Consider the following 117,745-nt stretch of genomic DNA (forward strand, 5'->3'; position numbering starts at 1 on the left):
TTCTGGTGCACCTTGCACCAACACTTCCTAAATGTTGTTAAATTGTAAAATGAGTGATTTCAGCAAATAAACCTACTCCTGACAAACTATATGTATTATCACACATTTTCAGTAAAAATCTTACAACAACTAGCACATTTAATTGCTCTACTTGCACTATTGTACAGTCACAAAGAACATTCTTCATCAGGCTGAAATCTAACTTTAGAATATCTTAATCATTTTAGTAAGGACTGAAGAGTGAAGAGCATTAGTTGATCATTAAAGACAAGTGATAACAATTTCATCTGCTCTTTTTTATGAATGACTATGCACATTGGTGGAAAACAAGTATCTAATTCTGCTCTTTTTTTTAGGCAATTATGCAATCCTGTGAATTGTAGGCATACAAAAATTTTGGTTTTTCTTGTTGGCAGGAAGATGTGAAGTTGATGCATGACATGGGCCTGGATGCCTACAGATTCTCTATCTCCTGGAGTAAAGTCATTCCTAGTCGGCATTCACCTTGCAATAATTTATTTTCCTGACCAAATAGTTTAAGCATTACATGATTCTAATTGGTGCCATGTTGCAGATGGTAGAGGGTCAGTTAATCCAGAAGGGGTGCAGTATTATAATAACTTGATCAATGAACTCAAGAAATATGGTACAATTAGAATAGTGATCATACCTTAATAATTTTCAGTCACAAGTTTACCAAACTGTGTTTGGCCGGCAAGAATTGAACCTCATGTCACTCTTCTTCACTTTGACCTCCCCCAATCTTTGGAAGATGAATATTCTGGACTCTTGAGCCCAAAGATTGTGTACATTTCTACTACAGTCCTTTCATTTGCATCTCCTCGAATAATGTCTAAGATAGTGTCCATTGTGATGCAAAGAGGACTTCACTACTTATGCTGATGTGTGCTTTAGAGAGTTTGGGGATAGAGTGAAATACTGGATCACTGTCAATGAGCCAAACATTGAACCCATCCTTGGCCATGATCTGGGAATATTTCCACCAAATCACTGCTCTTCCTCCTTGGCCTCTTCCCTTGGCCTCAATTGCAGCAAAGGGAATTCATCTGTTGAACCATATGTAGCTGGTCATAACCTTTTGCTTTCCCATGCATCAGCAGTCTCCCTATACAGAAAGAAATATCAGGTTTCAGCATTAGTTTCTCTTTTAATTGAATGATCTAAATGCTATTCAGGGTGTATCAAAAATATAGTGTTGTTCTTGTGCAAAAGCCAAATCAAGGGGGATATATTGGAATTACCTTACTAGGGATCTGGTTTGAGCCAGCTACAAGATTACCATATGATATAGCAGCAGTTAATAGAGCACTCAATTTTCTAATAGGCTGGTGAGTAAAGCAAACAATACACTGAAATCTTTGTTTTTGTTCTGACTGGTGACATCAAAAAATTATTTTCTCTAGTCTAAGATAATACTGATGCACAATAATGCCATTACTTCCAAAAAGACATCATTGTTTAGAGAAAAAGAACACTAATAAAATGGCAATTCATAAGAGTTAGGCAACTGATAAAACTTATAAACGTGTAATATAAAGTCAAGATTCAAGAATGTGAAAATGAGTAGAACAATAAAAAGAGATGCACGAGCAAATATTTGCTCATGATAAAAAGCATAGAGCATGAACTAACCAAGGTATATGTTCCATAACCTTTTTAAGTGAAAGGGTCACTATCTATTCATCTCCATTAGGCTCATGGGCATCAACCAAAATTTACTTCATAATCGCAAATAACCAACAAAAAAGAGGTCATTTTTAAATATTTTCTATGACTAACATAACCAACTCACATCTTTTAGATATCTAGGCAATTAAAGAATGACAAAGGACAAAGCATAAGACAAAAAAAGAAAAAGAAGCAATAAGAGAGAGAACCTTCTCTAACTGTTTAAAGCATCTTCCACTGAACTTGCAACATTATGTACATTGTAATCAATCCATCAAACATGGTGCCCTGTTAATATCACATGTATCATAACATGATGCATGGTATCCACATAAACTCCAGGTCACCAAGTATCAAAAGAAAAACTTACTTGATCTATGACAAGGACTGAGAGATCTATCATGATTTGAACAAGTTTCTTCACTGATTCTACAACCTTTAACAAAAATTATCCATAAAGTCCTGAAACATTTAGATGATACTAATACGCATAGCCATTGAACCTCATAACACCAAGCCACAAATGAATAAGATGGATTTACTGACCCAGGCAATCCAAATGTTTCAAAATATGTTACCTGTATAATCTCCCTTTCCCTCTCTCTTGTCAATGCTTCATTTTACTTCAGTGTGGAAATTTGAACATCACTAAAACCCTGCAAAAAGGGTCAAAACCAAAGAAAAAAAGATCATAATAGAAATTAAGTTATTAACATATGAGATGGAAACAATCTTATGTTTAATCACGGAAGAAAAAAAAAATCCGCACACTTGAGTCAACAAATCATTAAGAAGTTTTGCACTAATAGTTGTCTAAGCTGCCCATTAGACATTCATTTCATACCTAAACTCAGACCTACTGACAAAGAAAAAGAAAGAATTACCACATCAGTGAAGGCGTCTTCTTTAGTAAATGGTGAGGAGAAGGCATTAAAGAAACACTAGCAGAGAAAGTCGAGGCGACACTAGTGAGGAGGCAGCGAAGATGGATGAAAGTCAAGGTGGCGAGGAGGAGACGCTGGTGAGAAGGAGGCAACAAAGATGGCTGAAAGTCGAGGCGACGAGGAGGAGGCGGTGAAGATGGCTGAAAGTAGAGGTCGCGAGGAGGAGGTGGCGAGGCCGAAAGTTGAGGCGACGAAGAGGGCGGCGAGGAAGGAGGCAGCGAAGAGGGTTGTGAGGAGGGAGGCGGCGAAGAGGGCGGCGAGGAGGGAGGCGGCGAAGAAGGCGGTGAAGAGGGTGGTGAGGAGGGAGGCGGCAAAGAGGGTGGTGAGGGGGAGGCGACGAAGAGGGCGGTGAGGAGAAGGCGGCGAAGAGTAGGGTTTTGGGAAAGAGACAGAAAAAAACAAGGCGTAAAACAGACAAATGATGAAGGAGAAAAAGTGGCGAAAGAAAAAACAATCGCATTTAACAACACTTAATAGACAATGTTTTAAAAACCGTTGTCGTAATCCCAAAAAAGTGCACATAGACAACAGTTTTAAAAAACTGTTGTCGTACCCTTTAAAAACCGTTGTCGTATCCCCAAAAAAACATAAATAGACAACGATTTTTAAAAACCGTTGTCATAGGCCAAAAAAAATTACTAAAAGACAACAATTTTTGTTAAAATCGTTGTTAAAAGGCAAAAAGACAACGATTTGGTATAAAACCGTTGTCGTTTGAGTGTTGTTGAATGACGTTTTTCTTGTAGTGGCTAATTAGTTACTAAAATTTAGAGCAAGTAAGCTTTAAGTTGTTCATATCTTATGGAGTTTTTATGTGTTTCTTCACCTGTAAACTTAACTTTAAACATTCAATTAATCAAGAAAAGAAGCCTTCCAAACAATAAGATCATTATTCATGTGTTTTGAGGATATGAAATTGCACATGATTACATGAACAAATCACCACCAAAATACACGGTTGAATCAGCACCTCCCCCAATTCCTGCATCTTGTTGGAAGAATTGGAAGTCGAAAATGCCACTGGGCCAGAATTCGTCGGTCTCAAAGCTTGCTAGCTGCTTGAAAAAATCCTGATCTTCAATCGAATGTGAGAAAGAACCATCTAGTATCTTGTCTTCATCATTGATCAGCACTACTTCTGTGCACTCCTTTCTGCTCTCATGTTCACTTAATGGAGTCGACTCACTCGTGCAAGTTAAGCTCTTGCACTTGGCCGTGGCCGTCCCCGACTTGACGTCGAGCTTCTTCTTCAGCATGGTGTTCCAATAGTTTTTGATCTCATTATCTGTTCGACCGGGCAGTCGCCCGGCTATCAAAGACCACCTGCAAGTTTTAACGTCGTTCCAACTTAAATGGCTAGCGAGAAGTGCACTCCATAAACATACAAACACACATGACCACCTGTTTCCCAAGAGGTTATGGAGTCTAACAATGAGGTCCTCTTCGTCTTCCGATATCTTCCCCCTCTTGATGACCGGCCGTAGGCAGTTCATCCATCGATGCCGGCAGCTTCTGGAGCACCGATTCAGGCCTAAGGCAAAACGCCAAAACCAATCAGAGACATGCACGCACAGAATTAGCTAATCGTTATATAATTAAATGGACATGTCGAGAGATGAATGAATTGTGACCTGAAGCTTTGGTGACCTTCCCCCACTTGCCTACGCCATGAGCTGCCACATAATATCCAGCAGGATCTTGTCTTCGGCAGCAGTCCATGAGCCTCGGTTGAACCCTAGTTTACTAGGAGGTGAGGTTTTCTTGCTGTCCATGTTTAATTGAGAGGAGAGCCGGGTGTGCATGGCCGATGCTCTGCAGCTACCGAGATGAGCAGTCCTTTTATAGCTAGCAATGAAGATGCATCGGGGAGAGGGCTACGGTGGTTGAAGTGGGCATTCTATCTCGTTGAAGTACAGCGCCGTGGAAAAGTCTTCGTTTCCATTAAGAAAATGTGGAATCATCACGTCATCGCCCCTAGAGTCAATTCCACAGTTATAGAAGAAAATAAATATAGATACATAGTTGAAAGCGCATAATCGGAACATTAATATCAGACAATGACACTCTGAAGATCGAACTCTGAACCTTTCGGTTACAAAATCATGTACCCCCAGCTATGCTATGCCCCGAGGACAATCTTCATTTCTATTAACGTCAAAGAGAAAGATACAGAGAGATTGCTCAGTGATCATTGGTCTTGTCCTTGTGGGGATTGCTCATGTCATGCTTGTTACCGCTAGCTAGAAACTTGGTCTGATCTATCCAACTGGCTAGATTTGGTTTTGGTTCCTTCTCTTTTATTTTATTGGCCTACTTGATTCGACTAGCTTATAAATCCGGACTGGCCCTGTCAACTCGATTGACTTCAAAATAGAAATTAATTTATGAATCTCACTAAATAATTTAATTTAGGAAAAAAAATAGGTTGAACTTATTTAGGCTTATGATTATTTTAATAAGATGAAATTCTATTTTGATGTCACCTTTTGGTTGTTTTTTCCCTCAAAATTTAATAATCATAGAATAGTCATACAAACTTGTTAGTTGGCTATCCCATATTAATGGAATAAGGATCAACGTTGGATCGCACATCTCATTTAATATTTATATCATTATTGTACATCGTATGGATGGGATGGATTCAATCTCATAACAAGATTAATCAGGAAATTTAGGAGTTATCACAAAACCAAATATTAACTGGTAGATGCAGCAATAATTTCTTTCAGTCTCAAACTTTGGTATTTATGCTATGGCTCTTCCGAGAAAAATGATGTCCTCTGTTGATAAAAGCCACAGGTATGAAGAAAGTCCTGGCAAGTTTATTGGGAATGAATATTTTCTCCATGCTGATGGTCCAATATATGCATGCTCTTTCTGCTGATACAGTAGCTCTTTTGGCAAATACTAGGAATGATAGGTTAGTCATTTCATTGTGTCCCTTAGTTAATCTTGATGGAGAATGCATGGTGAAAATTGGAATAGCCAAACTTATTAGTTGGCTATTATGGGGCCACCATATTAATGATTTTCTTTGGCAAAAATGGAATAGCTGTTGATCCAAATTTAGAGTTGTTTTCATGGGGAATCAACATTAAATCTCACATCTCATTTATTTTATTTTATTTTATTTTACTAACTCAGTATCAGCATGACCACATTAAAGTTTTTCCATTGTCACCAAATAAATGATAGCCAACGTCTTATATTTATGATTTCACTTGAATTGTTGAGATTCAACTCTATATATATATATATATATATCTTACTATTTTATTAAAAATTTCCCCCCTTTACTAACTAACTTTGGTGAAGCCTAAAATGAATTTACGTTACTGTCCTTTTTTCTATTCACACTAAAAATAATTTCAAGGTTTATTAGTAATTTTCTTTGGTTGTTTTATATAAAAAATATAGTTCTCTTTAGTCCCACATCTTAGAATTGACAACACTATGATCAAAGAAGCTTTATAAATATTTTAGGCCGACGATTTTAAAAATATACTTTTCTTAGTTTCTTTTATTAAGATAAGTATAATATTAAATTAAAATAATTTTTTTCATAGGGAAAACACTAGAAAATCCAAATAATTCGAATTTTTAAAGACCTAAATAATTTATATATTATTATATTACACACGCAACGCGTGTGTACGATCACACTTTATTGCGTGTGTACGATCACACTAGTATATAAAGGACTAATGCATGGAGTGCCACATTAGAGAAAACAGCCCATTTATTTATTAAACAAAAGAGATTTGATGTCGGTTTAATTTATAGGATTTTGTTTTTCATGACATAAAATATTGTGTTAATTAGTTATTTTGATTTTAATATTTTTGTACGAAAGCATGGTTTTATGGCGTGTAATGGCTTTTGTGGATTTTGTGTTAATTAAAGTAATAATTAAAAATTCTTTTTAGAATAATATTTCACAGCTAATTTACTATATTACGTAGTCAACTAAAAATAAATAAATAAAGGAAAATATTCAATCATAATTTAAATTTTATATAAAATTCTAGTCAAAAATCATTTGTTTTTACTCTCTAATTAAATATAATGGACATCAATTTATTTAATTATACCTGAATTTAGAAAAAAATTATATTAAACAGAAAAAAAAATTAATTTAATAAAAAATATATTCGGTTTTAATTTAAAATACTAAATTTAACAAAAATTCAATTAACCAAAAAATATAAAAGATAATTTTAATAGAAACTATAATTTAAAATGTTGAATTTAAGAAAAATTATATTTATTTTTAAATTTTTTTACTTAAACATATGAGGAAAAATTAGATAATACAAGTTAAAGTAAACAAAACTTAAGTTTTTTTTTTAACGTGGAAACCATATGTAAAGTGGAAATTGTGATTAGAAATTTTTCTCCCATTAACCTATATTTAAACCACGCATATAAGTTTTATATTTATCAAAATAAATTTATTTTCTAAAATAATTTTTTGTTTTCTTCTGATAAAATATTAATAAAAATAAATAAATAATAAAAAATCAAAAGAATTTAAGTAACCGATTTGGGACCATGGGCATTAACGGCCATGGTTGTCAACCACAAAATCCAGGCACGTGTTGAATGTGTGATAGATCGATCGCCTTTCCCTAATCATTTATGGAGACCGAACTCTCATAATTTATCTAGGACTCGAAATGCAAATTCAACCCCTGCGTCAATTCCTTCGTCGTCCTCTGCTTCGTCACTGCAGCTACTGACGGTACGAGTGAGCATTGATTTCTTTTGTTGGTTTTACACTGCAGATCTGCTTGAGAAATACGTTTCTGTCGGGATCTATGAATTCGTCCCGAAACTTTTCCGTAGATCTGCATTTCAAGGCCCTTGTTTTCCCAGTGGTCGAATGGCATTTGGTTTGGGGATTGGAGATATCATTGTTCACCATGTGCGTTCGTTTTTGTTTCACTAGGGTTTTTAGCTGAGGAGGAGATTTTTCATTCTTTGATTTGAAACGAGGGACGAAACGAGTACCGACCTTCGAACAGCAAGGCCGCCGAGAAGGAAGCTAATAGCGCGGCGATTCAGCCCGAGCTCAACGCCGTTCTCAGCAAATTTCAATCTTTTCTGCACCACCGATCGGCGTCGCCTTCCTGATTCTTCTCCCCTTTTCACCTAAACCACCGATCGAACAGGAACCGGGCGCTCAAACAAATGACTTAGAGTCGGAGACCAAAAACACATAGTTAAAAGGAGAAAATTCGGATCGGAAGTGGTGCAAACCCTTCCGTTTCTTGCTGATCTGCGTCGCCATTGCAAATTGCACTTCCGCCGCTCCGCCGCCTCCCGGTGAACGCTCCTCCGCACGCTTTCGACGCAACCCTAGAAATGGTAAATATGGCGTTTAGCCCAAAGATCGTACGGTCGGGATGAATAATTGGTAAATCGACGATTAAGATGGATGAACAAAAGATCGAGAAATCCGGACCGTTAATATCAGAATAATATAGTGTGCCGTAGCCGTTCATTTATTGCCCCAAAAAAACATTATTTAGAAAATTGATAAATCAAAAAAAATATTCCATCTTAATATAGTATAGGATTTTAACTTTTTTATTTTTATATGATGAATTAAATTAAAACCGAGATAGAATCCCTTGTTCACTCAACTTAAGAATGATATAAATTTTTTCGATTTTTCATCCTTCTCACAATAATTCTAGATCCAAATAATACCTCGTCCTATTTTTTTCATCACAAAAATACTTTTATTCGATTATTGTTATATTAATTTTAATAAAACTTTTACAAAATAAAATAAAATTACTTTTACTTATCAAAATTAATTTAAAAAATCCAATTTTATTACAAGTGAATTAGTTGTTATTTATGCGTCCATATGATCAATCAATTTGTTGTACTTGCTAGAGTGGAATCTTTATTCGCACAATAAGATCATTATTCACATGTTTGAGGATGAAATTGCACATGGCTACATGAACAAATCACCACCAAACGACACTAGCTAGGGAATCATCACCTCCCCAAACTCCGGCATCTTGCTCGAAGAAGAATTCGAAGTCGAAAATGCTCCTCGGCCATAGCCCGTCGGTCTCGAAGCTCGCTAGTTGCTCAAAAACATCCCGATCTCCGACCGAAAGCGAGGAAGAAGCATCCAATATCTCATCTTCATTGATTAGTACCGCTTCTATGCGCTCCTTTCCAGTACAGCTGCCATGTTCATTAATTAACGGAGTACTCAGCTCCGTCCTGCGAGTCGAGCTCTTGCACTTGATCTTGTCGTTGATCGTCTTGACTTTGACCTTCTTCTGTAACACGGTGTTCCAGTAGTTCTTGATTTCATTATCTGTTCGACCGGGCAGTCGTCCGGCTATCAAAGACCATCTGCAAGCCAAGTTCTAACCTGAATTAATGAACACAAACATACAAACATGTATGTACACATGATGAGCACCTGTTTCCCAAGAGGTTATGGAGCCTGACGATGAGGTCCTCTTCGTCTTCCGATATGTTCCCCCTCTTGATGTCCGGCCGGAGGTAGTTCAGCCATCGAAGCCGGCAGCTTCTCGAGCACCGATTCAGACCTAAAGCAAAACCCCAAAAACCAAATAGAGACACAGAATTACCTCAATCGTTATAAGAGTGACGATCGACCTGTAGTTTTGGGCACCTTCCCCCACTTGCCCACGCCATGAGCTGCCACATAGTCTAGAAGGATCTTGTCTTCAGCGGCAGTCCAGGAGCCTCTGTTGAACCCTAGTTTACTAGGAGGTGTGGTTTTCTTGCTGTCCATGTTTAGTTGAGAGGAGAGATGTGCATGGCAATGTGCTTTGGGATGATGGATCGATCGATCGATTCGAGCAGTAGTACTCTCTTTATAGAGGCGCCGCAGCTGACGAGGGAGATGATGAGAGAGAGGATCGGAGAGAGAGGCCTGCGGTGGTGCCGTGGAAAAGTCCTGTCTCCATGGACGTTACCGGGAAACATTACCGAGAGAGAGAGAGAGAGAGAGAGCGGTTATTACGGAGCTGGAGTGCTGGACCTTGTCCTTGGACTCTGTCTCTCCATGTGTGATTGCATATGATCTAGAGCTCTGCTTTAAATGCCATTGATAAAAAAACAAAATAGTTCAACTGAAATAAAATTATTTCGAAATTTTGATTGGGTTAATTTAGAAATTTATTATTTTTTTTAAAAAAATCTTGATTATTTTAATTTATTTTATATGTTAATCGATGATCCACGTGGTACACTACCAGAATAATCAGGTTTAACAATTGAATTCCAATCGCTAATTGCAAATAATGAGATCAAAAACTTCAGCTAAAAGTTTGGTTACCATCAGTAACGTAAATTATTTTCTCTAGATAATTATTGATAGAATTTAGGGTAAATTTGGATGCACTCCCCATTGATAAATAAAATTTTGCATGTACTCCTCATTGGAAAAAAATTTTATTTTCACTCCCTACTCTAATATACTTACCTAATTGCTCTTGATATTTTAAGTATAAAAAGTCTAAAAATGAATATAAATCCTTTCACTACATTAAATTATAATCTAGTATATTTTCTATCAATACGATATCAATTAATCTAGATTTTCTTTAAATAATATTCAATTAATCCGTCATTAATTTTAAGTAACATTTTAACAGTAGTTCTCAAATTGGGCTTTTAATTTTATTTATATATCACATCAACGATATCAACATCAGGTGCGTCAATATTCACAATCAATAAATCAACACGGTTACAAACTAATGAAACATTCAACATTCATTATATTAATAAATAGTTCGAATTAAAAATATTTTGAATACTTCCATCATAAAAACAAACACAGAGTGTTGGGACACTAATAGCTCGCTCACTTCATCGATGATGATATGTAGCGGAAAACTTAAAGCAAACGCTAACGTCTTGATTTACTTAGTATCCACCTCAATAAAATGACTAATCCAAGGATCCGACCCTCTCTTACACATCCACTATGAAATAACTCCTTCTCAGAAACACTTTGGAGGTGAAGAAACTTCATACAAGCTCTCAATACAACAAGAAGAAAATGAGAAGCTAAACAAATGAAATCTTACAAGATTTATAACAATAAACCCTAACTTGCTCTCTTCTTTCTTTTCCACCTCTTGATTATCTTAGAAATGCAACAACACTTCCCTCTAAGTCTTTAAGAAATCTAGTGGCAATGGCAGAAAAGATGTGGGAGAAGAACTCTACGCACAACGATTACGAAAAATCCTTTTTTAGGGTTTCTTCAGGTATCTTAATCACTTAAGGAGATGCTTAAGCGATTACCACGTCAGCAACCTGTAGGACGACTATATTTTCGAACCTTAAGAGATCACCCCAATCGATTACCCTAATCAATTACACCCCTTTTTGTTCGATTGCAATAGGGTCGTAAGCGATTAAGTAACCTTGCTTAATCACTTACCGATATTTCTGTTTCTTCACAGAAAGAACCTTAAGCGATCACCCTGATCGCTTAAGAAGGGCGAAATTGATTAGCATGATCGATTTCACTCCCTCCTGCTGGATCGGGAGAATGCGCAAAAGGTTTCTTAAATAATTACCTTAATCGCTCAAGGTTCAAGCTTCTGTTTTCGTGATTTTGAGTCTTAAGTGATTAACCTGGAGCCAATCGATTTGGCAACCCTAGATAATAAACTCAAGCCCTAGGGTTCCTTGTTTAATATCCGAACAACTGTGACCTGTTAGAACTCCTCATTGCCTAGCATCTTGTCACATACCCTTAACTTGTTGGGACTTCTCCACCAAGTGTCTGGTTAATCCTTTAACCTACTTGGACTTTTCTCCTTGTGTCAAGTGTCCTGTCCTCCTTGACCCACTTGGACTTTAGCTCACCAAATATCTGGTCAACCTTGATTCACTTGGACTTTCCAATATCTAACTTCACTCACCAGGACTTTCACACCTGCCTAACTTTACTCATTAGGGCTTCCTAACTGTCTGACTTCACTCTCTAGGATTTTTCATCTGTTTAGCTTTACTCACTAGAACTTTCCATCTGTCTGGCTTCACTCACCAGAACTTTTCAACTACTTAGTTTCATTCATCAGGGTTTTCCAACTGTCTAGCTTCACTCACCAAGATTTTTCATCTGTCTGACTTCACTCACTAAGACTTTCCTACTATCTGGCATCACTCACTAGAACTTTCCAACTACCAGACTTCACTCACTAGTACTTTCCAATTGCTTCCTTCACTCATCAGGACTTTCCAACTGTCTAGCTTCACTTACCAGGACTTTTCAATTGTCTGACTTCACTCACTAGGACTTTCCATACTAAGTGTCTGGTCTTCCATGACCCACTTAATTTTTCTTTTTCTGCCATCCATCCATTGGTCTTGCCCTTGCTTAACCTCCAGTTAGAACTTCCACAGTCAAGTATCCGATCAACCTTGACCTACTTGACTTCTGGTCAACCTTTGACATTTAATCTCCCTTATGGATAAGTGTACTAGCAATCTTCATAAATTGTCAAATATTTGGTCAACCATAACATATTTGACTCTTTCCTCTCATATTATCACACATCAAAACTCAAGCTCATGTCAACTCAAGTTTAGTCAACCTGATGAACTTTGGCCCAAGAGAAACTGCACCAACATAGAGTTCAAATCCAATACATGATCATGATAAAAAAAACCAGTCACATCTCATCATCCGATCTTACAGCAAATATAATACGATAGATTATTAAAAAAATACAAACACATGATCTAAATTTCACTACATTTTTGTATTTTGAAATAATCCTACTCATATATGAATATAAAGTTAAGCTAGATACACACTAAGTCAAAACTTATTTATCAGAAAATTATAAAATCTGATCATATTTGATGATGATAATAAAATATACCTTTATTTACTTTGTTATTGAAAAATTGTAATATAATAATAGATGCATATAGTTGTAAAAATAACAAATTATTTTGCATTTTTTTTTATGAGTGATAAATAAAAAAACTAAGTCAATACAACTAATATAAGCTATTTATTAGTAGCGTTCGGATCTTGAGTTTCTTACAAATCAAAATTATCCGGTGTTGGAAAAATAGAAGGTCTCATTAATAGAATATTAAAGAAAAATTCTTAAATATATCGCTTTACTACTGTCTTAACCCGATCATTAATCGACTCCTCTACTATTGTAATCCGATCCTTCAATTCTTGATTTTCTTTTCTTAAGACTTCCACTTCAGTAGATGATGAAGAACAGGAACTACCCATGATCCTAGGAATCATCATACGATCATATACGTGTTGGCCTTGGGACGGATTGACGGGGACACTGGTGACGAACGTATTCATCTTTTGTCACAATCATACGATCATATACAAATTTTAGTAAAAAAATAGGTTGATTCATCTACTGCTGTAATCCGACTTAGTAATCAGTTGATTCGTTCGACTCATGACAATTTAATTTAGGGGAAAAAATAGGTTACACTTATTTTGGCATATAATTATTTTAATAGGATGGAATTCTATTTTAATAAATCACCTTGTATTTTTTTTGTCCCCCGAAATAAAAGTCACTCAAATTTACTAATTTACTAGTTAGCAATAAATTTCTTTTGCGAAATATGGAATAGCTGTTCCCACAAATTTAGCAATCAGTTATTTTCGATGAAGAATAAACGTTGAATTTAACATTTGATTTGATATTTATAGGATGCCAATTATTGAACTCCCAACTAAGAGCTTTAATTTATTTTTTTATCACTTCTTTAAATGATAAATTTTGGGTCATACCTCATCTAGCCTAATGTAATTTTTTAAAATTGAGTCGGGCGTGGATGACGAATCATACAAGGGTCTTAATAGACCCGAGTCTAACATAGACACAAATCTATAATTTTTAAAATATATACCTATATATTTCTATATAAAATCATACTGAATAATATTATTTAATTATTTAACAATAAGTATTTTTTATATAATTTATACATATTTATCTTATTATATAACACAAGTAACGTAACGTAACGTGTACGGACATTAAACACTACCGGATCACTCGTTTTTTTTTAAAAAAATAATCTATTTATTAATTAAAAAATTAGATTGCAGTCAGATCTCGTATCCATCGAGAAAATAATCTATTTATTAATAATTATTTTTTTAAAAAATAATTATTTAAATGAAACATCGAGAAAATAATTTTTACAAAAATAAAAAAAAACAAAAAAAATAAAATAAAACAACATGCTCTTGTCATTAACTCATCTTCATTTGTGAGAAAAAAAATAAATAAAAAAAAAACACATACAAAATGACAAAACTCAATATAATTACTATAAAATAAAAATAACGAGGCCAAATTAATAATTATTATTTATCAAGAATTAAATAAAAGTCTTTTTAGGAATAGGACAAAAGTCAAAATAAATCATATTTTTTATCACCTAAATAATAACGGTTGTAAAAGATAGAATGAAGACAAAGGAGAAATTAGAAAATTTATTATAGGATTTAAGAAGCGCTAAAGAGGATGAATAGTGTATATCACTTTTTCACATTTTAAGGAAACTTGAGAGATAGTAGCAGAAATAGAATTTTCATCTGTCTAACTTCACTCACCAAGACTTTCCTACTACTTGACATCACTCATGAGAACTTTCCAACTACCTGACTTCACTCACTAGTACTTTCCAACTGCTGGCTTCACTCACCAGAACTTTCCAACTGTCTAGCTTCATTTACCAGAACTTTTTAATTGTTTGACTTCATTCACCAGAACTTTCCATACTAAGTGTTTAGTCTTCCATGACCCATTTGATTTTTCTTCTTTTGTCAACCATCTGTTGGTCTTGCCCTTGCTTAACCTCCAGTTAGGACTTCCACAGTCAAGAATCCGGTCAACCTTGACCTACTTAACTCCTAGTCAACCTTTGACCTTCAATCTCCCATATAGACAATTGTACCAGCAATCTTCATAAATTATCAAATATTTGGTCAACCGTAACCTATTTGACTCTTTCCTTTTATATTATCAAAAATTAAAACTCAAGCTTAGTCAACCTCATCAACTTTAACCCATGAAAAACTATACCAACATAAAGTTCAAATCCAATACACGATCATGATAAAAAATAAAACCAGTCACATTTCATCATCCGATCTTGCAACATATACAATACGATAGATTATTAAAAAAACACAAACACTTGATTTAAATTTCACTACATTTTATATTTTGAAATAATCCTACTCAAATTTAAAGTTAAGCTAGATACACACAAAGTCAACACTTATTTATCAGAAAATTATAAAAAACTCATCAATACAAGTTTAACATATTTCAAAAATATATAATACTTTAATAAGAATTTGAATATTTGCTCATGATAATAAAATATACCTTTATCCACATTATTCTTGAAAATTTGTAATATAATAAGAGATGCATATAGTTATAAAAATAACAAATTATTTTACATTTTCTTATGAGTGATAAATAAAAAAACTATTTTCAATATAATAAGAGATGCATATAGTTATAAAAATAACAAATTATTTTACATTTTCTTATGAGTGATAAATAAAAAAACTCAGCGCACACAACTAATATAAGCTATTTATTAGTAACGTTTGAATCTTGAGTCTCCTACGAGTCAAAATCATCCAGCATTGGAAAAATAGAAGGTCTTATTAATAGAATATAATGCTAGAGAAGAATTCTTAAATATATCGCTCTACTACTATCTTAACCCAATCATTAATAGACTCCTTTACTATTGTAATCCGAACCTTCAATTCTTAATTTTTTTTTCTTAAGACTTCCACTTTAATAGATGATGAAAAACAGAGATGACCCATGATCCTAAGAATCATCATACGATGATATACAATACTTTCCTTATGTGTTAGTCATTATTCCAAAGGTTAGTAGTCGTCCGTGATTTACCTCCTTCGTGTTAACCTTGGGACAAGTTGACGATGGCGCTAGGGGCGAGCGTATTTACCTTTTACCACAATCATACCATGATATACAACTTTTAGGGGGCAAAAAATAAGTTGATTCATCTACTGCTGTAATCCGACTTGGTAATCAGTTGATTCGTTCTACTTATGACAATTTAATTTAGGGGGAAAAAATAGGTTACACTTATTTTGGCATATAATTATTTTAATAGGATGGAATTCTATTTTAATAAATCACCTTGTATTTTTTTTGTCCCCAAAAATAGAAGTCGCTCAAATTTACTAATTTACTAGTTAGCAATAAATTTCTTTTGCGAAATATGGAATAGCTGTTCCCACAAATTTAGCAATGAGTTATTTTCGATGAAAAATAAACGTTGAATTTAACATTTCATTTGATATTTATAGGATGCCAATTATTGAACTCCCAACTAAGAGCTTTAATTTATTTTTTATCACTTCTTTAAATGATAAATGTTGGGTCATACCTCATCGAGCCTAATGTAATTTTTTAAAATTGAGCCGGGCGTGGATGACGAATCATACCAGGGTCTTAATAGACCCGAGTCTAACATAGACACACATCTATAATTTTTAAATTATATACCTATATATTTCTATTTACATTAGAAATAATTTCAAAATTTACTAACTTTTTATCCTTCTCAAATCATATAATTATAACATAATTTCTACTATCTTTATCGCTTTTTTTTTACTGTCTCAATCCTCGATTGTTCATCATTTTTTCCTCTTCTCTCTCTAATTTTTACTACAACTTCCTCTTTTTTATCATTTTTTTTTATATCACAGTATATTGATCTATTTGTTTTGATTCTTCGACACAATTATATCAATCCATTTATATTTTATCAATTCTTCAAAAAAAAAACTACACTTATATTTATCTATATATTTGTATCTCATCGATTATCTCATCGGTTCTTCAATGACATATATAAGATATTCTCGTTATATAACTTGAAATGTAATTAATAACTTAATTTTTATTTTATTTTTTTATTACATTTTTTATAAAATAAATCATACTGAATAATATTATTTAATTATTTAACAATAAGTATTTTTTTATATAATTTATACATATTTATCTTATTATATAACACACGTAACGTAACGTAACGTAACGTGTATGGGACATTAAACACTACCAAATAAATCATACTGAATAATATTATTTAAGTATTTAACTATAAGTATTTTTTTTATATAATTTATACATATTTATCTTATTATATAAGACACGTAACGTAACGTAACGTAACGTAACGTGTATGGGACATTAAACACTACCGGATCACTCGTTTATTATTTTTTTTTTTAAAACTATTTATTAATTAAAAAACTAGATTGCAGTCAGATCTGGTATCTATTCACCTTTTGTTTTTTATGACAGAAATATTGTGTCAATTATTGATCTTTAAGTACCGTTCATGTTTTTTATATTGATTTTGATTTTAATATTTTTGTACTGTTTGTCTTTTCGTATCTTATTATTGAAAATATATTTTTAAAATGAATCACGTTTTTCATGTTCATATTGTTTATGAGTTTTTTTTTCCTACCACATGTTATTCTTGAGGCCAGATTCTATGATTCAGAAAATTTTAAATAAAAAAAAATCTTATTTATTTATTGGTGAGATGAACTGGACCCTATCTATTAAATAGATTAAATTCAATTCATCCAACTAATGAATGAATAGGGGATCAAGGATGATCTAGAAATCTTGGACTAAAGATCCCTGCCCTACTATTCTTACTGTCCAATTAATTAAATTTTTACGGCCATCAACATAAATTGAAAAGTATAAATATATTTTAATAATCATTCAGCCTGTAAAATTTAGGGGGTTTTGATTTAAAAGTTTGAGAATAGGGGATAGAATAATAGAATCTCAATAGATTATTTATAAGTTACATTATTTTTTATACCAGATATTTAAATTTTATAACTCAATTAATTATGTGATAGACCGTCCAATCCTATTCAATCATCAAAGTAAATGACGAGCGATGATTAGTGGAAGACTAATCATTAGTCATTAGTGACAAGCACATTAGCCATTAGTGTTTGTGATTAGTGGAAGACTAATGATGTGCATCATTAATGTTCTCATGCGTGTATATGATAAGTTTTTAAAAGAGAATGAACTGTAAGGGGGCATTTGGTATGAGCATCGGAATGAGAATCTGAATGGGAATCATTGTATTGTGGAATGGGAATGGATATGAGCATAGATATCACTCTTAAAAGTAATGTTTGGTTAGTTGCATACTTTCTATCGGAATAAATTAATATTTCCTTTTTTACCCTTAAAGGAAAATAAGAAAAAAAAATTAGATGTGAGAGAAAGATGAATGTGAGAGAAAAAATATGATGAAAGAGAATGATGAGAGAGAAAATGTGATGAGAGAGAATGAAGAGAGAGAAAGTATGATGAGAGAAAATGAGAAAAGAGAGTGTGATAGAAGAGAGCATGATGAGAGATAAAATATGATGTGAGAGAAATTATGATGGGAGAGGATGAAGAGATAGCAAATGTAATGAGAAAAAATGAGGGGAGAGAGAGTGTGTGATGAGAGAGAAAGTATGATGAGAAAGAAAGTGTGATGAGAAAAAAGAGAACAGTGAGTGTGATGGGAGAGATGATGAGAGAGAAAGTGTGTTGAGGAAAAAAAAGGAGGGAGTGCGACAAGAGAGATTGAGGAGAGAGAAAGTGTGATGAGAGCGAAAGTGTGATGAGAAAAAAAAAAGAAAAAAAGATTGTGATGAGAGAGATTGAGGAGAGAGAAAGTATGATAAGAGAGAAAGTATGATGAAAAAAAGATAGAGAAAGTATTATGAGAGAGAAAGTGTAATGAGAAAAAAGAGGAAAGAGAGTGTGACATGAGAGAGAAAGTGTGTGATAAAATGATGAGAGAGAATAAAGAGAGAGAAGTGATACGAAGAAAAAATAAATAAATAAATTTTGATATTTGATATTAAAGGAGAAAATTTTAGTTTTAGGTCAAGGGTATTTTTGGAATAAGAGAATATTTTAATTGATGAAAATAGGTTAATGACTCATTGAAGGGGAGGGACATGGGAATGAGTTATTACCCAATTTCAAGGATTCATTCCCTTATTCTTATTCCTATTTCTATAATCCAAACATTAACAATGGTAATCAATGATTCTCATTCCTATTCCCCACTCCTATTCCCCTAAACCAAACGCCCCCTAAGTTTCCAGAGAGTTAAATGACGAGTGATGATTTTTTTCCATTCATAGTAGCCAGCGATCGAACGGGCAGGACCATAAATGAATCAAATATTTATCAACAAATTTGATATTCGATTTAATAAGATTTATTTACGTTGATTCAATATATAAGATTAATTAAAATAAAAAATCTTGCATAATTCGTTATACTAACACATAAATTTATTAAATAAATTTAAATATTTTAAAATTTCGACTCATTTATAACCTATACAACGTTATGGGCAAGCTTGCGGGAGCAAAGAAATATTGTTAGGTGCAAAAGTGGCTCGTGACGAAACGCATGTGAAATCACGTGGAGGCATTTATGAAGTGAGAATAATTGCACGAGCATGGCCGATCGCCACGAATCAGACCTGTGTGGCCAAAAATATGGCAAAATCTGATTAAGTCCACGTGGCTACGACTGCCCATCAGACGGACGGCTCCTTGGCATATGTGTCACGATCGCCTATGCCTAGCTCGTCTGATCATACTTTTTATTTTTTTTTTATTATTAGAAATTAAAGTTTAGGTGCAAAGTAATTTTTAGTTTTTGATATCATAATTAAATTTGCCATGTAATTTTAAATTTTTAATGATCGATTTAATCGATAATTTTTAATGTTATGCTAATAAAGTCAGATTTTATTAATATTTAGATGGGATGAATAATAATTTATTATTTTTAACTAATATTTATCAATAATTTTTAATTTTTTATTAATTTATTTGCATGATAAATTAAAATATTTATTGGGCATATAATTAATATTTTTCATAAATATAATTTTATTAAGAGCATCCATATATAATAATAAAACTCTCCTCCAATGAAATTAAAATCGATAAATCAAAAAATTAAATATAATAATTAAAATGTATGTTAATGATCCAAATCCTAAAACTCAGTGTATAGTCTGGTCGAGGTTAGCTTGATCCTACGTTATCATGGGTCGCTCCTCCTCGCTTCCTTGAAGCAACCTTAAAAGTTGGATTTATCTAAAGAATCTCAAATGGGATGGTATAATATTATTTATTTATATTTAAATTTTTATGATTTTATTTTTAGACTTTATTAAAATATTTTATCTCAATGAAAATATTTTACATCTAATTTATAATTTTTTCCATATCTTTATAATATGGAACTATGATTATATCCATAATAATTCTCCACTCAAAATGAAGAACACCATTAATTTGATTGTCGGGGCATCCATGTAAGGGTTTGGTCAATTTTGATCTACTTCGTATCTCCCTATGAGCATTTAGTCACTATTCACTTGCTCCAAGTTTCCCCGTAAGTATCAGATCACTCTGACATATTTCAGATCTCCTCGTAAGCATCCGGTCACTCTGACTTATTCCGGACCTCCCCGCAAGTATTCGATCATTCTGACCTGCTCCGGAGCTTCCCCAAAAGCATCTGGTCACTCTGACATGCTTCAGACCTTCTTGAAAGTATCTGATCACTTTGATCTATTTTCAGGCCTTCTCCGTAAGCATTCGGACATCCTGACCTATTTCCGGTCTCCCGCAACTTCATTTAAGGTCATTCCACATAATATATGATTTAGACCATGACTCTAATACCATTTGTTGTATCTAAATAAAATTCACATTTATCTATAATTATATGATACTGTCTATTTTAGACTTAATTTTTTTTTAAAATTATATTAAAAAAAAAAAATCTCATGCTAATGGGGATGAGATCCTCTGGTCCCCTTGTACTAGTCCGCTCCTGGACCAGGACAAGGGGTTCGTGGGAGACATTGGCCCTCACATGTTAACAGGTGGGGGTATTGCCCCCATCAATGTAAAAATTGGACCAGGGATTGATCAAATTTTTACGGACTAGAGGATCTGGCCCATGCTAATGAGATATTTTATATCTTTTTAAATCCATCATATCTTCCTTAGTTTTTCAACGTGTAAATTTGATTCCAACACTGACATAATTTCTTAAGGCGACAAAGGACATTACTCATTAGTGCTTGTGATTAGTGGAAGACTAATGATGTGCATAATGACTGTTCTCTCCGAACGTATATATGGACTTGTAAACAAAGATTAAGGATGGTTGAAAAGGACCAATTCAATGTCTTATTTAATACTCGACACCGTCTCTCTCGCCTCCTTCCTGAACACGCGTGTTTATGATAAGTTTTTAAAAGCGAAGGAACTCAAGTTCCCTCGACCTCCATTAATGAGAGCTTGACATCCGCCTGGATAGAATAATGGGGAATAAGCTAGGCTTGGGCTCGCGATCTTCTTCAAGCTCAGGGACTCGCCGAGGCTCTCTGCTCGCGCCTCTCGTCCCTCTCCTCGACATTGTTGCAAACATCCAAAGATTGTATTATTTTATGTAATACTTATGTTTTTAAGGAAAGATTTTTTGGTCCGTAAATTACGGATTAAAGGATGATCTACTTTTTAAGTTTTTGATTTGAATGGATCTCATCTATTTAAAAATAGAATTTATTCAAATCGAGAGTCCTCGTGTAAGGGATCATTCTCTAATCCACAATTTCTAGATCAGAGGATCTCTACTATATAATTTTTTAGTCGGTGCTGTTTTCGTTTTGATCTAATTATTCAATTTTTCGAACCGACTCATTCTAAAATTAATTTTACAGTGCATCAAAATTAAAAATTAACTCGTACATCTCTAACTAACTGTGGAAACGTTTTACAATTGTATCGTAATTTGAAGCAAAGTTAAATTTGAATTATGAATTAGATCTCATGTTATTAGAAATAAAGTTGAGATCATAGGGATAGGATCCTCTAATCGATAAATACTGGACCAATCCTTGGTCCAATATTTATATTAATAAGATTTGATGGCCCCATCTATCAAGATCAAGCAGATCAGGACAGACAGTCCAGAATCTCCTCTCTCTTTGATATCATATTCAAATAAGATAAATCATGTATACTACTGTTAAAGCAAATAATTAACATGTACAAATAATTTTTAATTTCAAGGGAACTTGGACCGTGGATTTTCGATATTTGTATCCATTGATGATAGCAAAAAGTCATCGGTTGATTCCGGATATCTACGGTCACATAGTTATTTATAAAGAAATAAATCATGAATATTCTTTTTACTATTTTGAACAATACCTATTGCATAGGATAAAAAGGTCGTATAGTATTTAATCGGTCTCACAGTCAATCATAGAAAGAAAAATAACCAGTAATTTTTTTTCCATTCACAGTAGCCAGCGATCGAGCAAGGTTATGGCCAAGCTTATGATAGATATATAATAGTCCCTAGGGCGTAGCACAGATAAAGAGTGCATGATTCTGTGGCTTAAAAATTCAGAGGTCGATCCCCGGGGTGTCACTGTCTGGGGTTAACGTCTCCGCCATGCACTTTCCACCTGTGTACCTGTATTTACCTTCCTCTATATCCGTGGGACCGGCTCTAGGAGGGCTACTGATGTGACGATTCTATATTTTTTTTTTTTTGTGATAGATATATAATAATATATTCAGAATAGTATAGATAGAGATGGATCCTTAGAATGTCACTATTTATGATAATCCTTGGTATACGTCTTCCACCTATGAATTTAAATTTAACTCTTCCTATATGATATTTGTGAGATCTGACACTTTAGAAGATCGTTGATACGACTGTTCTAATTTTTGTTTTTTTCCGGAGTAAAGAAATATTGTTACGTGTAAAAGGTAGCTCGTGACCAAACGCATGTGAAATCATGTGGAGGCATTTATGAAACTGCGGTCAGAATAACTGCCCAAGCATGGCCGATCGCCACGAATCAGAGCTGTGTCGCCAAAACAGGGCAAACTCTAATTAAGTCCACGTGGCTACGACTGCCCTAATAGGGATGGCTCCTTGGCATATGTGTCACGATCGCCTACGCCTAGCTCGTCCTTTCAATCATATGTGTGCGTATATATATATATTATTTATTATATAAAAATATAATTATTAATTTATTTCTTCTAAAAAATTATCAGATAAATAGTTAAACTTATAAATTAAAATAAATTGATACGTAATTTTAATTTTTTATTAATCAAATTAAATTTGATCCCACTTTTTAATTTTTTATTAATCGAAATTAAATTTTATTGATCGTAATTTTTAGTTTTTGACCGATCATAATTAAATATATTTTTAAAAGTTTAAAAATATGTTTAATATTATATTAAATTATTTCTTTCTGATTTTTTTCATCATCATTTTTATATATTATTGTACCCTTACTTCTTTATTATCATTTTATACCGATATTATTATACCACTCTATAAATTTACGAGTTGTTAGTAGAATTTCTCTGTTGCATCCACAATAAGTTAAAATTGATAAATTAAAAAATTAAATATAATAATTAAAATGTATATTAATAATATTATAATGTTGTAAAATAATATATGTACGTGGATGTCTATAACATCCCAATATTCCTTAAATTCCCTTATTACTTGATAACCAATCATCTCTTATAACCTCCTAATTTAGGTAAATAATAAGCAAGGAAGTTCAAATAGTTATATACCTATAAATAATCATGTATATATTAAGGGAATTAATAATAATATTTCCATTTCATATATAATTACTTATATTTACTTTTATTTTATTTTTAATTCCAGCGCTATAGGTAATATCGAAAAATGTATAGATTTATTTATATATAAATTATTCACATATCAAGAAATTAAATTTACCGTTCCTTTATGCTTTGTTAGATATTGTCCAATTAACTATTAGTTAGTTATTTATTTGCATGATATTTTAAAAATATTTTACAGTTATGTGTTATAAAATTATTTTTTGATTATATCATGTTTTATCATTTATTAATAAATATATATGATGCATGATAATTATTATTAATAATTTAATTTTCTTTGTATTAAATTTTCACTATGTCCAATCTTTCAAAGTTAGAGTTTGTGACTTGAGATTTCGGGGAAAAAAATTATTTATCATGGATTTTGAATGTGGAGATTCATTTGGATGCTATGGGTCATGGAGACACCATCAAGGATGGAAATAAGAAATCTTTACAAAATCGTGCAAAAACAATGATATTCATTCGTCATCATCTTCATGAAGGATTGAAATCGAATATTTGACGATATAAAAATCCACTTGAGCTATGAAATAATTTGAAGGAAAAGTATAGCCACTATAAAACCGTGAATCTTCCAAATGCTTGTTATGAATGGATTCATTTATGTTTACAAAATTTAAAATATGTAAGTGAATATAACTCAACTATATTTAGAATCAGCTCAAAATTAAAATTATGTGATGAAAAAATTACCGATGAAGATATGTTGGAAAAAACATATTCTACCTTTCATGCATCTAACATGCTCCTACACCGACCATATAGATAAAAAGGTTTCAGGAAATATTATGAGTTGATTACATATCTTCTTGTGGCTGAGAAAAACAACAAGCTTTTGATAAAAAATCATGAAACCCGCCCAATTGGTGCTAGTCCATCCCCTGAAGTGAATGAGATAAATTGTACAAATGATAAATAACAGCACAGACAAAAATTTCAATGTGGCCGTGGTCATAGACACGAAAATGATCGATTTCAAGAAAATCATGGTATAATGTCCACCAAAAGTGGATAAATGACAATGATAAAAGGGTTTAAAGTTGACAAGATAATGATGAAAAGAAATAAAAAAAATCATGTTATAGATATGACATGAAAGGACATTGGTTACATACTTGTCATACGCTAAAATACCTTACTGATCTCTGCCAAGCCTCTTTATAGGGCAAAGCAAAAGATATAGAGACAAATGTTGTATTTCAAGACAATAACATACTTCTTGGTCCTTCTATGACAACACATTTGGATGTTTTTGATTTTTTTTTTTTTTTTAGATCATGATAGAGTAATAGACAATTTGATTGAAAATGAAGATATTTATGGAAACGTCTAAGATGATCAAATATTTTAAAATAAATTAGATCGTTTGCTGTTATGTTTCTTTAGTAATCTTTTAGTTATCTCTCATTATGTATTTTTGTTGTTGTAATGAAGAATATCATGACTTTTGGATTTAATAATGGAGATGTATGTCTTGTTAATAGTGCTATGACACATTCTGTATTCAGAAAGAAAAAATATTTTTCTTATTTAAAAATGGGCGAAAGTGTTGGTCCCTTGCGGAGAGCTAGAGGGGATGAATAGCCTGAAATAAGAACAAATATCTTTCTCGAACTTTACAGCTTAATTAACATAAAGACTTGTACAAAAATAGTAAGTAAATTATAAAGAGAGAGACACAGAGATTTTACTTGGTTTGCAATTAGAAGATTGCTAATCCAAAACGTTGAAAAAACCTACTAAAGTCTCCTTCAGGCGGAGAAGACTCTTACAGTAGTTAACACACTCGATTACAAAGCTAAACTGAAAGTAGATCGTTTACAAGTGTTGTATTTAGCTTCTAGGATCAGAACTATATTTATAGCCTAATCAGGGAGCTTGACCGTGGTTAAAATTTTATCCTGATCACAATAGATCGCGACACATTGAGTTTCGATAATTTTTGATCCGGGCATTCGAAAGGGTTCCGAGCATCCAGAAGGGTTCCGGACGTTAGAGTGCCTAGACGGTGTCGATATGGCCTCCGCTGGGTGAGGCGCCCAGGGGGCGCTCAGGTGATCTAGGCGCCTGGACTTGGTCTAAGTGTCCGAACCGTCCAAGCGCCTGGATTTGGTCCAGGCGCCCAAACCGAAGTCAACTTTCCTGTTGACTTTTTAGTCTGGACTCATGCTACAGCTCCGCTCGCTTGGGTAATTTTGGCCATCCAGAATAGGGTTCACCCGATCTCATTTTTCAACCTTCTCAAGCAATCTTTCGCTCCGGCTTTTCGTCCCTCGGAACCGTCGCTCGTTTCCTTCTCATCCACCAGCGTACTCTTCTGTAGCACCTCATCCCTCGGATGCACCAAACCCATCGACTCTCTCTCGTGCCGTCCTTCTCGCTAGCTGTGTCTTTCACTCGACTTCCCGTACACTTAGACACAGGACATCAAAACATAACAGGACCTAACTTGACTTGGTTGATCACATCAAAACTACCACGGGGTACTTACAGAAAGTAATATTAATATAATATCTGGTAGTACAAATATTATTGAAGATTCTAGAAGAGCTAATATATCATTATTTGGAGGAACAAAATTTGTTATTGACAATGCATTGCTCTCTCCTAAGTCTCAAAGAAATTTGCTAAGTTTTAAAGATATTTGCCGAAATGGATATCACATTAAGACACATGATGAAAATATTGAATATTTCTATATAACAAAATTAATATTGGGTAAGAAACATGTATATGAAAGATTACTCGCTTTCTCATCTGGTTGTACTACACATTAATATATGCGGTAGAAATAAATGCAACAGTAAACATGAAGTTTACGAACTCAAATGATTTTATACTTTGGTATGACCGGTTGGGACATCCTAGTTCTACAATATTTAAAACAATTATCAAGAATTCACATGAACACTCATTAAAGAACCAGACGATTCTTCAATTTAATGAATTCTCGTGTGCTGCTTGTTCTCAAGAAAAACTTATTATACAGCCTTTACCATCTAAAGATGAAATCGAATCCTCCAAGGTATATATGTGGGCCTATTCACTCACCATGTGAACAATTTATTTATTTTATGGTTTTAATTGATGTCTCTACAAGATGATCACATATATGTTTATTATCAACTCACAACCTAGCGTTTGCGAGATTGTTCATCCAAATAATTCTATTGAGAGCACAATTTCCAGAACCCTCTATCAAGAAAATACATCTTGATAATGCTAGTGAATTTATATCCCAAGTATTTAATGACTATTGTACGTTTATTGGGATAACTGTTAAACATCATGTTTCTTATATTCATATATAAAATGATTTACCTGAATCATTTATTAAACGCCTTCAGTTAATATCTAGACCATTGATTATAAGAACTAAACTCCCTATATCCATTTTGGGAACATGCTATTTTGCATACAGCAACACTTATACGTATCAGACCAACTAGTTATCATATATTCTCCCCTTTACAATTGCCTTTTGGTCAAGAGCCTAATATATCCCATTTGAGAATATTTGGATGTGCGATATATGTATCAATTAGTCGACTACAACGAACTAAAATGGAGTCCCAAAGGAAATTGGGAATATATGTTGGATATGATTCTCCTTCAATTATAAGATATTTGGAACCAATGACGGGAGATGTCTTTACAATGCGATTTGCCAACTATCATTTCAATGAAACAATTTTTCCAAAGTTAAGGGGAGAAAATAAAGAGCTTCCCAAAGAAGCCACTTGGCATGCATCATTATCACTATTTGATCCTCGTACAAATCAATGTGAACTTAAAGTTTAAAGAATAATACATTTGTAAAATATTGTAAATCAATTGCATGATGCATGTACTGATCTGAAAGAAGTGACTAAGTCACATATATTAGCTATTAATGCTCTGGCTCATATTAATGTACAAATTGGACAATCAATTAATGAGACGGCTACTCGTCTGAAGTGTGATATACCAATCAGTACAAAAGATAAAAATCCCCGAAAAAGAAAAAGAGCAACTAATCACGATGTTCATTTTGAAGAGGCTCGGTCTCCTATAGAGACTACTGACATAACTATTAATAAAACTCTAGAAGAGGTCCAAATACTTGAAAATAATGAAGAGATCTCAATAAATTATATTAGGACAGGGAAAAAATTGAATCAATCAAAATTAGTTATTGATAATAAATTTGCATACAATGTAGCGCTAGATATTATTTATAAATATGAGGATTAAGAATCTAAATCTATTGAACAATATTGTAGTAGGCATGATTGGCCAAAATGGAAAGATACAATTAAAGAAAAATTAAACTCACTTGCAAACGTGAGATTTTGGGACCTGTAGTCCAAACACCAAAAGGTGTAACCCCTATAGGATACAAATGGATTTTTGTACGAAAGCGAAATGAGAAAAATAAAATCATAAGATATAAAGCTCATTTAGTGTCACAAGATTTTTCTCAAAAATCTGGTATTGATTATGAAGAAACATATTCCCCTATAGTAGATGTAATCACACTTAGGTATCTTCTTTGTATGACAGCACAAGAAAAGCTTGAAATGTATTTGATGGATATAGTAACAACTTATTTATATGGAAAACTCGATAATGATTGTTGTGGATTTTGAATAAGACGACAACTCCTCATAGAAGGTGGAAAGTGTTAGGAACTAGGCTTCCGAGCGGAATGCCGAAAAAATTACAAACTTCAGCGATGAAGGGATGAATTGGAAATCGCAGACCGGCTGTGAACTGGTCACGGAAAACACAAAAAGCTCCGTGCGGCGGTTTGTGTGGCCGAGCGGAGCGAGTGGGTAAGATAATTTCGAAGTCAGATGGGATGTCAAAATTATCCATCAGAATATCGGCGTCGCGCCGATCGAAGCGCGACTCCATGGTAGTATACCACGGGCCGAGAGCTTGGTCTTGGGGCTGAGAGGAAGTGGCCATTGTCCGAACGGACGAAACCAAAAAAGACAAAAGGCAGAGGATAGAAGAAAGAAGATGGAAAACGAAACAGTGCCCCGAGAACCAAAACTCGGGAAAGAAACGCAAGGAAAGCACGAGAACCAAAGATAGAACAGAAGAAGAGCCTTACAGAGAAGAATGAGGATCGATGAGGAATGCGGAATCGCCGGAAAAGGGAGAACCGAAGCTGCCGGAGCACTGAAACGCCGAAGGAAGCTTCTGGGCACGCGAGAGCAGAAATGCGGCGAAGGCGGAGAAGGCGAAGGCTTTATAGGGTTGAGCCCGAGCGGCCTCCGCCAGAACCGGAGCACGCATCGCGCTGTCCATTTCAAACCGCCTCGGTCTCGTCACCCGTGGCGCCGTCGCCGTACGATGATGGCAGCAATGCCACGTGGTATTTCACCACTGGAGAGCATTTAATAAGCGCCTTAACGAGGCACAGAGCGTGTGCCCGGCCTTAATGATCGAGATTGGCACAAACTTCGAAGAGATCCGAGGAATGTTGGCGTTGACCGACGTTATAGCTGCCCCCGTGGGGGCCGAGCGGAGGATAGTTGCATATAGACGCTGCTCGGCGCAACTGATGGTCCAGTCAGTCGGACTAATCGCCTCCTTCGACTAGACTTGAAGAGGAGGCAAGTGATCCGGCAGTAAGGACGGGGGACCCCCTTTGAGGGAAGTCAATGACGCGTAGAGGTCAAAAGTCTAAGGGCAAGATGAGGTTCGGCCGATCGGGTAAGGTTCGGGTCAACCGGCCGAACGGGTCAGAATAGAATCAAAGACAACCCGGCGGGGAGTAGGGTTTCCGATGCTCATGGTGAACAAGGTCACCGGGCCGAGCGGGTGGACCGCTCGGCCGAGGCATAAGGCAACAATGCCGTGAACAGTCTCATCCGAGCACACGAACGGGAATCTCCCGAGCGTACCAGTGCTTGCGTCCGGTCGGACGTGATGGGACTGCCGAGCGGCTAGATGCTCGGCGCGGGGAGAGAAGGGACCAAAGGACAAGGGGACATCGAGGAACATCTTCTGACAACGAGCATGTTCGACAGCCAAGCCATACGCAGAATCTTACGACAGAAGGTTCTGCCGTCCCATTAGAGAGGTGCTCGGACTGTAGGAGTATGGTGTCAGGCAAGCTCCTCTGGCAAGCCCATACTGAGGTATGGAAAGAGGACACGTATACGCCTTGGTATGTGTGCATAAGCCTCCTCATAGCTCTATATAAGGGTCCTCACATTTCGCCGGAGATACGCATTCTCTGATATTCGAAGCCACCTCTGCATTTTCCTCTTGCCTGACTTGAGCGTCGGAGGGTCGTCGCCGGGAACCCCTTCCCGGCCCGACTTCTTTGCAGGTCCATCGGAGCTCCATACGGCCGGTCAAGAGAGCCATGTCATCAGTTCGGAGAGCGCCACGTGCCCAGCGTCCATCGATTCAGCGTTCGGATAGGATCAATGATATTTATATGAAAATCCTTGAAGGACTCACGATGCAAGAAACATCAAGTTCAAATTTTAAACATATTTATTCCATTAAATTACAAAAATCTTTATATGGATTGAAGCAATTTGTACATATGTGGTATAAACATCTATGTGATTATTTGGTACAACATAAATATCAAAATAATCCAATATGTCCATGTGTTTTTATAAAAAAAAAGGATGGATCAAATTTATCATCGATCCTGTCCGAAAGCTGAATCAACGGACGCTGGGCACGTGCCGCTCTCCGAGTCGCTGACGTAGATCTTCTGACTACCCGCACGGACCTCCGGTGAACCTGCACAGAAGTTGAGCCGGGAAGGGGTTCCCGGCGACGACCCTCCGACGCTCAAGTCAGGCAAAGCTCGACAACAAGAAAGTGGCTCCGAGAATCGTATATCGCGTACCTCCAGTGAAGGGTGAGGGCCTTTATATAGGGCTGTGGAGAAGCGAGTGCACACATACCAAGGTGCACACGTGTCGTTTCCCATACCGTAGTGTGGGCTTGTCAGAGGAGCTTACCTGACACCATACTGCTACAGTTTGAGCACGTCTCTGATGGGACAGCGGATCTTTCTGTCATAGGATTTGAAGTATGGCCTGCTCGTGGAACATGCCTGCTATCAGAAAAAGATGTCCCTTGTCCTTTTCCCCCTACTCCCTGCTGGGCGTCCGGCCGGCTAGCCTCCACCTTACGTCCGGCCGGACATATATAGTGGTCTACTTAGGAGATTCTCGGTAATGTGCTCTGTGGAGCCTATTAGCAGTATGCTATCTCATGTCTTCGGTCAAGCGTGTCATCCGCTCGGCTCTGCGATCTTGTCCAATGAGCGTCGGAACCCTGACTTCCGCCAGGGCGCCTTTAGCCATCAACTAGACACCGGTCGGCTGGCCAGGCGGTCGACCCACCCTTCTCCGGTCGGCCACCTGCCCTTTGACTTCCACATGACGTTGACTCCCCAGAACGGGGGTCCCCTGTTCTTACCGCCGGATCAATCATTATTTCTGTATCATTGGAAGTCTTGAAGAACTTATATATACAGTTGATATCTTCAAAAGTGAATTCAAGATGAAAGATCTAGGAAAAATAAAGTTTTGTGTTGGATTGTAAATTAAACATTTTGCTGATACAATTTTATCCATCAATCAACTTATACACTAAAGGTTCTAAAATAATTTTATATGGATAAAGCTCATCCATTAAGTTCTCTGATAGTTGTTCGATCGCTTGATGTGAACAAAGATCCTTTTCGACCTAGTGAAAATGGTGAAGACCTTCTTGGTCATAAAGTACCATATTTAAGTGCAATTGGTGCATTAATATATCTTGCTAATAATATAAGACCAGATATAGTATTTGCTATAAATTTATTAGCAAGATGTAGTTCTTTTTCAACATGTAGACATTAGAATGGAATTAAACATATATTTAGGTATCTTCAAGATACCATCGATTTAGGCTTATTTTATTCTAATATGTCTACTTCAGAATTAATTGGTTATGCAAATGCAGGATATTTATCTAATCCACATAAAAGTCGATCTCAGATTAGTTATTTGTTTACATATGCTAGAACAGCTATATCTTGACAATCTACCAAGCAAATCATAGTTGTTACATCATCGAATCATTCAGAAATACTAGCAATACATAAAGCAAGTCGGGAATGTGTTTGGTTGAAATCAATGATTCAACATATTAAGGAAAAATATGATTTAGCTACTAATAAGAAAATTCCAAAATATTGTATGAAGACAACACAGTATGTATAGCTCAATTAAAGGAAGGATTCATCAAAGGGGATAGAATTAAACATATTTTGTCAAAATTCTTCTTTACTCATGATATACAAAAGAATGACGATATTAAAGTTCAACAGATTCGTTCTAGCGATAACTTGGTAGATTTATTCATCAAAGCATTATCTACAACAATATTTGAGAAATTAGTACATGTTATTGGAATACAGCGGTTCAGAGACCTCAAATGATATTTCAAACAGGGAGAGTAAATTCTCAGTATACCATATTATGTTATTCAGTAAATTTATAGTAACACGGTTACAGAATGACGTACTCTTTTTCCTCATTAGGTTTTTTTTCCAATCAGATTTTTTCTAATGAGGTTTTAATAAGGCGAATTTCTTAATTACAGATATTCAAGGGGGAATATTATAAAATAACATATATATGTAAATGTCCATGTAACCCTAATATTCCATAAACTTCCTCGTTACTTAATAACCCATCATCTCTTATAACCTTCTAATTTATGTAAACATATGAGCATGGGAGTTTCAAGATGATTATATACTCATAAATACATATGTATATATTCTTCTCGTATAAGAGTAAGAAAAAGGGAAGGGAAAGAGAAAAGATTAGTAATATTTCCTTTTGATATATAATTGCTTATATAATTTCACAACATATAATAATTTATCACTCATTATTAAATTTAAGTAAATTTTTAAACATTTTATTGGTGAATTTTAATTGTATTTAGTTAATTAAAAGTATTTATTAAATATATTGTTTTTCTAATAAATTATGCTTAAAATTAAAAAAATATTTTTTAAAATTTTATTAATAATGAAGTGGACGACTATTAATTTCTAACGGATTGTCGTTTTAAATTTTACTAATAAAATTTAAAATCTTTAATAATATTTTATATAAAAATTATTTTTTAAAAAATATATTAATGCCCCCAAATAATTTGTTAGCCTAGTGCCACAAAAATTATTAGGATGGCCCTGGAGGCCCTAATCGACCATACAATTTACTGTCACTTAATTGTGAGCTCCCAACCATATTTTACTGGAAGAAAACTTAAGTATCATGCTTTACCTAAACATGATAAAAATTTAAATGCTTAAGATTATATTTCTTTAAGCTTAATTAACATGACGAATAATTAAACGTGAAAAAAGGAACAAATCGAGCCATTAATATTAATAGTAGATCAATGTCTGAAAGTGTGTATGTTTAGGAATCTCAAAGCCACTATTTATAGACAATTCATTATCATCACCATCGAGTCAATCCAATAGATTATGATAAATCATGATGATGAGATTTTTTTAATCATAATGAGATTATGATAATGAGTTAATCATAATTATGCATATCAAAATAATATTTTTTGAAATAAACACTTGATTTCGTTATCCCAAAGACTTTCTTTAAAGTAGTTGAAATTTTCATTACAAGTGATAGTGTAAAAGAATGAGACATTGAAGAATAAAGTTTAGGGCAAAATAGATAGATAGAAATAATAAACTAAATCATGTATGGTCCTAGAAAAATATGACTACCGATTGTATAGGTGTTTGTGGGGTTATGTCTTTAGGTCCGGTTGGATTTTGTCAGGATGCGTCTTTGGATCCGGTTGGGTATATAAATAAAATCTTTTGTTCGACCGGTCCTTATTCGACCGATCGTATATTAAGATATTTGTGAGACTAAGTGTCTTTGAACTCGATCGGATGTACACATAAAATCTTATGTTCAACCAACCCTTATTCGACCGATCGTTTATTAAGATCTTTGTGAGGCTAAGTGTTTTTGAACTCGGTCAGACTTTGCTCAATCGGACATACACATAAAGCCTTCTATTCGATCGGCCTTTATCCGGCTGGTTGTATATTAATTAAGAACTTTACTAAGCTAAGGGCACTAAGCCCAACCGACCTTTTGCTCGAACGAAAGTACACAGAAAATTTTATGTTCGACCGGCCTTCATCCGGTCCATACAAGCATAAAGAGTTTTTAGAAGGCTTAAGTGCTTAGAGCTCGGTCGGCCTTTCTTCCAGCCGAGCTCTTTTGAACCCGTCTGACCATTTATCGCTCAAGCGTATTATTTTTTTAGTTCTAGGATAAAATCCTAGAATCCTTATATCCGACTGGGTTTGTAATCAGTCAACCTTGTCGATCTGAGCGTCCTGCTTTAAGGCTGTGCAGGTAAAACCTGAGAACTTTAGGACTGAGCGATCAACAAAACCAAGTACAAAATGCTCCTCTATCTGGACTTTGACCGTCACATCATCTTAACTTTAATTATCACATCATCTTCTAAATCCACTCACTATAACCCGCATCAATAGACAATTCATTATCATCGCCACCAGTTAATCCAAAAGATTATGATAAATCATGATGAGATTTTTTAACCATAATGAGATTTTTATCCATCGTTATCATAAGATTATATGAGTGAGAAATTATCATCTAGTCTTGGTGACTTGATGCATTCAATGCATCATATGCCTAGGTATTTGACTTGTAGATGATTGTTGTATGCATTCAATCATCAGTTATGTCAGCAATTGTCCAAAGGATTGGCGATTCAGGTTAACGAATATTGTTAGTCTTAATAAACCACTCATTTAACACTAATTCAAATATAACCATTTGATAAACATGTTAAAAAAAAGGGGATCCTCTCCTTAAATAAAAAAAATCAGAGATAGACCACTTATAATTGTGATCACTTATAATTGTGATCGAATCATGACCACTATATGATAACAATTTATTTCAATCCCTCTCTGAATTCACCGTCTACCCCAGGATCTAGTTTAGATTAGGATGGGTAGCCGAAGGCTACCCAAAAGCCACCAACAATGGACAAATGATTAGACAGCCTACCGCCGAACGGGGGACAACCTTTGGATGACCTCCGACCACCCGCCTAGATCAAAATTATAACTTGAGAGGGACAGTGAACCTAGAAAAAGATCGCAACCAATTATGATCGAATCACGATTTGACTGTAATTATAAATGGTTCATCCCTCAATTCACTTTTTTATGGACCAAAAACTCTGTGCTCAAACACAAAAAAAAAATGTGATCCAAACACAATACAACTTCAAAAGGGTTGGCCTAATCCAGAACATTGGGTGATCCTAAAATTCGTCAGGTGGAAAACTAAAAACATATTATGATATGAGCTAAGTTTAAACAGGTTGAAAGATCCAAATCCTAAAACTCAATGTATAGTCTAGTCTAGTCGAGCTTAGCTTGACCCTACCTTATCATGGGTCGCTCCTCCCCGCTTCCTTGAAGTAACCTTAAAAAGTTGGATTTATCAAAAGAGTCTCAAATGGGCCCCTCCATTGCCTATGAAACATTAGATGTGCTTTGCGGAACTCCGAATCTAAAAGTTATCGTTACAAGAATACTTACACAGATACACAGAGCAAGATGAACAATGAAGCCTTAGGAACACTCTATTTGACTGTAAACCCCTAGTGCCTTCAAACAAATAGATATAGAAAAATTGATCGAATCGGAAGCCTTGGAAACTAAAGCGCATAAGCCTTTCAACAAAGCTATTCACTTCATTATTTTCAATATTACCTATGTAGTTGCTGCAATCCCTTTCTCATCTTCAATACTCTTCAAATGTTTCTCAGCCATCTGTATAAACGATAGCAAAGTGTCAATGATTTTTGCATGCTTATATTCACAACTCTTAAATCTTAGTTTAAGGAATGCCTCAACCAACAGGGATGAACAACTCCAACAAATTAAGATAATAATAATAAATAACACTTTTAATTTTTTTTAAAAAAAGAGAGTACAAAACCATGAATTTGCAGTACTATGCAATTGCACCCTTCTTCCATCTTTGTCAAGAACAGAGTTTTCGTAGGTTTCTCCTCCCACTGTTCCTGCTCCTGCCATGCTTTGTCAAATCCTAGGACACCCCAAAGCACCATTAAGACCCCCCTGCTTTCTTTTTCCACTGGTCCATAACTCCACTCCAAGTCCATTTAAACGTCCCAAGCTTCTCCCTCTTCACCTTCCACCCCCCATTGGCTAATCCTCTTGTGAAAGTGCCGTCCCACCAATGGCATCTCCCCTTTCTAACACTTATTCTTCCCCGTTTCAGCAATTATTCCTTGTGCCACAGTAGAGAACACAGATTCTTTACTACTCTCTCACTCTGTGTGTGCGCGCACCACAGTAGAGAACACAGATTCTTTACTACCAAGTTGCCTCCTCCTATTCACGCTGGACCAAAGATGAAATCTTGATTCATCTTGTGTTCTTTAAAAGCTTTGTTCAGAAGCTTTACCCTTTAGCTGCAAACTTGCTTCTAATTTTATCATGTTATGGGGCCGTGCTTCAGCAGTGAAGTAATGGAACATAACGCAAGTGGGGGATGGAGAGAAGTGCCCTGTTTCAAGGTACTGCACAAGGGCAAGGAAGATGAAAGCAAAGCTACAGATCTATAATAATTTTTTACAGAGCTTAAATGTAATATATAATAGACAAAAATATGAAATGAACATATGATGAATAATCAAACACAGCAATGTGCTGGCGAATTATTAGTAGGATATGGAATGAGTAGAATTTGATGCGAGAAACAAGAAGCTCAAATGGTTCGTTGTCAATCGTTATCATTCCATTGAATCCAATCGAAAAGAACAAAACAAGAAATCACATCAGTCTGACATTGATTTGTTAGCAAAATTCCAAGCACGGTGAATTATCCAACAAGAATATCTAACAGTTCGATGTTATGGTTGGAAGAAGATTGGTAGATTTCTTCAAAATGATTCAAATAGAAAGGGAGGAAAAGAATGGTTCGAACGGATCGAAAGATGAGGTTGGTTTAGATTGTGCACAAACAAAATCCCTCTTTATTCCAACGAAAAGCACAGAAAATATGGGAAACGAAAAAGAAAAGAATGGTTTTGACCTACCTGACTACATCTCTCCAACGCCACCGTCTTCTGATGTTTCCGGCGAAGACGAGGAGGGTAGATCGAGATCGCTGCGTCTGCTCCTCCGGCTTCCGCTGTAGATGATGGTGACCCAAAGCCCACTTCTCCTCCTCCTACTCCTTTCCACCTCGTCGCCCTCCGCTTCTCCGCGCCCCTCGCCAACAACCATCTTCGATCCGGCGTCGTCCTCCGCTGGCATCCGGAATCGGCACACGGGGCACGACCCGCGTATGCCCAGCCACTTCACGATGCACACCTCGTGGAACCGATGCCGGCACGGCATCTCCCTCACCGCAACCGCCTCGTCTCCTCCGCCATCCATCCCGTCCAAGCACACCGGGCACTCTTCCTCCTCACCCAATACATCCCGCACCGTCCTCATCGCCTCGATCGACGCCTTGGACGCCGGCGACAGGCCTCCACCCACTCTGCTCTCGGACAATAACTCCGCCACAAGCGCCGCGTCCGCCCGCAGAACCACCATCCCTTGAGTCACGGGGTTGAAGAGCACGATCCGATCGGCCGGCTGGGAATCGTCCGCCGCTTCCTGCGGCGGCGAACCCGTCACTCCAAGGATGAGCTGGACGAAGCGAGGCGACCTACCTTCTTCCCCTTCGCTCAAGGCGTTTCGGATGAGCCGCTCGAGGCCGTCCTCAGCGGTCGCCGCGGCCAACGACTCCTCTCCCTCCGCCGCCATCGCTCGCCGCCTCCAAAGTAGTGCTACGTCTCTAACTGACCCTTCCATTCCGATCGGCGAGCGTTTTGAACGAGCTCGGAACTCTCCTAGGCGGAACTCAAATGTCATCAACTCATGTCAGTACCCGTCTCCCGATTGGATATCCATTCGGAACCACTACTAATAATTTTTGATTGGGTTCAACCCACGGACAATATTTTTTCCAGTGGACCCCGGATGTAGTGGCGCAGCGGATCTTATCCTGATGATAATAATTGAGAGGGGCAGGAGTGGGAAAAGATATTTTTTCTAGGCCGATTCGAACCACAAATTCGGCCGAAATAACAACCCGGTTCAATTCAAATCGAATTAGCTACTCATCAATATAGGCTAATCTTTTAAATAGAACATGTCACAAATAACTTTTAAAATATTATAATTCAAGTCACTCATTTACTACTGATATTTGACATTAATGTATATTTTAAAGAATATTTTTTTTTAAAAAAAAATAGTGAGTTATTTTGAAAAGGAATCACTATATTTCTTTCCAGATTTATTCTAGAAAGAAATAAGTTGGGCGAAGTATTTATAACATACAAGTGAAGGGGATCTTCTGGACTATTTTTTATGATTTAGGGATGTGTCATTCTTATTTATAATTGGATCGTGGTCGTGATCCAATCACAAATGATTGTGATCCCTTTTTAGGTTCACCGTCCCCACCAGATTATAATTTTTGTTCGGAACGGGCGGTCGAAAGCCGTCCGAAGGACACTCTTACTCGGTGCCCAGTAACCCGACCACTTATCCACCACCGGAGGTCTCCGGCTGTCCGCTCCGAACAAAAACTATAACCTAGTGGGGATGGTGAACTCAAGAAGGGATCACAACAATTTACGGCCGGATCGCGACTACGATCTGACCGCAAATACGAGTGACACATCCCTGGACCATAAAAAAGTGGTCCAAGAAATCTGTGCTCCGTACAAGTAGGTACTAGGAGAGTAGATCCTCTGGACCGCTTTTTACAATTCAGGGAATGATCCCTTTGTATGTATTGGTGGGAATGAATGATTCCCACTTATTTTATAAATGGGGGATATCCATTCCCATTAATACATGTAAAAGTACTATTCTCTAGATCGTAAAAAGCGATCTAGAAGATCCGATCCGGGGTACTTGTGGCGGTGGAGTTTGTGTTACCGAGACTTGGTGCTCTCTGGAAATCCACTTGAAAACATAAGTAACACACCCAAGTTGCTGCCCAAGAGAGAACAGGTGAGTAGCATTGAATCTTAGTAGCGTAGAGAAGCACACAAATAATTATTGGCTGCGTTGATTCAGTTATGATGAACATGGTATAAGACAACATGAACACTTCAAGAACACACAAGAGAGACTAAGTAACTTGTCCTCTCGGATGGATCTAGTGACCAGTGTATGAAGTGTTATCATCATAAAATTTAAGGTTCGAATCTCGACAAAACTAAAGTAAATATCTCTTTTATGTGCTAATCACTATTCCAAAGACTAGTAGCTGTCCGTGATTTACCTCTTCTGTGTTGACCTTAGGACGGATTGACAGGAATGCTATGAACGAATGTATTCATCTTTTATCATCATGTCATCAAGAGAGACTAAGTAACCTGTTAAACGCTGATGATCAAAAATGAACCAGAGAAATCATGGCATCCTCATTGTAGATCCAAGAAATCATTAACCTTTGTGAATTTTCCTTTAAAAATAAAGGAAATTTACTGTAATTATGTTTACAAGAAAGGTACGACCATTGTGGTCTCTCTCCATTCAACTATCAACTACATAAGCAGCTTCCCTCTCAAATAATGTTAACTGGAGCAGCAACCTCTCTTTCTCTTCCCGTGATTAGAATAACGCCACTCTAAAATCATAGTTATAGAAATTTATAATGTCAATATCTCAAAGAAACATCAGCCAGTTGAATCATGTGGTTAGTCAACCATCAACCATGTTGAAACCTGCAAATCCACAACCATCGAAGGGGATTAGTTTAGGCAATAGCAACCGGTACAAGAATCATCATCTTTCCATCCAATTTAGTAAATTTCCCTGCACAAAGAATGCAGTGTTAGTTTCAAGCCAAGAAAACATTGTTTCGAACCAGCCTACTCCCCGCAACATCTTGCTCATTTTGTCTCCTCAAATTTCTGCCGCAGGTATAGCATTTCCCAGGTTCCTGATAATGAGCAAGAACATAACTGGCCTCTTAGTTTCAAGCCGAGATGGCATTGTTTCAAACCAACCTCCTCCCCGCAACATCTTGCTCGTTTTGTCTCCTGAAATTTCTGCCACAGGCATAGCTAGCATTTCCCAAGATTCCTGGTAATGAGCAAGGACATAGCCAGCCTCACACCCACCAATATGAATCCTTTCTCCATTCACATATTTAATATCTGATCCTTTCTTTTTCATTTCTTCTATCCATATGCCCATTGCAATGTCCTCTAGCTTGAACATCTGCAGGTTAAGGCCCTATAACAAGAAACATGTGTTGGGTTGCAATGTTGCAAATAAAGTCCAATATTAAAAATACATGAAAAAACCATGAACTTATAAGAGAAAAATATCTCTATTAGTATGAGACATTTTGGGTAAAACCCAAAAATAAAACTATAAGAACTTAAGCCCGTGGGCAATATCAGATATCTAAATTCCTTTGGTCCTAACAATAGTATTTCAATATTTCAAGAAAAAAAGTCATATCTATACAGTAACGCTGATACCCTTAAAATTCCCTCTTTGTGTTGCTTGCACACTGATTCTACAATGTCATGGGGCACTGCATATCCTGGACCATGAGCCTGGGGGGTACTTCTCATCAGGCCATTCCTACATGAATGTTAGCAGTTGAATGAGATCATTAGTTTCAGCAAAACACTTTAGGCAGATGGTAAAAAATAACCATTTCCACCCAAAATTAAGAGGAATGTAGAGGCTCAAACCAAATACTTGTACAATTGAGAAAATAACTATTAAAATATTTCCACTAACCACCTAGAAGAAACTGGTGATGATTAATAGTGTTTTGTATTAAGAAAACTAAAAAAACGATTTTATCATTAGTAATTTGAATTTAATGTTACAAAATACAGGCCTTTAATTAGATGGGTGTCTGTAAGGGTTGAAGGGACACTTTATTCACATAATATAAGAGGACATTTTTGCCTTAAGAAATCATTTGCACGTCTGTGCGACAATGTGTCAAGTGTAAGCACAATACAATATTCATTGACGCAACATAGAAGAGATTTCTTATTGCTGATCATCAGTATCAACTTTTTTGATAATTTACTAGAATGATATATTTCAACTGTGTTGTACCACATTGGACTTTTCAAACCATGAACTCTGCGTATAATATAAGTATTGTTGGGATACTCCGGGAGCTAGAGGGGGATGATTAACTCGTTCGCTTCGTTGATGATGATTTGCAATGGAAAACTTAAAGAAAATGCTAACGCTTTAATTTACTTGGTATACACCTCAACGAGGTGACTAATCCAAAGATCCAGTCCTCTCTCACACATCCACTATGAAATAACTCCTTCACGGAAACACTCCAGAGGTGGAGAAACCTCGTACAAGCTCTCAACAAGAATACAATTCAAGCAAAAAGTAAATACAATAATAACATCAAACATTTAGTCCTAGAGACCTTCAACTTTAATAAAATAACATCAAACATTAACTTTCAACGTCAAAATATTTAGATGAGTTCGTATCATTGAATGGGGCCTCTTTTACCTCAACATTTGATCGTTTGGTTAAACTTTTACCCTAATACCAGTGGTAAGGTTCACTGGACCCTTCTTAAGCCGAATTCCCTAACCCCTTTGATTTGGTACAGTTTATCGGACCCTTCTTAAGCCAGATTTCCTAACCCCTCTGTTTTGGTAAGGTTCACCATATCCTTCTTAAACAAGATTCCCTAACGCATTGAATAAATTCATGCAGGTCATATTATTAAACAATGCATTTTCACTTTTCATGCATAGAAAGTCATTGCTAAGAGTATATAAAGTTTACTTGCATAATAACCAAAAACAACTAGTATACGTGGAAAGTAACTAAAATAGAAATATTGTTTGAGGACCCTACCCCATGCTCCCCAATTCCCTCTTCAGACACAAAACCTCACCTTGTGACGCCTCCTCTCACCCACTTCCCCTTGCACCTGAACACCACCAACAAAACCCTAGCTCCGATGTTCCTCCACTACCCACAACACAGATTTCCAACTCTCTTCCCTCATCCAACTCCGCCCCGATCAGTAGTCGAATCTGTCCAAAATCTAAGTTTACTTCTCTCCCAAACAGCACGGATTTTCAGCCCTCTTCCCTCATCCAAATCAGTCTCGATCATCAGTCGAATCTACCCAAAACCTCAGCTTACTTCCCTCACCCAAACAGCACATAAAAACCCCAACCTCCTCCTTCCTCCCTCACCCAAACCGCCCCCCCCCCCCCCCCAATACATTCCCAGCAGAATAGCAATGTCTCCCTCAGTCATCTAGTAGGAGAAATTTTGATGCAATAGCAAACGGAGAACCTTAAAGCTTCTTTATTTCATCGTAGAAATCGAAGGAAGCACGACCTTGAGACAACATGCTCATAACATCAAATCCGTATACTACTAACCATCTAGTGTAGAAAACAAAACGCAAGAAACCTTGCAACTTCTTCAAAATAACATGCTATGATCCCTACAATGCAATAAATGCAAAAACAACATCCTTGCCTGGAGGTTTTTCATAGGGAAACACTTAGAAAATGAAGAAGAAATAATTTCTTATACAAAAGAATAGGTACACGACTCTCTTGTTTATAGAGAGAATTTACAATAGAAAGGAAACTAATGAAAAGAAAATTAAAAAAATAAGGAAACTAATTAAAGCTAATAATTGACAAATGATCCTTTCCTATTTTTCCTGATTTGTATATCTTTGATTTTAATGATGGATTTCCAACACTCCCCCTCAAGTTGGTTTGTAGATATCTTCCATAGCCAGCTTACTAGTAAGCTTATCAAATTGCTTCTTGTGTAGTCCCTTCGTTAATACATCAGCTAATTGGTCATTTGTTGGAAGATATGTCATACATATTACTCCAGTGTTGATTTTCTCCTTGATGAAATGTTTATCCACCTCTATATGCTTTGTGCGATCATGAAGAATAGGATTATGAGCTATGGAAATAGTAGCTTTGTTGTCACAATAAACCTTTATAGGAGTTGAAAAAGAAAACTTCAATTCCTCAAGAATTCTTTTGATCAACATTACCTCACAGATTCCATGGGCAACAGCTCTAAATTCTGCTTCAGCACTACTTCTGGCTACCATATTTTGTTTTTTTACTTCGCCACGTAACTAGGTACCCACCAACAAAGGAACAGTAGCCTAATGTTGATCTCCTATCCATAACACTCCCTACCCAGTCTGCATCTGTGTAGACTTCGACTTGAAGATGTCCAAGCGCCATCACCATCAGCGAAGGGAGGGCATCGATCTCTCCCGGGCGCCAGCAAAGCGAACACTACAAGAAAAACCCTACATCGATTTTCCACTGCTGTCTATTACATTTTCGACCAATGTCTATGAAGGCGATGTAAAAGGACTGTCATTTTAGACATCGGGTTATAACCGGTGTAGTATCACTTAACGACATCGATTTTCGAACCGGTTATTAACCGGTGTAGTATCACTTAACGACACTGTTTCATCAACGGTGTAAAATCGATGTAATATTATATGTTAATAACACCAGTTTTGACAGCGGTATATGACCGATGTAATATTAGTTAATGACACCGGTTTTGCAACGATGAAAAATCGATGTAATATCAGTATTGTTTAACGACACAAATTCGATTTCCGAAACAGTGAAAAACCGATAATATACAAACAAATCAATATTCATGTAACCAACACAAATATTATTCTTACAACAGTATCCATAAAATACACAAATATTCACAAATTACACAAATATTCTTCTTCCAACAGTATCCATAAAATACACAAATATTCACAAATTACACAAATATTCTTCTTCCAACAGTATCCATAAAATACACAAATATTCACAAATTACATAAATATTCTTCTAACAACAGTATTCATAAAATACACAAATATTCTTTTTACAACATCAAAAGGTAATAGATATTGTACACATCAAGGTAATATCCGCAATTTACATTCCATGCAAATGCATGCATCATCCAAAGTTTTCAAAAATCAAATACATTTCCTACTCAAATGTAATCTAGCATGCATTCAGCCCACTCGAACCGCACTTCATCAATTTCAACTCTGGAGTACTTGAGATTTGTAAACTGTAAAAACACATAAATAATATATTAGTAAACCAAGATCAAAAATCATAGTTGAAAAAGTAGTAAGAGCACCAGGTAACAAGATGACTAATTTGAATGCTTAAAAATAGACGCATTCATCATTTATCTCAACCACATCATATAGTGATAGATCTATCATTCCTGGAAACTTAATATATTCCAAACCAAAAATTATTGCAACAAAGTTTTCTCATAGTTGCAATTTAATTAATCAGTACTTGATGGAGGTTCAATCTTTTCATATTCAGAATATCATTCAAACGTCTTGGTGTAGCAACAATGATATCAGCTCCACGATCCAACTCTCTTAACTAGGGTCTTTTCTGAGCACCTCCATACAAGCACTAGACAAACATAATAACATAAGAAACATAACTAGACATCAAGATATATCACATTGATAAACTACATATTTCTCCTCTATTCTTGAAAATATAATTAAATATTGCTTGTTATCTTGAATTTCCCATGACGGGTACTCAGCATAACCATCTCATTCCACTGTAAAACAATAACATTTTCTAAAGCATAATGGCTACACATGGTTAGTCCCAAGACATCTCTCCATGGTCTCATGGCATAAAATGCTAACTAGTCAACACGAATTTCAAACTGTATCCTCTTCGAGCTAGGCTTATGAAATCATTTCTAAGAACAAACTCGACAAATTCAAGACTGTTCTTTCAACCAGACATAAACTTTATAGAACTAGAGGAAATCAAATGAAAGATCAGATCATAAACCCCAAGCGCAACAACTGGAGCAACGAATATCTAAAAGGGATCTATCTACTTGTTCATCTCACATAAGAGAAGTTCAAAGACTACATAGAAACACATCAAGCACCACAGGAAAAGCACAGCAACAGCAAGATTTGATATAATGAGGGAAAAGCTAAGAGAAGTTCATAATCAATCAAATCAAATATGAATTTGTATTATTACCATTGCTGGAAGTGAATCCTTGTGGTCAACTCCAAAATTTTCAATTATATCTTTCATATATCGCATGATATAAAAACCACACTGCTCCGCATCCGGTTGTTGAGGAGCCTATGTTAGAAAAGAAATATTAGAATAACTCCTTCAAGGATAGTGAAACAGTTGCTAATCAAAAGGACATACCTTGACAACTACCCATGTTGGTTGTTTTTTCCCTTTCCTTCCCACCTCCGCATTATACATTTTCAAGGCCCTTCATGCATATAACCCGTGGAAATTGTATTGCCACATCAAAATACATACATGTTTCAACAAAGATAAGAAAAGAAGCCAAAAACTTACATGTTGACAATATATTTCCAATCTTGATCACGAATGCGGTGACTAAGAGGATCCAACAAAAAAATAATCTCCTTCTCAACATTGATGATAGTCAAAATCCAGTGAAAACTACACAAAGAAATATAATTAGTGTATATATGCATCTTGCAAGTTCTCAAAATATGCAAGTGAGAGTGATATATAATGTTATTCTTACTCACCCAACATTGCATGGCACAACAACCAATTGACCAGTTGAGGTACCAATTAGCCTACTACTTAAGTAAGAAGCCCTTTTATTCAATTGTTCTTGGATGAAATCTCTATTCTGATTTCTTGATGGTACATACTCCACAGGCACTGGATCCACCAATCTGAAATCCTGCAGCAACATCTTTTCCTGCATCTTTCTATATAGATGCCTACAATTGGAAAATATCCCCAAAAAATGATGAAATCTAAATTAATGAAACAAATAAATAAAGTCCAATTCGATCGAAAGCATACCACATATACACAACTATGCAAGTGTCTGTGATTGGCTTCAATTCACAAAAGGGAAATATGTCATCGCAATTAACATGGACTGTGCGCTCCATGCCAAATACATCAGGAACTAATTCCAAAATCACATTCTCTGTTTCATCAAGACGCTGAAAATAACTATATAAGATGTGTAAGGGTCTTGGCACATTGGACCATTGTAACTTAGACTTCTCTTTTCTGTTGTCAACTTTTTTCTTCCTGGTCTTCTACATATTAGATGCAACCATATATATATTAGATATGTGACATACTTTTAATGTACACAAAATTTAGACAACACTTTATCACATTTACCTCATCCCGCATGTTGATCAAGTGTACAGGCCAAGCCACATGGCCACCTACAGCATCCCCAATACTCTGACATGCAAACGGGATTGCAACAGGCAGTGGTGCTGATTGATCAATTGCTTTATCAATGGCGATCCTCATGCAATTCACGGGTAATGGAACATCATCAATAAAGTTGTCAGGTCCATTAACAGAGACAATTGTCCCATATGCAACAGTCTTGTCGTTAGGCTGTAATAACAACATCACTGTTTTTCCCTATAAGACAAACAATTCATGAATCATCAACATATAGTGCTTTACAAGCCTCATTAGATACTAACGATGAGATAATAATATCAATGTGAAATATATATTTAACCTGTAAAGTCGAATCCTTCTCAATAAATATCACATCATCATCATCATCATCATGTTCTTCTAAGCCTTCATTTGAGAGGCGCCTATGACGTTCAACTTCAGGTTTTCTATCGAGGAGGCATTGTGGTTTAACTGAGCAACTACCCTTCTCCTCACTCTCAAATTCTCGACCAGATAGTTTCAACATCATTGCTTCCAATTTTTCTATTCTTTCACCTTGCTCAGAAAGCATAGCTTTTGCCTCCTTAAACTCTTTCTGTTGCTTATCATAGGCATCCTTATCAATTTGCACCTTCCCTCTAGCAACCTTGAAGAAGGATGATGGAGTGACATTTGCTCCTATGCCTCTCACACGTCCACCATGTTCGTTAGAATTCAAGGCCTTCGTGAGAATATCTTCAAATGGTTTGGTAAAGGACAGCTTACCATCCTTCTTTTGGACAATATAATCATCCTATCATGCATCCAAATACAATAACTTTAAATATATACATATATCATATATGTACAAAATAAGCAATTTATGTATACTTTTGCTTACAATCTTATTCACTGTTTGCTTCAACTCATCGCCAACAAATTCCCCTGCTTTGTTGAGTCGCCCTCTCTTCCAGAGGATGGCTCTGTTTATCTCATCGTCATCACATAAAACATTGGACTGTAAGCAAAAAACCGCATGAAGTTAACGTACTCAACACCAACTACAACAACCATAAGTAGGAATTTAATGTTAACTAAATACTTACTATTTCTTCAGACAAACCCGCATATCCTTTTCGAGAAAGACGATGAGGGTATAAGTTTGCCTTGCTTCTTTGACTTTGTAGTTCACTTTTCCTCTACAAAGTGATAGATGAATTATAACCACATATATCAACTAGAGTTTAAAAAGACCACCTTAAACAACTTACTATAAAGTCTTCAGACATCCGATTAATCACAAAACTACTCCAATCTTCACGTGAAATGCAATGCCCTTGAGGTACCTTGTTGAGAAGCTTCGGATTATTTTTATTTGGTTGGATGAATGTCCTGGTGAGGTGAGTTTTATACTGACGCCACTTGCTGTTTGCAGAGCTCAAACACCCATTCCTCCATTTTGGGTCCAGTTGGTATGTCAACTACACAAACAAATATCTTAAGTATCATAAGAAAGTTGAAAAAAATGCATCACATAAGAAAGTATCATGTTACTTACATTGACGGATTCCCATATCATGTTCTTAACTTCATTCGGCACTTGCTTCCAAGAGTGGTAATTAATATTAACTTTTTCCCGAGCAAGCACACCAATAAAACTCTGCAATTCAGAAGCCTTTTGGCCAACTGGCTGTCCATACTCATTAAATTTCACACTTTGTTTGACTCCATGAACCCTTTGAACAACAAGCTTATTCATTTGTGTACGACCTCTTTTTGATCTTGTTGTTTGGGTCGTCCCATCTAATCCTATGTCCTGGCTATCCTCAGCACCCTCTTTTTGATCTTGTTGTTTGTCTTTTGCATTTGTGTGTGAATACTTATCATCATCACGTGCTGATTTGGCCTTTTTTCTAGTGTTCATAGTGTCCAAAACCTAGTCATAACAGTGGGAATTTGAAATCTACATTATGAATATTTAACAAATTTGTGAACAAGAGAAATCCACTCAACTAGAACGTGAGTATAAATTTTGATTATAGACTTGAACAAACTTGAGATATATGTATAGAAAAAATGTCAATGATGCAACAAAACAGACATAGAAAGGAAAAAATCTGATACACAAATGGAAATGGGCCAAAAAAACCAACAAAGGATTAATTTTCTATTCAGTAATTACATTATTTCTGATAACCAACTCATCCAAAGATCTAGATTAGGCCTACAATAACAATTATCCAGCTCCTTGACAATTATTGTAAAAAAATAATCAACTTCAGTAAAGTTTAATATGGTGAGATTCAAGGAGGGTCCAATTCGCATACCTCAGAGAGGTATCCATCACTATCTGAAACATCCGCACCAGAATCATCCTCTTCCTTAGTAAATAAATCACCAAAAGGATTGGTGGAAACAATTCCATCCAGAATCTCCTGTTCTGAATCTCTGAGTGAGGAGAAACGTAAAATTTTAACATGTTTTGACACAACAAAACCCCACACAATATGAACTAACACAGTATCATCTATTCACATTCTTAGGGAAATTTTCATACACTGGAGTCTGCATATCATTTTTCAAGTTTTTGCTTTCTTCAGGGGAGTCGCTGTTTGCTGTCAACGATAGATAACCACTTTAGCAACAATAAATATGTCGAAAAGATACCAGCTATTTAGCTAAATAAACTAATAACAGGAAACAGAGGGAAAAAATAAGCTTAACGCTTCTTTTTTACATGACCCTGAAAAACTTACAAGATAACAACACTATCAGACTATCAGTCCAATATAACAAAGCAGGTGGACAAATAAATGGGAAAAGATGCACCCTTTTGGTTAGGATATACCTTCTCGAGGAGCGAATTTCTTCTGGAACAAAGCATTGAGCTTGCGCTTCCGCTTCATCACGGGTTGGAGATTCTTCTTGGCGAACTTCCTCGCCCTCCTTCCCATTTTCTTCCCCATCTTTGGTTTCAGGGGAACGAGGAGCTGTGGCGGACGGGTGGGCGTTGAGGTTTTAGATTAGGGTTTCGAATATGAAAGTAAATGGCTTTTCCCACCCCTCATAGCCCACCCCCTCTCTTTCCCCTATTAAATGACCTTTTAACCCCTCCTTCTTTAAATAATAAGTTATTTTTTCCTAATTTTATTTACTTCTTTAATTTTTCCCAATTTTATTTACTCTTTAGTTTTATTTTTTTAATAAATTTTGTTTATTATTTTTTTCATCAATTTTTTTATTTTTTATCCATATTTTATTTTTAAATTTTTTATAAATAATAACCCCTAAAATTTACTATTAAAAAAATAAAAGACTACGAAGAGATCTAATCCTCTATTCTAATATCACATGTCCCTGTTCCCACTCATTGCCTCAGCCCACCGTCGGCGGCACTACCGACGGCCCTCGGTCGTCGCCTCGATTAAAATGATATCCAAGGGGGAAGGTAAACGTAGTGGATCGCATTGATGCGATCAGTGTCGAAATTTGGTCGGATCATAGCAGACTTTCCTTCACCGTCGATCTGAGTCCCTGCACAAATTCGGCCAGATTCCGATATCGATCGTGTCGATGGCGATCCCCCTCGGTTTACCTTCCCCCTAGAGTATAGTTCTGGTCGCGGAGACGACAAGAGGTCATCGGTAGTGGGCTGGAGGCGACGAGTGAAACACGGGGAGAGAGAAAAATGGGGACATAGGATCCGATTTCATATTACAAATATAAAAATAGTATGATATTCTTGTCGAAAAATTACTTAATAATAAAATTATAAAAAAACAAAAATAAATGGAATAAAAAATAGTATAATGGTAAACAATACGATGGAACTGGAAGAGAGTGTGTGAAATGTGAAAATCTACAATAAAAAATAAATAAAATATTATAAATATATAATAAAAAATTATTTAAAAAAGAATAAAACTGATTAAAAAAATTGTTTAAAAAATATGATAAAAAATTGATTAAAAAGAAATAAAAATTTGTAAAAAAAACGTGGACACTTTAATAAGGGGGTATAAAAGTTAAAAAAAATAAATAAATAAATAAAAAATAAATGGGCCAGGAGGTGAGGAGGGTGTCAGGGGAGGGGGGAAAGCAGGCCTCATATGCGTAAAGCGAGGGACGGCTCTATAGGATAAACATACAAAAATAAAATGACTAAAATACCCACGATACGTTTCTTTACAAACAGACATAATTTTTTAACTAATATTTCTGACTTTCTTTCTTATTTTTTTTCTACTTTCTCTTAATAAAATTAAGGACATAGAAGTAGCGTCCCAGCCGGCATCTGCACCCCGGTCGTCGTTGTCGTCCATTTCTTTCTTATTTTTTTTCCACTTTCTCTTAATAAATTTTTCTAGGTTTAGATTTAGGAGGAATTTTGTGAAGTATTATAAATTTTAGCAGGTGGAAAAATTAAATTATTTTATTTTGGTTCATTAATATTGAATTTTAAAAATTACTGTTAAAATCGGTGTCTATTAACGAAAAAAAATGCTCATAGACATCACTTAAAAAAATCGTGTCTATGAGCGAAAATATGTTTCACTCATAGACATCGATTTTTGAAAAAAAAATCGGTGTAAAATACTCAAAGACATCGGAATTTACTTAAACTGTTGTTGTTCCACCGATGTCTATGAGAGTTTTTCTTGTAGTAGAAATAGGTCATCCTCTCGGGAAGAAGAAAATAGGAATAATGCTTCCCGAGGAGAGATGGACATGATAGTTGGAGGACCGATCGGTGGAGACTCCAATCGAGCTAAGAAGTCATACCCTCGACGGTTGGAGATCCACGCCATAGGATGCAACAAGGAGAAGGCCAAAAGCCCCCAGATCAGCTTTGGTCCTAGAGACTTGGAGGGAGTAGAAATCCCACATGATGATGCTCTAATCATCCGAGTAGTGATCGCCAACTACACTATTCATCGGACTTTTGTCGATACGGGAAGTTCGGTGAACATCATTTTCAAGAAGGCGTTCGATCAGCTGCAGATTGATCGAAGCGAGCTGCTGCCCATGGCAACTCTACTTTACGAATTCGCAGGCAACGAAGTTTTGCCGATCGACAAAGCAAGGTTGGTCATCTCGCTAGGAGAAGAGTCGTTGAGGAGGACCCGGACCACCAACTTCATAGTGGTGGACGCACCATCGGCCTATAACGTTATTTTGGGCCGACCAACCCTCAACGAGTTCTGGACGATGGTGTCAACTTACTACCAAAAGATAAAGTTTCCGGTGGACGATCAGGTGGGTGAGGTCAAAGGCGACCAACTGGTCGCTCGGCACTGCTATGTGGAGATGGTCAAGACTGAGACGAAAGCCGCTCGGAAGACTCCACGGCTAGAGGTGAATGCAATCACTGATAAGCCCCCTACCTTGGTATACGAAGAAAAAGAGGAGGTACAAATCCACGCTAGCCGAGCGGAGGCAACAACCTTCTGTTGGGGTTGCAATATTGCAAATATAGTCTAACATTGAAAACACATGGGAAAGATCATGAGTTTATAAGAGAAATATATCTTTTCGATCCGGAATTGTTCGATCAGACCCAAATTGCTCGTTGAATTGAATGAATGAAAAGCTTCTGGACCAAGGTTGTATTTATAACCTTGGTCGAGGTGCCTGGAAGGCTCCACGCGCCTGGGAGGGAGATAAAATTTTATCCCCTACGCAATGGATCGTGATCAAACGTGATTCGATCAAAATCAGGTTCCAGACACCCGGATCACCCAAGTCAACTTAGTTGACTTTTGATCCGGGCCCTCTGCTCCGGTGTTGCTCGCCTCAGTCCGGTCTTCTGCTCCGACTCCGCTCACTTGGGTGATTTCGGCTAACCGAAATAAGGCTCACCTGAACCCAATTTCATCCTTCTCGAGCAACCTTCCGCTCCGGCTTCTAGTCCCTCGGAAACGTCGCGTGCTTCTTTCTCATCCGCCCACGTACTCTTTCGCAGCACCTCGTCACTCGGACGCACCGAACCCGTCGACTCTCTCTCCCCTGCCATCCATCTCGCTAGCTATGTCTTTTGCTCGACTCCCTATGCTCCTAAGTTCCTGCACACTTAGACAGGTTAAAACACCACAGGACCTAACTTAACTTGTTGATCACATCAAAATAACCTTGGGGTTCCAACAATCTCCCCCTTTCTGATGTGAGTAACATAAGTTAAGTTAGGGTAAATAAACATAAAAGTAAAACAAAATAATATTGCAATAAAAAATAAAAAATTATAATTTACCTCCCCTAAACTTAATATTTTTCTTCTCCCCCTTTGATCACATAAAAAAATGGGGTACCAAGAGAAAATCTAAGGATAATAATTTTGAAAACTTAGAAAATTTTGAAACTAATTTCAATACTTTTTTGGAAAAAAATTGTTAAGTAAGAGAAATTTTTTTTAAAAAATTCTAAGTTTAGACAATTTTGCGAGAAAAAAATTTTAATTTTTTTTTCAAGCATAAATATTTTTGAGAACTTTTCTAAAAAAAAATTAAGGAGAGAATTTTTTTTTATAAGTTAAAAATTCTACGGCTAAAAAGAATTTTAAGTAATTTTTAGAAAAAAAATATTAAAATTTTTTTTTAAAGCATTATTTAATTTCAATTTTAATGCTTTATCAGTAAGTTAATTAAACATTTTATTTCAATATTTTGGCTTTCAGGCAGTGGTGAGGCACTAGGCCTTCTTGGTTATTGAAGCAATAACCACTTTCTTAAACAAAGTCTCATAAAGAAATTTAACGTTTACATTTTCTCGCTGAAAACGCTAAGTCTAATTTAGAGTTCAGGTTAAACAAGACTTTGGAACCCAGTATAGGTTCCAACCAACTGGATTAACTAAAAATTTTTTGGGGACATACTTTTTTGAAATATTTCTAATTTGTCCATTATGATATCTAAAATATCAATTTAGATTGTTGTATTTTCTAAAATTTATATTTTGTGAACATGCATGATTTTTTAAGTTATCTACTTGTATTTTTAAATTATTATTTTCTAATTTTAATTTGTCTAATTCTTCCAATGGGCAAGATTTAGCAAGAATTACTTTTAAATTTTTAATCTCTTTTTCTAACTTACAGTAATCTTTAGTTAATAATTTAATAAACTTAAATAATTTATCGGGAGGAAGGGATCGTACCTGACTTACCTTGTCAATCTCGTTATCCGTGTCTCCCCCTGAACTGCTGCTTTCTTCCGACGTAGCTCCCCCTTCATCGATGCTCTCGATGCTCATTTCGGGCAAGCTTGAATCGTAGTCCTCGTCTTGATGACTTGCCATTAATGCAAGTTCGGAGAAGGTCTCGACTTTTGATTCGAACGACATATCGTCCTACGTCGCCTTCAGAGTCTTGTGCTCATTCTTTCAGACAGGCTTCTTTCCTTTGTCCTTGTTCTTGTTCCTTAGCTTGGGGCAGTTGTCTTTGACGTGTCCTTCTTCATTGTAGTGATGGCATCGAATTGTCCTTTTCTTTCTACCCTGCGGATGGTTAGTTTTTCTATATTTACATAATTTCTTAAATCGCCTTACCATCATAACCATTTCTTCATCGTCGAGAGAGGATTATGAGTCTTGTTCGTCTTTCAATGCCTTTAGGGCGACGTTGTACTTCGGCTACTTCGTACCTGCACATCTCGATTCATGCACTTCAAACGTGGAAAATAATTCTTCTAAGGAAATAGATTTAAGTCCTTAGAGATATATAAGACATCTACTAGTGATGCTCATTTAGTATTTATAGGAAATGAATTGAGTGTGTACCTTAGTGAATCTCGGTTACTTACCTTTTCTCCGATATTCGACAGTTCGGTGATAAGCTCCTTAATTCTCGAGTGCAGATGCACAACTGTTTCGTCTTCTTCAAGTCTTAGGCTGGTGAGCTGGTTGCGAAGTAAATTCCATCTTACGAGCTTGGTTTCGGACGTCCCTTCATGCAGCTCAAGGAACTTTTCCCATAGTTCTTTTGCTGAGTTGTAGTTGCTGATCCGGTTAATTTCTTGTGGCGGAAGGACGCTCAGCAGATGAAATTTTGCTTTGTCGTTTGCCACGTAGTCGGCCTGCTCCTTTTTCGTCCACTGGTATTTTTCTTTGCCCTCCGGTACTATAAAACTAAATTTCATAATTAAAAGTAAATTAAAGTCAGTTTTGAAAAATACCTGCATTCGCTTTTTCTAGCTGGCGAACTCCCCTTCGAACTTCGGTGGATATATGCTCGGTCCGACCATTTGTTCGATGTTTCGATCGACGGTTAGTCCTCTTGAAGCGTCCTTGCTCTGATACCACTTGTTGAGACCGTTGGACCGGCTAGAAGGGGGGTTGAATAGCCCTGCACAAATAAAATCAAAACCCTTCTCAGACTTTTAAAATAGCACTTGCATATAATTAAACAAAAAACTAAAAGGTAAAGGCACAAGAATTTTTACTTTGTTACAACCGGAGAAGTTGTTAATCCAAGGAGTGAATCGTACTAAAAAAAATATGGAACCGCCACATCAGCGGCCCCTCTAGAGCCGGTGCCACGGGTATGGAGGGAGGTAAATGCAGGTACATAGGTGGAAAGTGTATGGTGGAGATGTTAACCCCAGACAGTGACACCCCGATGATCGACCCCTTGACCTTTCGACCACAGAACCATGCACTCTCCATCTGTGCTATGCCCTGAGGACCAAGGAGTGAATCGTACTAGTATCTCCTTCAGATGGAGAAGTTTCTTACAACACTGACGTACAAAAATAAGAAGTTTAGCTAAACAAGAGAAGCGCACAAGTGTAGAATATGAAATTACTCGTTGAATTGAATGAATAAAAAGCTTCTGGACCAAGGTTGTATTTATAACCTTGGTCGAGACGCCTGGAGGATTCCAGGCGCCTGGGAGGGGGATAAAATTTTATCCCCTATGCAACAGATCGCGACAAATGTGGTCCGATTAAAATCAGATTCCGGACGCTCGAATCACCAAAGTCAACTTAGTTAGTTGACTTTTAATCCGGGCCCTCTGCTCCGGTGCTGCTCGCCTCAATCCGGATCTTCCGCTCCGGTTCCGCTCGCTTGGGTGATTTCAGTCAATCGAAATAAGGCTCACCTGAACCCAATTTCGGCCTTCTCGAGCAACATTCCGCTCTGGCTTCTTGTCCTACAACACTGATTTTGTGGAGATATCTAAATTTTTTTCGATTCTATAATTGGTATCAGAGCTCAGACTGCCAAAAGGTTTAACCGCCGACTGTGCACAAGTGTTATGGTCTAATTGAGCCATGTGGGTACAATATTGACCTCGAACAAAAAAAGTGAGGGTTCCAATGTTCAGATCAAGAGGACCAGACACCAGGCAGGAAGTCCTAGTTGTGGCTAGGCAAGGAAGTCCTAGTAGGTCGGGTGGACCGAGGGGCAGGAAGACCTGGTAGGTCGAGGATCGGACGTGGGAAGTCTGTGGTCCTTTGTTTGAGAGGGGGATTGTTGGGGTTGTATGGTTACAAATATAATTCCACATTGAAAACACATGGAACATATCATAGGTTTATAAGAGAAAGATATCTCCATTGGCATGAGACCTTTTGGGTAGAGTCCAAGAGCAAAACCGTGAGGGCTTAAGCCCAAAGTGGACAATATCATGCAATTATATAGATATCTAAATTCCTTATGATCCTACACTATCATGTTGTTGTTCAAAACTTAGGGGGCGTTTGGTTCATTCCTAGGAATAGGAATCGAAATGAGAATCATTGTATTGTGGAATGGGAATGGGTATGAGCATGGATATCACTCTTAAAAGTAATGTTTGGTTAGTTGCATATTTTCTATCGGAATAAATCAAAATTTCTTTTTTTACCCTTAAAGGAAAATATGAGAAAAAATTATATATGAGAGAAAGATGAATGTGAGAGAAAAATATGATGCAAGAGAATGATGAGAGAGAAAGTATGATGAGAGAGAAAGTGTGATGCCAATGAATGAAGAGAGAGAAAGTGTGATGAAAAAAATGATAAAAGAGAGTGTGATAGGAGAGAGCATGATGAGAGAGAAAATATGATGTGAGAGAAAGTATGATGGGTGAGGATGAAGAGAGAGAAAATATAATGAGAAAAAAATGAGGAGAGAGAGTGTGATGAGAAAGATTGAGGAGAGAGAAAGTAAGATGAGAGAGAAAGTGTGATGAGGAAAAAAAATAGAACAGTGAGTGTGATGGGAGAGATTGAGGAGAGAGAAAGTATGATGAGAGAGAAAGTGTGTTGAGGAAAAAAAGGAGGGAGTGTGACAAGAGAGATTGAGGAGAGAGAAAATGTGATGAGAGTGAAAGTGTGATAAGAAAAAAAGAGAAAAGAGAGTGTGATGGGAGAGATTGAGGAGTGAGAAAGTATGATGAGAGAGAAAGTATGATGAGAAAAAAAGAAGGAAGAGAGTGCGATGGAAGAGATTGAGGAGAGAGAAAGTATGATGAGAGAGAAAGTGTAATGAGAAAAAAGAGTGTGATAGGAGAGATTAAGGAGAGAGAAAGTGTGTGATAAAATAACGAGAGAGAAAATATGATGAGAGAGAACAAGGAGAGAGAAGTGATATGAAAGAAAAATAAATAAATATATTTTGATATTTGATATTAAGGGAGAAATTTTTAATTTTAGGTCAAGGGTATTTTTGGAATAAGGGAATATTTTGATTGATGAAAATGGGGTAATGACTCATTGAAGGGGAGGTACATGGGAAGAGCTATTACCCAATTTCAAGGATTCATTCCCTTATTTGTATTCCTATTCCCATAATCCAAACATTAACAATGGCAATCAATGATTCTCATTCCCATTCCCCACTCCTATTCCCCTAAACCAAACGCCCCCTTAGTATATTTTTCTTTCCCTTTGCATGGATCTCCTGGAGGAACTAGATGATTTCCGCTTCGCATAAGCGTGTTTAGCGCTCTAATTTCTTACACTTCTGAACCAGCGTTGCGCCGATCCGGAGAGTGTCGTGAGAAAGATTCTGCACTTCACTCTGTCCGTGTACTGGTGTAGCGTAGCCTTATTGTTGAATCAATCCAAATGATCATCTGGGTCGGTCGATCCATTGTACGTCCCTATCGCCAACGGGGTGTAGTGCCGAGGTAGACGATCTTGTAAGATCTCCTCTGAGAACTGCATGTTGATCCGTTCGGGAGACGGGGCGCTTCGGGGTGCTTTTCCCTTCCACGCATCCCGAACGAGCGCATTGTCGGAAGATGATTCCTGCTCCTAATGTGCTTGGGCTATCTCCGAGGGGGTTTGGAACAGAGCTCGATGGAAGGGGATCGGCGCGGGTGGTGTTTCCCCTTCGATGTCGGTCGGCCTTCAGTTCTGCCCCCATACAGAGGGTTGCTCCGCTCGGTCTTCTTACCCCGAGGCCTATCAGCTGCCGATGTTGCAGGCTGCGGTGATGGCCGATCGGCTAGCGTTTGTTGTTGTTATTGCTCTATCATTTTTGTTGTCCGTGCTTGCACGAGCATTTCCGACTCCTTTTGAGGGAGCGTCACGGCGGTTAGTCATCCAGCGTCTTCCATCTTCTCGGCTCGAATTCAGGTGACGTTCCCACAGACGGTGTCAAATATGATCCTGTCCGAAAGTCGAAGAGATGGATGCTGAGGATGTGGTGCTCCTACTAACCTCCGATGAACTTCGCAACCTCCTGCAACACAAGCAACGTCAGTGCGGAGCCAGGGAAGGGGCCCCGGCGATGACCCTCCTACGCTCAAGTCAGTTTCCGGCGAAGCAAGAAGGAGCAAGAACTGTAGCGCAACAATAGAAATTGCGAGAAAAACATACCTCCGTAGATGCTTAGACCCCCTTTATATAGAGCCCTGGAAGCGCATGCATGCTTCCCAAGGTGAGCACACATCTCAAAGCTTTCCCTGAAAAGATGTGTCAATAAAGTGTCTCTGACGCAGTACCTTAACGGGTCGGACATATCTCTGAAATGACAGTGGAAGCTTCCGTCGTACGATCCTTTGTCTGACCATGCCGCCTATTAGCGGCACTAGCTCCCAAAAGGATGTCAAAGGATATTCCACTGTGTTTGTTGCTTGGTCGAGCGGAATGACCGCTTGGCCAGAATTCTGCTATCTTTGCACTGTCTGCTGTCACGTCGAGCGGGATAACCGCTCGGCTGAAAGTCCGCTGTCCAAGTGTCGTCCATTGTCGGGCCGAGCGGGAATGCTGCTCGACCGGAAGCCCATTGTCCATATGCTCGATTGATGGGCCGAGCGAGAAGGTAGTTCACCGTTTGCGTGCTCAGTTGATGTTGAGTCTACTGCTAGTCCGAGCGGAGAAGCCGCTCGGCTCGGTTTCTGCACGCTCTTTGAGCGTCGGTTTAATTACTCCCTGTGTCGAAGACAGTGGGTCAATACTTAATCCCTGATCGACATATAACCCATCTCACCGATCAACACCGTCTATCCATTGACTTTGACCTCTACCATGATAACAAAGCTAAGTGGCTCTTAATCACCGTATCAATTGGTATTTCCCGGCTTCACAAATAAAATACTATAGTGGTGTTATTTTTTTAAATATATCACTATAATGATGGAAGTATAAAATAAGAAACAAATAGGTAGAAATCTAAAAGTTACGTGCACGGTAGATAATTTCATAATTTTAAATACGTTATTTGATCAATTGATTATTTAATTAAAGTAGATTTATATTATAACAGATCAATTTAGACTTAAGAAGTAATCTGATGGTAAAATATAAATGATTAATCTGTTGGATAACGTTGAGTTTGAGATGGTCTATTTGATCTCATTAAAATTTTTTACTGATCCCTAAAATAAATCGAAAATTATTTAGGATGGGCGGTTTAGAAGTCTATCATTTCTTAATTGCAAACTTCATTTGGAAGAAAAATTTCTCTAAATATGTCACCGAGTGTTCTTATCACTGTGTAATAGTTACGATGGTAAATTGATTAATCAGATAAGATAATATTAAATATGGGGCGAATCCAATGATAAAATAGAGATAAATATTTAAATGTGCATAAATTTTATTTTAAATTTATGCTATAGTTTGTGGTAGAAAATGATAATATCCACTTGAGCCATCAAGACGGTCCATGTGATATAAAATAAAATTAATTCATAAAGGATTTTGTCCAATATAATGATCTTTTATATAGGTGGATCAGTGACTTGTAATGTATTTTGCATATACTAAAATTCAATCTATGATTGCTCTAAGATCGTTTATGTGGGAAACATATACGCTAGAGGATCATTCCTATATCGATGGCCCCTACCTATCGACGATACCGAGATTTGATCCTTACCTATCGGCGATAACTTAGTCAGACAATACCAACTTAGCCCATCCTAGGGATAAACATTTTTTTATAGGTGAATTATACACGATGTTGTTATGATACAACGTAACAATGTCGTTGTAATAATAATAATAATAATAATAATAGTTTATGGGTTATAAAAATATAGAAAAAATATCATATAAAATGGAACCTCCGACTTTCGCCTGCTCCGGCTCATGGACCCGGCCCGGCGCCTTTCAACCGCCCCTCGGTGGTCCCCACTTCCCACTGTCAGAGCCGTGAGCTGCGGGTCGCATAACGCGTCTCGGACGGCGCGGCAACGGCTCTGCCAAAGTCGCCGTCAACTCTTAACGGCACCGTCAATTCATCGCCTTCGTGCTCCTTTCCGATACTCACGGTTCTATAGCGTTCCAATCGACCCATCAGGCACAGGGGCTGGACCACTATTGTTTCCAATAGAAAACGCAGTACAAATTGGGCACGAAATTTCGAGTACAAAAGTCTCTCATAGGAAACCGCGGTGCACTAGTTGAGACAGCCGATGGAATTAATTGCATATAAAAGAGCTAAACAACAAGAGAGGGTTTGCCCCAAATCCATCGACGATCTCTCGACGAAGTCCACGCCTCGATTCTGAAGTCGTCGACAGGTTTGCGATTGCTCCTCCTCCTCCTCCTCCTCCTCCTTCCTCTCGATTAGGTTTTGGTATCTGTAGTGCTCTATATGGCTCCTTCGTTGTGTTTTTCTTTTTGCTCGATTTGCGCGGTTGCGTTTAGGTTGCTGCTGTTCGATTCCTCGCTGTCCTTTGCTTCTTGATGAGCACTTGCGGAAACAATTTTTATATAAACATACGTTTCTATATGATGGTTTTGTGAATTTGGTTTCCGGACTTTGGCTATTGATTAACAAACTAATTCCTTTTTTATCGGGTTTGGTGAATTCTATGAATGATTGCTTAACAGGAACATTCAAGAAGGAATTTTGGTTTTAAAGAAAGAAGGTAATGGGCGATCATGTTATGTTGCATGTTGACCGCCTGATCGCACCCGAAACTACTGAAACGATAGCAAGAGAGGAGGATTTGACGCCATCTTCGGAATCTGGTGCCGTCTCTGGGGAAGAAAAGGAAGGAAAGGAGAATATCAAGGTTTCCGAGGAAGAAGAACCTCTTATTCAGACGGTAGACTGCCGCATCTGCCAAGAGGAGGATCACCTTAAGAACTTAGAGGCCCCATGTGCTTGCAGTGGTAGTCTGAAGGTTTGTAAATTTTGATCGTTTTGCTTTCTTGATTTGAATTCTTTAATCATGCCATGCGGTTCAATATATCTTACCGATTTTAGTTTCGTTCTCCTTCAATCAAGAGGAGTTAGTTGTAGCTTCAAGAGATGCTGAAATGCCAATTGTTGAGATGGTATAGACGTGTTTAAATGAAACTAATGAATTTTATATTTAGAAGAGTTAAAAATATTCAAATAGAAGATGTAAGAAGTAGAATAAGATAAATGATTGCAAAGGCGATTTAATTAACTTGAAACATAGAGTTTAATAGAGGAAAAAGATTCATGTAGCCAATTCTAAATAATTGGGTGAAAATTGCATGATGCCAACACAAAAATGATTTAATTAATTTGAATATTTAGTACTAGTTACATAGCTTCACATAGTTGATAGTACTCTAGAGGGGCGTGAATTCCAAGTACTCGTGAGAAAAATGACATGATGATTTGTCATTTTCCTACAAGTTTCTTTTAGGTTTTTATGGTAAGATGATTTGTCAAAAGTTGAGTTGATTATTAATTATCTTTCTCCTTAAAATTGTTTTCATATAATCAAGACTATTACTTTCTTCTTGCATTGAAGTCACAAAAATGCAAAAACAACTAGTTGGAAACCAACAATCATGATTATAATCCTCCAAACTACTAATAGATGACTAATATCATTTAATATCTTGGATGGTGAAATATAGACGCAATAACTTCTTTACATAGTTGGATTTTTCTTGTGTTCTTCTGCTTTTTCATAGAAGTTTCTTCCTTTTATTTTTTACTTCTAAAGAAGAAAGTAAGCTATAAAAAGGGCAACCCGATGCATGAAAAAAAAAATATAGATCCGCTATATTAACAACCCCCTACTGTCGGTCCCACGGATATGAAGGGAGGTAAATGCAGGTACACAGACATTAGACACATGGTGGGGTAAACCCCAGGTCGTCAGTTCTTGAGAATCAGCTCCTGGCTATTATGTTAGAGATGTCATGCTCCCACCGTCTGCGCCACACCCTTGGAGGCACAACCCGATGCTTGAAGCTCTTGCCAATGTGTGGTCCCAGCGAGGGCTATTGTATGTAGTCTTGTCTTGAATTGCAAGAGTCTATTTCTGGCATAACATAATACAAAAGAGAAAAATTTACAAACATCAAAGTGAGATACGAGTGAGATGAGTTTCATTTCTCTAAATATATTTATGAAATGGCTAGACTATGCCAAGAAAAAAATTTTATCTCAAAGAACTTGGTCAACATTAAGAAAATCAAAACGGTTTGCAAGTTATTCCTATTCACAACCACATCTGGTCACTCTCCCCTCCCTGTGATACTTTGTTGATCATGATTCCTAAGGTGGCTAATTCATTTAGTGTAGATTAATTTGTGCTTTGTCCTCTTAATTTTCAACTTTTCATCTAGAGGGCCTCAGAATTTGTAGCAAACCTCTTTCCTTTTACTCTATTTTCCTCAAGGCAGTTGATATTATTATGGAATTGTTTAAATGCTTTTTCATTCAAATTAGGAATGAGACAAACATGCCAGCCTTGCACGGTGTCAAAGGAAACTTGATCCAGTTCCAAGTCAAGTTCAATCTCCTGAGTTTAATAGTCAAATCTTGTCAAGTACAATCTTCTGAGTTTAATAGTCAAATCTTGTCATAGTCAGTTGAAAGGCTTATGCAAAAGTTGTAGTAGACAGCAATGAGGGTATTCAAGCTGATGTTGAAAGATGAGTCTCTCGTCTAACCCACCTAGACTGCGCATTGGATAGTTAGTTTCCGGCTCTAGTGGATCGTCCAATTGAGCCCTCAGCATTCAATGCTTCAAGACAAATTCCTCCTTATTCTGTGAAAGCTGATTTTAGGTCCCTCTTGATGCAATGATCTAATCACTGAGAATGAACGCATTCATAACATCATTCAAGCGGATAGTTGGATCATAGTTCAAAGGAGCCTTACAGATTAGGACGGTTGGAACCAAAAGACAGATGTAGGACAAGAAAGGATGCCAGAAATAGTCAATTGAGGATAACTTGTTTTAGTGGCCTTATCTAGATTGCAATAGAAACAGAAGATGTACATCACTTGCTCTTATTCCTTGTTTCTGACCATTTCAATCTCATAGAGCCATTACATGTGATAATAATTTAAAGCTACTCCTAATAACAGACGAATGTGTTTATGTAAGTTGTACTCCAATCCACGATCCTCCTTTCTAGATCTGTTATTACTTAAAGCTCAGCTGAGTGAGATCATTCTTCTGAAATTTTGCAACCTTTTGTATCTTCAAACTTAGGTATTATGATTGCTCCCTACTTTGCTACTTCTTTACACTGACATGATGTTGGAATAATCCTTTGTTTTTTTATCAGAATAGACTGATCCAAATATTTTAAAATGACTCAATTAGTACAATGATCCTGCATTTTACTGACACTATATCTATAGTTAAAGCAACTAGTTTTTTACTTTCTTTATTTCTCACATTGTTTTATATGATTATGATTTGGCTGTTTTATATATTTCTAAGAAGTTCTTGGAATTTTACGTTCTTGAAATTTTACATTTATGCAGTACGCCCATAGGGCATGTGTGCAGCGTTGGTGCAATGAGAAGGGTGATATAACCTGTGAGATTTGCCATGAGGTGAGTCCCAGTTCTGGTGGTAGTTTCTCAGTATTATCCTATCTCCTTTTTAAAGGATTATACAATTGAATATATTGTGTCCTTATAATGACATTTTTTTTAAAAAAAAGAAATCCATTGCAGTTTATATTTTTTTTTGACATAATAATTCATTGGTTTCATTTGTTATCACATTCTATAGCATAGAAAGTCTCTAAAGTCCTGTTCTCCAGGTTTTATGCACAATACTTTAATGATCATATGATGTGAGGTAACCTTAACCTGCTCATGCGTTAGGCCGTTTTCTGCCAAAAATTCTGTCATTCCATCTTGGCCCTGGTTACACATTGATTTTCTTTAAGTGCTAATATGTATCGACTAAGTGCTTCCATACTTGTTGTGAAAGAATAATTATGTCAGTAGCACACATTAATTCCAAAACTACTTTAATGAACCAACTTGAATTGTTGGGACTTACATAGCTTGATGATGGTGGCTAGGTGGATAATAATAAGCCCTTTTCCATGGTTTGCAGCAATATAAACCTGGGTACACAGCGCCACCACATGCCACTCCTGATGAGACCAGAATAGACATCAAGTATAGTTTCTCTTAAATATTCCTTTATCTTGTGCTGACTTCCATATTCTTACCATTTCTTCCAAATAGTGGTGGTTGGATAATTGCAGGTTCTCCTTTGGATTTTCATGACCCTCGGGTCTTAGCAATGGCAGCAGCACGCCGCCAACTTGTTGATGATGAATACGACGAGTATGCTACCAATGCCAGTGGTGCTGCTTTTTGCCGCTCTGCTGCTCTTATTGTAAGCTTATAGTTGACATAGAATTAGCAAGTCTTACTGCTTTCATGCATCACATTATCTTAATACCTTTCAGTGTATCTAGTTGTTGCAACCGATTGACAACCACACTAGTGCTGTCTTAATTTTAGTGCACATTAAATTTCTGTGACCTATTTTCATTTTGAATTTTATTATCTGCTTGAATGATGTTTTAATCAACAATTACTTTTTTTTGGGGTATCTTGTGATTGTCTTCTGTAATGATAGAGTAGATGGTCACTATGTTGATCTGAAAAATATAGATGCACAAGAGTAATGTAGGAAATCAGTAGCACACTTTTACTTCTCAGAGGATCAGATACAGAGCAGCATTAAGGAGCTCTGATTTTCATTTTTAATCTTGATTTAATTTCTCTATCTAGGAACTCCTTTCTATAGAACTATCTATTTTTTTCACAACCTTATGCATTGTTTTTAATACAAAACATTAATAAACCGTCAATTTTGTTTGCAAGCATATGATTTGTTTTTTTCTTTTCTAATATCTGGTTCAGCTGATGGCTCTTTTGTTGTTGAGACATGCAATGTCTCTTACCAATGCTAATGGAGATGAGGATGATGCTTCCGCATTCTTTTCGGTATGTCAAACTTTCAATCTAATATACTTTTCTTCAATCTAGCTTCTTCTGAGTGTTGATGTTATCCAGTGATTGTTTTCAGCTTTTTCTCCTACGGGCTGCTGGATTTCTCTTGCCATTTTATGTCATGGCTTGGGCTATAAGCATCTTGCAACGCCGGCGTCAAAGACAGGTCAGAACTCTCCAATTCTTTTACCCTACTACGTACAATATTTGGCAGAAACTTCTAAACTTTTTAGCATGGATGTCATATCTTTGAATTGCAAAACAAAGTTCATGCAGTATACCGATAATCTTTCTCAACTGTTGGTAAGTCACAACAAGAATTTGTACAGTTGCTAAATGTTAATCCTTTTTATCGCAACAACTCTTTGTCATCTGAGTTCCAGCACTACCCCAGAGTGATGGGATCCTAGATCTAAGGCTGCCACACCTGATTGGTCCGGAGCCTGTAGCTTCGATTCCATCAGAACAAACCAAATGATTATTTGACACAACTAGATATAAGTTACAGATCAGTTGAATATCAAGTGCACTTGCAAGATACCAAGAACCTATTGTAACCAAAGACCTCTGACCAAAAGTTAATTATTAGAAAGAATACAACAATAACAATTATGTCTGTCTCACTAAGTGGAGTTTCATTGGCCTTGATCCCTTAGTATATCTTCGTCTATATATTTAAATGAATTTTATGTTGATTTATCATTGTTAATCAAGTCCTCTTTGGTTGGCTTGTTTCTCAATTAATGTGTACTTTTTATGGTTTCTTATTGTCTAATTGAGATATTTATTGATCATCTAAATATATATTTCTATCATCTTAAACAGGTCTTTAGAGTTTTCTTTTAAAATGTGCAACTTTTTTTTTTAATGTTTCTTATCCTGATTATCCTCTTGTCCATAGATCTATCTTAATATACGCTTAATATACGCATATATACTTGCATTCTCATTTCATAGTTCAATATTAACTTTTAGAGATATTTTATGATCACAAAAAATATGTCATCCTTCATTTGTTTATATAAAATATCTTTATTAACTCTTTATCTTTTTGGTAAATGGTCATAAAATCCCCGACCAACTTAAACTTTATCCTTAGTCTCCATGTTAGACAATATTTATTCTCACTCCCTAACGAAACATAACGGATATTAATTTATCTAATTGTCCTCATTTTTTATAGGTAAAAAAAATTTAAAAGAAGTATAATTCTTTCTAAATTTAGTCCATTTAAATTAGAATCGAGTATATTTTTTATTAAATTGAGTATGATTTTTTTCCCGTCTAACCAACCAATCTATTCAGCCTAAGCCAATGGATTGGTATGAGTTCTCAATCAATTGGTAAGCAGAAAAAGAGTCGTGTTCAATTTGATAGAAAATATGTTAGATCTTAGTTAAATATGTTAGATTTAGAAAGAATTATATTTTTTTTAGATTTTTTGTACCTATAAAAAATGAAGGGTAATTAGATAAATCGGTGTGCATAGAGAGTTGGAGCAAAGAAAAATTTGTATGGAGAGAGAGAGAGGGGCAAACTTTTTCTGATATGAGTACTTAGGGGGAAGAATAGCTTGCTATTAGAGAGTTGAGCATTTTTTCCTTATCTTTTTGCAAAAACAACCTTGAATGTTTTCAGTTATACTAATTTGTTATCGTATATCTCAATAATTATCTTATTACATCTATTATTATATTTAAATTTTATATATTTTATTTTACTATTAGATTTAAATTTCATATGCCATTGCAACTGATGTGCAGGAAGCAGCGGCTTTGGCAGCGACTGAATTGGCCTTCATATTGCAGTCCGGTCGACAAAGAGGCTTGCACCTCACATTAGCACCCGACTCGCCGGCCACTCCGCACCAAGACCCAGAGCCGGAGTCATAGATGTAACTTCATATGTAGCATTCTACTCGACTAAATTTCATTTCTTCACATATTTTTTTTTTTATCTCCATCTGATTTTGTAAATGTCGACTGAGAACTTCCTCCTCGCTACCGTGCATTTCCTTTTTCTTTTTTATTTTATTTTTACTGCAACATGATTTATCGTCTTTGTTTTATTCCTTTCGTAAATAAATTGCATGAAGAAAATGAGAGTTGCATGATAAATTGATCAAATCACATAAATTTATCTATGTTAGATATAAATAAATAAGTAGGGTCGTGGTTGGCCCTATGGAATTTATTTAATTAAAAGATAAGAAAGCTATTAATGTAAATTAATATTAAAAAAATTATTGAAACTAATAAATAAGTTATAAATGTGGGATCAAGTCATTAAGCAAACGTGGATCAAGAGAATGCTCTTTTTGCATATATTAGTGGGGTTGTATAGTCTCCACTTGTAAGAGTATTTATATCAAATTTTCTATTATTATATTTAAAATTGTAAGAGTATTTATATCAAATTTTCTATTATTATATTTAAAATTTAGAATAAATGATTTATTTTATTAAATTTAAATAATTAATTTTTATTACACACTATATTAAATATTCTAAAATTTTCATCATCTTTAATTTTTTATTATTATTTTCTTTTTTCTTATTATATTTATGGAATGAATGAAAAGAGAGATTTAGTTGAAGGAGAGAGATTAAAAAAATATTATTTTATTTTAGAATAGAGGTTTCGTTCCTTAAATTTAGAAAATTACTATTCATCAAATCTAAATTTAAAGAAAGGATAAAATAACTGATGCAGAAAATTTTAAATTTCCTATCTAAAATTTAAAATAAAATTTTTGAATATGATAATTAATCTGGATGCTCTAAAATAGATAGGGACTATACATCCCTATTAATGCATGAAAAAAGAACATCCTCTAGATCATAAAAAACGGTCCAGAGAATCTCCTCTCAACTTGGACAAGTAAATTGATTAAATGCCACGTTAATGACGCACCAAAACAATCATTAAAAAGATAGATTGCTTGTGATTAAGCTTGAGGTTAAGTCGGTTAGCCTTTAATTGTGATATATAATTGTTTCATAAATTCAAATTCACTCACGCCTAATAAAGTTGCAAAATCATCGTATTTTCTTAAAATCAAATGGCTTTTATAAAAGAAAGAAGTATAACTAATTTACGAATTAAAAAAAATCGAAAAATCAAAGCAAATACTTTTGCTTTCTGATAAAAAATAATTAATTATTAGGATATATTCCATTCATTGAACCCTGCATGCATGAAAATTGTTGATTGTTTTTTTTAAAAAAATATGATTTTTTTTTCTTTTTTTCCCAAAAAATGATTTCAAAATTAAAAATTATAAAATCGAAATCTTTAAAAAATTACTTTTGCCATTTCTTCAAAACTTTTTTATTCCCCATATGCATTTGTTTAGGAGTATAAATAAAGAAGAAAAGGACAAAAGGAAAAAGTGACGAGTGAATCAACTTAACCCTTTCGACTCACCTTAAGATAGACATAACATCCTTATCATCTTTCAACCTTATTTGCATTCATTCATTGATTTATTTATTTTAAAAATAATTTTAATTTTCAAACTTTCATCTTCTAACAAGAATCTTATTGTAGATTTGATTCGTGGCAATCACTTTAGACACTTGGAAAGATGCATCTATAACTATTTTAAAAAGCATTAAAATGCTATCAATATTTAATAGTTTTTGAAAATTAAGCCATCATACTCTTTAAAATTATTGTTAAATCACATAAAAATATTGAGAAAAAGTTGATGAGCTTGACCTAATGCTCATAAGAAATGAATAATCTCATAAGTTGAAAAATAAGACCCAATATGAAAAAAAAGTTCTCAAATTAATTTCATAAAGAACCAATTTTTTTTTAAAAAAATCTTTAAAATATTGAAGGGACATGAGGATGAGTAAATTAATCAAACACCATTTTTTTTTACTAATTATTGTGGTTCTCATTAACATAAATTAATTATTAAGTAAAGTAGATGATGCATGATCTTTTTATGGCCTAAAGTACCTTTTCATGAGTACCAAAGAAGAGGAAAGGAATATAATTTCTTCATATATCTTATCCTTAATAGAACTTATTTACATAAAAGTCCTTGATCTTTCCAAAAGGTAGAAAATAATAACTCAAAGAAATATGGTCATTGGCTCTTATATCACTTAATTGATAGAAAGTGACATTAATAGCGCTCAAAATTTGGACTTAGATGAAAAATACTTCTATCCTTATCTATGAAAAATTAATTTAAAAAGCATGCCATACAAAAGCATGCCATACAAAAGGCATGAAAATGAGTAGCAATACAATTCTTTTAAAAAAAGTAAATTAAAAACTAAGAAATAATTATTCTAGTAAGCTTCAAGGTTGGATAGCATTGGGAAGAAGGCACTCAACTCCAAAAAAATAAACAACCTCAACATTAAATAAGTTGTTAACATTTAATAACCACTGACTAAGAGAGAGGGGGAGAGAGAGAGAGAGATTATAGTCTTCCAAAATTATGATCAAGGAAAGATGGAAAAAACAAGAAAAAAAAAACAAGTCACAAAGTTCCCACTTCTTAAATGATTTAACTAACAACACTGGATATTTTTTTTTAATAACACGCGGCAGAAGAAAGATGAAATCGCTCGCTCCCAGCATCCCTATCGCATCCGACCCCAAGTCATTACGATAGAAGTAAATCACGACAACTGAAAAGACAAATGATGGTGGGATGAGTTGCACAGGGTCCGTGGATTTACGCCCCGATAACCCTGCGATTCGATCTTGCGACCTCATGTGACAAGCATACCACCACTTACCATCTCGGATGACCTGTGGGGTCAAACTAAAATAGGGTAAACTTTTTTAAGTGACCGGACTCACCGCTTCACGATTTCATACCCCAGAAACCCCCGAAGGAACTTTTTGAGGAGCCTCAGTAACACTTGGTTGATAAGAGTATCCTACTGCCGATGCGGCGACCTCAGTCAACAGGCTCCAAATTGGGGACTTTTAATTGATAAGAGCCTGTACAGGTGGGGCTCGAACTTGACACCTCAGTCAATGGATAACAACGTCATAACCAGATCACCCCTAATTCAGTTGTTAAAACTAAGATATGGTAAACTTTTTATAGTGACTAGGCCCACCGTTTCACGGCCCCATATCCCAAAAACTCTCGAAGGGATTTTGAGCCTCAGTACCACTTGGTTGATAAGAGCCTGCGCAGGTGGGGGCTCGAACTTGGCATCTCAGTCAATGGGTAAAAACGTCATAACCAGAGCACCCCTAGTTTAGTTGTTGGATTTTTTTAATAACATGGTGGCAAAAGGTGAATACGCTCACTCCCAGTGCCACCGCCAACCCGTACCAGGGCCAACACGGAGAAGGTAAATCACGAGCGGCTACTAGCCTTTGGAATAGTGACTAGCACATAAGGGAGGTATTTACCTCGACTTTGCCGAGATTCAAACCCCATACCTCATTGTGACAATACCTCATGCACTTTTTTTTAATAACATGGTGGCAAAAAAAAAAAATGAATATGCTCGCCCCCAGCACCCTCGCCAACCCATCCCAGGGCCAACACGGAGGAGGTAAATCACGGGCGACTACTAATCTTTGGAATAGTGACTAGCACATAAGGGAGGTATTTATCTCGACTTTGTCGAGATTCGAACCTCAGACCTCATTGTGGCAACACCTCATGCGCTAGCCACTAGACCCATCCAAGGGGACACTTTTTTTTTTAATAACATTATGGCAAAAAGGCGAATACACTCGTCCCCAGCACCCTCGCCAACCTGTCCCAAGGTCAACACAGAGGAGGTAAATCACGGACGACTACTAGCCTTTGGAATAGTGACTAGCACATAAGGGAGGTATTTACCTCGACTTTGTCGAGATTCAAACCCCAGACCTCATTATGACAATACCCCATGCGCTAACCACTAGACCCATATGAGGGGACCACTTTTTTTTAATAACATGCACCTAGTTTGAGTGATAGATAATTACTTCAATTCGATTCTCAATGTTTGACCCTAGTTTTCATAAGAAATAAGAATAAATCAATGAAGATGAAGTGTGTTAAGAGGTCTCATCAACCCTACCAACCCTGGACAAAGATCTTTAATAAGCACAATGAACAAGTTGCAAGGAGCTAATTTATGAGGAGAATTCAGAAACAAATAAACAACAGATGACATGCCTTGTCATTTAAGGGCATATAGAACTAATAATTATGGAAGAGGACCACAAATCTGACAATTTTGTTGGATTAGCATTTATCTCTATGGGAGTCACATTCTTCTTGGCTTTCTCCTTCAATTCAGAATTCATTTGAACTCTAAAATTGAATCCTATACAAGAGATGTTCTTAGGTGTTTGCTCCAGTAGAAGTAATTATTTGAATTTAGAGTTCAAAGTTTCACAGAAAACAAGAAAAAGCATGTGTCAGAAACTGAAATTGATCAACAGGAACAAATTCAAAAAAAAAAACTAATCTCAGATAAATCAAGTTATTTATGAGCAAACCAATAAAGTTACTGATATGAGCTCAAACACAATAATATTTCTGAAGTGGAAGTTCAACCTTTAGAACTAAAAAATAACTTAAAAGAGGTAAAAGTTAAAATAATCAAGTAGTCAAGATGGAACATGCTGATTTAAGAGAAAGTGTAGCACTATATTAATCCATCAGAGTATCTAAGATGTAGCTTTCACCCTTTCAGTACAACAAGCTCTAAATTAGAAGCAGAAAGGCATCTTTGATCTTTCCATGATGTTTATTATATTCCGCAAGGAACACAAAAGAGACAAGGAAGCACTAGGTGGTTTCAGCTAATGAAGGAAAGAGCTCACTGTTTAGATAATAAAATATTCCCACTTCCAAATTCCAAGAAGATGATTTGATAAGAATAACATAGTTTTGATTGATAGGATTATGTAATTGATTAGGCATCTTGACTGAATAATTTATTCCCACTATGCTAATTGCGGCTAAACGTTTGTTATACATCATTAATATATTGTCCAAATGATTGTTCTTGAACCAGATGGGGATCCCTAGATAATTTTTTAATGAGATAAGGTAAGCAGGCTAAAAAAAAATTAGATTCATGAGAAAGTAGATCACAAATTCTCACACTAGAGCAAGTATAACAAAAGGATTAACTATTTAAGCACCTTGTTCAAGTTTGTGATCACTAAGAACCCTAAAAAACTTAACCTCTAAAAGGCCATAAATGCATTTATGAGTTTCATTTTAGTTCTTCATTGGTAGAACCTAAAGAACACAGTACTGAAGACATGCAAGAATTCAAAAACTAATACAATCTATTGAATTCTCTAAAACATCATCATTCACTAGCAAACATGGGGGGAAAGGTGTTTTTTTTATTGAAAAACAGGAAAAGAAGCATTAGCAACCTTAAAACATAATGCTTGGATTCCTCTCTTCTCTCTTCATTATACTCTAACCTACTTAATATCAGCAGCTAAACTAAAGTTAATACTGAACAGAGGAGAAGCTTGAAAGAGCACTAAATTAAGCATGCATGAACTACTTACTGATAACTAGCAGTCGATACTAGTGCAACAACAACAGCAGCAACATCAGTATTAGCACAGGGAAACTGAGCTCAGCTCAGCTCAAGAGGAGGCGAAGGAACCGTTCACCACATGGCCGTTGCCACCGTCGTCGTTCCTGCTGATGTGGTGGCGGCCGTCGCCATTGGTGCCAAGGTCGGCTTCGTCCCTGCCGATGTGGTGGCTGTCGTCGCCATTGGTGCCAAGGCTAAGCCTTTCGGTTTGGGCGCCGCCGCTAGAGCCGGTGTTGCTCCCGCGGCGAGCGAGGCCAAGGAAGGTGTGCTTGTTGTTGTGCATCCAGACCTTGAAGACGCCCTTGTCTACGCCGATCTCGCGGCACCACTCCTCCACTAGGCCCTCGTCCCGCTTCTGCATCCGCCACCCCAGACGCTGCGACAGCTCCTGCATCCGGCCCTTCTGCTCCGGGCTGAACTTGCTCCGGAACCTCTTCCGCGGCTGCGCGGCGGCGGCGGCGGCGGCCGCGAGGGACGCGGAGGGGACGGCGACGGGCCTGGCGGGGAGGGGGATCGGGGAGGGCCCGCCGTGGAGGCCGGCACTGAGGGCGAGGAGCATGTGGGGGGCGGAGTGGAAAAGCGGCGGAGGCGGAGAGCGCGATCCGCGGTGGTGCGGCTGAGGGATCTTTCCCTCTCCCTCCACCTCATCGCCATCATCGTCCTCGTCGTCGTCCTCCTCCTCCTCCTCGTCGTCCTCGGTGCCGTCGCGGTCATCCTCGGCGCCGTCGCGTCGGTGCGGCCCGGGGAGCCGGCGGTGGAAGTTGCGGTGGCAGCCGCACGCGGCGCAGCGGAGGGAGCTGGGGTCGGCGGGGTCGGCGTTCGGAGAGAGCATGAACTCGCCGCACCCGTCGAGGGCGTGGCCCCCGAGGCTGGCAGCGTGGTTCTTCAGGCACTCGCGGTACATGAACTCGGCAGCGGCGGGCGGCGGGAGGTGCATATGATGGTGCTGCTTGCGCAGGGCGCCGTTGGGGAGGGAGAAGGGCTTGGGCCTCCCCTCGGCCTCCGCCGCGGCCTTGGGACCGTGCTCCATGCCGAAAGCTAGCTAGGGTTTCTAAACTGCAGCTGCGGGTTTTTGGCTTAGTTTATGAGCTCGATCCAAATATACAATAAAACCCCAAATTTTCAGAAAAATGAAAAGTAAGATGAGAACGCGATGAGATTGAGCACAGAGTCCACAGGAAGAAGAAGAAGAAGCAGCGAAAGAGGAAGATGGATTAAAGAAGAAGAGGAAGAAAGGGATGAGAAATTAAATTGTTGATAAAAAGTGAGGATAAAAGTAAATAATTAGAGAGGAGGAGAGAGATAACAATTAACAAGTGGTAGTGGCACTTGGAGAGCCACATGCTGTCAATTTTAAATTCGAATGATGATTTTAAACTTTTTATAAAAATAAATAAATAATTTTATTTAATAATTTTAATTTATTATTGTTGTTCGGAATGAAATATTGAAAGAATATATATTAAAAGAGTATTTTATAATTTAATACCAATTTTGTACAAAATTATTAATCACAACTACTCTGACATTCATTACATTTGAGCAAGTAAAAAAGGATATATTTAAGAAAAAGGTGTTTTTTAATGATTAAAATGATAATAAAGAATCCATTTTTTATTTTAATCCTTTATTTTTCAAACAATGTGAATCATCAAAACTTAAATAGATACATTAGTTAAAAAATTTTGTTTTTTTTATACTCCAGTATCCAATTCATCAAATTAATTTTGGAAGTAATGAGTTTCTACTATCAAAAGTTTTCATTAATTATCTGGATAAATTAAAAAATATAAATAATTCTTGAAGAATGATTAAGTACTATAAGTAATTTAAACTCCTTGAATATAATATATCTTAAAAAAATTGAAACACTTATTATTTAAGAAGTTCATCCTATTACTTACCATTGCCAGTGGGGCTGAAAATTAATCAAATGAAATGCCCATAAACAAACTAAGAGGGCAAATATTTGATGAGTTTCAAAATCGCAATAAACTTAGAAAAATAATATTAATTTTTTAATTTCACTACCTAATGACAATAATCTAAGCATTCAAGTAACTAGTAAGATTTCAGAAACATACAAAAATTAAAAATCATTGATAGGTGGAAGGTTGGCATGAATGATTCTGAAAGGTAATTTTAAATGATTTTCTTCAAACAAAAAGTAAAACCAAGCATGATATAAATCAAGTAAAATTTTATTTATTTATTTTTACAATTCAAACGTCTAAACTCTTTGCCAGCCTCTAATTCAATTATCATGTAAATTCATAATACAATTTACACGCATTCAAATATCTGACTTTTAAAATATTCGTCTTATTTAAAATTTAAATTAAATTTTTTTATTATTCTTTTAAGTGCTTTAGGAGATAAAATAAACACAAAAGTTAAGAACTTATGAAAACTCAAAAGAGAGATAAATCCGGTAATAAGTGATCTCCTAAGTAGGAGGATTATTTACTACAATCATGATCAAATACTTACCCATTGACGCAAGTCTATTAGTTGGATGCTAACTGAGTTAAGTCTTTGGGTATAAAATTTTAAGATTTTTTTTATAATTCAAGTATCTAACTCTTTAAACCAATTAATTCTAAAGAAAACCAACTTGATTTTATAAAAATTTTCTACCGACTACTAGGATAAATCAAGAAACACTCACAGAAACTCATCCAAACACTCAATATTCTTAAAGTTATCATCTCATTGAAGAAAAATCCCTCCATCACATCATAATTAAAATTTGACTCTTAAATACTTAGATAATCGCTAGAAAGACCTAGTACTTGATGGAAAGGAGGGAGATGCAATAAATAGGAGAAAGGAAAGTCATAATTGGGAGGCACATGAGTTGTTGGGAGTAATTGATTTTTCATGTGTAAGTGTAATTATATTGGTGTAAATGCTAGTGAATGTTAGTGGGGAAAAAAAATTAATTATCTAAGTTAAGGGAGTTGTTAGTGAATGTATGAGAGGGATTGGGTGGCTAGTGGAGGAATTTAGAACAAGGCCTTGGAATTCGTTGCCTAAAATGGTCCCAATCAAAGGATAAAGAATGAAAGTTTTGACAAGTGCAAAATTTAAGATAATAATTCACATGCCCATATATGGGAACACTTCAAAGCTTATTCATGAGAAAAAAGATCCTAGAATTTTCTCAACCAAGAAAAATTATATATATATAGAGAGAGATGGCCTATAATTTATCATACATCAAATCTAAGTGTTTTTTTTCCAAAAACTTCGAAGGATTTTTTTCTTGAAAAGTAAATCCTTTGCAAGGAAGGGAAAGGATCTTGTTTGATGACTCTTTAAGTGCAACATAATGGAGTTATTTCAACTAGTCCTTCCACATAAATCCTTGGATTATTCTAAATAGAGGTGCAAATAGAAAAGGATATGTAAATATTTTGATTTTTTTTTTAAAAAAAATTATTCCTAAGACATAAAATGGACTAAAAGCACTAAGAAATAATTTTAAAAAATAGACTACTAAGGATGGAACTTAGAACTAAGCTAAGTCTAACACTTATTATTAGACAAAGCACAACATGTGAGTTGAGATACTTGAGCTAGGCATCAACTTGTGAGCATTTTGTGTGGATAACAATAAATTTTCTAGTTGAACTATCAAGTCAATTAATAAAGAGCACGAACATCTTTACCTCTTTAGTTTAAAGAGAATTGAATAATAACCCACTTTGGTGTGGAAGAATCTAGCCCAATATCAAAATTGATTATAAATATGTGGGAAATAAAACTCTTAATTCTACTACAAAATATCTTTTTCTCCTTTCCAACAGATTTTTTTTTTCTACAACTCGATAATTTTTTTACCAACACAGTATCCAATTAAAATATGGTTATGCTGCTAAAGAAATGGGCTTCAAAGGGCCAATCTTCATCTCAAAACATGAAAAGGGCCAAAACCCATTGTAGATTTGGAATTGCAACTGTTATTTTTTTTTTTCAATTTATTCTAAGTTTTTATTCTTGACTCAGACCTGGTACAAATATTAAAAGTGAATTCCATAAATTTAGACAATCACTTAATTCAGTGGATAAGCTTGTTTATAGTGAAGGGGATGTTAAATAAACTGGATATATTGTGTGGTTGATGAACATTTGGTTGGATGAACCATAAAAATATTAGAACATCAAATGTTGTTCATGTCATAAATTTAGATTAATCATGAAAGAAAAAAGATTGCAAATTTGCAATACTATTTTATTAAAAATTCAAAACTTAAACTAGACAAGTGGAACAGTAATGAAAGGCATAACAAAACCTGTGTAGCTTTCAACCCATTAATGATGGTCACCCTTAGTGCAGCCTGTAAAAGGTAAGAGAATCAATTTAGATCTTTGTGAAAGCCGGATGGTGGTAAGAACAATCGTAAATGAAAAGGAAAAATAAAATAAAAGAAGAAGAATAGTGAGAGAAAACAAGAGGAGTCGTCTGAAACCTGCAACTTTGGGCATGTTCATGTGGCCACTGCATGTGGAGATATCATAAGAGTCGGCAAAATTAAAGAGCGCCGGGAGCTAATTAGTGCATTCATGTACTACTGCAGAGCAACAAAGTTTACTGCGGTCTCCTTCGGATCACCTCCATCATTCTCCACTATATATGAACAAGGAAAAATGCATAAAAAGATGGCAATCCACTTATGAAATATTTCTCCCTCTAAAATAAGAACAATAGCACAATAAAAATTAACCAAATCAATATTCATATTTTATCTTACATTTTGTGTAAGAAAGCTTTAGTGTTTCTAACCTTTTTCTAGAGAAATAAAAAGTTCACCTCTCTAGTGCTCGTATACACCATAAACATGAAAGAAATTCACAATTTTAGCTATCATTATGTAAAACTAAACTATATTGAAAATTACAGGAAAAAAAAATAAAACTTATTTAACATCACCAGGCACCACAAGAAAGGATCAATAGCTAGGTAGCAAAACACTGATTGTGTTGTTATGACAAACTACAAGCATGTGAAAAAAAGGTGAACTATGAGCATGTGGAAGTGTCTCAACATCAAAGGGGCCCACGATGGAATCAATGGAGTCCATATTTGGATGAGAATGATGCACACCTTGAGGGAGATTTACAGGGCCATGATCTTACAGCAATGGCAACAAGTATATTGGCAAGGATAACTTCTAAATTGTCTCCTACTTTTCAAAATGCACTTGAAACTCTCATTGACATTACACTCACCGGGGATTTTCATTTTGCTGTCAATAACCCTATTTATAAATTATCATCTCAATCACTCATTTAGGAAGATAAGACATTTTGATAGTGAACTAAAAAATTTAAAAGACAGTTTAAAGTTAATAAGCTTTTAAAGGGCATTTTTAAAGATTATTAATTGCCTATTAAAAATGAGAGACAAGTAGGGTCCACCTGACCACCCATATGCGATAATAATGCGATGGCAGAGCAGTTGGACACAGTTTGGCCTTCCATCATGTGCCGGACTGATACCAGCACATGCACCCTAGTTTTTCCATTGTCCACTAGGTGAGTTCTCTGATGCCACTTCACTTTATTTTATCATTTCCTAAAGACTCATGTCTTCCTCCATCTAATCTATAAATATGAACACTTTTGCAACTTCCCATCATATCACTTCTTCTCTCCATTATCTATTGATATCTCTATGCTTGGGAAGCACAATGGCCATGGCTAAGCTTGTTATTGTGCTTGTCATTGCTCTGCTAGCCATTTCCGTGGCTGGTTCCAGCCACAAGGTGACCTTCCATTCTTACCAAAACATATTCTACACAACTAAAAGTTTTCCTAAGTTAGTTGTCTTGTTCCAGGTTCTAGCTAAAGCTACTGAAGGTTCTTCAGAGCAATACATGCAGGTAATAATATTTGCTTCCACCAGACCCATTTTCTGGAGTAGGTAGCTATACTTATTTCTGTAACGATTTTTGTCAGGCATTGAATGGACAAGGATCCCTCAGGATCTATCGTAAGTTCTCTTAAGTTTTCTTCCTATAAATCAAGTTTAAGAAATGTTTCTAGTGTAATATTGGTTGCTTCAGCAACAAAAGAAGCAGGGTAGTTGAAATCATTAGATAGATCTACTAAAAAACTTAAAATAGATCAACTGAAATGCATAGATCCAGTTGAAACTCTAATAGAAGAAGAAGATGCAATATGTTTCAGACTCATTGGTCGACTAGATGTGTCAGTTTCTTTCTTTTTGGATTTTTAAGTGCTAAATGTTCTCGAACAGAGTGTCCATCACAATGTTCAAGAAGGTGCTCCAAGACGCAGTACCACAAGCCATGCATGTTCTTCTGTCAGAAGTGTTGCATGAAGTGCCTCTGTGTGCCCTCAGGCTATTATGGCAACAAAGGAGAATGCCCTTGTTATAACAACTGGAAGACCCAGAGAGGAGGACCCAAATGCCCTTGAGTCGAGGAGCATAGATTTGCTCTAACATATTGATATTGTTATCCTATTTTGCTGCACCTAAAAATGCGCCTATATTATCACAAGGCTGCCCGACTTACCTCAGTATGGTTTGCCAGTGTGGTACGGGGAAGTATGTCTTGTATTAAGAATCTATATTTACAATTGACTGTTAATGAGCTATGATTTATGTCTTGTGTGGAGAATGGAAAGGTTTCTAAAAGAAAAAGACTGGAGTACTAGAGTTGTAACACCCCATCCTTCTTACTACTGGGCTGTGAGGGCGGAGCGCTACTGGACTACTAACTTTACTTAACTAACATTTGCACACATGTTGATAGTAATTCCTAAAACTCTGGGAGAACTCAAAACATACAATTAACTAGCAGCGGAATACTAAATCACTCATCCAATACATTCTACTCAACTCTTTGTTAATAAATTCTTATGTTAAATCCCAAGGCTTCTATAGTCCAGGCATCACACATATATCCGCACCTCCTTGTTGCCTTCCTTTACTATAGCTTTTCCTTTCCTTTATCTGCAGTAAGAGGAAATGCATCTATAAGCAAAATTGCTTAGTAAGCGCTATCTAACTCACAAAATCTCGATATGCATGTACATATACTGAAAATTAAAACTGAATGCTCAAAAGGGAAACTACTCATGCTCATCTACTAGTAAAAGAAACAACATACTGAAATGCTAAACATGTAAAGCTACTCATGCTCTTCTAATAGCAAAGAACAATAAGCTAATCTAAATAATATGTTAGCATAAAAGAAAACTCAACTAGCTGTTTTTAAAACAAAATGAAACTTACTTCATTTGTTCTAAACTTATTCTTTTATTTCACTTATTTAAAAACTTCTTCTTTAATACTTTTATACTGATGTAAAACTTACTTTACTTGTTAAAAAACTTATACATATAATACTTCAAAATAATAATCAACTTCTCTTGGGCCCGACAACTGTGCTTTTACTTTTGTAACGACCCGACCCATTTGGCGGCCCATTTGGTGACCCTCGGGTCGTCGACCGTCGACCGTCGACCGTCGGCTGTACCGTTACTACTATGTTATCTAAACCTAGGGACGACTATGGGAGCCCAACCCAAGGACAACTGAGAGTCCAGCACAGTGCCACTGATAAAAGTAAAATACTTGTTATCTTTTAATACTTCTAATATATAATGCTTCGGCATTTTCTTTAGCCCAACCCAAATACTTATTTTTTGAAGGGGAGCCTTGCGCAACGGTAAAGTTGTTGCCATGTGACCAAAAGGTCACAGGTTCGAATCCTGAAAACAGCCTCTTGCAAAAAACAAGGGAATGTTACGTACAATGGATCCTTCCCCGGGACCCCGCATGGCGAGAGCTTCGTACACCGGACTGCCTTTTTTTTTTTTTTTGTTAATCCAGGACTAACCTTGAGATGAACAACCCAACTTGTAAGGATCACCATCAGATAAATTGGGAAACACAACATGTTAAACCCTAGTAGCCTAGGCATGTGAGAAATTCGAGAAACTGCGGGTGTATATTTCATCCGGTGAGTTTCGAACTCACGCCATTAGGTTACCCATCGTAAGTCCTTACCATGCGCCTTACCCCAATGGGCGCAAATTGACAGATCTAAGTTGAAAATGTGGATCCCTATGCCTAAGCTAGTATCATCTTGTAGACTCTACTAAACATAGTGTGTGTATTATAAAGTATGAATATGTTCAAAGGTTAACAATAGATTGTATACTTAGAAAGAAAAATTGAGTCGATTAAAGTAAAAAAATATAAAAGTAAAGGGAGACTTTAAAAAACAAGAAGTTAATATAAAATAATTTAACTGATTTAAATATTAGGTATTATACAAGATTACATATAGCTCAATAAAGAGATAGAAATTTATATAGCAAACCTCATATAATTGGGATTATCATGAAAATTTAATCTCGAAATTTTTATAAAGCTTAATTTTGATTTACTTTGATGGATAATTAGGAAAAGATGAAAAGAGATTGAGAAAAATAACACAAAATACATGAGTGATTCAGTAATTCCTACCCTCCTCCCTATGATGTGTTTCCATACTAATAACCAAGTTTATCTGTCCTCTCTCATGCGCTATTCAACTGCTCAAGGCTAATAATCACTCGTGATTTTCCTCTTCCATGTTGACCTTGGGACGGGCTAACATAGGCACTGAGGACGAGCGAATCACCTTTTGTCACCATACTAGTAACCAAATTGCCCTTACAAGTATAGCCGAGTTGGTACTTAGATGGTAGATTATCACATGAGAGTACGGATCAAATCCTCAAGGAAACAATCCCTTGGGGAATAAAATCCATCTCAACTAGAGAGGTCACTCAGTCACCGTGATTTACTTTGTTCATCTCACTATGGAGCTGAGGAACACTGAGGTGAGTGAGCCACATTTTGCCACATACTAATAACCAAGCTAGCCTAAGTACATCGTTATGAAAAGGTTTACAGAAAAGTTTCTGTGTGTAATTCCTACATTATGTGATTCATTTTGACCTCCGAATTTTGCAATTGAACGGCCTATTTATTCTCAATGAAAGTGTGGGCGAAGAAAATATTTGTATAGCATTTTCTTCTTTTTTCAATGCTACTATGTCTTCTTCCATCCCTTGAGACGTTAATCTATGCATGACCACTATTGTGCTCCTTTGGTAGTGATCCGGCAGTAAGAATGGGGGACCCCATTTAGCAGAGTCAACGCCACGAGGAGGTCGAAAGGTAAAAGGCCAACCAGAAGCTTGGCCGAGCTGATTATGATGGTGACGACCGGCGGAAGCTTCCGAGCAGAAGCGATACACCCCGGCGGGGAGTCGGGGTTCCGACGCTCATGATGAACAGTATAGCAGTGCCATGCGGATGGCCTGCTCGGCCGAAAGAATAAAGTATCAACACTGCGAACAGTCCCGAGCACACGACCAGGAAGCTCCCGAGCGGATCAGCACGTCCGACCGGTCGGACGTGAGGAAACCGCCGACCGGTCGGACGCTCGGCATGGAGACAAGGACAGAAACATCCTCTGACAGCAGGTGATACGCAGGATCTTAGGGCATGGGCTCACTGTCCCATCAGAGACATGCTCAGACTATAGCAGTAAGGGGTCAGACAAGCTCATCTGACAAGCCCATACTAAGGTATGGCACAGAACACGTGTGCACCTCGGTATGAGTGCACATGCCTCTTCACAGCCCTATATAAGGGTCCTCACCCTTCGCCGGAGGTACGCTCTCTCGCATGTTGGAGCCTCATATCTGCTGTCTGCTTGCCTGACTTGAGCGTCGGAGGGTCGTCGCCGGGGACCCCTCCCCGGCCCGACTTCTGTGCAGGTTCGCCGGAGGTCGGTGCAGCTGGCCGGAAATAGAGGAGAGCGCCACGTGCCCAGCGTCCGTCGATTCAGCGACTCGGACAGGATCAAATTGGCGCCGTCTGTGGGAACGCGCCTGTATCCGAGCGGAATAGATGGACGAGGCTGGATGACCTCACACCGTGATGCTCCCCCAGGAGAAACTCGACGCTCCAACGGAGGCAAGAGCAGCTAAGCTCGTGGAGCAACAGAGATAAAAGGCTCAAGCTGAGCAGATATCCGATCGACCCAGGAGGACCGACCGGAGAAACATTAGAAATGGGAGCAAAATAAGGGTCCAATCGGCCCTCAGGTGGGAGCAACTCCTGCCCCGATATCGGTCCGACAAAGGGGTCTTCATCAGGCGAGACAACTGGCCAATAAGTTTCGACAAGTATAACGTATGCTCCTCACTCCACGGGTATTCGGGAGTTGAGAAATTGGGTCATAGTCGTGCCGATCGATAGGTCAGTTCTTTCAATTACCTGTTGCTCATAGATTGGTAGTTTAAGAACTCCCGTGCCGCTCGGCCGGGAGAATATTAGCCGAGACCCGAGCTCGATGGGAAGCCCGTGCCGCTCGGCCGGGAGTGTATTAGCCGAGCCAAGAGCTCGATTGGAAGGCTCAATTCCGAAGGCCCCGAGCCGTTCGGCCGGAGGTATAATAACCGAGCCAAGCGCTCGACCAATGAAGGCCCCGAGCCGTTCGGCCGGAGGTATAATAACCGAGCCAAGCGCTCGACCAATGAAGGCCCCGAGCCGTTCGGCCGGAGGTATAATAATCGAGCCAAGCGCTCGACCAATGAAGGCCCCGAGCCGTTCGGCCGGAGGTATAATAACCGAGCCAAGCGCTCGACCAATGAAGGCCCCGAGCCGTTCGGCCGGAGGTATAATAATCGAGCCAAGCGCTCGACTAACGAAGGCCCCCGAGTCGATCGGCTTGGAGGGTTATATATTTACTCGTAAGCGAATGATCCGTGCTGTTCGGCCAGGCATAAATATTGTTCTAGCGCGGGATATGATACGAAGGCCAAGGTCGCTCGACCTGGTAAGGAGTTAGCCTTGAAAGGCCGACGAGTCCTGTCGTTAAAGATCGAGAGCCGCGCCGACCGGCTATAAATATCCGAGCAGAAGACCGTCTAGCCCAGACGTTAAACCGTAAAGACGAGCCGGCGTCTATAAACTCTCCGAGCGGAAGACCGTCTAGCCCAGACGTTAAACCGTAGAGACGAGCCGGCGTCTATAAACTCTCCGAGCGGAAGACCGTCTAGCCCAGACGTTAAACCGTAGACGAGCCGGCGTCTATAAATCCCCGAGCAGAAGACCGACGGCCGACGAGTCCCGTCGTTAAAGATCGAGAGCCGCGCCAACCGGCTATAAATATCCGAGCAGAAGATCGTCTAGCCCAGACGTTAAACCGTAGAGCCGCGCCGACCGGCTATAAATATCCGAGCAGAAGACCGTCTAGCCCAGACGTTAAACCGTAGAGCCGCGTCGACCGGCTATAAATATCCGCGCCGTCTAGCCCAGACGTTAAACCGTAGGCATGACGGCTATAAATATCCGGCGAAGACCGTCTAGCCACGGCGTTAACCGTAGAGACGGTGGCTATAAATATCGGCGAAGACCGTCTAGCCAGACGTTAAACCGTAGAGCCGCTATAAATATCCGAGCGGAAGACCGTCTAGCCCGGACGTTAAACGGAGCCAGCGTCTATAAACTCTCCGGCGGAAGACCGTCTAGCCGGATGTTAAGCCGTAGAGGCAGGCGTCTGTAAACTCTCGGCGGAAGACCGTCTAGCCAGACGTTAAACCGTAGAGCAGCCGGCGTCTATAAACTCTCCGGCGGAAGACCGTCTAGCCAGACGTTAACAAATGCAGAGGCGTCTGTAAACTCTCCGGCGGATGACCGTCTAGCCCGGATGTTAAACCGTAGGGGCCAGCGTCTATAAACTCTCCGGCGGAAGACCGTCTAGCCCGGACTTTAAACCGTAGAGCCGGCGTCTGTAAACTCTCCGAGCGGAAGACCGTCTAGCCCAGACGTTAAGCCGTAGAGCCAGCGTCTATAAACTCTCCGGCGGAAGACCGTCTAGCCCGGACGTTAAACCGTAGAGGCGAGCCGGCGTCAGAACTCTCCGGCGGAAGACCGTCAGCCAGACGTTAAACCGTAGAGACGAGGCGGCGTCTGTAAACTCTCGAGCGGAAGACCGTCTAGCCCGGACGTTAAACCGTGACGAGCAGGCGTCTATAAACTCTCCGAGCGGAAGACCATCTAGCCCAGACGTTAAGCCGTAGAGACGAGCCGTCAGGCTAACTCCGAGCGGAAGACCGTCTAGCCCAGACGTTAAACCGTAGAGACCGGCGTCTATAAACTCTCCGAGCGGAAGACCGTCTAGCCCAGACGTTAAACCGTAGAGACGAGCCGGCGTCATAAACTCTCCGAGCGGAAGACCGTCTAGCCCAGACGTTAAACCGTGAGACGAGCCGGCGTCTATAAATCTCCGAGTGGAAGACCGTCTCCGTCGTTAAAATCGAGAGACGGTATAAATATCCAACGAGCTCCGTCGTTAAAGATCGAGCCGACCGGCTATAAATATCCGCGCCGACGAGCTCCGTCGTTGAAAATCGAGAGCCGCGCCGATCGACTATAAATATCCACGTCGGACCCGCGATTGTGAACTTACTGGATGGAACTAAGGACGCCAAATAACGAGCGTTCGCAAGTACTAGATTAATTAAGTCCGATCGGCTATCGGTTTGCCAATACTTCGCATTCACTAAATGCAAACAGTATAGCCAATCGCTAAACGATATCAAGGAAATCGAGTCAATTGATTGACCCAATCGGTCGTCTAGTGGGAAACACGTGGAGCTTCACTGACTCTACGAATAAGCACCAAACAGACAAGAGACGACAATGAAGGGCAAACAAAAATACAAGGAACACAACTATGCCGAACGGCACGTACGAAAATTTTACATCCGCAGCGGATGAAATACTGAAAGTACTTGGAAGAACTCGCTTCACTCCGGGTCCTCAAAATTAAAAAAGGCGTCCGGGATATCGTCAATCATAGTCGCCAGATCTGAAGAGGGAATGCTCAGGTCAGCAGGAAGGTGCCCCCCCTTTTTCAAGTACGCCATGGTGACCTTGACCGCCTCGGCGAAAGTTGAGGAGACGTTGTCACCGAACTTTTCGCCGAACCGCTCCAAGCGGAGGTATTCTTGGCGCGCTGCTGCTAGGCGACTCGGCTCCCCCTCCTTGTACTTTCTGAGCGCCGCTCGGGATGCGATTAGTGAATCTTGGAGAACTTTTTGGTCCACCTCTGCTTTAGTGCGTTCAGCAGAGCGCTCATCCCGTTCGGCAGCTAGTTGGGCTTCTAGCTTCTTAGATTGCTGATCTAGGGCTCGGACTTCAACTTTCATCTTGTCCAGATCAGCAATCGCCCGCTTCTTCCAGCAACTGGCGCGCTTCACGTCTCCGTCGCGCTTTTTCACCAAGTCTCCAAGTCGGGCCACCTCTGTAGCCAGGTCGGCGGACTTCTTCTGTTTGGCCTCGAGGGCTTGTTTCTCCCGCTCGGCCGATGGACCCCCCGAGACTTGGAGTTTTTCCATGAGATCCTCCAGCTCGGCTAGCCGATGGCTAGTGGCGATTTGCTCGGCCCAATGCTGTAAGGGAAATAATAAAATCAGGGACCAAACAGTAGCAGGGCACAAGAAGAAAAATGAACCTACCTGAGTGGCCTGTTGCATGTGGTTATCGCCGAGCTGCTTAGGCGTCATGAGGGCCACCCGAATCTGGGCGTCCTCGAAAAGTTTGGCGAGCGGACCCGTCAAGGTTATTTCATGAACGGAGCTTGATGTCGATCGGCAGACAATAAATATTCCGCCGATGGGAATCGAAGGGTAGTCTTGACGGTCGGGTGGCCGGCCGGCACTTCCTCAGTCGCAGTCGCCTGGCCCGAGGACTCCCCTATGGTTGATGTTTCGCCCAACCGTCGTAAGCGACGACGAGTCCGAGGAGGAGAGCCAGAGGGCTGTGCGGTGGGCGAGGCCACTGAGGTCCCGATCTGCGACGGCGTGCGATCTGGCGAAGCGACCTCGATCGGCGCCTGTGGTTCGCCCTCTTGGGTCGGCGGAAGGCTGGGGTCTCTTCGACGTTTCCGCCGAACTTCCAGTGGTGAATCCCCGGCCTGGGGGACTCCCAACTCGGCTGGAGCAGAGGAAACAGGATCCGCCTCAACCTCCGTTGAAGCGGATTGGGTAACTTCTGTTTCAGGGGCGGACTGTGTCCCCCCCTCTCCTGTAGCTACCGGGCGGCTGGGATTAGACCCCGCTCGGCGAGTTCTTTTTTGGTAGCCGCCTCAATTTCCACGACTTTCAATTTCAGATGATCAGTAGCCTTGGAGCGCCACATGACTTCAGCTACAATGGAAGAAATTAAAATCAGTTAGACAAAAAAGGCGAAGAGAGTAAAAAGTCCTTACTCATGCGGTAGGGGAGATTGGCCCGAACGGGAGATAATCCAAAAATGTACAACACCCCCTTGAGAAGCAACTGGTCGATCTTGTACCGCTGACCGGACAACCAGTTCGCCGCATGTAGGTAGGCCGGATTGCTTCTGAATTTGCCGAGCTCCGGCTGGGTCGGCACAGCGGTCTGCCATTTGGTTCGGTATGCTGGCCGCTCGGGAAGTCGTATGTAGAAGAAGAACTACTTCCAGTGCTTGTTAGAGGTCGGCATATTATCAAAAACTTTTGAAGTCTATTCTACTTTGGAAAATAAAAGTGCCAACTCGGATTGTTTGGGGTAGAAGAAGTAGTGGAATATCTTGGGATCGAGGGGGATACTGTGCAGCCTAAAGAGGACGATCATCTCGCTTAGCAGCCTAAAGGAATTCGGCACAAGTTGGCCGAGCGGGATGCGGAAATAATTACAAACTTCCAAAATAAACGGATGGGTAGGAAATCTAAGGCCGCCCTGGAATTGGTCCAGAAAAAACAAATGGTACCGATCGGCGGGTTATGGGGCCGGTCGGTCGGGTCGGCTACCACTATTTCATGGTCGTCCGGGATCCCGTACGTCCGAACAAGACGCCGAGCGCGCTCCTCGTCAAATTTACTCTCCATGGTCATATACCAGGGACCGTGAACCTTAACAACGGGTACGGAAGTGCTCGCCATGACTAAAGTACCAAGAAAAAGAAAGAAGGAAGCCGAAAGAAACTCGGAAACGGAGGACAGATAAAAGTTCGCAAGCAAGGGGACGAAAGGAGTTCCCCGCGAAAGGGAAAGGCCGAACGAAAGGAAGGGAGAAGCTTACTAAGGGAAGATGAACGGAGAGGATCACCAGAAAGCAGAAAACCACCAAAAGGCAAGAACTAGGACAGACGGAACGACGCAGCCGTGGGCACCTTCGACGGAGGACGCGCAATTGAACAGAGAATGCAGCGTAAGGGCGAAGACGAAGGCTTTATGCGAACGAGGCTGGTCAGCCTCGTCCGTCGGATGCAGGTCACGAGAAACAAGGACGCCATCGGGTCGTCCATTTCAAACGGTGACGTGCCATCATAAGTAACGCTGCTGCCACGCGATGGTCGACACGTGGCACTGAGCAATCTGGCGCATTTAATGTGCACCATACCACGCACGCGCAGCCTTAATGGAATGGATTGCCGCCGTTCCCGAGGGGATTCGGACAGGCGGCAACTACGGCAGGCCGCATGAGTCACATCTGAGCGAGCGCCGAACGGCTGAATTTGGCGCACACGCCGAGCGGCCTGTGGATTACTTGTAAAACAAAGGGTGACGAGCACCCGCTCGGACACACAGTCCAGTCAGTCGGACTTAATCGCCTCCTTCGACTAGACTTGAAGAGGAGGCAAGTGATCCGGCAGTAAGAATGGGGGACCCCATTTAGCAGAGTCAATGCCACGAGGAGGTCGAAAGGTAAAAGGTCAACCAGAAGCTTGGCCGAGCTGATTATGATGGTGACGACCGGCGGAAGCTTCCGAGCGGAAGCGATACACCTCGGCGGGGAGTCGGGGTTCCGACGCTCATGATGAACAGTATAGCAGTGCCATTCGGATGGCCTGCTCGGCCGAAAGAATAAAGTATCAACACTGCGAACAGTCCCGAGCACACGACCAGGAAACTCCCGAGCGGATCAGCACGTCCGACCGGTCGGACGTGAGGAAACCGCCGACCGGTCGGACGCTCGGCATGGAGACAAGGACAGAAACATCCTCTGATAGCAGGTGATACGCAGGATCTTAGGGCATGGGCTCACTGTCCCATCAGAGACATGCTCAGACTATAGCAGTAAGGGGTCAGGCAAGCTCATCTGACAAGTCCATACTAAGGTATGGCACAGAACACGTGTGCACCTCGGTATGAGTGCACATGCCTCTTCACAGCCCTATATAAGGGTCTTCACCTTTCGCCGGAGGTACACTCTCTCGCATGTTGGAGCCTCATATCTGCTGTCTGCTTGCCTGACTTGAGCGTCGGAGGGTCGTCGCCGGGGACCCCTCCCCGACTCGACTTCTGTGCAGGTTCGCCGGAGGTCGGTGCAGCTGGCCGGAAATAGAGGAGAGCGCCACGTGCCCAGCGTCCGTCGATTCAGCGACTCGGACAGGATCAGGTAGTTTAGTTGATTAGACAAAGCAGAATGGGAAGGAAATTTCTGTTTGTTTGCCAAAATTAATCTATCACAGAGAAGTTAATGTTTCAATCTGTCTTCGCATGCACAAGCAAAAACAAAAAAAAGAACGAAAGAGAGAGGATTGCCGCACCTATAAAACTCCATTAAGCTGAGGTCGACGCCATTGGATGGTTCATAGCATCAATCGCGTGCTCAAACTCCATGTAGCCCCAAATCGCGTGGAGAGCGAGCACAGCACCGGCCGCGCTACCTCGCAACGAGCTTCTTGGAAGCCGTCACGCAACGTGAGTGGATCGGGAAGGAATGGCGAAACCCGATCGAAGATTGCGAGAGCTTTGAACGCCATGGCGGCAAGAGGCGAGGCGAGGCGAGGCGAGGCGAGGGAGAGGAGAATTAGAGATGCGAATTTTATATCTCCAGCCCAGGTCAGGTTGTGCAATTGGGCCGAGCCCAATATAAGTCCCAATCACCAAAGCACGATGGTTTCTTTTAATTAATGTTCTTTGCAAAGGAAATGTTAGATATTATAAATATTAATTTCATGGTGAATTATTTGATAATTACTTTCATAATTAATCATGTCAATTTATACAAATATACGATTTGATAAATATTTTTTTATAGTAATTGAAAATATATGGCGTGACATAGCAGGCTAAATCTATCGTCGGGACCTTTCCCACCAACTACAATAAGAAGTAAAATTTCTTGGACCACTTTTTATGGTATAAGGGATGTGTTACTTATATTTGTAGTCAGATTGTGGCCGCGATCTGACCGTAAATGATTGTGATCCCTGTCTCGGTTCATCGTCCCCATCAGGTTATAGTTTTTGTTCGGAACGGTCGGCCGAAGGCCGCTCGAAGGACATCCTCGCTCGACGCCCAGTAACCTGCCTATTTATCCACCACCGGAGGCCTCTGATTGACCTCTGGTCGCTCGCTCCGAACAAAAACTATAACCTACCGGAGACGGTGAACTCAAAAAGGGATCGCAACAATTTAGGTTCGGATCACGATCGTGATCCGATCATAAATACGAGTGATATATCCCTTGAACTACGAAAAAAATAACCTAGGAGATATGTGATCCTACAATAATACTGCATTAATAATATTATTTTTGTGTTGTATTTCAAAAAATAGCACCACAATGATATTACATTTCAAAAAACAATATCATTTTAGTGAAGTATAAAATTAGCACCACAGTAGTATTTATTTTTGAAGTGCAGTACTGCAATAGTGATTTTTTTAAAAATTCAACACTACTATAGTGATGTTCTTTGAATGCAGCACCATAATGATTGATGAGATGGATAAAATGAAAATCAAGTGTGTCCTTGGGAAATCGATTATGATAAATATTAACAAATTGAATACATATATATTTATGAATTATGCTTAGGCCATAGTATTATAAATAAATTGTGAATGCTTGAACTATGTCCAAAAAGATGCATGGAGCGTAGAACCCTAATTGTGGAAGGGAAATAGTACACCTGAGAGAATAACTTGTGAGCTCAAAAGAAGAAAGCATCAACCTCAAGCTTAAATTTGGAGGTTCTCCATGTGGTGTGTCTGAAGCCTTACCCTATATTAGGAACCAAACACCCCCAAAAGAGAGGAGAAGAGAGGGCCCCCAAAGTTAAGGCACTCCTTAACTTTCACATTCTCATGCATTTCTTCATTAATGGAGGGGTAGTAATGTGGCAAAGTGCATTTAATTTGGTCGGTTAAGGGTAGGGAACCCCTTTATGAGGAGGGCCATGTCATACAATCATTAGGGTTTTCAAAATGAACCCAAGGGTTTATTAATTTGCAATGGTAAATCTAGTTTTAGGACTAGATTAGCATATGGAATGAGGATTCGGTTGATTTGTGTTGGATTTATTTATGTTAAATGTGATACGAAGATACCTCATGATGGGAGATTATTGAGGTAAGGAATATTGTTTTTTTTTTTTTTGTGTGTAATTTAGTTAGGGCAACTAGGGTAATTTATTGAATCGCGTAGTCAATTTTTCATAATATCAAATTACATACCTAAGTTCTATATTTACCAAAATAAGTCTTATTTCCATTATACTCTTCCTTCACCCAGGATCGATTGTTGATGCATCACCAATTAACTATTATATGAATAGTTGATTGTCCCAATCGATTTATACGCTTTTATACTCCATCTATGAACTCCAATTGAATGTGTCAATCAACTCTCAAAAATCTATAATTGTAAGAAGTGCAATTAGCTTAGTTGGAAGTGTTTTGAGGTGTCTCGAATTTAATATCCCAATCTTAATATTCTAATGTTTGAGGGCATATTTGCAAATAGTACAATGAGCTTGATTTGAAGTGTCTAAGACTATCAACAAATTTTGACCAAAGCTCATTAATGATGCTATAATATCTAAAATTTTAAAATCTCAACATAGTCTCAACTAGAGGAATTTTATGAACAATTTGGTAGTATTTATGAGTGAGTGTAACAGGACTAGATCTTCTAATGAATTTGTGATCAAATATCTCAAGGTCATATTAATTTCAAAAACTTGCATCTCTCAATGTAGATTGTGAAATCTATCTAAGGACATAATTACACTCAGGAGGATGCAAAGAGTACAGTAAACTTGATTTGAAGTATTTTTGAGACATTTAAAGTCATCAGTGAATTTTGATCAAAATTTATTGATGAACATATATTATTTAAAATTTTAAAATCTTGACATAATCTAAATAATTAGAAGAATCTTATAAATCCTTTGATCATGTTGATGAGTGAGTACATGAACATAGGTCCTTTAATGAGTTTATAATAAATTGTCACAAGATGGTAAATTTTTTAAAAATCTACCGCTCTCAATTTAAACGGTAAAATTCAGGTTTGACATGATTACATTTAGAGACTTTCAAAAGTGTAATGGTTCTAATTTGAAATGATTCTAAAGTTTCTAAAGTCATCATCGAATCGTGGGCAAAACTCGCCGATAGCATTATGAACCTCAAAAACACTTCAAAGCAAGTTAATTATACTTCCTGTATCTTCCTAATTAAGTTTAATCATGCCCTCAAATATGGATTGAAATATTAAGTTTGGGGCATCTCAAAAACACTTGTAGCCAAACTTATTGCACTCCTCATCGTTATAGTTTTTTTTGGCAATCAATTGACACAGTCGATTAAAAAGTTTAAGTAATTGATTGGTGATGCAGCAAGAGTAAGGAATGATAAAATGAAACATAGATACATAAATATAAAATTTAAGTCCACAATTTAGATATTAAAAAAAAAAGTTGAAGATGCACTTTAATTTCATTGCTTTTGTTTCTCCATTTGATAAACTAAATCAATCAAATTAGTTTTTTTCTTTTTCTTTTAGGCGAAGGGGATGGGATGGATGAAAACTCGATTTAGATTTTTTTTTCCAGAATATTTTCAGAGATTTTTTTTATCGTAATAGAGATTACAAAAAGGTGTTTTTTTTATCGTAATAGAGATTACAAAAAAAACAAGGTTACATATTAGTTTTTTTTATACCTAATTTATCTCATTATAATAAAAAAAATGGCAATCAAATGGGCACCCTAACTATTTAAAATATTTTCCACTGTTTTTTTAATTTATTGTTAGTTTTTACAATATTGTCATTCAGGACAATCAGACCCGAGGGGCTGTGACCCCCGGCTCTGTCTATGTCCGCCCCCATTTATATCTGTTCATATTCGTTAGCATATCTTTTCTTATATCTTAGTCATCTGTATTAATGACTTGTAATCATTCTTGATTTATTTTCTCTGTGTTGATCTAAGGGACAGACTGATGGAGGTACTGGGCGAAAAAATTATATTTTTTATCACATAATTTATTCTGTTACATAACTTTTGTTTATCATATGATGTTTCTTTAATTACATATATTTGCTTATATTATATATCGATGAAAGTTATACTATATTATATTAATGATCATTGTCATAATGTTTTTTTAGCATATGGTGTTAGAAAATAATTAAAAGATATTATAGGGGAATTTATAATATTTTCCTAAAAAGAGAATACAAATAGAATGTTAAGAGTGTAAATTATGAGAATAAATTTTTTTGAAATAATTTATCTAAAACCCAATGATACAAGAAGGAGTTTCGGCTCAATACGTGTAAGAAATATAAAACTTCTTAAGTAAATTAATGAAGAAACAAACGTCATATTTATTTCATAGAATTTTAGTTATAGGGAAGATTCTTTACGTTAGATGAGTAATCAAAATAAGTTTATATAAATTCATAGCATTTGCTTCGCGTATAAAGAAGAATTTTGAATATTTTCGCGTGTTCATATATTTCGGCTAAATTGAGATGATTTTTCCTCATTAGGTGAATTGTGAGTCGTTCACGGGTTGTTCACTTTATTTTTATATGAATTATACTCCTTTGGTACTTGGTCATGTCCATCAAATTCTACTCCTTTAGCGGTCGAAACCTCCCCAAGACCCCAACTCTGTTATCAGTTTCGTCCACTTACTTGTAGACACCTTCTAGCTCCTCTCCTGCCGTCTTTATCATGCGGCATTATACAACATATAAATAATTATTTTCATTATTTAGTATGTCTCCTAACCTAAAATCCTGGATCCGGACTTGCTGTCATTATTTTATTTTAATTTTATTTATTGGAAATAATAATAAATATTATCTAATTATGATTAATTGTGTAGAAATTAATAGATAGTTATACTTGTATAGTAACTTCTTGCTAGCTCAATAATATTATCATTTTTTGTTAATTTTATTTATTAGAGAATGATAACTCAATTAAAATAATATTTTAGTAAATAAAAGAAAGTAAAGAAACTTGGTAACACTCATTATATTTAAAAAAAAAACAACTGACTGTGTAAAAGATAATTGCAACTGTTATAACATATAACAATTGATTTTTAATTTTTTATATATCACAGTTGTTATTGGATAGCTTGTACGTCATATAGCAATTACCGTTAGTTACACAATAATATTGGATAAAAAGTATTTTTCAGGATAAAATAAATGATTGTTGTGACGTTCATTTATTTTATATTTAAAAAAAAAAACAGAAGCACTTTTCTCACGGCGCCCTTTTAATTTTTTTTATCATATTTATTGATTGATTGATTGTTATTTTTTTTCTAAAAATATATCCGGAGGTATCATCAAGAGGGTCCCACCTTCGCTGCCGCAGGTGATTGGATGATAGAGAGCAGCAGCACACGTGGACTCTGAGCCAAGTGCCAGGGCCAGTCAGTCAGTGACAGTAGACTCACTGCCATTAAATTAATAAAATTCAGAAAATAAATAAATATTATTAGCATTTTTTTTACCAAATATAAAAAATAATAAATTATTTTATTGATTTTATATTTCACGCTTACTGCGCGATCTGATTCTCACTGGCGTTGGGTTTCGGAGGAAGTGCGCGCGTATCATGGATCCCGGCGGCGAGGCTCCCCGGCGGCCCAGCTTCCGGCCGCTCCAGCTCCTCGAGAAGAAGGAACTCGTCGAGTCGTGCTCCACCTCCGACGCTGCCTCCTCCTTCCCGTCGCGGATGGACGACACCCGCAACGGCGATGATACTGCGCCTCCGCCGGCGGAGGCGACGCGGATCAAGCCGCCCTCGAAGAGGAGCTCCGCCAAGGACCGCCACACGAAGGTGGACGGCCGCGGGCGGCGCATCCGCATGCCGGTGCTCTGCGCCGCCCGCGTCTTCCAGCTCACCCGCGAGCTCGGCCACAAGTCCGAAGGAGAGACCATCGAGTGGCTCCTGCAGCAGGCGGAGCCGGCGGTGATAGCCGCCACCGGCACCGGCACCATCCCTGCAAACTTCACTTCCCTCAACATCTCTCTCCGCAGCTCCTGCTCCTCCTCCCTCTCCGCCCCAAACTCATTCTCCTCCTCCGTCGCCGCCGTCGCGCCGCTCTCCGGCCACGCCTTCCGTTTCCACAGCGAGTTGGACTACACGGGGACGACGAAGACGTCTCCATCTTCCTCTGCTCCTCCCCTGCTTCTCAGCTTCAGTACCTCCAGCGCTCTTGCTGAATCTGCAGAGCCGGTGAGGTCCGAGACCGCGGACCTCGCGAACGCGAGGAAGCGGCGGTGGGAGGAGGAGTTGGTGGGGCGTCGCCACCACCAACCGCCACAGAATCCAATCATGGCGGTCGGTTACGGACAGCCTGGCAGAGTGTGGATGGCCATGGCGAACCCTAACAACCAACAACCCACCATCATTGCTACCACTGCTGAGCCTGACCCATCACCATCAATCTGGCCATTCCCAAACACCGCCGGCGCCGCCCCCAGCGGGCTCCAGTACTTCATGAACTTCCCGCAGCCGGCGGCCGCGTCCCCCACGGCGGTGCTGCAGACAGCTGCTCACCAACTGAGCCACGCGGGCGGAGAGGCGCCGCACATGGGGATCCTGGCGGCGCTCAACTCGTACGGCCGGCCGCCGCCGACCAACGCCAACTCGCCGCCGTCGAGCCAGTAAATTGAGCACTGCTGCGATCGTACGTAATAATTTCGCCGCCGTCTTTTAATTAATTCGCATGCGATTCCAATTTTTTTTTACTTTTTCTTATGGAGTTACTTAAATTCTTCTTTAATTGCTTGATCGATTTCACTCTTCAATCGCAATATATTTGTAAAAAACAGGGGAAAACATTTCAATTAATTAAGATACTTATAAATTTACCCTAACACTAATAATTTTACATAAATTTAAATTTCATCAAACATAGTAGCAATTAAGATGATTACATTCATCCCAGATTACGCGAGATTACGCAGAGGAAGTAAATCACATTTAAAACTACTTTAGGCATTTATTTTTTTTTAAAAAAAAATTATTCTCAAGGCTACTTACTTACTCATGTAAGCAAAGGCTGACAGTGAGGAGTTGCTTTTGTTGAAATAGCATGATGATGGACCCCTGCAGTTGCTCTTTTAACTTCCACCTCTTCTTGTTATGGCCAAACTTTTGGCTTTTTCCACATGATGCCTCAGCTTTTGGCCGCTATCTCCAAGTTTGAAACTGCATGATCATCATCTCCATTGGGTGAGTGATTTCTCACTCTGCAATTTCACAAAATTAATTTCCGATATTTTCAAGTTAACCTGCCAAGAACTAGAAAAAAGAACACCTTTTTTAATTGCAACTTATGAATTTACAGTTGCTGAAGTTGGTTTTACCAAATAACTCGATAGCCATTGTATCAAATTGTGCCAAAATTAACACAGGTGGTACTGATATGCTGAAAGATATGTTAAGGACATTGAAAGTGTGAAATTGATATTCAGAATGTACTCAAAGGCTCTTAATGTATGAGGAACAGAAGCGCACCTGAATGTGCATTCTAGATCCATTTTATGTGATTTGAAATTCAATCATTTCACCTCGGTTTTAGATTCTGTTATGTTATATGAAGTTGAATGTTAGACTATGAATTGATCATACTATTAGAAGATGAGAGATTAGAGAAGAGAGTATTAAAATGGATGTGTTGATATATGAGCATAGAGAAAATAAAAGTTCTACTTATTAGGAAAAAATAGGAAAACTATGATACAAACATGTATTTTAAAAGGAAACAAGCATGTATGTTTAACACAGGGAGCTTCTACAGGACCAAAAGGAAAAGAGATAGTATAAGAAGGCAAAGCTGATGGAAAGTATCATTATCTACTCTAAAAGAAAGCAGCAAGAATCAGTGATATGAAAAAGCAGCTGGTAAAAGTCAAGCTGTCTACTAAGCTCCAATTGGCATGGATTCTGTAAAGGCAGATGAGAAAGGAACTCTTCAAGTAACACATTACTGAATCCTTTATATCAGAGTCAGCATCAATTATGGGTGACAAGTAGAATGGAGTTCACATGAGTTGAAAGCTTTACAAGATAGGCGTTTGTTTGAAACAAAATACGTATAACACTTCTGAAAAAAGTCTTTGGTGTGGCTTCAGAAAGCTGAGAAAAATGGTTAAGGAAGCACACAATTTCTGGTTAAGAAAAATGGGAAGCAAAACCAGTGAATATGAGAATTACATGCTCTGTATTATGACAACAAATCAAAGAAAGTAGAAAAGCAAACAGCCAAATTATAAGTTTAGTGATTAGACAACAAATCAAGGAAGGTAGAATAGCAAACAGTCAATCATAAACAGTGTAGAAAAACAGTTTATTAGAATTGTCACCGGAAATATGTAAAGAATATACTTCTCTATCTTTCCTCAATTATAGTTTAGTGAAGCCGATTTTTTAGTGCCCATAAGAATGATCATCTAAACCATAGGTTAGTTGGAAAGGTAGGTCCTTCCAGCATACTGAACAAACTCGAACTTGTATTGGACTTTTCCTATCTATATTAGGATTTGGAAAGACAATAACATAAAAGAGATACTTCACTCCTATATCATCCAACATAATACGATACTAGAAACAAGCTCCACGAATAAAGCTTTAACAACTCATTAAATTAAATGTATAAGCTTGAACACAAATGCGTTCAGCTCATTAATGTTCATAAATAGAGATTGTGATTTACAAGATAGGCGTTTGTTTGAAACAAAATACGTATAACACTACTGAAAAAAGCCTTGGGTGTGGCTTCAGAAAGCTGAGAAAAGTGGTTAAGGAAGCACACAATTTCTGGTTAAGAAAAATGGGAAGCAAAACCAGTGAATATGAGAATTACATGCTCTGTATTATGACAACAAATCAAAGAAAGTAGAAAGCAAACAGCCAAATTATAAGTTTAGTGATTAGACAACAAATCAAGGAAAGTAGGATAGCAAACAGTCAATCATAAACAGTGAAGAAAAACAGTTTATTAGAATTGTCACCGGAAATATGTAAAGAATATACTTCTCTATCTTTCCTCAATTGTAGTTTAGTGAAGCCGATTTTTTAGTGCCCATAAGAATGATCATCTAAACCATAGTTTAGTTGGAAAGGTAGGTCCTTCTAGCATACTGAGCAAACTCGAACTAGTATTGGACTTTTCCTATCTATATTAGGATTTGGAAAGACAATAACATAAAAGAGATACTTCACTCCTATATCATCCAACATAATACGATACTAGAAACAAGCTCCACGAATAAAGCTTTAACAACTCATTAAATTAAATGTATAAGTTTGAACACAAATGCGTTCAGCTCATTAATGTCCATAAATAGAGATTGTGATTTGTTAGTGGACAATGTTCATGAACAATGATCATAAACATAACTTGTGAATCATGTTCATCAGCAAAGAAGTTTGCTAAATGAACATACATTGGGATGTAAACAAGCCAAGCTGATCCAAACTATGTGGGTGTTCAAGCTCGTTTGATAAGGTAGTCGAGCCAAACCTAAAATAGACCAAGCCATTAAAATGATTGTTTAAGCTTGGATTGACTTCTTTTTAATGAGCTTAAGCTTGGTATTGAGTTTGACTTGAGCTTGGGTTGTTTAAATGTTATCGAGTTTTCAATTTAACTTTGTTTAATTCTTTGGTTAGTTCTTGAACTTGATAATACAATTTTATTTATTTATTTTAAAAGTTTCTTTATTTATTTACTAAGTTGATAAGAATTTTATTGATAAACATGGTTCGCAAATATTGTTCACCAATGTTGTTTACGAACAATAATAAGCTGAACACATATGTGTTCAAGTTTGTTTGTTTAGTTAAACGAGTTGTTCAAGCTTGTTCACTTAGTTAAATGAGTTGTTCATTTAATTGATCTTATGTGTATTGAACAAACATAAACAAGCTCTTAACAAGCTGAACATTAAGCTCGTTCATGAACATTCAGTTCATTTACAACCCTTATATACAAGCTTGAAATATCATGCTCATTAGCAAATCAAGCAAGCTTAAAGATGTAAAAGTGTCAAACAACTAAAGAAGATCAAATTAAGATCTTGATAACATCTAAATGAACCAAGTTCAAGCCAAGCTCAAGCTTGTAAATGTTAGGACATTTTTGGAGCTAGAGGGGCGAGTGATTAGCTCAAATCGCTTCGTTGATAATTTATTGCAGCGGAAAACTCAAAGCAATTCCTAACACTAGGATTTACTTGGTATCAACCTCCTTGAGGTGACTAATCCAAGGATCCACACACTTAACTATGAAAAACATTCCTTCAAGGAAACAATCCGGAGGTGGAGAAACCTCGTACAAGCTCACGACAAGACTTTAATAAAAGCAAGAAGTAAATATACAATACAAATGAAAATCTTTCTTACTTGATCTCTTGTTTCTTGTAGATGCCTCTTGAAGCTTGGAAAGTGTCATAACACCGCTCTTCAACAACCTAAGCACCAACGATGAGGAGTGGAGAAGAAAAGTTGTGATTTGAATCTCTGCTTACGCCTTCCACGAGTTAGGTCTCCTAATCGATTAGCCTTACTGCCAACCAATTGATTACCACATCAGATCTGATCAAATCCAGCCATCCAAACCTCTTAACGGTTCTTTTCTGCTTCTCCCAATCGATTACAGATCTTCTTAATTGATCACCTAATCGATTATGAAATCCACTATTCACTAATTGTTCGCAAACTTCTCTCAATCAATTACCTGATTGATTTAGAAGCCACTGTTTGTCGCAAACTTTTTAACCCAATCGAATACCTAATCGATTAACATGGCTTCAATCGATCACCTGATTGATTCAAAACCAACCGTTCGTCTTGAAGAAACACGCCTAATCAATCACCTGATAGATTGGCATAGCTCTTGATCGATTACCCAATCGGTCCAAACACTCTCTGTTTCGTAAAGAAATGCTTCCAATAGATCACCTGATCAATTGGCTTTAGCCCAATTGATTACCCAATCAATTGCCCAACCCTAACTTGCATAATCTAAGTCTAGGTTTCTCTTGCCCAACTCTGGTCAATCGTGACCTGTTGGGACTTTTTCACTGAGTGTTCAGTTAATCTTTTACTCACTTAGACTTTCCATCTCATGCCAACTTTTCGTTGGACTTTCAATCACCAAGTGTGGTCCTCCTTAACCCCACTGGGATTTTCTTCTTGCCTAACCTCAATTAGGACTTTTCCTTGTCAGTGTGTTGTCTTCCTTAACCCACATGACTTTTCTTTATCAACATGCGGTCCTTCTAGACACACTTGGACTTTTCTTTACCTAACCTCTAGTTAGGACTTTAACCTTGTCAACGTACGATTCTTTTTGATCCACTTAGACTTTCTTTTGTCCAACCTCCAGTTAAAACTTTTCTCTTGCCTAACACTTGAGTTAGGATTTTACCTTGCCTAACTACAGTTAGGACTTTTCCCTTGTCTAACCCTCAAGTTAGAACTTTTCGAGTCAAGTATCTAATCCTACATGACCTACTTGACTTCTCTCTTTTACATTGTCAAGTATCGGGTCAATCTTGACCTACTTGACCTCTTCTCACATATTATCCAAACATCAAAGCTCAAGCTCAAAATCCACTCAAGCTTAGTCAAACTGGTCAACCTTGACCCAAGGATCATTGCACCATCAATTTCTCGGCAGTAAACAGGAGACCAAGCCAAGTTTGAACAACTGTTTTAATGACTTGGTTAATTTTAAACTTGGTTACCTTATCAAACGAGCTTGAATAACACAAAACTTGACTATGTATGAATCATGATTTACATACCATGTTTGCCTTTTTGCTCCCTCCCTTCAACTCTGCTCGAGTAGTGCTAAGGTGTGCTTCAAACTTAATTTCCACTACACTTCAACTTGCAAACAAGGTAAAGGTTCATCAACATGAAATTTTAAATTTCTTTCTTAGCTCTCTCGGACTATCTTGCCCAAGAACTCACTTAGTAGCTCCATGATAAGTGAAGGATTGGGGCACCATATACTTCATCATGGCTGTAACCACAAGAGCACTGAATGAGGAGACTAGTGGAGACTGCTCGACCTTGAACGGGGGAGATAGATACTTTAGTAAGCTGGTCCGCGACCAGTGGAGACTGTTCGACCCTGAACGGGGGAGATAGATACCTTAATAAGCTGGTCCCCGATCAGTGGAGACTGCTCGACCCGGAACGGGGGAAATAGATACCTCAATAAGCTGATTCGCGACCAGTGAAGACTGCTCGATCCCGAACGGGGAAGATAAATACCTCAATAAGCTACTCAACTGTTGATATTCTTTGACTCAAGGATTTATAGTTGACGCTCGATTGTTGATTGACATAGACAAGGATTTATAGTCGCCACTCGACTATTGATTGACGTAGATAAGGATTTATAGTTGTCGCTCGACTGTTGATTGACGTATACAAGAGTTTATAATCACTACTCAATTGTTGATTAATGTAGACAAGGATTTATAGTCGCCGCTCGACTATGATAGGCGTAGATAAGGGTTTATAGTCGCTGCTCGACTATTGATTGACGCAAACAAGAGTTTATAGTCACTGCTCGACTGTTTATTCGACTCGGTCCCATTGACTCCTTAATGCCCGTGAAGTCAGGGAGAGAATAGTTTGAGCCCTACTGACCGGCTGAGCGAGCAAAGCTTATAGCAATATGAGGGAACAAAGCCTATAACAATAGGATGAAGCAGAGCCCGTAACAATAGGAAGGTGCAGAGCCCCATGGGTGGAGGGTGTGAAAGTTGTAGCCGTAAGAGGGTGCAGAACCCCATGGTAGAGGGTGTAGAGTCTGTAGTAATATACTGTATCGGGGAGCCAAGCCCCTAGTCCCAGATCGAAGAGTGAGGCCCTTAGAGAGCTGTGTCTCTAGTGTCTGATCGGGGAACTGTGCCCCTAGTGTCTAATCGGGGAGTTGTGCCTCTAGTATCTGATCGAGGAGCTATGCTCCTAGTGTCTGACCGGAGAGTTGTGCCCTTAGTGTCTAATCGGGGAGTTATGCCTCTAGTGTCTAATCGGTAAGCTGTGCCCTAGTGTCTAATTGAGAAGTTGTGCCCCTAATCTTTGATCGGGGAGTTGTGCTCTTACCATGGGCAGATCCACAAGGGGGGTGGCATCGGCAGTCGCCGCTCCTTGCCGGTAGTGCAACCCGTAGTATTATGAGGTTTCACTAGTGAAGATAGAGGATACCGCCCCTTTCCCGTGTAAAAATTGACTGCGCTCAGCTCAGATCGTGATCGCCCCTCCATGCTTATATTCATGGATACGCCACTGGCTCTTACTCTCTAACCAAGAAGTCTTAGCGGATCCTACGATTGAAAGAGAATATAATGAAAAAATTGACCTGCTGACCGACTGAGGATCTGAGTCAATTCCTTGACTTCCGAATACTCATGGAGAGAGGGGAGAATATAATATGTTCGTTGAAATCCTTCGAGACCATGACGATGACAAATAATTTTTCGACGTCATCCATCTTCACGTTCCAGACCCACAGACAACACTAATATATATAAAACAAAAAAAAATTGAGTTACTTATGGGTCTATGACATAAGCTATGCGGGATAACATTCCTTTATATGAAGTTGTTATCCCGGGCGACACACCTTGCACACCTCTGCACGACTATGCATCGCCCATTTTGTTTTTATTATTTTATTTTTTTTTTGCTTGTGGTTAAGCCATTTAGTATTTAGAGGTTAAATTATAATATTAAGTAAAAAAAAAAAGTTGAGGTGCTCACAAGGTGTGCGACATAAAGTGTGTGAGATAACATTCCTCTATACAAAGTTATTATCCTAGGCAACGAGCAATTGTGTGTCGTCTCTTTTTTTGTTTACTGTTAAGTTATTTAAGATTTTACCTTTAGCGTTTAGGAGTTGGGTTATAATATTAAACAAAAAAAAATTGAGGTCTTTATGGAGTGTGCAGTATAAGATGTGTAGGACAACATTCCTCTCTATGAAATTGTTATCCAGGACGATGCACAGTGTGCACCTTTGTGCGGCTATCCATAGCCCAATTTTTTTATTTTATTATTTTCTTTACTTGCGGTTATGCTATTTAGTATTAAGTATAAAAAAATTTCAAAAAAAAAAAAAAAAATCAAAGAGCTCACAAAGGGTACAACATAAAGTGTGTAGAATAATATTCTCACACGTGTATAGGGTTTTGATACCCTGCAGGACATTTTTTTTAAAAAATAAATATTTCCTCAAATATAAACTCTAAATATATTATTATGCCTTGGAAATGCCTAATTTTTTTTTATTTTTTAAACTTAAACACTCTAACCCTACAAATAAAATCTTACAATTTTTTAATGAATATTATAATCTAATTAGAAAGTCATATTATTATATCCCATAAATGTCTAAATTATTTTTATTTTTATTTTTTTTTTTAAATTTGAATACTATAACTCAATTGTGAAAAGTACGAATTGTAGAGATAAAATCTTTAAATTTTTTAGTTTGAACATTGTAAATATATAAAAGAATGGTTCAAAACAATTAAATAAGTTTTACCCGAGAGCAATAACATTTAATCAAACGGTCTCAAACTCATGAAAAGAGAATCAGCCAAACTTAAGCGTTAGGTTTGACCGAGGTTGAATACCTTAAGTACAAAATTAGTGATCAATTTAACAAAATTCGTCGAGGCGGAGGACGAGACTCCAGCGAAGGCCTCGAGATCTTGACCGTTCGATGGAATTTGATCGTGGATCATGAGATCCACCTCACTGGCAGCCGGAATCCCCATTACCAACCGACACGTGTCTTTTAAGATTCGCGGTGATAGACGAGTCACCATGTCAAACCCTAGATTAATGAAACGATCACATGATATAAGGACTAGGGTTTCTATACTCGTTCGTTCTCGAGTCAGCGGCGGATCGTGAGACAGCCGGCGAAGATGAAGACCATCCTTTCCTCTCAGACGATGGATATCCCCGAGGGCGTCACTGTGAAGGTGAACGCTAAGATCGTGGAGGTGGAGGGCCCGCGTGGCAAGCTCACCCGCGACTTCAAGCATCTCAATCTCGACTTCGAGCTCATTGAGGGCGGGAAGAAGCTGAAGGTGGACGCTTGGTTCGGATCTCGGAAAACTACGGCCGCCATCCGCACCTCCTTAAGCCACATCGATAACCTGATCACGGGGGTCACAAAGGGGTACCGCTACAAAATGCGGTTGGTCTATGCCCACTTTCCCATCAACGCCTCCATCACTCCCAACAACAGCTGCATTGAGATCAGGAACTTCCTTGGGGAGAAAAAGGTCCGATCTTTTTTTGTTATCCTTATAGTCTGTGTAGTTTTATTTCTCTATTTCATGACTAGTTTCACGTCCAATCAAGCTTTACGTTTTTTTTTTGTTTGAAATTTTCCTTGTATTTTTAAGAAAACTAGGTCATGAGAGTGGGCAACGAGAGATGTTTTAGGTTAGCTACGGAAATATAGACATTTCGATTTGGTTCATGGAAAATTGCTTCAATTTGCGAAGATTATAGATGCATATATTGGACGTTTTGATTCAGTTCATGGCAATTTGCCAAGATTATAGATGCAAATATTTGACATTTGGATTTGGTTCGTGGCAATTTGTGAAGATGGTAGATGCACATATTAGATATTTCGATTTGGTTCACAGCAATTTGTGAAGATTATAGATGCATATAGGAGGCATTTCAATTTGGTTCATGGCAATTTGTGAAGATCATAGACGCATATATTGCCTGTTCTAGTTTTTCTACACTCATCTACTGCTCCACATCTTTTCTGACATAATAACCGTCTATAGTGTGGTGGCTTTTGTTGTTCTTCAATGTTATTAGTTAGTTGCAAAGTTATCACTCAATCTTTTTTCTCTCAAAAATTTCTTATTTGACCATTGAATTATCCTAGTATCGATATGGCAAATGATTTTGGTATTTTAGGACTAGGAGAAACTACCGCTGCTCTGGTCTTCTTTGATTATATCATGATTGACAATTTTTGAACTCTTTAGTTTTTTTTTTTAGTCAAGGATGTGGAATGATGCTGTTCCTTTTAGCTTAGATGTTGCATTGACATTCTTGAATTATTTTCAAGACCATCCTATGCACCCTTCTTTTTTCATTCATTGTCCATTCTCTGTTCCCTATGTCCCTAAATATCCAAATCGAACAATGCTCACTCAGGAAAGAACCATACTATTGATTTGAAATCATTAGTGTTTCTAAATGTTTCATACTTGCTGTTTTTTGCAAGTGCTCCATATGCATAACTATTTGATTCATGCTCGTCGATTGGAAACTTTTTCTATGCATTCATGATCCAATCTTTCTTTCTTTCTTTTTTAGCTTCCACATAGTATGTTTAACCTTTTTCCTTCAAGATCGTTTTCCCATGGATATGAGTAACTAATTATCTTTATCCTCGTTTGCGTATATTATGGTTTGGGCGTGTTCAAATATGAAAACGTATTCTGTTTTTAGACAAGTTTAATCAGTTAGTGTTGCAAATAAGAGGCTTAATGAATTAGTGAGCTTAGTTAAACTTGATTTAAGAGTATTTGGTGTTACTATCATGAAGATCAAATCCACTACCGGATTGTTACGATTAGCATGGCTTGCTGATTACGACAACCATTTATATATGTTTCTACCTAAATGTTGTCTTCATTGATTCGAATTCTGTTACTTGTCAGGGTGTTTTGAATTTTCCTTTATACACCCCCATAGTCACCATTTATTTGCCTATGATATCGGTTCGTGATCTTAAAAATGCTCCAGGTTCGTAAAGTTGATATGCTTGAAGAGGTTAAAATTTTCCGGTCCGAGAAGGTCAAGGACGAGCTTGTCCTCGAGGGCAACGATGTTGAACTCGTCTCTCGCTCCGCAGCCTTGATCAACCAGGTCAGTCATCTAACTGCGCATTAAGTACAAGCAATCGATCCCTAGAGTGCCCTCCTCACTTTATTCCCCTTGTGCTCCTCAGAAATGCCATGTCAAGAACAAGGACATCAGGAAATTCTTGGATGGCATTTATGTCAGTGAAAAAGGAACAATCACCGCTGAAGATGCATAATCCACTTGATCGGTTGATCCAGAAATGGAATTTCTTAGCGTCTGCTTGTTTTGGTTGTTCATTTGTGTTAAAAAAGAGTTTTAGGGTTCCTCATTCGTCTTAAAAGTTCAAGATTTCTGGCTGTGGAGAACGCTTTTGTTTCTCTGTTTTTCATAACGAAACTATGAAGAAACCGTTTTTACGTTGTGTGAGAGCAGAATTATTTTATTTCCTCTCAATATTTGGCGTAGGAAGGTGCTTCGGGACACGTGGATGCTTTTTTCGAGTCCACGTGTACCGGGGCAGAAAACCCGCGCGGGCTTTCCTATTTAAACGCCCACTGGTTCGAGCGCAGCTCGAAGCCCTAGCAAGAGAGAGAAGGCGGAGGAGGGCGGCGATCTGCGTGTCTGGAAAGCCCTAGAAGGCCGTCGCCGCTGGCCGGCGTGAGAAGGAGCCACGGGGCGCTTTGGGTTCACAGCCAGGTGCGGCGGATCCGGGTTTCTGCCTTGATGCTGGTTTATGTTTCGGGCCAGCAGCGGCGCAGTCCTCCCCCTCGGCGACCTCACGGCAGCCCATGGGTCGGCTGGATTAGGTTCGCTTTCTCGATCTCCATCGTCTTATTTCCTTCCCTTCGTTACTTTACCCTATTTTGTTCTTCCCTTTTCCGATTCGCTCATTCCTCTGTTCCTTCGTCATCTGATCTGTTTTCTCGAACAATTTTTTCCAGAAGATCAGACTCGCGCACGAAATTTCTTTGAGCAAACTTGTTTTTGAAATTTGATTAGACTCATTGGCCTTGGCGATCCATCTGTTGCTTTTTCGCCTTATTTTCGCCGGATCTGTTTTCTCGAACAAATTTTTCCAGAAGATCAGACTCGCGCACGAAATTTCTTTGAGAAAACTTGTTTTTGAAATTTGATTAGACTCATTGGCCTTGGCGATCCATCTGTTGCTTCTTCGCCTTATTTTCGCCGGATCTGTTAGCTCGAACAAATTTTTCCAGAAGATCAGATTCGCTCACGAAATCTCTTTGAGAAAACTTGTTTTTGAAATTTGATTAGACTCATTAAGCTTTTCTATTGTACCAATTTTATCAACAACAGGCCCTTCAATGCGCTCCGCAATTCAATTTTCAAAAATCAACTTCTACAAAAAAAATTTCAGTTCTCCTACGAATCGTATGAAGCTCACTGTTGTCTCTTTCCCAGCGATGAGAAAATTGGAATTTTTTCCCCTTCTTTTTTTGTGTTATCGTACAAGTAAATATTTTTTGTGCTAATTTATCGATATAAACATGTCCCTCTTCTTTTGCCTTTTTACTCGTTTGTTTGTCCATTTGCCCTCAACTGCTACTTCAACTAACTCCGTAACTACCGGACTACAACCCTCTCATCAGCCGGACAGTTGGCCCGCCCACTGGGCCCACTCGTCCTCTCCGTATGCGACCTCGACGTCGACGTCTCGTCTCCTCTCCCTGCTTCGGCTATGCCAGCATTCACGTCGCTTCGAGCTTATCCTCCTCTCAACTCTCAACTGCACAAAATTCGACTGCCATTAATGATCCTTTCATGCGTCCACAATGTGTTCAAGACTTCAAGTTCTCATTGACTTAACAGGCGTCCTTGACGCCCCCAAATTGCTCCAGTGTCCAGTCAGAAGACTCAGAACATAGGAGTTAGAGCAGAGGAAGAATGCAGAATTGCTGCACACGTAAGAACAAGAGACGGACAGTGGATAGTAAAATACGACACTACATCTCGAACCTCGATTACATGGGAAGCATTACTGATTTTTTTAAGCAGATGTGTCGGTCGGTTGTCTACAGAGAAAACAACTCGAATCAGGCTTCGAGTAAAGGAAAATCGCTGCTAGCTTCGTCGTCCTAACTCCTAAGCTTTCAGAACAGAGGTACGTACACTACATATATCTTTACGTCTGGAGTAAGTCCTAACTGACGATCAGGAATTTGAATCAGGAGGGGAGCAGGCTCCGGATGATCTCCGCCTCGGCGCTGTTGCTGTCCAGCGTCGCCATGAGCCCCGAGAGCCTGTCGCTGAGGTCGTCCACCTCCCTGTTCAGGCTCCTGATGTAGCTGCACGTCTCCTTCAGCAACTTCGCCGCGGACGCCTGCTCCATCCGAGAGGTTAGTAGATAATGCAATGCTCTGTCATACTCGTACCTTAACTACGTAGATAATTGTGTGCATGCACTTTTGGCTGCTTACCCGGCCAGCGCCCCGGCGGCGGGTTTCCGGGAGGAGAGACTGAAGTTTGGAGATGAGCTCATTGATCTCCTCCTCCGAGACCCTGTTCCTCCGGCTCGACATCTTAAATCTAGAACGAGAAGGGAAGGGGCGGAAAGCGGTGGCGAAGGAAGACGACCTTTATAGTGAGAACGAAAGAGAAGAAACCAATGGAAGCTAATCGACAGAAAGGCGTAGGTCCGGGATGTTCCCTTTAGTTCTCCTCACCCGACCCAACTCGCCACCCGACTTCTCCGCCAATGCGGCGGTGTTTCCCTCCCATGGCCCACGCGCTTCTGCCTCTCCACGTGTTCTTGTCCGGCGACCCACCTTCTAGCCTGGCTCTGTTTCTTTAATGTTAATCGAGGGGGCTTAAGTCTCGTGGGGGGTTTGTATTAAAATCGCGAAACACTCGTCCCCAGAGATGCCTTGTGATCCTGTCGCCTCCGTGTCGGCGTCGCGGATGGATGACCTCGTTCTCATTATTCCCCGTTTGTCTTATACGCAGTGGGGCCCGCTAATCTCCGTCTTAAGTATCTAATCACGTGTTAACGCGGTTAATGGCTGCGTAGTCGCCGTGTGAATGAGTCGGCCTCATTTACTCCCTAATTTTCGCGATGGCGACCCGTCCGACGGCTCGTGGGCCATTGGCCCATTTAAAGAGATCATGTGATTCGGTTCCCTGAGAAATAGGAGGAGATTTTATTTTGTCCCCGCCCTCCCAACTTTATTTTACCTTTGTCATTAAATTTTACCTTTATAATTTATATAAAGGAGGTGTCCTTTTGGTGCGACTGAGTAAGGAGGTAAAAATTGGGGTTGATTTGGGTACGAAGGACAAAGCCGTGTACGAGCGACCATGTGACGCGTTCCACATGGAGTGGAGCGGTGGCGACCACCAAACGAGCATGGAAAGAGACCACCCCATGTGAGCGAGCGAGTGCTGTGACAAATTAGCGCGCTGAGAATGGTGGCGACCGCACTGTACTGCACTGCACGCGGTGCTACTGCGACACACCCCGCTCGCTTTGTTGGTGGTGTTGTTGCCGCTGCCAAATTGGATGGGTCAGCTTCATGTCAACTTGCCCAACAAGTCCACATGGTGAGCTTTAATTTGTGTTTGTCATGTATAGCAGGGAGCCGCGAACAGCGGAGGACGCGCGCTGTGCATCCTCCACTTGCTACGTGTCCGTCACACCGCCCCTCGATCCGACTGCTCTCCCCCTGGCTGCTCATGGCCGCTAACGCCTTGTTGGGCCACGACTGCTCCTCCCTTTTCTCTGAGTCGACTATGAAATTGTCACAAACAACAAAGAGGCCTTGATTTCACGCTAACTCTTGGCCTGGCTGCCTCGGCAGGCAGTTAGACAGATGACTAGGGAGTATTTTAGTATTTGATTTGGTAGCTTGAAAAGTAGAGTGCATAACTGGGTGGGTTTTGCTGTTTGTTTGGTTAGGCATTAAGAAACAAACTTAGAAAGATGAGTGCTGCTAGATAACTTTATGCTTTTGACAAAATGAATGGGCCTTATTGGGCTAAACGTCTGCAGGCCCTCGGTAGAAATCGATGAGCCCAAGAAGAGGTAGCAGGGCAGATCAGAGCAGGCCAGGCCGCTGGCCTTCAGAAGGAAAACTGGTAGAGCATGTTGTGATGGTACTCCTCCCCCGCCGCCACGATCTGCGACGGGAACTTCGGGTGGTTGACGGCGTCGGGGAACCCCTGCGTCTCCAGGCACAGCCCCGCGTGCTGCTCGTACACCGCCCCTCCCTTCCCCTTCACCCCTCTCAAGAAGTTCCCCGTGTAGAACTGCACCCCCTGCTGATCCGCCCACAGCTCCATCCTCCTCCCCGTCTCCTCCGCGGTCACCGTCGCCACCCTGCTCAGCCACCTCTTCCCCTCCCACGAATCCACCACGTAGTTGATGTCGTACCCGCCGGGGACGCGGTCGATCCGCGACCCCACCGTCTCCGGCCTGAGGAAGTCGAACGGGGTGCCCTGGACCGGCGCGAGCTCGCCGGTGGGGATGAGGTCCGCGTCGACGGGGGTGATCCGGGAGGCGAAGATTCGGACTCTGTGTGACAGGATGCTGCCTCCGTCGTGGCCCCGCAGGTTCCAGTACGTGTGCTGCGCCAAGTTCACCGGCGTCGCCTCCGTCAGCGACTTCCCCCTCATCGACACGCTCAGTTGGTAGTCGCCGGAGATACTGTACGTCACGTAAACGTCCAGATCGCCGGGAAACCCTGCAACCTCAAATTCATTACCATTGCCATTATCGTCGTGGTCGTCAACACTACTCTCATACAATACCTTGTTCTCCGTCGAAACTCCGGTAGTACAAGGTGATGGAAGGGAACTCTCCCCTTACTATCTTCTTCACCGTCCAAATAACACGGCTGAATCCTCTGTGTCCACCTGAAACGTCGAACAGAGAAATCATCATCATTAATCACAACAAACGATCCAAAAACTTGCAATTTCAGTTTCCTTACCATGAAGTGAGTTATTTCCATCGTTCCTGTACAGTTTATGCACAGTTCCATTAAGAACAAACCGGCCCCCGGCAATCCTGTTCGCCACTCTTCCGACTAAAGCTCCAAAGTAAACCGAATTATTCTGAAGAAAGAGAAAAAGAAGAAGACCCGGATCACCATAATTATCTTCGCTCGACTCATCAAAAGCATGAGCAGATTCTTACAATGTATGGACCAAGTCGATCATAGCCAAGAACCACATCGGCCAAATTTCCTGCATGGAAAAGGAGGGAAAAGAAAAAAAAAAAAAAGAAAAAAGAAGCATGGGCCTGGTTGTTTCTGATTTTTTTCAGAGAGATCGAATGGAAGAAGAAGAAGTGAGTGAAACCTTTGGAGTCAGGGACGATGACAGAGGTGATGATGGCGCCCCAGTTGGTGACCTTCACCGAGAAGTTGCCCTTCTTGAGCTCGTAGATGCCCACCGCCTTCCTTGGGGCTACTGCATTGCAGGTGCCATTCTGCAAGGCCAGAGCCATGAGGAAGAGGAGGAGGAAGGAAAGGGAGAACTTGCCCATGGCCGAATTGGAGGAAGAGGAAGGAGAGTTCTGTGGATTTAATGAATTTATCGTGTAGGAAAGTGGAGATGTGCAATTATTAAAATTTGTGGAATTAAAAGTAGAAAAGCCCAAAAGAGATAACGATAGAGTAGTCAGTTTTCCTTCGTAACGATGTCTTTTCGTTTGGAAATTTTTATTCTTTTATTAGTAATTTATGAATGCTTACCTCTTAATTATTAATATTATTATTATACCAAAATTAACAATACTAATGTCCCACTCAATTTAGCCGAGCGATTTTGATCTTCTTAAATTTGAGAACTAGATAACTAAAAATATTAGTTGTATTTATCAAAAATCGAATAATAATGAGACAAGCTCGGTTCGAATATAAATCCTAAAATTTAACTCAAATCTCCTGATCCTTAATCCCTAGTTTAACACTAATTTATAATTTTAAAATGTGTTATTTTAGAAGTGATGAAGAGGGAGCTAGAAATTAGGAGAGCAGATCCTCGTCCATAAATTACGGATCAAGGGATGGTACACTGATGAGGATCTTTGATTTGGATGGATTCTATTTTTAAATAGGTGGGGTCTATCTAAATCAAAGGTTCACATGTAGTGGACCATCTCCTAATTCGTAATTTGCGGACCAGAGGATCCCTGGTGAGAAATTAGGAATTAGGAGATCTGAGTCCGCTAAAATTAGCAATGCAATCATATTTGATTTGGTTATATGACAAGGGTATTAAAATGGTAAGGATTAAATAATAATTGGTATTTCCTTTTTTTTATTAAATTCTGTTGATTCAAAAATAGTAAACTTTTGCCAGATAATTTACCATACCAGTCAAAAATACTAAACATACACCTAACTTTAATATTTACTAAAAATATATATTTTTTTTCCTAAAATTCTCTTTATTTATTTTTTACTCAAAATAAATACAAAGTCTTTATCTCACGAAAGGGATTAGGGACGAAGGTTTCTTATATTATTAGATTTGATAAATCTTTTTAATTATATTTAAATATAATTTATTTTATTTTAATGAAAAAGGAATGTACTTTTCTTTTTGTCACTCTTAACAAAATAGTTCATTCCATTGAGAAATATTTTATTCTGATTGTTTTTTTATAATAATAAAAATAAAAAAGGAAAATCTTCCAAAACATAAAAAAAAAATGGGGGAAAGAAAAGACTTTTCGATTATTTCTTTAACCAGTGAAAATTTTAATAAAAGAATGATATTAGTGCAAAATAAAGTGTTCCTCAATAATCTAAATTAAGGAAATCCAAATGGGATGTATTAGAGTATAGATAATTGTCTTTAGTTCTCTTTAGAAGTATGATCAAAGGCTTCTTTTTTAAATTAAGTTAATCTGGTGGAGAAAAGGGGGAAAAAAGGTCGAAGGGAAAGGCTAAGTGCACAATACAAGTTTCGATGGATTAATGGATAAGGGTAGTGTGCATTATCTACCTAAATCAACAACTTTGTTTTAATAATTGATAAATATTTAAAAGCACGCCTAACTGTTATTTTCTTTAAAACAAATCATATTCATTGATTTTGAAATCCCTAACTCTTATGATTAGAAAGGTTTTGGGGAAAGGGGAGTTATTTTTCATTTATTATTAAAATTACACCTAATTCTGTCCGGACACATTTAACTTTTCGAAATTACTTATAATTTTGGCAGAGTTAGAAGATCACAAGTGCTTTGTAATTATAACCATTATGACTTTAGAATTGATAAGTACATATTCAATGCATTTATGATATAATAACTATTACAACATAATATTGAGGAGTATTAATCGTAAATTAAATCATCAACTATGATTCCATTATAACATAATATTTAGCCCTCAAGTTATGGTCTAAAACCATGATATCTATATTGTCATTTAGATATTTCTAATTCGATTTTTAGCTATGACGAATTTATAGAAATTTTTTTCTCAAATGAAGTATACAATCAAAGGATATTGGACTTCTTAGCCGTCCCGTCGCTAGCACTTTTTAATTTACTTTGGTGGTCGATGGAAAAATTCCGTAGGACTAGATTAGTTACTTCAATCAATAAGTTTAACTGAGTTTATTATTATAACATAATATTTATCAATGTGGACCAAATATAAAATATTTATATTGTAACTGATCCCGTCCGGAAGCTGAGTCGGATGGAGGCGGGCCTTGGTGTACTGGAAGTTGACGGAAAGTCGCTGAGGCGTTGGATCTACCTGGTACCCCCCTGGAAAGGTTGGCACGAGCGGCTGACGAAGGAAGATAACCAGGACGATGACGCTGCTGCTCTGCGCACACTCAAACGAGCCCACGAGTCGTTAGAGACCAGAAACCAGAGAAAAAGTCCCCGGGTCAGACCCTCCGACGCTCAAGTCAGGTACTTTTTCCCCAGAAAGCACATAGAAAGGACGAAAAGTAAAAACTAGTGAGAAATGACGAGTGAGCATACCTACATAAGGGACAAAGCATCTCTTTTTATACTGCAACTGATGTTTCTGGGACCTGGTAAGTGTCAGGGAATGTCGGTTGTTAGGATTTGTCTGGCGGTGAATGACACGTGGCTTCTCCTGATAGGCTGACAACAAAATCAAAGTGGGAATGAACCCTGACTGTTAGTATATTCCCTGACATACTGATTATTCTCTGACATTCTCTGACGAGTAGTTGCGATTCCTTGGCTTGTTTGACCGATAGTACCTGGACCCTAGGTCTGCATCTCGACCTGCTCCAATCCCTTGCGGACGATGGGTCTACTTCCTGTCCTGCTTCTACCCACTGCTATCTATGGTTTGTACGCTTCGACCTGCCTGACCGATCTGTTTCCCGACATGTCTCCATCTATTGTTATCCATGGCTTGTACGTTCCGACCTGCCCGACCAGTTTGTTCCTTGACCTGCTTATGCCCACTGTTATCTATGGCTTGTACGTCCCGACCTGCATGACCGATCTGTTCCCGACCTATATTTATCCTTTGTTATCCATGGCTTACGTCCCGACCTGCATGACCGATTTGTTCCCGACCTGTATCTATCCTTTGTTATCCATGGCTTGTACATCCCGACCTATACATCAGGTTTATTTTCCGACCTGTATCTATCCTTTGTTATCCATGGCTTATATGTCCCGACCTGCATGACTGATCTGTTCCCGACCTGTATTTATCCTTTGTTATCCATGGCTTGTACGTTTCGACCTGCATGACCGATCTGTTTCCGACCTGTATCTATCCTTTGTTATCCATGGCTTGTACGTTCCGACCTGTACTACCGATCTGTTCCCGACTTGTATCTATCCTTTGTTATCCATTTTGGCCTGCCCGACCGATTTGTTTCCCGATCTGTTTCTGTTTACTGTTATCCATGGCTTGTACGTTCCAACCTGTACGTCAGGTCTGTTCCCGGACCTATATTCGTTTACTGTTTCGCCCGAAGACTTTCCTTTTGCGCCTTTACCTAGCCTGTGGACCCACTCCTTCGCCATACCCGGCCTGGGGATCCCCCTTCAACTATAGTCGGCCTGTGGCTTCAGTTCTTAGCTATACCTGGCCCGTGGATCCACTTCCTGATCACTATTGAGGTTGATTATTATCCGACTTGCCTCGTCAGCTGAGACTTTGGCCCTGGCCATGTAAGCTTGACTTCTGACCAGCCACGAAGGCTGGACTTTTAATCTCCACGTAGGCTTGACTTCTGACCTCCACGTAAGCTTAACTTCTGACCGTCCCGTGGTCTTGACTTCTAACTACATCATCTTACTGACCCCGCAAACATGCACCATATCAGTAACAGTTATGAACTATAAAAAATGATAAACCAGGTAGCACTGAACCTGGAAAACCGGTCCAGTTCTATGAAAGTTTTTCCCTGACCGTCATGGTAAATCAGGAAGTGTTTGTGATGAACGGTTCAAAAGCTCAACATCTCGTGGTTGCGCGTCCCATTCGGAGGAAAAATCTCTATAAATATGTCATAGTTGGGATCAAAACGTGGATGCCTGAGTGACAACTTGGATTCTTTCCGTTGCATCGTAGCCCTGAGGGCATCAACTATGAATTGTAAAGAAAATAATGAACTAGATAACACAGAACTTGGGACGACCAACATGGTCCTACGGAAGTTTTTCATTGGTCGCCAAAATAAATTAGGAAGTACTCATGACTGGTGGTCCAAAAGCCCGACATCCCAAGGTTGCACATTCCATTTAGAGAAAAAATTCTATAAATATATCGTAGTTAAGGATCAAACGATCGGTGCCTGAATGATAACTTGACGTCTTTCTACTACACCATAGTCTCGGGGCAACAACTATGAACTATAGCTACTAGTTATAGTATAGTGTTATTAGCATTGATTAAAATTGGAATGCTAATATATATATATATATATATAATGAAATTGTTCATATTATAATAGCTGTGAATTAAAAAAAATATATAAAAGATAAATATGCTAACTTAACGCTATATAAAACCGGCCCTAAAGATAGGTTGTAGGTGTATGATAAAATAAATTTCAAATGGTCAGTTTTTAAAAATTGATCTTTGATTGTTACCTTAGAGATGATATATGCATTCCGTTTATTTGGGGATATTAACTGTTAATAGTAATTATGAACCATAGTCATTCCAACAATAGTATAATTATAAGAAAAACATATGCTGACCTAGTTTTGGATATTATTTTGATAATAAATGAAAAAGTGCTCTTTTGACAATTTTAATAAAAAAAATCGCTCGTTTAATTTTTGCTAAGGTTTTTTCAGTAAAATTAAAAAAATAATAGTATATGGTTTAAAGTAATTTACTAAATGTTACTTTTACAAAAACACTAATAAATTCTAATTATCCAACATTATTCTATATTCAAAGGTAGATCCGTTACCTTAGTGGCCCCCCTAGTACCGGTCCCACGGATATAGAGGGAGGTTCATGCAGGTACACAGGCTATAGGCGTATGGTGGGGTAAACCGCAGGTCGTCAGTTCTTGAGAATCAAACCCCTGACTATTACGTCAGAGATACCATGCGCCCACCGTCTGGGCTACGTCCTGGGGGCAACATTCTTGTATATTCAAGCCCAAATCAATAGTCACCCTTAACTTTCATCAAAATTTACAGAATTATATTAATTTTATAATGTAGAAGTTATAATTCGTGCTTCGCATCATAGTGCAACGGTAAGATGCTCAACGGAGTGTTTGAGCTATCTTTAGTTTATTATTATATTTTAAATATTTATCAAAATTATTATTTTTACAATGAAAAAATATATAAAATTAATAAAAATAAAAATAAAAATAAAAAAGGATGAAATTTATATAAATACATAAAAATATGTATAAAAATTCTAGAAATATAAATTGTATAAAATATAAAATATTATTTAAAAATAAATATTGTAAAAGTGTGGTAGTAATTATATAAAAACATAAATTTATTAAGATCATAAATGTGATGATAATTATATAAAATAATAAATTTATTAAGGACATAAATGTTAACTTTTAATTTTAATTAAAAATCATAAATAAAAGAGCAGAAGCAAGGAAAAACATCAAATTTTTACTTCTAGTTTTTGAGTAAACATTATAAAAACAAAATTAGAATTTAACATTCGTAAACACTCAAAAGTATTTCCATGTAACTGAAATCTAAAGAGTGTTCTGTAGAAGTTTTACCAAATATTCCCTAAATTGATTTCTAAGCACTTATGATTTGAATCATAACTACCATGTACTGTAAATATTTTCCTCCAATGAGATGAAAAATTTAAAACGTTGTTTTAAATAAATTTCTAAGCACTTATGGTTTGAATCTTAACTATGAAGTATTGTAAATATTTTCCTTTAATGAGATGGAAAATTTAAGACATTGGTTGTTCTGGATTATCAAATGAAAAAAAAGTTATAATTTGCCCCCTTTTTTTTCATTGCAATGTCGGATGTCTGAAGTTTTAAGATTGAAATGAGAAGTACCCTTCTATTTTAGAGTAATTAATTTATCTTGGAGTAAAATGAAATTATGTTATTAGTTGAGAATTTATTTACTTTTTTCAATATCTCTTGTTATTATTATACATAAAAAGATAATTTTATGATTAAAAATAAGTTTAAATTACGCTAAGCAATTATTAAATAAATCAAATTTTAAATTTAACATATGGCATAAATAAAAAATTCCGCTTATTATTGTTTGTATCAAAAAGTACTTATTATTATCATTTTCATTAAAAGGGCACCCCCAATTTTTCAAAAACATCAAAACTCGTCCTATTTTTTAACCCAAAAATATCATTATCAAGTTGTGTGATTCTGATAAGTTGAAGCAATTATGATTAAGTTAAAAAATATTTTATCTGTAGTAATTTTGAGAAGTGAGAATAATTTTTTCTATTAATGAAATAACAAAACAAAAATGATAATAGTTTTTTTTTCTAATTCTAAATGCTTAAATGTGCTCTCAATGTAATTTGTTGATCTAGCATTATTTATTTATATAATACTCGTTTAAAATTAATTTATTAATGGAATAATTAGTTGTGTATTAATTCATTTCATGTCCTACATATAGATGTTCACATGTTTATTAAAGGGGTCTCATTCAAATTAGAGTTAAACATGACACGATCTACTCTACCGATTTGGTGGTTAGAGGTGTCGATGTTTAGAGGTTTGGTGTTTCAAGAACCCTAATTCTATCAACTTGGTGGTTAGAGGCATGAATGTTTTGAAAACCCTAATCATTGCTAGTTGGTATGATTTGTCTATTTTAACAAAACTTTAGGAAGTGGAAGGAGACAATGCATGAGACCACACTACTTTTGTCATTGAGTAGGGAGTTGTAGACTTATAGTGCTCCATGAGCAATTTCTCCACTTAGGGTTTAGGAGATGCCCTTCGATTAGATGCTCCCCTCCATTTCAGGAGATAGAAGATGCCTTTTGTTCTTTAGCTTGCTTAGTTTTCTTCCATTTGA

At 38.1% G+C, this 117,745-nt stretch overlaps 10 protein-coding genes, 2 long non-coding RNA genes and 1 pseudogene across 13 annotated transcripts; 4 read left to right on the top strand and 9 right to left on the bottom strand.

The window, feature by feature from the left end:
- Positions 1 to 3,559: 3,559 nt before the first annotated feature.
- LOC121999788 lies at positions 3,560 to 4,435 on the bottom strand (annotated as a pseudogene).
- A 4,074-nt stretch (positions 4,436 to 8,509) lies between these two features.
- Positions 8,510 to 9,700, bottom strand: LOC122000576 (transcription factor MYB123-like). Its single transcript, XM_042554947.1, has 3 exons — positions 9,285 to 9,700; positions 9,085 to 9,214; positions 8,510 to 9,014 (listed from the first exon to the last, which is right to left on the bottom strand). The coding sequence occupies exons 1-3, from the start codon at positions 9,421 to 9,423 to the stop codon at positions 8,615 to 8,617; spliced, it is 669 nt and encodes a 222-aa protein (XP_042410881.1). The 5' UTR covers positions 9,424 to 9,700; the 3' UTR covers positions 8,510 to 8,614.
- Positions 9,701 to 35,091: 25,391 nt separating this feature from the next.
- Positions 35,092 to 37,506, bottom strand: LOC122002926 (E3 ubiquitin-protein ligase MPSR1-like). Of its 2 annotated transcripts, none has more exons than XM_042558327.1 (2): positions 36,670 to 37,491; positions 35,092 to 35,374 (listed from the first exon to the last, which is right to left on the bottom strand). In XM_042558327.1, the coding sequence occupies exon 1, from the start codon at positions 37,433 to 37,435 to the stop codon at positions 36,674 to 36,676; it is 762 nt and encodes a 253-aa protein (XP_042414261.1). In that variant the 5' UTR covers positions 37,436 to 37,491; the 3' UTR covers positions 35,092 to 35,374; positions 36,670 to 36,673. The 2 variants fall into 2 exon arrangements, with proteins under 2 accessions (XP_042414261.1, XP_042414262.1); XM_042558328.1 differs by having other exon boundaries at positions 35,343 to 36,150; positions 36,670 to 37,506.
- A 1,570-nt stretch (positions 37,507 to 39,076) lies between these two features.
- On the bottom strand, positions 39,077 to 44,766 carry LOC122002927 (beta-1,3-galactosyltransferase GALT1-like). The gene is made up of 3 exons (XM_042558329.1): positions 44,707 to 44,766; positions 40,132 to 40,237; positions 39,077 to 39,880 (listed from the first exon to the last, which is right to left on the bottom strand). The coding sequence occupies exons 2-3, from the start codon at positions 40,225 to 40,227 to the stop codon at positions 39,548 to 39,550; spliced, it is 429 nt and encodes a 142-aa protein (XP_042414263.1). The 5' UTR covers positions 40,228 to 40,237; positions 44,707 to 44,766; the 3' UTR covers positions 39,077 to 39,547.
- Positions 44,767 to 45,093: 327 nt separating this feature from the next.
- LOC122002928 lies at positions 45,094 to 45,548 on the bottom strand. Its single transcript, XR_006117749.1, has 3 exons — positions 45,532 to 45,548; positions 45,246 to 45,446; positions 45,094 to 45,153 (listed from the first exon to the last, which is right to left on the bottom strand). It is a non-coding gene; the product is annotated as an uncharacterized LOC122002928 (long non-coding RNA).
- Positions 45,549 to 59,657: 14,109 nt separating this feature from the next.
- LOC122002929 lies at positions 59,658 to 66,596 on the top strand. Its single transcript, XM_042558330.1, has 8 exons — positions 59,658 to 59,809; positions 60,123 to 60,418; positions 63,001 to 63,072; positions 63,587 to 63,651; positions 63,721 to 63,874; positions 64,408 to 64,491; positions 64,574 to 64,663; positions 66,261 to 66,596. The coding sequence occupies exons 2-8, from the start codon at positions 60,164 to 60,166 to the stop codon at positions 66,387 to 66,389; spliced, it is 849 nt and encodes a 282-aa protein (XP_042414264.1). The 5' UTR covers positions 59,658 to 59,809; positions 60,123 to 60,163; the 3' UTR covers positions 66,390 to 66,596.
- Positions 66,597 to 71,760: 5,164 nt separating this feature from the next.
- Positions 71,761 to 73,291, bottom strand: LOC122002930 (zinc-finger homeodomain protein 9-like). Its single transcript, XM_042558331.1, has one exon. The coding sequence runs from the start codon at positions 73,072 to 73,074 to the stop codon at positions 72,094 to 72,096; it is 981 nt and encodes a 326-aa protein (XP_042414265.1). The 5' UTR covers positions 73,075 to 73,291; the 3' UTR covers positions 71,761 to 72,093.
- A 3,016-nt stretch (positions 73,292 to 76,307) lies between these two features.
- LOC122002932 lies at positions 76,308 to 77,013 on the bottom strand. Its single transcript, XR_006117750.1, has 3 exons — positions 76,831 to 77,013; positions 76,517 to 76,674; positions 76,308 to 76,384 (listed from the first exon to the last, which is right to left on the bottom strand). It is a non-coding gene; the product is annotated as an uncharacterized LOC122002932 (long non-coding RNA).
- A 648-nt stretch (positions 77,014 to 77,661) lies between these two features.
- Positions 77,662 to 78,668, top strand: LOC122002931 (gibberellin-regulated protein 6-like). Its single transcript, XM_042558332.1, has 4 exons — positions 77,662 to 77,812; positions 77,885 to 77,929; positions 78,006 to 78,039; positions 78,307 to 78,668. The coding sequence occupies exons 1-4, from the start codon at positions 77,738 to 77,740 to the stop codon at positions 78,486 to 78,488; spliced, it is 336 nt and encodes a 111-aa protein (XP_042414266.1). The 5' UTR covers positions 77,662 to 77,737; the 3' UTR covers positions 78,489 to 78,668.
- A 15,289-nt stretch (positions 78,669 to 93,957) lies between these two features.
- Positions 93,958 to 95,343, top strand: LOC122000577 (transcription factor TCP15-like). The gene has a single exon (XM_042554948.1). It carries the CDS (start codon positions 93,988 to 93,990, stop codon positions 95,044 to 95,046), a length of 1,059 nt encoding a protein of 352 aa, XP_042410882.1. The 5' UTR covers positions 93,958 to 93,987; the 3' UTR covers positions 95,047 to 95,343.
- A 7,931-nt stretch (positions 95,344 to 103,274) lies between these two features.
- LOC122002935 (60S ribosomal protein L9-like) lies at positions 103,275 to 105,671 on the top strand. The gene is made up of 3 exons (XM_042558334.1): positions 103,275 to 103,700; positions 105,196 to 105,318; positions 105,401 to 105,671. Exons 1-3 carry the CDS (start codon positions 103,338 to 103,340, stop codon positions 105,488 to 105,490), a joined length of 576 nt encoding a protein of 191 aa, XP_042414268.1. The 5' UTR covers positions 103,275 to 103,337; the 3' UTR covers positions 105,491 to 105,671.
- Positions 105,672 to 107,180: 1,509 nt separating this feature from the next.
- On the bottom strand, positions 107,181 to 108,061 carry LOC122002936 (transcription factor ILI4-like). Its single transcript, XM_042558335.1, has 2 exons — positions 107,694 to 108,061; positions 107,181 to 107,596 (listed from the first exon to the last, which is right to left on the bottom strand). The coding sequence occupies exons 1-2, from the start codon at positions 107,793 to 107,795 to the stop codon at positions 107,441 to 107,443; spliced, it is 258 nt and encodes an 85-aa protein (XP_042414269.1). The 5' UTR covers positions 107,796 to 108,061; the 3' UTR covers positions 107,181 to 107,440.
- Positions 108,062 to 109,184: 1,123 nt separating this feature from the next.
- On the bottom strand, positions 109,185 to 110,791 carry LOC122002934 (galactose mutarotase-like). Its single transcript, XM_042558333.1, has 5 exons — positions 110,572 to 110,791; positions 110,408 to 110,457; positions 110,202 to 110,325; positions 110,020 to 110,124; positions 109,185 to 109,952 (listed from the first exon to the last, which is right to left on the bottom strand). The coding sequence occupies exons 1-5, from the start codon at positions 110,756 to 110,758 to the stop codon at positions 109,333 to 109,335; spliced, it is 1,086 nt and encodes a 361-aa protein (XP_042414267.1). The 5' UTR covers positions 110,759 to 110,791; the 3' UTR covers positions 109,185 to 109,332.
- Positions 110,792 to 117,745: the final 6,954 nt, after the last annotated feature.

The sequence above is a fragment of the Zingiber officinale genome, chromosome 7A (assembly GCF_018446385.1).
Source record: "Zingiber officinale cultivar Zhangliang chromosome 7A, Zo_v1.1, whole genome shotgun sequence".
Classification (NCBI taxonomy): domain Eukaryota; kingdom Viridiplantae; phylum Streptophyta; class Magnoliopsida; order Zingiberales; family Zingiberaceae; genus Zingiber; species Zingiber officinale.

What these genes read in the sequence shown, in the direction of transcription:
- LOC122002929 (XM_042558330.1), top strand. Translation starts at nt 60,164, where the DNA reads ATGGGCGATCATGTTATGTTGCATGTTGACCGCCTGATCGCACCCGAA. An exon ending in ATGCTTCCGCATTCTTTTCG is followed by an intron (nt 64,492 to 64,573) that starts GTATGTCAAACT and finishes GATTGTTTTCAG; the next exon opens with CTTTTTCTCCTACGGGCTGC. An exon ending in AACGCCGGCGTCAAAGACAG is followed by an intron (nt 64,664 to 66,260) that starts GTCAGAACTCTC and finishes ACTGATGTGCAG; the next exon opens with GAAGCAGCGGCTTTGGCAGC.
- LOC122002931 (XM_042558332.1), top strand. Translation starts at nt 77,738, where the DNA reads ATGGCCATGGCTAAGCTTGTTATTGTGCTTGTCATTGCTCTGCTAGCC. An exon ending in TGGCTGGTTCCAGCCACAAG is followed by an intron (nt 77,813 to 77,884) that starts GTGACCTTCCAT and finishes GTCTTGTTCCAG; the next exon opens with GTTCTAGCTAAAGCTACTGA. An exon ending in AGGATCCCTCAGGATCTATC is followed by an intron (nt 78,040 to 78,306) that starts GTAAGTTCTCTT and finishes GTTCTCGAACAG; the next exon opens with AGTGTCCATCACAATGTTCA.
- LOC122002934 (XM_042558333.1), bottom strand. Translation starts at nt 110,758, where the DNA reads ATGGGCAAGTTCTCCCTTTCCTTCCTCCTCCTCTTCCTCATGGCTCTG. An exon ending in CATCGTCCCTGACTCCAAAG is followed by an intron (nt 110,458 to 110,571) that starts GTTTCACTCACT and finishes TTTTCCATGCAG; the next exon opens with GAAATTTGGCCGATGTGGTT. An exon ending in GAGTTTCGACGGAGAACAAG is followed by an intron (nt 109,953 to 110,019) that starts GTATTGTATGAG and finishes TTGAGGTTGCAG; the next exon opens with GGTTTCCCGGCGATCTGGAC.
- LOC122002927 (XM_042558329.1), bottom strand. Translation starts at nt 40,227, where the DNA reads ATGAGAAGTACCCCCCAGGCTCATGGTCCAGGATATGCAGTGCCCCAT. An exon ending in ACAAAGAGGGAATTTTAAGG is followed by an intron (nt 39,881 to 40,131) that starts GTATCAGCGTTA and finishes TTCTTGTTATAG; the next exon opens with GGCCTTAACCTGCAGATGTT.
- LOC122002930 (XM_042558331.1), bottom strand. Translation starts at nt 73,074, where the DNA reads ATGGAGCACGGTCCCAAGGCCGCGGCGGAGGCCGAGGGGAGGCCCAAG.
- LOC122002935 (XM_042558334.1), top strand. Translation starts at nt 103,338, where the DNA reads ATGAAGACCATCCTTTCCTCTCAGACGATGGATATCCCCGAGGGCGTC. An exon ending in ACTTCCTTGGGGAGAAAAAG is followed by an intron (nt 103,701 to 105,195) that starts GTCCGATCTTTT and finishes AAAATGCTCCAG; the next exon opens with GTTCGTAAAGTTGATATGCT. An exon ending in CCGCAGCCTTGATCAACCAG is followed by an intron (nt 105,319 to 105,400) that starts GTCAGTCATCTA and finishes TGTGCTCCTCAG; the next exon opens with AAATGCCATGTCAAGAACAA.
- LOC122002936 (XM_042558335.1), bottom strand. Translation starts at nt 107,795, where the DNA reads ATGTCGAGCCGGAGGAACAGGGTCTCGGAGGAGGAGATCAATGAGCTC. An exon ending in GCCGCCGGGGCGCTGGCCGG is followed by an intron (nt 107,597 to 107,693) that starts GTAAGCAGCCAA and finishes CGGATGGAGCAG; the next exon opens with GCGTCCGCGGCGAAGTTGCT.
- LOC122002926 (XM_042558328.1), bottom strand. Translation starts at nt 37,495, where the DNA reads ATGACATTTGAGTTCCGCCTAGGAGAGTTCCGAGCTCGTTCAAAACGC.
- LOC122000576 (XM_042554947.1), bottom strand. Translation starts at nt 9,423, where the DNA reads ATGGACAGCAAGAAAACCACACCTCCTAGTAAACTAGGGTTCAACAGA. An exon ending in GAAGGTGCCCAAAACTACAG is followed by an intron (nt 9,215 to 9,284) that starts GTCGATCGTCAC and finishes GTTTTGCTTTAG; the next exon opens with GTCTGAATCGGTGCTCGAGA. An exon ending in CATAACCTCTTGGGAAACAG is followed by an intron (nt 9,015 to 9,084) that starts GTGCTCATCATG and finishes CTTGGCTTGCAG; the next exon opens with ATGGTCTTTGATAGCCGGAC.
- LOC122000577 (XM_042554948.1), top strand. Translation starts at nt 93,988, where the DNA reads ATGGATCCCGGCGGCGAGGCTCCCCGGCGGCCCAGCTTCCGGCCGCTC.